We start from the raw sequence: 131586 nt of genomic DNA on the forward strand, positions 1-131586 counted from the left end.
TTTTTTTTTTTCCTTTTATAAATAAGAAAAATGAACATTCGGACTAGAAGGTAAAAGAAATCCATGAGGTAAATTATGGCAATGAGATTAAAGCAAGAGAGCAGCAGGTGGTTTGTTGTGGGCTTTTTTCCTAATCAGCTATTTTTGTAAGTATAAAATAAGCCAGAATATCTGGGGATTTTTTAGCAAAATGTGTATAGAAGAAGAAAACCACAAATGTTAAGAATTTAATGGGTATCAAATCCCACACTTGGGTAAAAAGTACAAAAACAGCAGGTTTTTTAATCTATCTACATACATGGCCCATTAGTTATGGTATCTGAACACACCATTAATTTACTTAGCCTCTCACTGTTCCTGTGACTTCTATTATCCCAGCCATACCAATAAAGACATGAAAATACAATATATTTAATAAATGATTGCTCAAGTTGACCCAGGAAGTGAACTAGGAATGAAATCCAGATCTTCTAGGTCTCAGAAGAGAACCACAGCCTCAGGACATGTACATCCAGTGATAAGATCGGGACAGTATTCAGGCAATAAACACTGCTTTGTTATGAATTATGGATTGGAATCATCATTGCATAAAAACAGAGTGCAGTATTACATAAAATTGTGCCAATTATAGAAAACCTGGTGTATGTTAGAAAATCTGTCAGTATAGGCATTTCTAACTCCCACATCCTCTGACTTCTATGGGTTGTTATTATTATTAGCATTAATTGAGGTAATAGAGCTAAATGTGCCAAAACTAGGGAGCTTAAGATAAAGTGTCTAACTGGTGGCACACACCAAATCTGCCCTCCTCTTTTGGCTTCTGTTCATTCTTGGAAGAGGAGACTATGCTGAAGTTGCTTGTTTTGGCAAAGCCTCCTCCTTTAACTTGATCTCCACCCTATTTCTAGGAATTCAGCTCCTTTCATGCCTGCCAGTCTGCTGAGCTGTGTGCTGTTTTTGGAAGGGAAGAATAGTTTTCTTATAAATTCTATGACATACTTGTATGAATTGCCAAAATGTTCTATGAAACTGAAGTCCCACATAAATGATGGCAAAATAGAGCCATCTACATGTAGCTTTGGCTATGGATGTTGTATGATTCATTTCTAGTCACATATTTGAGCCACCAGCTTGCCAAAAATTCTACGATAACCTATTATTTTAGGCATTTATAATTTACTCAATGTGTTCCCTGCTGAGCATTAGTAGCAAAGCTCCCAGTCTACATCTCCGTATCAAATTCGGGGAATTATACTTAACACCAGTGACTGGTCCTCAACACAAATGAAACGAATGTGTTCAACTAATTGCCTTTAATGTGGGACCAAAAATTAACGCAGTCGAACTATTAAAACTGACAGAACTAGTTAGTGTTTTGCATGTGCAAGAAGACGTTTTCAAAGGAAACCTAATTATGTATTTTAATGGCAAGCAGAACCAGTAACTGGCATTTTCACAGGCGTTATTAAGATAAAACACCATTCAAGGCCTTCCAGCTGGGAGATTAGGCGTCTTTTATCACCTGGAGCGGCGATTTCCCCAGGACGTACTCGCCTCAGGGTTTTTACTCAGGACCCGGTGTGTTCCTCGCCCACTCCCAGACACGCCCTTATCTTCGCTGGTTCGTGTCCGTCTCGGTACCGCGCTCCGGCCCGCGCCGCAGCTACCAGCGCCCAGGACGAAGATGGCGCCGCCCGCGCGCCCCCTCAGCGCCGCGGGCACGAGGGCGGGGCCGCCTCCCGCCCCGCCGCGTCACGTGGCGCGGCGCGAGGGCCTGGGCTGGTGACGTTCCTGCTGCGCGCGCCGGAGGACGTGAGTGCCGGGGAGGGGAGGGGGCGCGCGCGCCGCCGGCGGAGCGGCGGTTGGGCTCGCGGCCGCGCGGGGCCCGGCGGTTGGTGCCGCCCCTCGGGCCCCGGCCGGGCTGGCGGGGCTGGCGGGGCCGGCGGGGCTGCCCGGGGTGAGGGCTGCCCGGGGTGAGGGCTGCCGTGCCCGGCCAGCCGCGCTGCCGTGCCGGGACGCTGAGGCAAGAGCGCTTGAGAGGCGGCTGCCTCGGAGAAGGCTTCTCGTGTAGCCGGGCGCTCCGGGCTGGCCGTAGGGGCGTGGGCTGTGGCTGCGTTTCCTTCTTGTCGAGCTGGGCTCGTCACCCGCCGCTGGGCGCAGAGGGGCAGAGCCCAGGGTTTGAGAAGGAAGTGAGTTTTAGAAATGGCGAAAATACCTAGAATTTCACGCTTAAAACGACTCGTGGAACCCGCTTCCCCGCTGTTTGGTTAGGACTTCGCTCCTGCAGAGGGTTCCGAGGCGGTGCCCGGCGGCGCGGGGGGGCTGCCCGGGCCTCTGCTCAGGGACTCGTGTTTCCCTTGAAAGATCATGTACATAATAGACTGATGTTATTATTTTTAAAAAATAAATAAAAAAATCTGACCTGAACTTTATCCTTCCCTTGCTTAAATGATCAATTGGTAAAAAACCCCGAAGTCTACAAGTAACTTGCAACTCGCACCAAAGGCGAAGCAGTGACCAGCGTAGCCGAACTGTATTTGGTAAACTTTCTTACGTTTATGTAGTTCCCGGCTCCCTATAGTGTCTTTAGTGATACCCGAGTTGGTTTCTTTTCCTGAGATAGTGCAGTGATGTTCCTCCTGAAGCTGCGTTTCGTTTGAGGTCTTCACCAGAGTTTACATAACACCGGTACTAGAAAGTGTCTATTTCTGAATTGTTTGTATATTTAACCAGTGTTGTGACAAATGGTTTTCATTAGAAAGTAAGCTTCCTGTCCTTCCTTTCTCCCACAAACTAAATACATTTTTCCTGAAAGCAGCACAAACTAAGGAATGGTAAACACCTAAGAGGCTTTGTGCTTCACACTTCTGGAGTCAGGTAAGCATTGATTGTTTCATTTTAAGTATATTATGAAGTTTTTGAGAAAAATAAAGTGCTCTTCTGACATAATTACTTAAATTTAGGATTATACAAGCATAATTTTTGCAAGCCAATAAAAGAATCCCCAACCCCCTGACCCTAATTAGAGTAATTAAACATTTGTGAAGTTAAAATTCTGGCTTAATCTGAAGGCCACTGTTGCTCCACTGTATTTTTTTTAAAGTGTGACATCCCTTCACCAGGACAGCATTCATGATTATTTTACTTCTCTAACTTGAATTACATGTAGATGCATCCTTGCATTTTGAGAGGTAGCTACTGTTTATTATGAGATGAGAATAATAAGAATATTTACCAGAAGTTTCTTGTGTACCTTCCACAAAACTGAAGAGACATAATAGGTCTTCTAGCTCCTCAAAATATTATGGTAAAGTAATACAGACTAACTGACCACAGAAGTTCAGCAAGACCTGATGCTCTAAAGAAAGTGTCTATTGACATTCTTTTTCTTTCTAGCTTAGTCAAAAATGCTATATCTATTTGATTATATGTGACATATAAGTGTAGAGGTCAGGAAATCTACCTCTCTCTTGCTTTTAGGTTTTTTCTGAAAAAACCAGAAAAAAAAAAAAGCAGTGGTAATACATTGTTGTTGTGGCTCCTGTCTAGATCCTGAACAGGTGGTTTGTGGTTGGCTTGGTTTTTTGTTTCAGTTAAGAAAAACTTAATTTCTAGGGGGAGTTGCAAAAATGTAAACTTCATAAGTGTAACCTATTAAAAAAAAAATCTATAAGGGTTCTTGCTTTTTCTGTTTTACACTAAAATGACTGGTTTGGCAATTGAAACAATTTCTATTATATAAAACTGGTATAATAAAAAAACTGCACCTTATAAGCAGCTTCTTGACTAGAATAAGATGTAACCATGAAAAGGCTTTTTATTAGGTTGTTGGATTTCAGGAGCTGATTTAATTGTGCTGTGACAAGACTGGTAAGATGTTTGTCTGCAAAGGAGGAGATGAGGAGTATCACTAGTACATGTGTTAAAAGTATATCTTCTTCACCATAGATGAGGCCTTGTTTTGAGGCACACAGAAAACCACTTCCACAGTGATTGCCTGCCAAAGGTAATGGAGAAACTGAAGGATGAGGAAGGAATGAGTTTAGTGGTACCTTAGCCACATGATATATTTTCAGTTATTTCATGGATCACAATGTAAAGAAGTTTTCAGTAATTGTCCTGATTTTTCACAAACTGAAGAGGTTTTGAAGACTTTGTTATACCAAATAATGTTTCTCATATTACTACTGCAGGAATTATTTTTTGCCTTTTAAAAATTTCTGGTTTTTTTCTTGTAACGTGATCACTGGTCAAGTCACTGCTGTCTAATGCCTAACATGTAAATTGCCAGTAGTGTGTTGTGTCAGCTTGAGGATTAAGCTGGTGTGTGAAATGCAGAATCCAATTTCCAGGATAAGTCTTCCTGTCTGTGTTTAGTCAGCTTTGTTGGTGCTGAGGGAAGTTCTGACAGGAAATGTTCAGCTGGTTTTAGCAGTACATGGTGCTTTAGCACCTGAGAACCAAAGGACTGTTTGGACCATCAGACAGTCCTCTGCTAGAATTAAATCTTCCAAGTTGGTAACTCCCTTAGAGTGGGCTAAGGAAGCTTGTTGGCTCTACATGCCATGTCTTTGTGTGGCATAAGGAAGTACTGCTTGCTGTGACTTGAGTGTCATTGCAGGTGACTGAATAATTTGACTTGTAATCAGATAAGCCTTAGCAAAAAGTCTGATGTTTAGATTTGTTTATGGATTCTAATGAAATTTAATTATATTATTTTTCTCTTTTGTGAATGAAAACATGAGTCCAAAATTAGAAGGGCTTCCAATGTTGTTACAAGTTAATAATTATAATGAAACAACTTGAGTAACTCTGTTTTAATTGAAGGATGGACAGATTGCAGCCTTTAAGTATTTTTCTTCTTAGATTAAATAGCAGTAGTCAAACTAATGAGGCAATTAAAAGCCTAAATGCTTAGTGCCACACATTTTTGTACTTAAAATGTGAGGCGGAGCAGGAGATTTCACCTAGTCCCTCCATTCTTCCCTCTGAAAGATAAATAATTTATTTTGGACTAAGGTGTCAAAAAGTATTCTGGGCATGTATTGTTTAACAGGTATATATTGTGCATAATAATTGTCACACCTTTCAGAACACAATTTTCAGTTTTAGGTTGAAGCTGTTGGCTTAAAATCTTATTTTGTTAAGAGTTTCTTCTTAGTAGTACTTAAGAAGATTAAAGAACTATAAAACACTTTCAGTTTTCATACTGAAGTAGAAGGCAAGACACAGAGCTTCCTTATTCTCACAGAAAGTGTTAAAAGACATTCAAAATAAAATGTGGCATATTGAAAAAAAAGCTTGGTAATGTAGCCTTTTATGCAGTTGTTTTATGTTGATATTTAACCATTGTTTCCTTTCAACAAGGTAGTTACTGACTTAAATTATTTTAAAACAGTTGTAGTAACAGACATACCTTCTCATACCAAATTCTGAAGTGTTGTGGGTTTTTTGAAGTTTGGTATTCCTTTGTGAATGAAAGCATGTTATGCCCTTTAAAGGCACATTGGATGAATCCAAGAAGTCTCTCTTTATAAAATAATTACTTTTATAATTACGTCAGAACCTTGTCTTTTGTTATAAACTATGTAATTGACTATACCTTTTAAAGCTTATTGTAACTGGCAGCTTGTGGTTGACCTTGTTGTTGCATACATATTAAATATAAACAGGATGATTCATTACACTTCAAATTTTTGAATTTTTTCTTGTATCGTGTTGGCTTTTTTCCTGTTATGCCTTCCTTCCTCCCTTTCCAAGTTTGAAGCTTTAGTTTTTCTGCTGCCTTTGTATGATCATTGTTTTGCCCTAAAACCACTGCTTTTGTTTCAGTCTGTGATTGGATAAGTCTTTGTACCCTGAGACTGTATCTTCACAGACAAGTGGTAAGGACTTGTTGAGGCTTATCTGTAGTGTGAAATGGTTTATGCTCAGGATCTCATATTCACTGTTTATATGTTTCAGGTGGTTTTTTACATTGGTCTAGTTATAATCTGGGTGTGTGGCTGAATGCCCAGTTTTTATTCTGGAGTGCACCGGATTTTTTCCTGGAACACATCCCTTGATTTAGTTGCATCTGAAAAGATACTAGTTCACGCACACTCAGGCCACTCCACAGTGAGAAACACAGTCATGTCCGTGGGAGGCAGTGGAGAACTTAACTTCAAAATCATGCTCCTGAACTGAAAGTCACTCTGGGATTTTTTTTTTTATATTAATGGAGAGTTATACAATGCTAAGGTACCCCCATTACAAATCATTTTTGCAAAGCAATGAAACGAACAAAGCAGTTCTAGGGAGAAGGTTTGTGATAGATCTGAAGATCAGGATGTGCTATGCAGATAATGGCAAAATCTGTCAGTCATGGCTGCATTCAGCCTTGGTGGGAACGAGATGTTATATGTCTTGTCACTTCATAAAAATGTATTGTTGCATCAGTGTGGTTTTTTTGTTTGGTTGGTTTTTTTAGGAAAAGGGCAATGGGCTGGATTGTGCTTCACGTAAGCATAAATAAAAATTTCAGGGTAGTTCTGTCCATTTTGAGGGGAGGAATGGTACAGGGAGATACTTTTCCTCTGAATTCAAGTTGCAACTATAGGAAAAAACAGTACAGCATTTCATTTTAACTGGTATTTACTAAAATATTTATTACATGGTTTTTCAGTAATATAAAGTAATATTTTATGGTTGCCAGGTGAGCAGGGGGGGTTGTCACGGTAAAAATAAAAGTTTAAGTGCTTTGCACTTGGTTAGTACAAAACAAACAAACAAATTCCAAGAATGTTTAGTTCAGACATTTATCTTGAGTAGGTGACAAAAATGCAGACACGTGGCAGCCTAGATGCAAGACAAATGTCCATTTCAAGTCTGTTCTGGAAATTTGTACATTTTGAAGTGGGTGGCATGTTTTCAAGAAAGAATAGGGACTAAGTGCTTCATTGTTTCAAGCCTCATTAGACTTTATTAATAAACAGAGTAGAGGCTGAGGAAGAATGTTCAAACAGTTGAAAGCTCTATATATTTTAAGTGAGTTGCATTCCAAAAGTCTCTCAAGTAATCACTGGTTTCTTTCATATATCTTTTTTCCTTTATAATCAAACACAATGTGTCTTGGCTGACATTTTTGATTGCTCCAATAATGTAAAGATGGAAAGGATGTATAATACATAGCACCACTGTAATCGTGGTGTAAACCATTCTCAGTCACACTGCATAGTTGTTGTTCAGGTCTGTGCTGCATGAGGGTTTCTTTTCCTTGGTGCATGTGTGTTGAAATTACTTAAATTGGGAATTAAAGAGTATCAAAAGTGGCAGGGGAGAGGGGCTTTAATAAGTAAGACTTCAGTATTTGGCAATTTGAAAAATGTGGTATGACGTTATGTTGGGGTTTCCACGTAACTTGGGTTTAAATTATGTTGATTTTTAAATTCTAACAGTTTTAATGTCAAGTGTTTTGCGGTGGGTGAAAGTGTAGCTGTGTCAGTGGTAAAAGAAAAGTCAGAGGTTTGGGCAGATGCATGTAAGAACAGTCTGGGGATGTTGGTTTACCTGGTATAAGGACATGTCATGTGGATTAAGAGAATGATGGCTTTTGATAAGTACTTTTTTAAACATTTATGTTAAAATGTAAAAGGCAAACAGTGTTAATTATAATCTGCAACAGTCAATTTACAGTTGGAGAGGTCTTGGTTCGTTTGAACTTTGTAGGGACTACAGCTGAGATCTCTGTAGTTGTGAGGATTAGAAACTGGTTTTTAAAGTTACTGCTGCAGTTAGTAAGTTTCCTTTTAATGTAGCAAATACATTTACTTGCCATCTGTTCTATTACAGTTGTTGTAAGGATGGTAGGCTTTTTTTCTTTCTCTTTAATGTGCTAGAATAAGCAGGAATGCACCTTAAAGAGAACTTCAAAGACTAGGAAAAACAATTTGCATAATGTCACTTCTTACATGTGTGAACTAGCATGGAAGTATATGCTTGTCTCACTTATGTCTAAGTGGAGAAGGTAGGCTGGCCCCTAGTTGATCTTTGTTCAGCCCTGTGCATGCTTCATAGCTCCTTGTGCTGTTAAAGGATAACACCATTCGAAGGTGATTTCCTTCTTTTCCATGTGTTCACTTTGTGTGGTGCAGCCCAATCAAGTTGTTAATGATACTCTGAATACCTAAAGAAAAATATTTGGTGCAGTGTTTGCAGGGATACCAACAGTCTGTAGAAATGTGAAATTTAGTAAATCCTGATAGACATAATGTAGAATATTAAATGTTTCATCTTGAGCTGCTGCCCTTTTTTCTGTTTAAAAGTGTAATTTTTTTCCTGCTGTCCTCCAAAGGAATTTGATTGTTGCTTGTTTATCTAAAAAATGTTTACAGAGGAAGCATTTGGTGGGATGCATTGGAAGGGAGTTTAAGCTAAATAGAATGTTCAGCTTATTCTAACTATTTTACAGTATACTGGAAAACAAGGTGCATGGGGTATTGAGGTAAGAATTTTGTATATATCAAGATATTTCAGCAAGCTTCATTAGAAACCTGCTAGTGAAGTTTTGAACAGTATTTTGCTGACTTTGCATAGCTGATTCTTCTGTGTGAATAATGCATTGTGTATCTTCAATACTTCGTCCTAAAGTTCATCCTTACATGTATAATTGGTTATCTGTTTTTTCTTTCAGAATTTGTCTGGGTTTGAATTTGAACAGATGCCTAGAAATTGGAATAACCTTCATATTTCTTGAAAAAGAAGTAATAATGCAGCAAAGGCAGGGAAGAGTCAATGCTGGACTGCTTTTGTTGCTCTATCAGATTTCTCAAGTTGGACTCCAGAACATTCCTGCTGTTACCCTTGGGGTACTTGTACTGAATATTTTTCTCTTTCTGAATCCTGTGAGGCCACTGTCTGAAGTGTGCATCAGTGTACATGAAGGCTTCTACAGAAAGAACTGGCAACGTTTACTGCTTTCTCCTGTCCACCATGCAGATGACTGGCATTTGTATTATAACATGATTTCCATGCTATGGAAAGGGATAATGCTGGAAAAAAAGCTTAGGAGCATATGGTTTGCATACATAATTGCAGTATTTTCAGTGTTGATTGGAGTTGTTTATATGGTGCTGGAATTCATGCTTGTGAAAATTCTGGATGATCCTTCATATGAAATGAATTGTGCTGTAGGTTTTTCAGGTAAGACATGTAGTCCAACTGACATGAAAAAAAAATTTATAGGTACTACATAGCAATATTTGTTGAATGCAGAAAATGGATAGGTGTGCATCCTTATGCATGTGTGTGGTTGTCATCTCGGTAAAGTTGTCCTATTTTTTATTTTAAAGCATGTACATGCTGTATTTAGCTGTCATTGGGGGCTAGCATTAGAAGGCAAGTTCTCCTTTTCAAGCTCTGAGAAGAGTGCTTCAACACCTCTGAGGGTTCCTTATGGTATTCAACTTGGTACTAGTTGGAAGATCCTGGTACTTGCTCATTTGTAGCTTCACATGTTCTCTTCTCATCCACCCTTTGGTAATGAGACACTCCCAGTTCTTATATTGGTCTTTATGTTGGCTGTAGGGTCATGAGTGCAGCCTGTTCCCCTGAGGGGTTTGGCTGCCTGTGCCCAAGGACAGCTGTGGTGAAAGGCATCTGTGACCCACCTCAGATTAGTGGGAAAAAGAGGTGTGTGAGCTGGCTGAGAGGAGCCTCACTGGGAGCCTTTTCCCCCATTGCTCAAAAGCTGCTTCTAATCTCTAGCCCACTATGTCATTCATGTCTGAGCTACATTGCATCTGTGCCTGGCCACGTGCTTCTCTGACCTAGGTCCTTACTTGACTTCCTGACTTTCTTTAGCCCTGCTTTGGCAGGAGCATGTACCTGGTGCTTTGGGCTCCTAGCCAGCCCCACTTACTATCACCTGCATGCTTTGCTCAGAGACCATGAGACTGGGCCCCATGGGGGAGGCTGCAGCTTGGCTGCTTCTCTGTTCCCTTTGGATATTCCTTTCTTAGAGGATTTAACTCTTGCTGCTCCCCAACAGTGACTGCAGTATCCTACTGATTATTATTATTAGTGGCAAAGTGACTGAAATACCTGCATTCAGTCATCTTGGCTGGACTTTCTACGGTTATCTCTTTTTCACCAGATTAGTGTCCAACTTCTATCTTAGCCAGTGAGCAACTTATATGTCCCTTTCCTTGAACCAATGGAAGGGAAGTTGAATTTTGTGATATAATTACCCAGGTGATGCAAGTTTTGCTTTGCATTACAGCAGAAGGCACCAAGTTACTGAACAGGCAGTGGTGATGGGCTAGGTTGGGGCCCCATTTCATTCCTTCTGAGAGATTCATGTCAGCTGTACTACAGTATTGGCTGGAGTATATACATTGGATTTGTTAGTGAAATTAAAAAAGAGTGGGACTAAGCCTATAACTTACTAAACCATTTGTGCAGATGACAAAGAGTCAAACTTTTTATCAAATTAGGGATTTATCTAATTTATTCTGCAAGATAGTTCAGATCTAGCATTGAGTATTGCAGCCTGTTTTGGTATGACTTACCTTCTGCAGCATCCTTTTGAGTATCCAAAGCTTGAAAATGTGGGACTGCAGCCTATATGCGTGTGCATTTGACTGTTATTTGGCAGCTCTGACAGTGTTAATATCTGTAATTGATCTTTCTAAAGCTTCCATGTTCTCAACCTGACCTTCAGCATACGTAATTTCTTTTCAGTTGGACCAAGTGACTTATATATGGAATGGGTCTCGAAGAATGAGTTTTTTCATAATAATAACTTTAAGTATTTATATATTTTTATGACCCATTCACTTTACTAGGTTTTAAGAGTTTTAGAATGGTTGGGTCTATTTTTTTTTTTAAGTGGACGAAACAGACTTGCCTTTTGTACCCTGGGATGTTACTGTGATTAAAGGGGATTTATCTACTTTTTTCAGAAACAAGTGATTCTGGAGTATATACGTAAGATAGTTTTCCATTCATTCAGAAGCTGAGCTTACTGTTGAACTTCACAAACTTGTTTGTCTTGCTTTCAGTAATGGCTTTTCTCAAATCACAGAACATCTTATTGGCTTCTATCTTGTAGATTATTTCAAGTAGAACTCTAATTTAAAAATGGTTTCTATTGGTTTGAATACCTGAATAGCTATGGTGAGTAGGCATATTAAGAAGCAGTGTAGAATATTTTTTTTTAAGTCACTGAAAATTATCACTGATAAAAAACAGCTTAGGACTGTTCTGGCATGCAACAGTGTGCTTTGTGGTGCTGTGAAACTGCATGGTACTTCAATGTCAGCAGTTGTTTTCTTTATTGTTTAGGCATCAATAGTTCTCTCTTTATGTGAATTCTTCTTGTTTGCAGGAGTCCTGTTTGCTTTGAAAGTTCTTAACAACCATTACAATCCAGGAAGAGTTAGCAGTGTCCTTGGATTGCAGATAGCCAGTAAATATGCTTGTTGGGTGGAGCTGGTGGCTATTCATCTGATCTCCCCAGGGTAAGTGCATTTAATACTTCACGGTTAGGGGAAGAGATTTGGGCTATCTGAAGTAATTTGAAATGTATTATGAAGAATGTGTAGTGTTAGCTGGCATCCATACAGTGTTGAGGTTAAGTGTTGAGGCTACAGTCTGCTTTTTTCCTTAACAACCTCTATTTTGACCACATTTCAAAAGAAAATATTGTGTCCAGAAGGTATTACTAAGTATTTGAGGGAAGATAAAGCTGATGGACAAGCAAAAAAAGGACATAATTTTTCAGCAAAGTAACCAGACTAATACACTGTGGTGCCAAGGGCTTCATTAGCAAAACAGCATTCCACTGTTTGCTTGCTATTTCTGTCCTAGTCCCTTCTGCCCATTTGCTGTAGTCGCTCCTCTAATTTACAGTCAAGCTATGATCCAGTGTTCAGCAGATTTTAAGCAGTTTTACTGCCCTGCAGTCTTGCCAGTGGCCTCCCTCAATTTTCCTGTGTCCTTAGTTCTGCCAGCCCAGTTCATCTGCCACTGCCACTGTGAGAATAGTGCCTTTCTCTTCTTTGGCAGCTGATTTCTGGAGTTCTAGTTGCAAATCAGTAATTTTCTTGTATAATATTTTGTAACTGTCATTCACATTGGAGAATGTACGCAATGTACATTTATGTAAATTTCCCACTTTTCAGAAAGATTTTTTTTTTTTTAAAAGAGGGCTATACAGACATACCTCATCAGATGGTGTGATGTAGCAGATAGAACATTACCTAGACCAGAATGAAAAATATTACTTATCTCTGGCTGTGTTAATAAATTTCAGTATAAATACATGGATTTGACTGAACACTTCCAGGCTTCCTCAGCTTACCTGGGTGACCTGTTCTGGTGTCTCACCACCCTCACACTAATGAATTTCTTCCTGATGTCTAACCTAAATCTCCCCTCATCCAGTTTTGATCCATTACCTCTTGTCCTCTCATGACATGCCCTTGTAAAAAGTCCCTCCCCAGCTTTCCTGTAGCCCCTTCAGACACTGGAAGACTGTTATGAGGTCTCCCCGGAGCCTTCTCTTCAGGCTGAACAGCTCCAGCTCTCTCAGCCTGTCCTCAGAGGAGGGGTGCTTCAGATCATCCTCGGATCATCTTCATGGCCCTTTTCTGGACTTCCATGAGCTCCATGTCCTCTGTGTGCCCCAGGTTCTATTCTGAAACTCTTCTACTAACCAGTCACTTCTAGCGTGATTTGTATAGTTGATGGTTGTGTGGTATGTTCAGAACTCCATCTTTGACTTTAATGTATTGCACCCTGCTTTTTCCAAACTTTTTCCACTACTTCATTTTGTCAAGGTCACTTAAAATTGTAATGCCATCTTTAGTGATCCTTACAGCTTCTCTTAGCTTGTCATTTGTAAATATTTTTAATAGAGTCTTGCAGAAATCCACTTCATTCATATCCTGTTTGGTAATGTATCACTGAGAAGTGTTAACTCAGACTTACCAAACACTTAGAGATCTGCTTAGTGGAGTTTTAGATCTTACAGTTTTTAAGCCTTCTTTATGACAAATGCTGTGAGACTGTCCTGCATTCTTAGAGCATGTGTGACATTTGCTATTAGTCTGTAGTCTTCTGACTAGGGTCCTATTTCTTGTAGAAACTTTATTTTGGTAATTGCCTCTTACCTATAAATTTCTGACATCAGCATTCATGTGTTACACTTAAAAAATAGATGGTTACTTATGGGAAAGATCTGCAGCTCTACATAGCAGAGTGCAAGTTTGTGGTTAAGTATGTGGCAAAAGAGAGAATTTAGATTTGATCTTTATCTCCCTCTAGTGACATGCGTTTTCTTGAGTACTTTTACCTATGATTCCTGGACGTTGTATTGTCATGAGTGCATAACTGTCTAGCTCATCTGTATTTCTGACCAGGATGTAAAAAGTGTCATGTTTAAATCTATTTTTGCATGAAACAGAGGTGTCATTGCTGCTTGATGATGGCTAAAAAGGCTCCCATTACTTGGATCTTTGGACAGGCAGTATATAACTCAGGGGACTGGGTTATTTATGATTGCATATACTAGGAAGGCACTGTGTTTTAGTGTATTGGCTTCTTTACTCTCATAGTAGAGGTGAACAATTTACAAATGTCTAAAGCTGGTTTTACTCAAGAGTTTAACTCTTTGAATGCTGAAAATTGGTTTATGAATTTATAGAGTACCCCAGTCATGGGAGTATATATGCTTCCATGTTGATGATTTCCCAAAAGACTCTAAAGCCTTTTCATTCTATATGCAAATGGACAATGATGTTTTAAAGAAATTGTTAATATGTATAGAAAAGAATTTGGATCTCTTTCCACTCATTGTTCTTTTAAGTTTGAAGGTACTGTGTTACAAAGATTGCAACAGATCTGCATTCATGCTTATCTCAGGTTAACAATAGGATTGTGTTGATAGTGAAGTAGAAAGTACTGTATTTATTCTTTCATTTTGAAATTGTAAATGGTTTTGGTAGAACCTACCTAGACATTTTGGTGTAATTCTGCGTATTTGGATTTTTATAGATTAAGACTAATTTCCTACCTCAGTAAGTATTTTAAGTGCTTTTAGGGAAACAGTATTCCATCCTTTAAATAAGAATTTAAATTATTTTTCCAACTAGGTTCCAGCTTCTTCAGGATATTGGCTACATACTTTTCATTAACTGTCTATACCTACCAGTTTTAGGGTAGTTATGAAGAAAAAAAACTTGGCATTATGTCCTTGCAGTCAAGTAATTTCTCTGTGCTTGGTCTTACTCAGGAACTTTCTCTATTACAACAAATTCTGCTCTTCCCCTTCCTTTCAATCACTCACAAGATTTTCCTTTTTTGTAGGACTTCCTTTGCTGGGCATCTGTCAGGGATTCTTGTTGGATTGATGTACACTATGGGACCTCTGAAAAAGATCATGAAAGTCTGTGCAGGTATATAATTTTGCTCAATTTGTATAATCTGTTCTATTAAAATATTCTATTTTTCATTAAAAAAATAAGTAAATCTTGCATACGGAAATTCAGGCCATTCTTAGCAAATCTTTAGCCAATTAAAGATATGCCAGTTATTAAAGTGAGTGCAGAAGAAAAAACATTTGTTTTTTATTTTAATATGGATTATAAGAACCAGTAAATGTGGCTTTCGGGTATTTTTATTTAGAGGAATATCTTTAAACATCTTTTTAAACGTTTGTTTAGAGTAAAATCTTGTGTAAGATGTTAATGAAGATGTCAGTTTTTGTGGCTTCACCACACTTCATTTAAATATGTCAGAGCAGAATCACTTTCCATGTTGATTTCTGCTACTTGCAGCCATTCTAGTGGAGGTCTCTGGTTTTAAAACAAGTTGTGGAATACTTGAGGAATTGTTACCAGAATTCTCAAGCTTTCCAACAGTGTCATCCTACAGCTTTTCATATTATAATACTTATTTTAAAAAATATTCATATTTAGACATCTTTTAAAATTGTTTTAAATACATCCCTGCAGACTTTGATGTGAATGCTCCCATAAATTTCAGTGGTTTAATTGGAAGTCTAAGCCCTGTCACAATACCTGTGTTGTGAGGTTAGTGTCAGAATATTTCGGTTTTTTAGGTGTGATTACTTAACATATTTAGTACTTTATTCATGACTGTGCCATCAAGTTGACCATGGATAATGGTGTTTGTGTAGTGGGAAATTATTCAGATATGCATAGTTTTCACAGAAGATTTTATTGCAGTTTAGTAATAGTCTGCAAGTCATCTGTATTTAGCAGTTTTAAGTGGAAGAACGGAGACCAAAGCATGAGATTTCTTATCTCACTAAAGTGAACAGTGTCACCTTGTTTAAGTGTTAATATCATGTTTCTGTGACACAAGGACAGGGGAGTGTCTGCAGTCTGGTGGTTATTCAGACAGTCCAGCATTAGGTTGTGCTGCTTCAGGAGGTTCTTCAGTCTTTGTCCTTGGATGTTTTCAAGACTTGAAAACACAAAGCCCTGACTGAGTAACCTGGTAGGATCTTGTAGCTGACTCTGCTCTGAGCAGGAATGGAGCTAGGGACCTTCTGAGATTCCTTCCAAATAGAATTATTCTAGAATTCTTTGGTAACTCCCATGGTACTGTCAGTGAAACACACTAAGGAAATTCTGCTGCTGTGAAGGTTGCTGTGAGGCTAGGACGTGGAGGGAGTGTTCCAGTACTTGGATCAAAACTTAGGTTTTCTCCTGTGTAGCAGGGCAGAAACAGTGCAATGTTATTCCAGTCCATAGTTTTCTGAGCTTTAACCCATTTTTACCACTGTACAATGTCAGTGCAGAAATGATTAATTTTGTCTTCTGGAGAACGTTTCTTGGGTTGGTTTACATTTTTCTAGTCTGCGTGATTGTTTCTTAAACATGGCACAATACTATAAAATCTAGAGCATACAAGTTTACTGACACAATATTCTCTATGCAAAAAAAATTCAGAGATGCCCTTTGTTCCATATTTGTATCTTATGAAACAGACTCTGAAAGTACTTTAAATTTGATTTTGTATTTTATAAAGAAAGACAAAGTAACTACTCTTTCCAAATAATACATGTACTATTCTTAGATTTAGGTGGCTTTTCTTCATTCACTGACCCTGCCAGGCCAAGAGACTACTATTCAGGTAAGTACTCTTGCCCACTTACCAACAAACTTATTCCAGCTTTAAAATTAGACATACCCTTTTTGCTAATGATGGAAAACCTATAGTGGAGCTAATTAAACGAAAGCACATGTAATAGTAAAAATATCTGCACATGATAAACTTCTGTGGCCATATCTTACCTTTCCTTTTTAGGGAACAGTGTGGATGTGTTTTGTACAATAGGCTATAAACCTCAAATTAAAGCCATGACTTCTGTTGGGAGCTGATGCCGACACAGAGGCTAGACCCTCTCTGGCAAGGAACTTCTTCCTTTGAACGCTTTCTATAGATCAAGTAATTTACATAAAAAAGCTCACTTCTCACCAGAATATATTTAGGCTATCTTCACTGTATATAGATGGATAGTTGGACTACTGGCATGCTTTGAATATGGCATGTTTGATTGACTTCTTATGCTTTGCACTGAGTCATGTGGAGAGTATGGAAGTAATAGGTAGAGTTTCTGTCTAGGAGGAACAGGAGTCAGCTGTGAGAAGGGCCATGAGATCCCATGAGGGATCAAGGCTAAGGGATTTATAGCCTAATATATCTTCTCTGCTGCAGTTTTTTTGATTATACTATTTCCTAGGCATCTGCTGTGAGAACAGGATAAATATATAGTGGTAACTCCTGCAAATATCTGCCTGTGTGCAGAGGCTTGTGGCTTAAAGATGTTCTCAGCAGAAAGCTTTATGGGGCTGTTTTGTTGTTTTTCAGCAGAAGGTTTTATTGGGAGAGCTCTGGCTTTAGTAGCCTGTGATGGATTCTCCTTCCATGAATTTGTCAAAAGCTCTTTGGATTGGCATGAACTCTTAATACCGAAAACATGACAGGGAATTATTTTCAGAGTTGACTTCCTGGTGCAGCATCTATCACTTTTGTTTGGTTTGAACCTGCTAGCTACTAATTTCATTTGATGCACATTAATTCTTCTCTGGGAAGGGAAACCAAACCTTCATTCTTTATGTACTTTCTTCATATTATTTATGGTTCTGTAGACTTCAGTCCTATATTCACCACAGTAATCTCTTCTTACTGGTTTAAAAGTTGTAGTCTATGTGGTTGCTTATATGAAAATTACTTCACATGTTTGATTATTGCTACTGTTCTCTGATGTTTAATAGTGCAGGGTTTTTTATTTTTAGAAGTTCTATACATGATGCGTACTTACTCTGAGCCACAGTTAGCCAAGGTTAGTGCTGCTTTTATTCTCCAGGATGGATTTTGTCTTTCATGATCTACCTCCAATTTTATTATTACATTAAATAATTCCCAGAAGCAAAATTATGGGTCCTTGAATATTTTGAAGCATTTGTTTTGTAATTCCTAACCAAAAAGATCTGAAACTATTTTCCTAACCAGCAGCAGCAAGGACTGTTGTAACTTGGAGTATGTTTACCCAGGATTTCCATTATTCTAGTTCTCAAGTCAAAAACCACTTGATCTAAAGGCCAGTAAAGAAATAAAACAAAATTAATAGTGAAATGAAATAACTTGAAAATAGACTATGTAGTGAGCATGAGCTGCCTGTGACCAGCAGTCTGTATGGTTGAAGATGTTCACCTAGCTACAGGTACTGCTCAGTCCCCCAGAGCCCGGGTGTGCTGCTTGCATTCCTCTGTGTTCCACCTTCATAACAACTAAATATTCCACCAGTATTCCAGTATTGTTTTTTATCAGAAAAGGTACTTTAATGGCAAATGAAAATAAGAATTTGTACTTGACATTGGAACTCAATAATACATTGCAGCAACTGTACAAACACCAGCTGCTTGGAGCTTGGGTGAGTGTAAAAGGCCACCCTTGTGGAATAGGAAGAGATTCTGAATAGCCCCTTTTTCTTCTCCTGCTCTTCCTAAACAGGAAAAAATGGAAGAGATTTCATGTAATTCATCTAGCATGATGGGGAACTACGCAGCACCTGAGGGAAAAAAACTTCATAGTGTGTTGATAACAAGGACGTCTGGGGTTTTTCACATGTCTTGGGCAGGCCCCAAAGTAGCCACATTGTTGTGGACAAAAGGGAGATAAAGAAGAGGTTTGACCCAAATTGCCCTGCCTTCCAAACTTGGGTTTAGATGTAACTACGTTTTTTTGATACTAAATTCATGTATCTAAAATTTAAAAAAATATGCAAATTTATGTTAATTTCCTGTGTATATACTTGTTAATTGTCCTTTGTCTTATTTGCAGCATATAGCCTTTTACTTGGTGTATAATATATAGTAAATGTGGCCACCTGTAAATGAAGAAAGCTCTCTCTAGTGTCATAGGCTAATGATACATATATAGTACATCCTTAGCTTGGTTCCTTTGTCATTTTCTGGTAATGCTGATTTATTACTATCTGCCTTTAAATATCAATTGAAGTAGAAAAATAGATGAAGTTATAATCAGAACAGATTTTATTAAACAGTACAAGGAAAGAGCTTTAGAAGAAAAAATTATTTTAAGTGTAATTTTAACACATTCAGTATTTAACTGAATGAGGTTTTTCTAAATACAGGTAATGAATAAAGTGTTAGGACTTTTATTTTGCTTAATAGAAACACCTTGAACTTGTTTATGTTGGAGAACTGTTTCTCATGAAGTAAAAGGTTACTGCTTTCTGAGTACTTAGTATTTGATGAAGGTGTAAATCATCAAACAAAAATTTACAGTAATAGAACTAACTTAAAATGACATCCTTTTTCTTTCATCCAATAACTTCATGCTTTTAGTATTAGAATTTTTATAGAAATTAATTTTTAGTATTAGAATTTTTCTAGCCTTCATGCACATAGCCATGCATATAGTCTTTAAAGCCTCCAAAAAACAAATTTACAGCTGAGAAGATGTACATTGAGATTAACATAATGCTAATACAGAGGGGAATGAGAGCAAAGCTTGAAGACTGCATCCAGTGTGTGTATGTATATACATACATATATATAAAGAGCTAAGTGGTATCCTGCAGTCAGTTTTATTTTTCTGCAGATTTATGCCTCAAGTGTAGCCAGTGTGACTTAAAGGCTTTTAAAGTTTGTTAAAAATACAACTAATTCATGCAGTTTAAAAAAGGAAAATAATCATAGAATCATAGGGGTTGGAAGGGACCTCGAAAGATCATCTAGTCCAACCCCCCCATAATCTTTTCTAATGAGAGAAGTTGCCAATTGTCTGAAGTGGCAAAATTTCAGATCATTGGAGAATAATTAAGTGTTCACTGCAGATGTATGAAAACTGTCCCAATGTCAGTTGCATGTTCAAAAAAGGAAAAATTTGCAAACATGCAGAATCACCTTTTTGTCCTTCCTCTGTGTGTATAATGTATAGATACGTCCTTGTACACATACACATTTATATAAAAGGATGTGTAGGTGTATTTGCATAATGCGCACAGAGGAATTTGTAGTCCTGTGTAGAACAGTGTGCAGTCACTCCATTTTTTACTGTGTAACTTCAAAACAGGGTATTGCTATTTTTATTTGTCTTAAGGTTCTAAAGCTTGGGATTTTTTCTGAATTTTTTAAACAAATTTTGTCCTCAGCTCATAGTCTGTACTTGTTACTAACCACAGAAACACCACAAGAAGGTTACATGTGGAATCCATATAACTGATAACACAAGAGTATCATTGACATTAATCTGAAGATAAAGCAGAATGGCCTGCTGGATTTGTTTAGTACACAAATATTTCTCATTAATTTTTAAAAACCAATGTAAGTTTTCTATGCGTTGGAGGAAATGGTATACATTACTGTACTGTAGTTCTTCAAAATCCTCTGTTCAGCTGTCTGGAAGAGAAATTATTACCTTTAACTTTATATTTCGAAGATGCAAAAATGGAATTAAAAAATGGGACTTTTCTCCTTAGTTTTTCTGTTTAGGTTTTCTGTGTTCTGGCAAGAACACATTGTGTTAAAAGGAAGAGAGTCTTGCTCAATTCTTTAGTTAATTTTTTCTTTCAAATCTCATGTGTTTGGGTGGATAATGGTTTGTTTGTTCATGGTTTTGACAAACTTTGCAAATGGTCAGAAATCCTTGGTTGTCAATAGTGCAGGCAACCTACAGTGATTGTGGCATGAGATATGAGAACTGTGATATGGTAGTTGTTTTCCAGGGCAGATGTAGCCGTGCAGTAGCACGATATCAGCTGCACATGTCGCTGCAGAACTTTCCAGGAGGCTTTTCCTGTGTGCTTTCTAGGCCCAAACATTACTTGAATTCATGATGACATTGGCATGCATTGTTCATGGACACTGGAGAGAAGGGAGGGACAGGTGGGAAGAAGCCTGAAACCTACCCATTTTGTTGTTGGAGTTCAAATGATGTTTAATAAGGTGCTCAGGAATTGACATTTGTGTTAAAAAGAGCTGATGAAAAGTGAAAAGCATCCTTCAATTTCTATGTCAAACTTTATTAATAATGGCAATTCTATGACACTTATTACTTGTTATTAATGTTATTAATATAACAATTATAACACAGACGTTTGATCCATCTTTTTTGTTTTCTCTTTCCTGTTACTATAGTCTGGCTTTGTAAATTACAAATGGATTCATGGCATATATTGTTTAAGTAATTGAATCCTAGTAATTTTTTTATTTCCCAAGTTGAAAGAATTTGTGGAAGAAAGGATAAAGATAGTATCTTATTTCACGCTCTCCTACTGAGTAGCAGCAGTTTATTTTCTTTATTTTGTGTTAATTTTACAGAGTATTATGGCTATTCAGGTTATCAATACAGATCACCGAGGAGCTATTATGATTATACAGGTGGACTTTCTGAAGAAGAACAGCTTGAAAGGGCAGTGCTGAACAGTCTGAATGAAAGAGGTATGAGTGTTACTGCATTTTATATTTTAATATACGATTCATACTGAGAAGGGAGTGAGGGGGATGAGAAGATGGTTGGGTTTTTTATTTGGTGGTTTTTTATGGGTTTTGCTTGTTGGTTAGGTTTGATTTGAGGTTTTTTTCAGTATTTTGGACGTATCTTGAGAAACAGATGAACGTTTCCTCAGAATTTTCAGAGAATATGATGTGAGGATTCTGTGATGTAATATCATTCACTTTGTGTAATTGCATTCACAATTGCTTACTGTTTTATTTTACTACAGTAGTAGCAAAGTAATCAATGCTTTATAACAAAATATCCTTATGTAAATTAAGTTGCCATGTAAAAAAAACGATCTTACAATACTCTAGAAAGTGGTATGAAGTGGTATAATAGAATTGTTGTTGCCAATATTTAAACTTTCTCCACATGTATAGTTTTGCTTTTTATATAAATTTAACTGACAAGCAATATACTAATTTCTTACTCTCCACTCTTATATACTAGCTAGCTGAAAGACGTAAAAAAATGAAATAATTAGAAAGAAATGCTGTTTGTTTTTAAGTGACATTTGTTAGTTAAATTGGTATACAGTACATATCCTATTCATTAGGATATATTGTATCTTTTTATGAGGCAAGTGAAATCAAGAGGGAAAAATAATTTGTAGAATCTATTTTTCAGCTTTTGAAAACTTCAAGACTTGAGAGAAAATCTGTTTAATAGGACTAACAGAACATTATTAGAGCATCACGTATAAAATGTACATCAGTTATGCAAATTTTTTATGTTGAAGTAATAAAAATTAAGGGCAGAAATGAGCGTAGTATATGTTGTCTGGTATCAAGATAGTTTTTCATATCAAACATTGCTTCCTTTTTAATCTGTTGCATGTCAGTATGGATTCTTTTGGGAATTCAGCCAAAGGCTTTAGGCACCCCTTCACTTAAAAAAATTGGAAAGATGTCTTTTAAGTTCAGTGAAGCTGTAACATGTAATATTAAAAAAAAAATAGACCTGCTGAGTAGCTTATAGGTGTCACTTAGCTTTTCATAATCTTGGTATTCTTCCTGGGTGCAAGGAAGCGTTCATTAGAAAAAAAGATACAGAAGCTTCTACTTTGGACTGCAACCTTTAAAATGTGGAACACTGTTCATAAACCTCTGTGTGGAAAGTTAATTAGCACCACTGTGTTATGTCTGCCAGAGAAATACCAAGCAAAACATGGAAATTAATGTCTTGACAAATCATTACTTACATTTTCACACCTTCTGTGATCCTGTTTTTTATTACAAAGGACGTGTTAACTACAAGATGGTTTTAAAAAGGCAGCAGATGAGGCAAGATTATAATAGGAGAAGGCTTTTTTTAAAGTAAATGCAGCTTTTTTTGCTTTATTAAGTTTGCATCTATTGTGAGAGTTACCTGGAAGGCAGAAGTGCAGACTTTAAGAGAAATTAGGGGGTTTTAAAGCATTTTGTGGGTTAATTTTTGTGTTCACCTTTGTTCTTTAGTTCTAACTGTGAAGTTAGAACATTGTGAAGCTAGAAACTTTTTGTGTCAAGATTATTACAATAATACATTCTAGAAATTACTGCAATCTGAGCAGTCTCATTTCAGTCAAATTTAGAAGATAGGGACTGTTCATGTGCTCCTAGATAACTTAAAAAATTAAAGTAATATCGATATTTTGCCCTATGTAAATACTAGATTTTTGGGAAGGAAAAAGTCTAAAGTGAGCTTTGTTGTAACCATTACTTTTTTACTGATGTTTTTACATGACATTTTACATATTTTTCAACAGTGAGTTTGAGAAGTCCTTTAAAGCTTTTAATATTAAATGTTTTGAAGTATTATCTGCAGGAATGAGCAGTGTTTGTTTTGTTTTTTTTTAAATTACCAAGGAAACAGAATACCAATAATGCAAAATGACAATAGTGTAAGTAACTACATGGTATAGACTTTAAAGGCTTTCATGTATCGGTGTGGAACACTGCTCTGGTTTTCACTTGTAGCCTTAAATCTACATCACTATAGGTAAGTTTATTTTGTCTGCTTTGTTGTCTTTGGACAAAGATAAGTTTTCAGCTGTAAGAGGGAACATATTTGTACTTTTAGAGTGCCCTTTGAAACAAGAGGCAGAATTTAGCATCTGTAAATATCTCACTGGTATCAAATTGTGGCATACCAAGTCACATTTTTTATTTCTATTTGAGACATTAGTGTTTCTTAAGACTATGGTAGCATCTGTTTTCAGCACTAGTTCTAGTTTTTGAAACATCATATAAAAGTGGGAAAATGTATAACTGTATATTGTTTCCAATATAGTTTGGTGTGATCGCTCACATGTGTATAGATGATGTTTTCAGTGGTTTTGAGAGTGCTTTTATTTTGCACCTTTCTCCTGCCTGTTGGAGAACTAAAGTTTGGAAAAGCAAGACTTAAGAGCTGAACTCTTAAGATATTTCCTTAAGAAAGCTGCTGAAAGGTTAAGCTTGCCAATAGGCAGTTGCCTTATTTCGCAGAAAAGTAATAAACTGTGTAATTGATTATACCAATTTTAGTGACACATAGCATGTGATGAAATTTGCTCTACTAAGGAGCAATTAGGATATTCTTCCCTCTCAGTTTGAAAAATAATAAGCTTCAATGAGCACTGTCCTTTGAGCACAATATGTTTTTCCCTGAAGTGTGACATTCACAGATGCTTGCAATTACATGGATGATGAAATAGGTACTTGACTAAAAATTGCATAAAATAGTTTGAAATGGCTATCTAAATGTATGTAAAAACTGGTACCATACTTAAAATTTAGGGTACTCTTTCCATATCAATCTTTTTTCTTTTCCAACTATGACATTAAACCATCACAGTTGCTCTGAAGGTTGGACAAAGGATTGCATTAATTTGGATAAATACATTTATTAGAGGTTTTAGGTCACAAGGTTAAGAATGTTGAACTACATATAAATTATTTTGTCAGTTTCCTACTAAGCTATGTAAAGAATCAGTGGCATACAGGATTTCCTAGTATCACTTGTTTATATCTGAAAACTGTCATAATAAGATACATATTGAATTCAAGCTCAGTAGTTATTTATCTATAATCCTATACATGGGTTATCTAAACCCTCCATCAAGGTACTGCATTTCTGCTTGGTCCATATCCAGGCATTCCTGAACTGCAATTCTGTTTTTATAGTACATCCTGAAAACTTCTTCATGATAAGTATCTAATGCAACAAAAGAAATTGATGGGCTTGTTTATGGGATTTATTTAGGCATCAATTTTAAGATGATCACATTTCCATAATCATTTAGGTCCATTTACTAAAAGGAACTGTTACTTATATTCATTCCCAGCTTTAGGTATGTTTTTGTCTCAAACAAGAATTGGTTTAAATAGCATTACTTTTTTTTCACCAAAGCATTTTTATATTCGTTCTTATTCTCATTCTCTGTTGGTTACAAATTGCAATAATTCTTCCTTTAGTCAAGTCAGGAAGACAATTTAGGATTTGAAAAAATCATAACCTTTTATATTTAAACGATACAGTTTTACTATGAAGTTAAAATGTCTGCAATTTTAAAACAATACTAGTTAGCAACCAGCCTGAATATAAAAGGCCAGGAAAGTGTATCTCTTATTTGTTGTTTACTTCCTATTCTGCCTAGAAGAAATATCTTGATTAGTGTGGGATGTGGATTTGAATTTTTGTTGTTGTGGGTGTTGGGTCTTTTGTGAGTTGAACTTCTAAGTGTCTGCCTCAGTAATGTTAAGAATCACTTGCAAGCTCATGTCTCTGCACAAACAATTTTTCCTCTTATTCTTAAGGCTAAGGTCTTTAAACATGTGGATGATAGCCTTTGTAGGTTGTGTTTAAAGAGAAATACCTATAAGTATACACCTACAGATATTGCTTTTGCATTTTATAGTGAAACTGTATACATATGCATTTATTGAATTCTAATTTTAAAAGAAAACAAAAAAAAACCACCCCACACACTTCAAGTTATTAGATGGCCAAGTATGGACTAGTCACAGGTACTGTGCAGTGTAGTCAGGAGGTATCTAGGCATCTGGCTTGCCCATTCTCTGAATTTTAATGTTCCCATTTCTGTTTTCCTCTGCTGACACTGGACTTTTGGGCTATTAAATTTGCCCAATCCGTGGAAGTTTGTAATAAGACTGAAACTGTTGTAATAAGACTGTAGAGAAATGCTTTATGATTAATATTTTTCCAATCAGTGTTGTTTCCCTTCTGCAACTGTAGGAATGCCAGTCACTGTGTTTGACTGTGCTTTTCTATAGACATGGCTTAAAATAGACTGTATGCTAAAATGTGCATTGCATGATATCAGCTTAAAATACATTTCATAAAGTCATATGCTAGGACTTGCATCTGATTCTTAAAATTCTTTTTTTTTTGTTGTTTAAATTCAGACTGTGTATGGTCTGAGGTATCCAACAACAGTTTTTTGAAAAAAGCTCTCCTTCTAGAGTAGAACTCGTTCTAAGTATTTTTCTAAAGCTGCAACTGTGCTCTAGGATGGTGATCACCAATATTTTCTTCAGGCAAATTTCCAATTAGTAAATTGGAAAATAGTAATTTTTTTTATAATTTCCACAAAGGAAGTATTGGTGTGTGCAGCAAGAAACATAGTCAGAATTCTGTTACAAATGTTTAATTAATGTCTTTTCATAAAATAGTGATTTATGTAGAATTAAACAGGGTTACTGAAGATGAGAACCAAAAAGTCCAGATTCTTTTGATAGTGGATCTTGGTGTATAAGTTGACCAGGTAGATAAGAGAAAGCAACACTAAGCCTTTCACCACAGGCTTGTCTTTTAAAATAGAACCACAACCAATTGGTATCTATAAAATACTGTAGTGTAACGAATAATTCTGTGAAGCAGTGAAATAATTCTACTGCAAAACCTCCATTTACACAGCTAAACAGGTTAGCTTCAGACAACTCAAGCAGTTACTGCCCTTGCTATCTAAACTAGTGTTCACTTAGCTTTACCTAAAAAAGGCTGGACTGGATGAAAAATTTTGAACTGAAAACTGAGAGCTCAGAAGCATCTATGTTCCTAGTTCAACTGTTTCTGCTTCAGTAGTAATGCAGTAGGGAAAGTTAGGTGGGATGGACGAATAGAATAGGCAGCTCCTTCAAATCCAGGTTCCATGTACTTATATGTTAAGAAGCTTAGATTAGAGATTCTAAATTAAAATGTGGTTTTGTTAATTCCTTCTGAAATGCTGCACTACATGTGATAGTATTGGTTTAAGCATTGTACACACTATCTTTAAAGCCACTCCTATGTATCTGTAATAGTGCATATTTTGGAAATGCTGGGTTTAGACTTGTCTGCTTTAGTCTCTGTGCCTTAAAAAGAAAAAAATCACTCTTGTCTTAAATTTTTAGTGTTTTGGTGAGATTTTTTAGTTGCTTTTTTAAACTTTATTTTTTAAAGCAATGTTAACTTCGTTCAGATACTAAATCACAGGTAATAAACAGCTTAGGATGAGCTGTGTTGGTTCAGGAGGAGACATGGGCATGCTTGATACAGTTTTGTTCATTGTTGATAAGTGTGTTGAAGATTTTAAATTGTAGGCTTTATAGACTTCCATGGAATTAGCAGAACTGAGGAAATCAGTTTCTTCATTTCCATGGCCTCCTTGTACTCTTTTTTTTCTTAATTTCTTCTGCCTTTAGGATTATTATTATTTTGATGTATGTGAATCCCTACAGACAATTTGGCAGTCTTCTAGGAGAGGCATGATTTCCTTTCAGGAATAATGTGTGGAGGGCATTCCTTCAGATGGCTGGAGAAGAGTATATTAAGACAATGCTTTTGATGGACAAATCAACCCTAGAAAATGTTGTGCACTCTGCTAGTATGGTCTTTAGTAGTTTGATGTTTTGCCTTTTCTACTTCCTGCCCATTATTCAGGAGTTCTGTGTGCATCCTTTTCCTCTTGCTTTGAAACACTATTACATTAGTAAACTGGAAGAGCTGAGATTTTTTCTGTTAAAATGTCATTAACGGATACAGGTTTTTGATCCAAAGTACTTTTATTTAGAAGTTGGTTATTCAAGTGAATGAGCCTGTTTCCTATTTCTCTCTTCTGCTGTTTCTGAAACAAGTTCTGTTTGTTGCATACAATATTGCTGAAGGTTTTGGGCCTGCTTGGATGCAGTATTCCTGAGTTGCATCTTATAGGGTTGAAAAGACAAATACTACTAATTTAAAAGTGGGGCTTTATTCCATGTGAGTGATAGTGTTTGCACTGATCATTAGCATGAAACATTATGAAAATAGAAAATATCGAAGCATTGTGACACTAGTACACTGAGAGGAGTTTAGAACATAATTTCAGATTTGTTTTAATACCCTAATAGGTAGTGCCTTTTGAGGCTATTTTGCTGTTTTTATTGAAGTATTGTTTGCCCTGGATCGTAGCAGTGTGCTGAAATTACTATATTCAGTGTTTAGCATTCTGGAGGTGATGGCTCTCTTTTGCACTGCAGTATGTCTTCCAGTCCTTCTGTCAAAGGCTTGGTGCTGTATTGAGTAATTTTGGAAATGCTGCCAAAAGGGTTACCTTCCTTTGGTCTTTAGGCAACAAGTTGACAGTGACATAGTTGTTCTTAGGTTCTGATTATTGCTACAAAAGATTTATATAAGAATTCCAGTAGTGATTAATTTTTGCATTAAAAAAGGATATAGTACTGGCACAAAGTATTTATGGAGATTTTAATGCTAAAATATGTACAGGATGCTGGTTTTTTTCTGTGACTTCCTAACTATGCGAACACTTCTGAAGGTACTGCTAATGCAGCTTTCTTTTGGATGGCTTCCTTCTTGCAAAAGTTTTAACTGCCAAAGAAAATTAAAATAGGAAGAAAACACTTTACCTACAGCCAAATATTTAACTATATCTTTAATAGAGATGTTTTTCTTACATTCACACTACATCCATCATAAAAGAATAGACGGCAAATGGAGGTAGAGGCTGTTTGTTCAAGTTTTGATCCAAGACTCAGTGATTCAAATGGGAATCTCTTCACTGACTTCAGTGGCCTCTTGTTTTTTTTTTTTATTCCCCCCTCAGGAACTTGAACCTTTTCTTAAAGGAACAAATGTTGTTCTTTTCAGGGTGGGTTTGGCAGGGTCACCTTGTGGGATAACAGGCAGTTCTGCTTAACAGCTGTGGGCATAATTAGAAGAAGCTGTGTGTGGGCTGTATAAAAGCACTCACTTCCACTTTGGAGAAGGTGGTAGTTGCTTTGGAGTGGCTCCGGTCTGTAGTGGTGTCTCAATCCATCCATCTGGGTTTCCTAGCCTTGGCACTGGGAAATGGATATTGTTCAGGGCTTTTTTATTGTTGTATGTCTTTGTTAGGCAAGCAGAAATACACCAAAGGAAAAACTGTGTGTTTTTTCCAAATGGAATTTTATACTTACCAAGATCCTTATGAATGTTATTAAACTTACTTTGGGCATGCTTTTGGTGGTAAGCTAAGGTCAGTGAATATTCCTAATATTGGATTTACCCATGATTTACTGTTTACCTCTTTTTAGTTTATCACTGGGTTAATTCAGTACTCTGGGTGTAGTTTGCATTTTTTTCAGTGGGACTATCTTAATGATGAGCTGAACCTTTTCCTGATGTCTGGATAAATTAGGCATTTCTAGTAGTTTCAAGAAGGACTTGTATCTCCATATTATGTCTTGTTGGCTAACATCAATGGCTGCATCCTTGTATAGTCCTAAGGCCAACTGTCTTCTGGTTTGTTCCTCTTGTATACTTCTTATTTTCTGTCTGGAGCATGTAGTTGCATTTAAATATAAATCTAATTATTGTGAGCATTACGTAGGTTGCCTGCTGTTGTCAGTTTGCAGCAGTAGATTTTAAGGTTATGCTCAGAAGGACTATATGGGACATTTTGGTCTTTCATATTCAATCTAGTATGACTGCAATCCTGTAGATAAATGTGAGCAAGCTCAGCTTGCTTTGAAAGCTGGACATGAGCCAGCTCTGGTCAAAAAGTTGTAATTTCATTAACTCAAGAAGATTTGCTAATGCAGTTAATTTCATTTAGCCAGCTTCAGTACAGACATTGAGATCTAGTTTTGAGCGTGCTTTTTAAAAAGGCAAAATGCTGATTTAGATCTTCATAACTTCATACTTTTTTCTTCATTCAAGTAATTACATAGTTTAAACATTCATGTAGTCAGTTACTATCCTGTGATGGTACTATAAGGGATAAATTATGCATTTATTTAGTACTTTTTAAATCAGCTTCATGTGAAGCAATGTTTGGATGAAAAGTATAATTGGAAAGAAATAGTTTGGTTTCAGGATAACCGTAATAACAGTTTTAAGTGAAAAAAAAAATCCCATTTGCCTTATTTTAATAAAGGAATTACTATTTGTTATGAAATAATTTTAACTATTATGAAAATAACTCTGTTATTTGAAGATTAATATAACTATTTCCTTTGCCACTTTATTTCTGTAGATGAACAAGCTGATTCTTGAATAAAGCAAAATGAGCTCAACAGGATTTTTTTTTAATTTATTAAAGCAGGAGCTGTGGTCAGTTTCTGATCTTAAGATCTGAGTGAGTGGTCTTCATAGCTGCCTGGCTTGCTTGTGGGAGTGAGCACATATTTCTTAATTCTTGGGGTTTTAGTTCAAGTTTTAAAAAATAGATTATAAATGCAGATCCCAACAAGCATAATTATTTCAAATAGGCTCTGTAAAGAGAAATATTTTTACATTATAGTTTAAAAGTTGTCATTTCTTAATGGCCCTTTTAACACTAAACCTCAAATACCAGTTGTCTTGAGAAATTTGATCAATATAGAACAAAGGGAATAACAAAAGAAAAATACAGATTGATACATAACTTTGAAAGAGGAGTACACTTCACAGTGAAAAATTGGCATAACTTCACAATGCAATGTACATTTCAAAGGAATAAAAATCAGGAGGAAATTAACTTAGACAAATTTAATGTCTTAGTTCATATTCTGTTTATTTTGTTGGGATGATGCTGTCTTAGAATCTTGGGTAATGGTCAGATGTGTGAGGTTTTAGACAGAGATCTGGATACACTAGAGAGCTGGGCAACCACTGTAAGAACCATAAGAAATTTAACAGGAGCAAGGGCAGGATTTTTTCTTCTGTTTAAAAACAAGAAAAATTGTTTTCCAGTTCGATCGTCCTTGTGCTTCTAAGAATCCAGTTGTATCTGCATTCATTTTATATTTTCCTTCTAACTTTATTAGTTACAACTAATTTCCTGCTAATTTTGTTTTTATTTGTCAGCCATTCCAAAGGACAGCACAGAAACAGTAGCGAGACTTGCTTTTATCCTTCACCAGTTTGAGTCTGTAGATGAGGAATGTTGGCACAAGCACCAAGAAGAATAGTTGGCTTCATAGCATGACAAAATTCTTTTCTCCATTGACAAACTTAAAGGGCAGTGTTAGAAACAATAGTGTAGGCTATTAAATGTGGTCTGCTTGGAGCTGAGTAGGGGAGAATTGGACAGTGGTAACTGCTAAAAGCCAGATCTTTCAGACCATATTGCATGTCTGCATTTTGCAGAGGCAAGTTGGTGAGAGCATAAAAGCAGATTTGCCATTTTATAGGTCTTACTCAATTGTAGTTCCTGTCTGGCTTCTAGTGCATCATAAAACAGTAATAAGGCTGTTGTGTTTTTGTCTCAATTATTCTGGAACCCTCCTAGTCCTTCTAAAGTATAAGAGGAGGAAAAGTGATACTGCATATGCACCGCCTTTAGGATTCTCTGTACAGTTCAATAAATCAGAAGGTAGTCGGTTAAACTAACCTCAAGACTTGACTACTAATTGACTGGAAGATTTGAAAGAACTATAGCAATTCTGTGCGTTTAACTGTAGCTTCTCCCTGCCTTCCTGTTTACTACTTCCAATTGTATATGCATCAAAAATACTAGGTTAATTATGCATAAAAATGTTTGTTTGGGTGTTCATAAACAGAACTCCCATTTTCTCAAATAGAACACTTTAAACATTGGTATTTTGTATTAAAAAGCAAGGTAATTGGGCATATACCACAGATGTAGGACCTTGTATATGATCTGTAGTGTGCCCAAGAGCAGTTTGTGAACTTGAGTTGAGTCCTGGTATTGTCAGATTGTTAGCAGAGCTACACTATGCATGGAACAAACACATTATATGCAACTAGTATGAATGAAAGCCAAGCAAGGGTTCTAAGTAATGACATTTGATAAAATACTTTCAAACCACTCTTTTTAGCATTGTAAAATAAACTACAAATTTTTCACATGTATTTTAATGTTCTTAACCTGTTTCTTAAAGGATGTAATTCTAGTATCCCCAAAGGACATCAACAGCACTTCTCATGAGGAGGTCTGTATGGGAGGGCTCTGTGTGGGGCCATCTTCCCATACTTTCTGTTGTATTTCCATTCTCCATTTCAGGAGGAGAAAAATTACTTCCTTTTTGGGAGTTCTATACTGTATTTCCTAGAAGAAAGGTTTGAAGGGGCTGAAAAAAATTCCTAGCTTTGGTGACTACGTAGGTTATATTTAGACTCCAAAAGGTTTGCAGAAAAAGAATGGGAAGAGCTTGCCAGATGTCTGAGCTCTTAGGCCAGTGAATGTAGCATTTCTCTTTCTCCTTTGACATGACATGGGTACAGGTGCTGTCAATCTGGTATGTAATCAAGTTACATGAGAAGACAGAAGATAACAGTGAAGCAATTAAGATGTATATAATGATGATGTCTGCATGAGGTGATTCCAACAGTCCTGCATTGGTGAGGGCCTAAGCTAACAGTTTTTGAGTGAGCAATGTGTTGGCTGCAGAAAACATTCTTTTGAGAAAAGAAATCCCAAAATGAGTTTGCTATGAACTACGATATAATACCTGAACCTTGTCTCTGCTAAGTGTAAGTTTTTGTTTTTCACATATTTCAAAGGCTGAAAAATCAAAGCCAGGATTGTGTGTGTGTGCTTGGACAGAAGTAGTTATATCTGAGGCACCTGTGAAGGGCTTTCCTCTTGGCACAGACCAGTCTTTTCATCCAGATCAGAGGTCTCTATATTTTGGCTAGCTGTATGCTACTCACTGTGTTGAAAAGAGACTATTGTCTGTGATTATCCTCTGCAGCAAAGCTTCTGCAAAACTGAGATTTATTTTATTTTTTAAATGGCACGTGTGTGTGTGTTTTTTCACATGGGTATGTAAGCATATGTTTGGGTTTTTTGGTATGGGTACCACATTCACTAGTGCCAGGGCAGACAGTGAACATCATAAGCTATTCAGCTGAAATATTCACATTCTTCTTTAACACAACTAAAGCTTGTGTGAAGAAGGAATACAGAGATATTGCGATATTGTAGCAGTGCTACTTATTTGCTGCTCTCACCTTCTTTCACCTACCAGCATCAGTATTTATCGGGGACCTAACTGCATATTTCTACCAGTCAGACTGTCACAGTTTGGTAGCTTCATAAACTCTTCCTGAAGCTTGCAGCAGCTCTCTTGCTAATCCACTACTTCAGAGAGGAGATAAATTCATGTGAGTGTGTTTGATGTAGCACTCCTGTGGCTTGTACTACAAGCAGAACTAAAACCCCATGTGGAGATTTAGTCTGTTTGGCTCACCCTGAAACATGGCCAGTTGATTTTTCTTCCTTATGCCAAATGTCATGCAGAGGAGCAAAAAAAATGTATGTTTCACACACTGTGCAGGTATTGTGATTACACTGACAGGGTGGCATGTTTCAAACTGTCCTTAATCTGATCTTGATGCTTAGAGGGCAGTGTAAAGGGGAAGACTAAATGGATGGCTCATTTTCACTGCCAGCTGGCTGTATGAGTTTTGCTTTGCTGTTGAGCAAGGTTTGCTGTACTACAGCCAGATCAATCTGTCTGGTGTTTCCAAAAATCTATATGCTGCTCTGTGGAGTGGTCTGCTTGCATTTGTAGTGAGTTTGGCTGGAGATTGACGTGTCATATTCAGGACAGCAGTTCTGAGTTACCTTTTAGATTGATGTAGCTAGAACTTCTGATTCCAACAATGGCAAGTGTGTCCTTTCCCCTGACTGCTTTCTGAGGGAAACAAGAGTTGTCTTTGGTTTTGTTCCTTGTTTGTTTTTTTTTTGCTGTCTGCCCCAAAATATTCTAAGTGTTGAACTATTGTCACAAACAATGTTGTTTCACCTCTCTTCTTTGCTCTTTTAGATCATATGTCTGGCAACTGTATTTTAGTGCAGCTTAGTGCTGAGAATGTGTGAAAGATCTGGGGCAGGGGGCTTTGAGCTGATCACTGTTACAGTTACAAACCTCAAAGAGTGTGTTGTGTATCCACAGGTGACAGCGTTGTATTGCAGATGCATAAAATGAGAAACACTGGAAAAATTTTACTTGCTAACAAGACAGGTAAAATTTAGAGGATTCTTGTACAGAGGATAGTGTTCTCTGTTCAGCTTCAGGGTTAAGATATTGGTTATGCAGCTGGTCTCATCAGCACATTCTGCTGCAAAACACTGCACACAATAGCAAGTTCTGAATTTAAGACAGGTTTGGTAAAGAAAAGTGTGTGTTCCAGAGGCTTTTCCTGTGCCTGCCCTTTGATGAAACCTGATGTGACAGAGAAACTGCTAGATGCTGGCAAATAATCCCTGGGTTTTAAACCAGCCAGGCAATAAACAACTTTCTAATATTCAGTGCAGCAGCTTCTCTAGAGCCCATCTGTTTCAAAATAACCCTGATTCTGCTTACCAGGCGGAAAGCCCTGCTGGCTGGGGTCTGTGCTCACTCCCGCGGCAGCTCCCGGGGCTCCTGTGCCATCTGCCGGGGGAGTGCACCAGGCCTGCTGCAGGGCTCTGGGATCTGGCTGCTTCATCACCTTCTTGCTTGCTAATGGAGTCTTATCAGCACCATTAAAAGTGCAAATTTAATACTGCAAGCCAATGCGTGCCCTCTCTCCTCCTTTTTCATTTCTTGAAGGAGCAGAGAAATGTTGGCCCAGTTGCAGCTGTCTTCTTGGGCATCCTTTATGAAAACCTGGGATCTGCAAGGGTTAGAAGTTGTATTACTTGACTACTAAATTGCTCCTCAAGTGTCTGTCTCCAAATAAGTTAAAGAAATTCAGCATGTAATACTCTAGCTTCTTTGCTTTTACTACAAGATGATTAGATCTTTGAAAATTATGCTGCAAATGTGAAAGTCTTTTAAAAAGATAAAGCTTAAGCCTAAGTAGGATCAAATCATGGGTCCTTGCTGACACCTCTTCTGTTGCTGATGTTTGTCTTTGTGACTAGAATTGGGTTCTGGTGGGTAAGGCACTTCTGGGGATGGACCACATTGGATATTTGGCGTTGCATGTGCTCTAAATGTTCACAGTAGAAACTCCTGCTGTTTGTCCAGTAGTGGTAGCTGCCTATGCTTTAGCACTCATAGCACATGGAAGAGCAAAAAAAAAGTCACAAATTCTGTGTTGTGATTACACCTTACTTTTTTCAAGTATGTCATGCAATGAGTATAGCAACAGAAGCCAAACATTTTTTATATTCAAGTTTTCATCAATTTTGCCTTTTAGCAAAATAAATGTGAGTTAATTGTAGAATATACAAGAATAATCATCTATTTCTTTTCTGATTGTCCTATAAAAGTACTCAGTATGATAACCTGTTACAAATGAGGTGAACTACTCAGCATCAGTTCAGTGATGAAATAGAAGCTCAGGGTTTACTTCATAAATGTCTCAAATAGGAATCCAAAAGGCACATTGAAACACTAAATTTCTTTCTGCTATCATAAAGTCTCTAAGGAAGTTTTGGGCATTATCAGCATGTTGCAAGTTAGTACTGCCCAGAATTGCATGAGAACTGAACTATGTGTGTTGCAGGTCTAAATCTTTCATTGGGAAGACTTATATCTAGTAAGAAAGTCTTAATTCTTTACGTTTTTTGTTGGTTGGTTATGTGCTGTCTCCATTTGTGTAGAATTTAGAATGTTTTCTTGCTCTAAAGCAGAAATATTATCCAATACAATCTGTAGACAGTACCTGATGTGTCTGAATTTCAGAAATTTTAGAATTTCAATAGTTGTTTGTTTGCAATCTGTTAATAATAAAAGTTAAAGCAAGTTATAGAACTTGAGGTATAAACCAAAAGTTTTTCTTAGGAATCAGAAGAACTAATATTGGGTGTAGAATTTTCAGTGCAGTCTCCAATATCCAATAAGGCATGGCTAATATTCTCTTAATAAGATATATTTTTCTTTCTGCCATATCAGATGGGGCAGTTGCATTTTAAAAATGACTGTGTTGAACATGCCAGTAATGTAATTCCAAAGCTTGGAACTTGACTGGAACCAAGAGAGTATGACAGCCACAAGTGTCTTAAGGGATTACCCTGGTTAATTAGATCTTTTGACTTGAGAAGACTTCTGCTTCTGTCTTTGACTGTGTCTCCACAATTAATTAAATTTCTGATTTTTTTACATGCTGAGTAACCTTCAAACTAGTGTTTAATGCATTGTCCATTATGCCTCTGGGGCACTGTAGGTGCAGAGTCATGTGCTGCAGTGCCTGACTACAGCAAGTCTTTTAGGCATGATCAGCATGTTTATTTAACATCTAGATGAAAATGTTTAAGGTCATTAAAGCTTTGTCTATATTGCTGTAATACAGGTTTAGTAAAACCAATTGTGTTTACACTGGTTTTTCTTGTTTTGGTCCAAAACCCCATAATTGTAAACTTTAGTAACAAAAACCCCAAACAACCCAGTGGCAGGAAAGGTGTGGAGGGTCTTGGTCTTATTCATAGAATACAGTTCTAGTTCACAATAAAATTAGTTTTAAAATATGCTATTTAAAGTTTAGGTTTTTTGTACTAACTTCTGTACTATATCCTTTGGTCTTGTCTATCCTCCAGTATAATTGCATTTCTAAAAATACTTTAAATACAGTCTTAAAACCTATTAGTCTTGAAGTTCTTTGTGGATGTGTTGAAAATTTTGTGTTTTCTTGTACAGAACTGCAGGGTGTGTTTCAGTCCTAGCAGTGGCTTAATTATAATTTCTGAACACTGTGGCTTATGCTTAATAAAGGTGTTACTTTGTTAATATTTCTCTTGTAATTTAAAAAAAAGTCAGGGAGCTGTTTTAGTTAACAGGATAATTTAAATATGTACATATATAAATACGTGTATTTAAATCTTCAAATTCAGACTTCACTCTTCACAATATTGTTTGATGCAAAATAATATTTTCTTGAACATAAAGCCTTTCAAAATACATTGTCAATTTTTTATTTTTGAGTCAATGTCTAGGCACATTTTTGTATCCTTTTTTATAACATCTCGAGTTCTTGTGATTATTAGAACACATTTGTGTTTGAAGTGTTGAGTGTATTTTGGGGGGACTCTGTCAGTACTCATCTCACCTGTATGAGTGATATCTGATTTCTTTTAAAACTAACCAAGGATGCTACATAGAAAAATAAATGTTTTAATGAGAAGCCTTGATATGTATGGATAAACTCACTACAGAAAATAAATTTTTTAAAAGTAAATGCTTAATTATGATGATTTAAAAAAAAATGAAACTTGATCATTACAGTGCAGTTTTGACCCTGTATGGTGCAGCCATTTTTACCATCAGGGCCTTGGCTATGTTACCCTTTCTATATCAAATGTTATATATTTCAGCTATTGTTTAAAGTGTATTCATCAAATGTCCAAGTATTAAACAAAAATATTAGGCACTTTAAGTTTAACCCTGCCTACCAGAGTTTTAAGCAGCTGGTTATCTCTGGAAGGATTTTCCAAGATTTTGACTTGACTTGTAAACACTAAAGAAAAATTATGAATCTGTTCTAGTATTTTCATGAAATCATACATTTATTAGCAAGTACTCTATGAACTAAAATGCTTTTGTAATTGAATGAGACACTAACAGAGGTCCTTGGTAAGTTGGGCTCCCTGACTTTGTGTCATGCAAACAGGCCTTGTGTTTGCTGCAAACAACTTCTGATACAGGATACAGATGTATTTGAAATCCATCTTGAAAATGAACATAATACTAACTTTTCCGTATCTACTGTTGTGAAATTGAATGAGATCCTGCAGTGAAAGTTCAAATAACACTGGTTGTTGCAAAGGCTGTTTCCTTTAAAGCTGATGTATCCTTAGCACTGTTCCCATGTTCAGAAGGCAGTTTCTCCTTTTTGTTTCCCTCAGCCCCTCAGCTATCCTCAGTGCCTCTTTGTGAATTCTAAAGAGTTGCTGGAATAGCAGGTTCTTGTCTCTCCTTGGGGTGCCACAGCAGAGAACCTTCTGTCTTGGTGTGCTGTTTCTGCTCAGATTAACTTGCTGGCAGTTCTCCCTAGCTGAGCTGCCACCTGTAGTTGATTTCTGCAGTTGCTGCCAGGGGTGGGACCCGTGTGTGCATCTGCTGTGGGGTGGACCCCAGTACTCAAAGCAAAACCAAAAGTTTGTTTTGCCAGAAGTAATTACTGAGGATGTTTAGTTTAAAAATCTGGAGTTTACTGTAGAGAGTGGGGATTGTGAAAAACATGAGCTACTATTACTTGTTAGATACTTGAGTGCTTAGGTTGTGGTTTGTTGGTTTGTTTGTTTGGTTTTTTTGCTGCTGTTTTTGTTGTGATTGCCCTGAAACCATCAGAACTGGAAACATTCAGCTTTGTTTCCTCTGTGTTGTGATGCTTTGGATTACAGGATAAACATTAATTTCTTTCAAATTACAGATAAAACTAACCATTGTTTTTCATTGTGTCTTGTAGGTGTCCATGGAACAAGTTACCGTAATGAGCGGCGACCTTATGGTTTTTGGTTTCCACATGATTCAGAGGAGGAAATAAGAAGGCAAAGGCTTCGTAGGTTTGAGACATGATGAAACTGTCAGGTTTTGATGTAATTTATTAAGTGCTATTCAGAGTAACCAAAATATTTGCAGATTTGTAATATTTTTCCAGTTTTTTACTACTAGTTGCAAAACTGCAGAGGGTTTTCTGAGTTCAGGCTGAAAACTGCAACTTGCATAAAGAGTGAGAGATAGGAATCTAAATGTGATCTTTGGCAGTCTCCATCTTAATGCACCTTAAATATGGAAGAAAACTGATGGTTTAGCAAACTGTCTTTTTTCCTGAGTTCTTTTGTGTAGCTTCAAGTATTCCTTGGCTTTTTCACTGCTGGTGTTCTCAGACAGCAGGTTTTCTTCATCAAATATGAAAAAAACATAACTTTTTAATGCAATTGTAAAACCCTGCAGTTTTTCATTACATACTTGTCTCTGTTTACCTATGATGACCAACAGTTCTGGGACTGGCATGTGAAATCTCACTCAAATAGTGCTTGGAATGACAACACCTAGATCACATGGCTCCAGGTCTAAGCTTTTGAGCTCCTCACCCTGAGGAGTTATTTCATGCAACCTGTAGTGTTGCAGTCTTCCTTAAAACATGCCACTTCATTTAGAGCTTGTGTGTGATAAGAATTAGTTATAACAAACTGCCCAGTGGCTGCCTGTCACACAGTGGCTGTCCTGCCTGTGGCACATATGCCTGTTCAGTAATGTTAACTAATGAACCTGAAGGTCTTTTGTTCTAGTATCACTCAAAAATTACTCATTGCCTGGGTTCTTCTTCCTCTAATAAAAGTAGTTCTTCTGAAGCTGGGGACACTTCTCAGTAACAATTTTCAGCACCAAAGAGGTATGACTGCATGAAAATAAACTGATTATTGCTTTTTGGCTCAGAACTGTTCAAGTGTCTTCAGTACTACTTTAGTAGAGCACTAGGATGAGCAATTTAATGGTTTCTTTTCAGGTACATGTGATCACCAGTCAGTGCTTTATGAAGTCTACTCCTCTGTGGAGTTAGAGTTCTAATGTAAAAACAGTGCTCTATTTTTCATAGAGAAAAATGTCTTGAAACTATTTTTTAGTATATTTTTTTAAGTAAAGCTTTTGGTTGCAACTAAGCTTTTGCTTGCTGAAAAATGCACAGTCTGTTCTTTGTCTCCTGTGCCATTCTCACTTTCACCTTCTTACACCTAGTGTTGATTTTTTTATTATTTTTTTTTTGGTCAGGAAGCGACATTATGTTGTTAGACCAAATATGTGGCTCAAGGTTCCAAGAGCCAAAAGACAGGACATGACTTTGAGTGTGCTCCTTCAGGTAGTGTGAGAATGCTGCTGGTGTTCTGCAGGGTCTTTTCTGGCTCATACTGAGGCAGAACATAAGGAATGCTGATATTTGTTGTGTTCTGGGTCTTGGTTGCTTTTCAACATATGTAGTAGCCATAGAATAAAAGAGCAGATACTCTTAATTGACTTTTCTTTGCTCACTAAAACTATGTATCAAAAACCTGCTTACAGTTTGCGTAATTTTCTCAGTGGGTAATAATTATATGTAAATGGGAAGGAAGTAGTGTTGGTTCCTCAGGCTAATCTCTCTTAAGGCTCTGGTCAGAATTTCAATGTAATTTACTATATCTGTTAAACTCTTCAATTATTTAAAACCACTGGATTAGCTACTAGTCAGTTGAAAACGTACATAAGTAAAATTAAATATTTCAATTTTAAACACTTTTTTGTAAAGTGATGTTAGAAATACTTGCTATTAAATATTCAGATATTAATGTTAAGCTGTTTTGACTTTTTGTATAAAAAATTGAAATAAATTATTTTTTACATTTTAATGTTTGGTTTTCACTACAGTAATAAGGCATATATTTTAAATTACAGAGCTGCCACTATATTCTTAGAATTGAAGACTTGTCATACCCATGGGGCAAATGAATTATATTGAGACTAATTTTGTTTCTTTTGAATTTAATATAAGTTTTGGGATTGGATTATTGGAAAGTTCCAGTACTTTAAATATTTTGAAAGTTTATTAACAGAGTTATTTCTGAGTAGGATTTTTACCATTAAAAAATCCCATCAGGTTAGGTTGCAGAGCACTGGTGATGGTAGATTTCAGATGCAGGTGAATTTCTAACATATGCTCTGTTGCACTTCATCTTTTCTGGGACAGAAATTAAGGATAGTCTACCTAGATGAGTGTTCTGTGTTCTCTGTTTAGTGCCTGACTTAACTCTACATAAATTAAGGATTCTTTAAGTAAAAGGAGTATTGTGTAAAATATTTTAGCATCTGAAGTTTGATTCCTTTGTTGTAGAAGCTGTGATTTCTTGTGCATTTTTCATACTTCCTCTGAACTCTGATCGGGCACAATGTGAAAAATGCCATCCCCTTAATTAATCCTAATCAGCAGACTTGTTAACAGGCACATTCTTGGAATTTAATGGCTGAATGACTGCTAATAAAAATGGGATTCTTGCATTCCAGAATTAACGCGTGTGAAAGAACAGTGTGTTTAACTTTGAACATTCTTTTTCCCCCTTCCATTTTGTCCTTAAGCCCAGGCAAATTACATATTCTTGTGTTTTATTATATGCTTTTTCCTGGCAGTACCACTACCCCTAAGGGGTAAAATATGCCCTTTAAAATACTGAGAAAACAGTCTTCATGTGTGTGCCACAGCACAGCAAGAGTGGTCGTGCCAGGTGAGTGTAGGTGGACGTGGAGTTGTTGACACAGGCTGTAAATGAGATCAAAATCTGTCCTGGCCCCCCTCAAAGTGACATCTTGGTGCTAGGGAGGAGCGTGGGCAGGAATGTCAGTCCTGCTGTACCAGCCTCTCAAAGAAGTCATCCTGCCTGAGGCTTTGTTTCCCGTGGTTGCCTTTCAAATAAGGTTTGCTTGTTTGGTGAAAATCAAGCTCAGAATTTTCATGGTCTATTTTTTAAAAAGTTTGACTAATGCCACCTTGTGTATTTTGACAAATACTTTTAAAATTGTGACAACTCCACTGGTATAACGGGTGTAGGACTTGTGAAGGTTTGGCCACTTGGGAAAAGTTTTGTCTTTGAGTGTCTTTGTTTTGTTTGAAAGTGAAAGGGAGCATTTAACTCTTATTCATTAGATACAGTTTATATAATTGTTCATACTGCATATATGCAGCTAAGGAAAAAAGAACCTAAATATTGGTTCATTAAATCAGTGATATATAGATACAGATATAAAAGTATGTGGGATGATAATACCTGTGGAGAGAAAAATTCTTTCTTAAAACAGACCTTGTTAGGAAACCATGGAGCTGAAGAAAGTTGCAGTTTGGATAGCTCTTAGGGCCAATGGCAGGAAAGAGTGTACCTGATAAGTCTTTGTATTGACAGTCTTTATGGCAGACATCTTAGTTTTGATTTTTATATATACATTAAGGAGGTTAAATTGCAGGTGACAGAGCAAAGCAGCTGTAAGAGTTGTTCTTCCAAGATAGTTATCCTGACCAAATGAAGGCAAAATTACTTGCCTTTCCTCTTATGTGATAATAATGACTGGAAATGCCTGCAGGACAAAAGTAACTTTCCTTTGTTATCCATTGCTGTCTTTAATTGTAATACCCATATGTACTAAGGGTATATACTGTTAAATGTAAGAATGAAGAAGTCTTGAACCTTTAAACCCCCTGCATGTGGCTAGACCATGGAACTTAATAGATGTACAACATCTGAAAATTGCACAGCAAATCTGAGTCAACAAATGGCTTGAAGAACAGATGTGGTAGAGCTGCCTTTTCTGATATGATATGATGGGAAGGGGTGTTCTCCTTCACTATAATTCCTGATTCTGCCACTGGTGAATTGTAACAATTTTTCTTCATCTCTGAATGACTTCAGTGTGAATCACACTTCAGTGTAACAGCTGGCTGAGACACTCATGTTTATGTGCCATAGCTTATTGAGCGAGTGTGCAGATGTGGACAGAAATATTTGCTGGTGTTATTATAAGCTGCTAATTGTTTCCTATGTTTATAAAATAAAAGATTGGTGATTTCTTATTTGTTACCAGATTTCAGAAGGCAAGGAAATACAGCTCTCAGCTTTCTGTTGTAGAACTGTCTATAAAGGAATATCATGCATTTTCAGGAGGTCTAAATCTTGTCATAGATACTGATACCCACTTACTCTTTCAGGACCTGTGAAAATTGGAGAAAGTTTACCATACAAATTTAATATGGTGTGGGTATTTTTGTTTGATGTGCCTAGAATGGTAAAGCAATTGGGTTAATAAAAGAGGAGATTGAGTGTAGATGTGATAGTAGCCTTCTGCTGCATGAGAACAGTGCTAGTGACAAGGAATTCTAAACATGTACATAGTGACCTTTTCTAACAGATTTGGGATACTCCAGCATTTCCTTCTTCAGTCTTTTTGGAGCAGTTTAAACAAATACTTCTTTAGGCCTGTTATGCAGGTAAACAGTAAATGTTCTTGCCTTAGTGGAGTATGTTGGATTAGGTTTGGTCCTTCCCCAAACTGTTCCTCGCAGGGGTCATTTAAGAGCTTTTGGTGGGTGGGCCACTTCTGTGAATCCATGTGTTCTTACCCATATAACAAGTTTTGGAATGGCTGCTACATCTGTACAACATTAATGCCTGTGGAATGACCCGTTTGACTTTTTAAAATGATAATTTAAACTAAGTATCTGTGTGCAGTTCTCCATCAGAGAAGGCTGCTCTGTATTCTTTTGCCCAATGAACAGGTGGATCATGCTCTTAGAGATTCAGCCATAGTGCTAACAATGTAACTTGACTGCCTTTGGTAAGATTTTTCATTTATATGAGTACAAAATGCAATTCAGCAACTTCTGATAAAAGCTTTAAAATATCTGGTGTGCAAGAGCCAAACCTCCCAGCATTTTGTCCAGCATTTTGAAAAACATAGAGCTTAGATCAGAGTGGCCTTGATTCTGCAAACAGCATTTCTGAACATGCTTAAGTAAGCACAGACATCTTCCTATGCAGGGGCAGGGATGCTACAGATAGGAGTCTGTTGCAGGAATCAAGGTAATTGTGTTATGTTGTTAAGAGCTCAGGCACCTGATGGTGTTAAAAAAACTACATTGATTCTGTTCTCACTGCTACGTGTATCTAAGGACCTGAAATCAAGAATGAACAGTTAGCTTACAAAAATGTCCTTTTGAATTGGGTTATGTCAGTGAAATGAGTAGGACAGAAGGTAAATGATCAGGGATGCTTTTAATTTGGAAGGTGCCGTGGTGATAAAACCTTTTTAGGCAGTTTCTGCACATCATCATCAGGAAGCATTCACTGCATATGCTCAGATACTACCTATCTATGGCTGACTGAAAGTTCTGTAACACTGGTACCTTTTATTCCATGTGTTCCAATTTTTAAATGCATCTTAAATGTTTAAGCACAATTAAATTAAAACATTTGGAAACAATATTTTGCTTCAGTTTTTAAAATACAGTAAGTAGAATCCAACAAACTACAGTTGCAGATGCCTCATAGTAACTATTTCTAATATAGATTTCTGCAATTCCCATCAGAATTTGTTTTCTGCCTCTGAGAAAGTTAAATCTCCACATCAATGAAAACACCTCTGTCTTCATCATGCTAAGTTGTGTAAGAAGGAGCGTCTGTCTACAATAGGAGTGTTATTTGTACTTGGTGCTTGGGAGAGATTGAATTCTGAAAGAGATCATACTTTTCTGTGTAGTGAAACTTGGTTTTACCAAGCTGAACATGTCAGTTTGGGACTTGAGTGCTTCATTCCAAATCTTCCTATAAACTACTAGAGTGTTCCAGACAGCTGCCTTTCTGTCAGCCAGCTCTGTACAGGAGAGTCCATTAGCGTGGGACTTTACTACAGATGTTTCCTAAAATTGATTAGAATTCTGTCACACATGTTCTGCATTTCTGCTTCACTGAATCTGTGGAAAACATGAGAAGTACGTGGAATTTCCAATACCATGAAGCTCAAGTCTGTCATCTTTTGAGAAGGCAGCTGAGCCCTGTGTGGTTAAGCACAAGGTGAGATGTGCTCTGAGGTGGTGTCAGATGCTGCTGGATGTCAACGGTACATTGAGGAACTGTTTGTTTAAAAAATTCATTCTAGAATTATAAATATGGAGTTGTTTTTTACTTTGTGCTTCTAAAGTATCACCTCTAATTGAACTCCAGTACCTTCTGGAACATCTGGATGAAGTGACTAGCAAAGGGGAAAGCTGTTAAGTATGAATATGGAGCAGTATCTATTTGAACACTGGTGATTTTTTTTTTTTCCTCCACCTGGCTAGTTTTCCAGCAGGTTGAGGCAGGCAGAGATTCATTGGCTGGTTTTGTTGTTTGGTTGTTTTAAAATGCTGATTTCTGAAATAAGAGCCAGTCATGAAATAGATCCCCATCTTGATGAAGCAATTGCTTCACCTGCTGGGAGGTTTTTACCAGAATTTATCATCATTTCAGTGTGTGAAGGCAAATCAGCCCTGTCCTTGCCTGGCTGCTCCTCTTCACAGCTGGCTTTGGAGCAATCCTTGCAAACAATTGTTCCACATTACAAATCTTCCTCATGGTTTTGAAAGCTTCTTTTCTTTCTTGCTGAGACTGTTCCAATGCATGTAAAGCATTAGAATAGAAGTAGTCACATTTGCAGCTTTTTATCTATGTATGGCATATTGGATTAAATGAATAGTTATTTAAGCATTGCTTGTAAGATCTGAGAAGGCCAGGCTGGAGCTTGGTGTAAAGTGACCAAATTTGGAGCAACAGTAAATTCACTCCCCAGGTGGATGTGGTTGATTTCCTGAATTTGGGTCACAGCAATAGTTTGAGAACTGGTGAGGGTTCATGTTGTGGCTGTGCACGCTGTGCTCAGGACATGCAGCCCTGGGAGACTGGCAGTCTGCAGCTCTATGCCAGGAGCAGGAGGCTTGGTGCAGATTAAATTCAGTTCTCAAGAGTGTGCCTTCAGGGGCTTGAGTTGGAGGTTAAAAGGGGGTTTTAATTTGCCTTAAACACAGGAAAAATATTTATGGACTATAAGAATTCTATGGGTTTTGACTGTTTTGATACTTTGTTTCTCTGGTGCTTCTGAAGCAGCTGAAGTAGGAAAGAGTTGTTTGGTTAAAAGTTTGCCCTGGAAGAATTCTTGTAACAGTTATGCTTAGACTTGTTGCACATAATAATGCCATTCTGGGCAGGAGTCTTTAAGCAGTTTTCTAATCTGGGAAATCCAAAGTGAGGAGGAGGAGGCAGAGATGCTCCGTGGCAGAACAGGCACAGGCTGAAGGCACTGGAGCACTTGGAGGACCCGTGCTGGAGCTGGTGCTCCCTCCAAAGGACTGCAGCCTGTGGAGGACCAAGGTCAGAAAAGAGCAGGAAGGAAGGAAGAGCACAGAGAAACTGCTTTGTACGTGGAAGGTGCCTCCCCCACAAAGCTGTGCTTCACCTCTTGCCTCCCTGATGAGACCATGTCACCTGCAGCAGTAACGAGGTGGTGAAGTCTGGAGAGAAGCTGAACCTGGGAACGTCGCAGGAAAGGTGTCTTAAGGTTTATCAACTTGTTTCCCAAAACCTAAATCAGTTGTTAAATATTTATGCTAATTGACAATAAATGAAGTTAAAGTCCGTGAGCTGAGTCTGTTTAGCCCACAACAGCACTTGGTAAGTCATCTCCCTGTCTGTATTTCAATCCATTAGTTTTCTGGCTCTTTTTCCTCCTGTTTTCCCTCATGCTTGGGGCAGGGGAAGCAGCTGGGTAGGTGCCCGGCTGCCAGCCAGGGCCCACTCACCACGGGGGGTTCAGCAGCCTCAGATGTGGTGGTGCTGGTATGATAGCAAGTGACAAGGAGGGGACTTGGAGCAGCAGGTCTGTCCCTTGGCAGGTGCAGTTGTTTAGGAAGCTGCAGGTCTTGGGTCTGCTCACAGGCCCCAGCTAAACACCTTTTCTGGAGTTGAAGCATCTTTTCTGTTATCTCATTGTGATACCTGTTTTTAGCATGTGAGTTGTGTGCTTCAAATGCAGATATTCTGATGTACACAAATTAAAGTACACTTAAAAAATAGCTTCTATCCAATATAGCATCATTTACATAAAATGAGTGATGCCTGTTTTCAGTTTTGCTTTAGTCTGTCCCTTTTGACATTTTCTGTATAAGATGAAATTCAGTCAAAAGACACTTGCAGTATTAGGCCTGGGCAGCTCTTTTCTTCTGAAAAACAGCAAATGAAGCAAGAATGGTCACATTTCCCAACAGCAGATCAGGATGCAGGCTATTATGCAGCATTTTTCTTCCACTGTTACCTTCCAGAAATCCTGATGTGGAGGGATGTGAAGGATGGAAGAACCTGACACCTGCCCTGAGGATCTGCTGTGAGTTGGAGCCAGGCACCTTCCCTGCTTCCTTGGCACATGGGTGCTGTGGTTTATCTGGGGTGATGGGCAGCCAAGTCTTGGTGTAAACCACTGGTTCTGGATTTAACTCCAGGGCAGTTCACCCCAAACAGCTCTAATGCCAATGACCTCCCAGTCTAGCCAGCATCGTTTGCTGTGTTGCTATTAATAGCCTGCCTGTTCTTGAGCATAAAATTCACTTTACTGGGCCTGCACAAGATCCAGAACGCTTGAATGCGATAGGGTAATTTGGACTGTAAGGACTAGCACAAGGCCATTGCCTTTTGGAGTGTTTTTACCCATGAACAGTTTCAACTACTTCTTTTCACACATAATTTTGTAATTAGGTCCCCTATGAATAATTTACCAATTATTTTTCTGCTTATAGTTACTGGACACATGGTTGCAGAATTAAAGCGTATGCTGCTTTACACTTTAGTCTGCCTTACTTGCTTTGTAGTATTAAGCAATTTATCTGCAATTTCATTTTGAATTAGTACAATGTTTCTGACAAATGCCCTATAGAGTCAGCTAAGCATGAAATGGGAATTTACACACCTATTTAATATTTAACCAATCAGTGGTAGCTTAAAAATACATCTCCCATGTCATATGTTCTTACAGGCTATAGTAAAATGTAACTGGCACAAGTGCAAAAACTGTGTCAGAAACACGACTGGTTTACATCTTTTTAAATCACAAGAGCAATGTGAAGTTAGATTATCAGGTCTTTTTTTGTCGATCTTCTCAGATGTTTTCAATATTTTTGTGTACTTGGTCAAGTTAGGTGAGCACAGATCCAATTCCAAAAAATCCCATTTTGTTCCATCTTATTTGTCTTCAGCTTGTTATGACAAAGCTTGTATAACAGTGTGGAAGGTTTTCTTTATTGCTTGCCCAAGTGCACTTATGCCTGAAGGCCTCACTGTAAATATTTTCAGTAAAGCAACTGCCCTTCCCGAGAGTTTCGAACCTGAAAAGAGGCTGCAGACAGTAACAGAGCAGGTGGTGAGTATGTCAGGAAAAGCTCCTGAGCCCTTAATGTGGAATTACCCAAATCCACAGGCAACAGGGACATGGCCAAAGGAAGCAGGGTATTTGTCCACTACTGACATAGCAGAAGCCAGCAGCCTGTTATGGCTTTAGCTCTGGCCTTTTTGGCAGTCCAGTTTGCATGCCTGAAGGAACAGGTAAGGTGTGGTGCTCCTCCCTCCCTGCTGCTTCCCTCTGCCAGCAGGGAGCTCCCAAGCTGCTCAGCCCCCTGGGGAGTCAGGCCGCTGGTTTTCCTGTATCCTGGCTGAAGGGAGGGAATTAGTGTCTCCTGTCCTTCTGGGGTAGGGATTAGTGCTGCTCACAAGCCTGTGTGCTGTGCCAGGTCTGAAACATTCAGCTGGGATTGCCGAAGAGTGACCTGGGAGGTGTGCCCTCTCCCAGTGGGCTGCCAGGACCAAAAGGGAATTGCTCCCTGGGACAGGTGGGGACTGGGATATGTCCCAGGGAGGCTCCTGATCCTTTCTCAGGTGATGAAAGAGTAGGAGAGTTAACTGACCAGCATGTAAGCATGGCAGATCAGTGAGGCTTGGCTGGTTTTGACAGAAGGAGTCAAAGACAAAGTCTGTATTTACACCTGAATGGACTTACTCTCTGACTATTTTATTTTCTCCTGGGTCAGACTGGAATGTCTGTCTTTCCTGCTCTTTGAATTTGTGTATCCAACTTTTAAATTGGCTGATTGGCCTGTTGTACTCATGAGGGCCTCAGAGGGAGTTTTCTTTGCATAAGGACTCTTGGATGTGGATCTCAGTTTCCTTAAATTCTTTTCCTGGGGGCACCTCTCTTAGTCAACACACAGTGAAATGAAAAGTGCTGGAAAAAAACGTTTTATTCCATTCTAGTAAAGTTTAGCTTATTTAAGTGGTAAAAGGAGCATTTGTGGCACTTCTGCACAGGATGAATTCTCCATTTGCAATCTGTGTTTTCAGTAGTTTCACCATGATTCAAATATGCATTTAATAGTCCTGGGTTTATATCTAAATGGTGGAGGTATAAATGTGCTCTGATTTTTTTCAGAGGGTGATTAGTGCTTTGGCTTATAAACATTTTAACAATCAATGCTTTAAAATATAAAAAGCCTCTCTTGAGCTAGGATTCCATAAGGACCTTGAGGGTGATGGTTCTTTTTTTGGGTGTATTTAGAAAAAAAGAGGGGGTGAAAAAAAAAAATAAATAATTAGCTTCAGGTTTGGAAAACTGTCCTAACACTTCTTATATTCAACACTCAGGTAAGTTTAACATGGTACTATTTCTTTTCAATTTATATTACAAACTGCTTTGTTTCTTCAAATACTTGGATTGGAGCTTAATCTAATTTCACTGCTCTTAGAAATTAATTATGAATATAAATATAGCTTTTTAAGATGTTATCTCTACTAATTTTATTTTCTTGTGTAATCTGCTTTTAAATGGATTTGCAACTTTTTGTTGCTTATGAAAGCCCAAGTAATAGTTCTTTTGCAGTTTGGTTCAATGCTGCAATGGTAAAAGACTTTGATCTTCATTGTTTTATTATCAGGTTTTTTAACAATTACATTTTCCCCTTCCCTCAGAAGTGGAATGTGCAAGTTTCCTTACCTTGTGAAATCCAGCTATAGGGCTTCAAGACTTTTGTATGTTTGCACATCTGTACCTATAAGGATGAATATTGATAGTATGCCACATAAATGCACATGCTTGTCTTGCTGTAACTGCCATTTCTAACAGGGAATCTGTTGTCTTGCGCAACATGTATAGTTTCCTTGGTATTCCCAACTTGATTTAACCCTCCAAGCTCATCTTGTCAGCTGGTGAACTCCAGTGGGACAGTTTCATTGCATTGTGTTGTTTACACTGGATGTTACTACCTGTAGTAGATGCGAGGACATGGGTGGATGAAGCTCAACAGATTTTTCAGTCTTACATTTCCATTCCAACAAAAATAAGTGTTGCTCACTTTCAAATATACTAAAATATTAAATACTGTTTAAACCTTAAGCATGTTTTTTCATCCTGATGCAGGTCTCTCTAGCTTTTCATTCCTGCCTGGCTTGTTAGCCATGCCTCAGGCATACCTGGCATCTACTGATTTTTTTCCTTTGTTCTTGTCCCTCTTTAAGAGTTCCTGAGAGGGGGGCTGATGCAAATTGCAGTTCAGGCATCACTGTTGTGAGCCAGAAGCTGTATTCGTTAGCAAAAAACTGACACGTTCCCCGCTGCCCCTGGCACTCAATGAATGGTGCTGATCTGAAGTCTTCCAGGCAGCTTCCAGGTGACATAAGGGACTGCCCACCACCCTGATCACCAGATCCAGTGTGCTGGAAAGAACAATGAAAGAACTTGGTAGCTGTGCATGAAAAACAGCTAAACTATATTCATCTATCTTTTTCTGATTTTTATTTGCTTTTAACTAGCTCTGTGATGAGTTAATCTCAAAAGTCTAGAGCCAGCTCACTTACTTTTCTGGTATTTATCAAACTGAAGAAAAGAGTAATCCAGGTGGATTCTAAACAATGCAAATGTAACTGAAGGACAGCACGAAAGAAGAGCTCCAATTCTGAAAAGTGTGGTTTCGTACATGAAAATCCCATTGTTTTATTAAGGACAAGCAAGCAAAATCTTTGTAATTGTAAGAGCTGTGTAATTGTTCAGCTTAAGGCTATGACTTCTGTACAGCTACTGCCAGGTCCTGCTCTTTGGAACTGACATTGGTTTAGTTTCTTTTTGTGAATTTTCCTCTTTGATGTTTGCTAGATGTTGGATAGTTTACTTTTCAGAGCTAGAAGTCCCTGAGCCTTCAGAACACACAAACTGTGTGAAAGAAACATATATATGATCACGTGTGCAGATCCTTACCATCAAAAAGGAATATCCTATCCAAAGGCTTCTCCAGTTGGCTGGGCAGGGAGGAATTGACTGATCCTGGCTATGAACTGCCACGGCTTGGGCTGGGGCCTCACACACAGCACATCTGCTGATGTAGGGCTGGATTTCCTCTTCAGAGAGTGGCACCATTGGCAGAGGAGCAGCACTGGACAACCAGTAAGACTTGTCATTCCGACTGGCATAGTAACAAACTTGGTTGATGTTACAGTAAGCAAAGGGCATGGTATTAAACATAGGAAGACAGGATCCTGCCAGACCTGAAAATAGCAACAGATTATGAAAATTACTCCATTCCAGGTAAGTTGAAAACAGTGTTCTGGCCAATGTTGCTGCAGAACTATGTATCTTACCAGGAGTTATGTAACTCACATCTTAAGTCTCCCAGGCTCTTTACCAAAAATGCTGGTTAAATTGAAAACAAGCTTTTTTAACAAGTATCTTCCTTTGGCCAATAATGTTTAATTATGTCACAATCCAGTATTTAAGCAGGATGTAGTTTGTCACCATGGGAAACAGTTGCTATAACAAATTTCTTAGCTTTGCTGATGCTGAGAAATAAATTGGACACGAGGTGGTGGCTGGTTTAAAAAATGGGCTATTTACAAACTACTTAGGAGCAGCAAGAAAATAAAAGCCACTGCTGATAAATAGAAACTTTTTGTCAAGTATGACAAGCCCTTGCTACCAGGGCACTAACCTGAGATCTCAGCAGCTGTTCTACTGCTTTCCAGAAAGGATTCACAGAGTCTCAATGTGAAATAAAAGGATTGGAGGATTTTACAGAGCCTGCAAAATTCTCCTCAGGCAGACATTGATGGGAATTTAGAAGTGACTGGAGCATTCTTCAGTGTACTTCAGAGATGAAGTTCTTCTCCCAGAACTGAATTTTGAACAGCTTCATGATGACCTATTTAGTTAATAATAATCACTGCATGTGTGTTCTGCCTTGAACTTTGTGCATGATGTATTCTTTCTGTAATGCCCCAAAAGCCAAATGCCTTCTTCAAAGGCATGTGACATTTCTATGCAGAAGCCAGTTTTGTTTATCACTGATAATATTTTGTTCCAAAAATAGTAAAGGATCTGAAGTAGTCTGAGTAAGGAAAATGCCTGCTGCAAAGAAAACTCTGCTCACAGGAAACAAGGACTTTTTTTTTCTTTAGATCTTATTTTCTTGCTGTTACAAGGCATTGTTACCAACTGGCTCTCTAGGGGAATGTCCAATAGTGAAAATATTTCAAAATAACACTGCTGTACTAAAAATCTCTCTTTATTACTCCTTTAAACACTTTTTTGCCCAAACTTCTTAGGTCCTTGATCTTTCCTCCTAAGAGAATTGTCTGCCTCTTGTATAATAAGACAACAAGAATTCAGGAAATTTCTTGTGTAAATTGCAGCCAACCAGTTTCTTAGGCTGCAAGTCAGAGACAGCTCAATTAGACAGCTAATTTTAGTCAGAACTGTAGAAGACTTAGAAATTACCCAAGACATGAAAAGGGGTGTCTTTGAGAGTAATTTGGCTCTGCCTTTTTTTAAAAAAATAGTAGCTTCTGCCTCAAAAGCACACAGTTCTGCTGTACATATGATGCATACATTGCTTCATAAAGCTTATTCATACTATCCAACTGCCACCATCTAACTTAACCAGCTCTTTTTCCCAAGCTGCCTCTACAATAAAAAGGAGTGGATCCTCCAGGGAATTATTTTGGAGTGACCAAATGAGATTCCTGATCTAGGAATATCTCTCCAGTGAGTTCAAAGACAGCCCAGAATTATTAGCCAGGATGAGTGAAATGAACAACCCGTCTCTCCAACTTCTATTCAGAATTACTTAGAGGCAGAAATACTTTTCTCATTCAATTACATACCAGCAGCAAGCTCCTTCAAATGGGTCATGTCAAACAGGGCAGTATAACCAAGTTCATTATAATAAGTAATTGATTTTAAAAAGTAATTGATGATTCTATAGTCTGCTCCATTACACTTTGTGTAGATGACACCACATTAGACCTTAACTGGAGAGCAATTATGTACTATAATACATACCAAGATCTTGATTATGAGCTTTCTCTTGTCCTTCCAGGTACAGCAGACTGTAGCCAGTCCATAATTTGGGCATTCCCTGTGGACAGAGTGGTTCTCTGTCTGACTGACTGTGAAGGACAAGTAAGAATCCACTTGCAGATCTAATATAGGGACCTGGTGGTCCTGGAATACCAGTCTGGCCAGGTGGACCTTACGCATAGGAGAAAAGGTAAAAGAAATTTACTTGTGTGAAACACATAGCTAGTGTGAACATTTAAGTGTTCAGTAAGGGGTTTCTGACTGAGTATAATACAACTTTGCAGGTTGACATGGGTAATAGAGGGACCAGTAGACTCATGTTATCTTTCTTATGGGAGAGAAATAAACTAGATTGTCACAGTGTGCTTGACAGTTGGCTTTTCTATTGTGCCCCTGTCCTGTGCAGTATGGATTAAGAAAGGAACTGAGGTGGGAAATGATTTCCCAGACTCAGAACTTAATTTGAATCCATGCAGTAACAGTCAATGCCCTTTCTTCACATACGTATTAAACCATTAATTTATTAAAAAGCAGTCACAGTTAAAATACAATTTTAATTACTCACAGACAATTGCACCATTATCCCTGACTCAGAAATGCATACCTATTGATATATGGCATTAAAGCATGTGTGGTTAATTGCCTTTCTGGTTAATAATGGATGCTGAGATAAATTTTCTTCCAATAGGTGGTCTTATGTGTTGTGAAATCATTCACAAATGTCACTATCAGTGCTTGAACTGAGAGAGGCAAAAGAAGTTTCATCTGTCTCAGGTTAGAGGTAGATGTAGCCATGTGTGAAGTGGGCAGCAGAGAGAAAACTTAGGCCATGCATCACCTCACATCTCTCTCCAAAAAGCCATGTTCCATTCTTACCTTGTGGCCCAGTGAATCCTTGCTCTCCCATATTCCCCTGGTCGCCTGGTGGTCCAGGTGCTCCAGGTAAGCCATCTTGACCTGGCAGGCCATATGACCCTTCTTCACCTTTTCTTCCTAGGTAAACCAAAAGTGTGCACTTTTTCTTCATATGGCTGCCTTTAAAGGTTACACGTTGTCCAAACATACGCAGCCTGTGTAGAGCCAGTCAGCACAACTGACACCACCAAGAAATGCTCCAGGACAGAGGTGCAGAACTGCCTTATGCTGAGACTTCTCTTAACAAATTCTTGTCTTTCTGCCCACAGTGGTAGCTCAGAGGCATGACTTTAGTAACAGCAACTGCTGGTAAGGTTTTATGTCCTCTCTACAGAACTGATATGATTTACAGTTGAAATCAAACCACTAACAAACATGATTATGACAAGCCTCTTGCAGAATTCCCATCAGTATCTGTACCATGTCATGAGTTATAGCTTATCCTGTATCAGGCCCTCATCTTTCAGGAACCAATTCAGCAGTCTTTAAATGTGTACTGAACTTCCTGTGAATTAATGTAGGTATTAGAGGATTTATAGTGAGGATTTTAGGCTCCCACTGGCCTTATCTTTTCCTGTTCTCATATGTATGTGCATTTTTCTATATTAGCAGATGATGTCAGTAGAAGAGGTCTCATGTACACAGCACAGATAGTGATTACCCTGTTCACTGGAAACTCTAAACATACCCTGAGTTGAATGAAGTTACCCTTGCCAGGTGTTACTGCCCTCAGCAGTTTCTTCTCTTTTAGTAATAAACAGTTTTCAGATTGTTTCTCTAGTACCACAGTTGCTTCTCATTAATGGTGTGTTTTATTCCTGGCACATTTTGCTACTTAACCTGCAGACTGAGTAATTCAAGGTTGTCTCACAACATTCACATTTCCCCTGTGCTACTTTTTACTAGATTCATTAAGAAAATCTAAACCAGTCAAAGCCATTTAACAGCTTTTCAATGCTGGCTGCATAGTATTTTGCCAAAGCTCAAGTACACCAGTTTTAGTAATATGCATCACTTTTGCCAGTAAAACCTTCAGTTTGTCCTCCAAGCCAGGAAAAAAATTGGATTCTGCTATCTTAATGAAAGGTGAAACATTACTAAGTGCTTCTTTCATAAAACCAGTGCAAGTGTGTATCCCAGTATTGCCTGGTTTTACAGAAACTGCTTTAATGCTGCATATAATAGGAACACTGTAATTCAACCCCAGAAACACCTTTTAGTTGGCAAATCAGTTAAGATATGTAAGACTGGATCATTCACTGAAAATTGCCTTGTGTTCACTTTCATGGAGGGAGTGACTACTGCAGGGCATCTCCTGGGAGAAAACCAGATTGTTTTTTTCTCTGGAGACACTGGATCTCCAGCCCAGCCACCACAACCAAATCTGGTTTCCCAAGTAAGAATGATCTAAAACTACATAAGCTGAAGGCATCACATTTAGACACAACCTAAACTGAAGCTACTGCACAGACATGCTACACTGTATTTCTCTGGAGATGGCCATTCTGTTGGAATCATCAATACCAGCATGATCTTGTTTTCTGTTTATCTGTCAGAATGTTTCAGTCTTTCATAATTTCTTTTTAAGATATCTTTGGCCAGGTTTATTCTGTGATAACTTTTTCATGTTCTAATAGGTAGACAAAAAAGGCTGTTGTAGCCACCTCTCTGATTTCAGTGTCCTTTTAGGACTCTGCTTAGTAGAGCCTTGTGATTCATTATTGCTGACTTTTAAAGCATGTGTATTTTTAACATCATCCAAACATAACCTGTCTAAACTGTAGGAGAGGTTTGAGGCCTTTGCTGTTTCATTTGTTGGTAAAAAGGAGAAGTACTGTTTGAAGAATTCTTTTCTCAAAAGTGCATGATGTTTTTGCCCTCCCTGGCCCAGGAAGAGGAAATGCAATGCAGGCAAGCTCATCTAGCCTGGTTCAGCTACATTGATCCATCAGCCTTGGTACTAACCAGCCCACTACATGGCTCTGGAGGCAATTAATAAATGTTTAAGGGGAAGAGACAGGGTAAAATAGACAAGTAACATTGATACTGATTCTTTTAAATTTGTTCTCTAAATGGCTAAAATGCACATCCAAGCTTTCAAAACACAAGCTTACCTTGAGGTCCAGGGTGGCCTATAGGCCCTGGTAATCCTACAGAGCCATCATGTCCTCTTTGCCCTGCTTCCCCAGGGGGCCCTGGGATTACAGGGCAGGAATCATCTATTTTTCCTGGTTCACCAGGGTCACCTACAGTGTGTAATAGGAAACTAAATTAGAAGATTGGTTAGTAGCTCCCATGTGAAAAATCAACATGACTGTTTGCTGGTTTGGGTATTCAAGTGTATACTTTAAGTATTTTAAAATCTTGATTTATTGAATCTCACTGCTTTATATTTTACTCTTAAGTCTTTTAGAACAACATTTAATAGCATGGGGTGAGCATGTGTTAGCAAGTGCATGCTAGCTGATGTGTTTCAAATGCTGTACAGTTTGTCTTCATGAGCCTCAAACTGATTCGAGTTCAAGCCTAAAGTCTGCCCAACAAACACCTTAGCAGATGTGAAGATTTACAGTACTTTTACAACCACAGAACAGGTGAAATATCAATAAGCAGGCCAAAGCAGCTAACCCACAATAGCAATTTAAGATAATTATTAAAATAAAAATTGAGAATGGCCATATTTTGTGTATCAAAAATTACTGGGACCTATTGGCTATTTGCATTTTGGAACAAAATCAGAGTCAGATCGATTTAGTTAGATTTAAGATTTCAGCATTTGTACTAATCCAGTGTTGGGATCCAAGCTTTTGTGAAGTTTTTGGCTAGAAAGTGTCCTGTGTAACAACCAAAAAGAAAGTGGTAATTTGAAACAAAAGTATTTTACAGGTCTAATTTGTATCACAGCATGAGGCATCTCAATATAGCATTATCATGATATTGGTTTGCTTGGAGGTTCTAACTATTCATGTGAAAAATCTACCAGAACTATGCTGTAGTAGCAGTATCTATTCTAGCAGGCAATCCAAGAACATATTCCAATAAGAGTGGATTGCATCTATGCAAAGGAAGCCCACATGAAAAGAAAAATCATCAATAGTCATGAACTTACCTATGAAACCTGAAGGTTTTTAAAAATGAGAAGGAGGTTGTGGCCGTTGTGGTGCAGGTGGAAGCGAGTTTCAGGCATGTAAATTAAAGCATGAAATGAGAACTGAAATCACTTAAATGAGATGACAGTAGAAACAAATACATATAAGAAATTTTTACACAACTCAAATGAAAAATCAGGTTTTTTCTGAGATTGTTTAAATTATTAAATTAAATTATTAAATTAAACTTTAGTAAGATTATTTGTGCATAGAAAGATCATGGTTACAGTTGAGTGACAATGAGCAACAGGTTCATAAGTACCTGTGGGGCCTCTGGGACCAGGTTTTCCTTGAAAACCTTGGTCTCCTGGTTGTCCTATAGCACCAGGTGGACCCTGTGGGCCATGGATTCCCATAGGACCTAGAAAGAAAGCAGTTGTGCTGTTACATGTAGTTCTAGTTTAAGAAGGTCAACACATAAATAAGATGAAGTCTTGGCTGCTTGAGTAACAAAAGATGTGTGGGACAGCTCAGCTCCCAGAAAGAAATGCGCATTTCCCTCATCTCTCCTTGGTCTTGAACCAAATTAGAAGTCATTACTTTTTTTGAAGTGGTTGGTGTAGGTAGGACTTCTCTACAGTGTGTGGGAAAAGCAAAGTATGCAGATTCCTGTTTTCATGCTAAAGAAGCTGTTAAAAGCCCAGATGGGGTAGATGTGAGACTGCATTAGTTCAAACACAACTGCATCTTCCATAGTTTCTCAAGACCCCTGCAGAGATGTCAAGGTTTGTTTTATCTGGCAGTCTGAAAAGTTTTACTGTCTGATTCTCACGTTGACAGGGGAGTTTTCCAACAAGTTGTTGTAAGCAGTACATGAGGATGTAGCTCTATTCTGACCCTCTACCCCAGCCCTATCTTGTCTCTAGGTAGCAAGGCAGAGCTATGAAATGTCCAGCCTGTCCTCTTCTGTCTGACTCAGTCTCCATGTCTCCCCTGAGTACAAGGCTCAGTTGCACAGGGCTGGTTAAATGCACATGCTACTTAAAACCATCTCAGATCGTACCCTTTGGGCCCACTCTTCCTTGGTTCCCTGGAGGTCCTCTGGCTCCTTGTTGCCCTCGCTGCCCAGGGTTACCTGGTGCCCCTTGAATACCGGGATCACCTGGATCTCCTCGTACAAAGAAGGTCTCTCCAGGAGGACCGGGATTCCCAGGGTGACCTATGGTAAAAGAACTTTATTCTTAACACATGCACAAAGCATAAACCTCTAAAAATAGCTGTGTTCAATTAGCTCTTGAGCGTTTGGGTTTTTTCCCTGGGATGTAGAACAGCCCTTCCATGTCTTTGGAAATATTAGTGTTAGATGTTGTCCAAGGCATTGTAAGGAAGGCAGTAATAGGAGCTGTGTAGATTTCTGCATGCAAGCAAAAGGTGACAAGTTAATGTTACATGCCTTGAGATACTGTTACTCTATATTTATTACAGTGTTGCTTACCCTTTCAGCGTCCATCCCCTATTTCCCAATAGGAATTGAGTCTTCATACTGGATAAGGAAGGGTTCAGATAATACTTAAGGGGTCAGAACAACTTGAAAGAGCTCCATTTGAGGACCAGAATTTTAGAATTGACTGGATCCCTTGGCAATCCCTGCTTGTAACTGAAGCAAGCTCTACATACATGCTTACAAAAGAGTTGCCAGCTCTAGCTTTCCTATGGATTTAGACTGGAAAGCTTTCTGTGGGTTTACCAACTAGGCAGGACCTTGGATAATGTGTTTTATCCTTCTTTCTTGGAATAGAGGCCAGTAATCTTTTCTGTTTGCTTCTGTGGAAACAGATCTGTCCTAGCAGTAGAACTTTCACAGTGTTACAAAACAGGCCAGCAAAGGGTTGTGGTGATTTCTCCAGTGTTCAGTTCTGTGTATCCACTGAGGTGCTGACTGGTTTCTTGTTCCCTCTGCACTTTTATACCTTGATCCACAGACAGCAACCCAGCAACTCTTGGTAGCCTCAGGGACTCTTTACATTATCAAATTAGGTATTTTGGGTTTTAATACCTCTGATGCCATCTAAACCAGGTGGTCCTTGATCACCTGGAGGACCGGGAGAAGCACTATCAGGAGATATTCCTACAGGTCCAATGGGTCCAACAGGTCCTCTTCGACCTAAGGGATCACATTTAAAAAAATCTGATTGCTTTAGATTACAGAAATAAATTACTAACTACAAGAAGCAGAGAAGTCATGGAAGTCATGTATGCTCTCAGTTGTATACAGAACATACTGGTGACTAGGCTGATGAAGACTAAATTATTACACTATAGAAGTGTAATATTTGTTATCTTTTAAAAATGTAAATTATTTCCATAAAACCTATTTAAACTAAAGAATGCATCATCACACATTGGCATGTGGCCACAAACAGCTGCCTTCTCCTGGATTCTAACAAAGGGAGAAATGGTAAAAATGTTAAATGAGTCAGGACTATGGAATCATTCTGCCTGGGATTAAGTATTCACAGATTGTTCCTAGCAAAAGTGACTTCAGCTGTTTCCTAAAAACCTTGGTGAATAAGATGAATTTACTAGCCTTAAATATATTTTTTTTCCTAATTTGTAATTTTGGGGTTTTTTTCCCCAAAATGAAACTTTGGTGCTCTTATATGTGACAGGCAGGAAGAGTTACAGGTTATTGACCTCAATGTAACACTTTTGAATAGTGGCAGCTTGTTCGCACGTGTTGCACTCTGTTGCTTTCTGTTTTCTATAAAAAAACCGTTCTAGTTTCTTCAGTCTTGTTTTCAACCCCATCCTTCCATTTGCTCTGTAGTGAGCTCTCCCTAATTTGTCAAAGCTGGACGCAGTATGCTGCAGGAGGCCTTGCCCATACTAAGTCAAGCAGTGTTAATACATCACAAGAAAACCAAAACTTTTCCTTATGTTTAAGTAGAATTTCCTGTATGTCAGTTTGTGCCCATTGCCTCTTGTCCTGTCACTGAACACCACTATGAAGAATCTGTCTCCATGTCCTTACCCTCAGGTACTTGTACACATAGACAAAATCTCCCTGAGCCTTCTCTTCTGGAGGCTACACAATTCCCACTCCTTCAGTGGCTCCTCAAATGACAGATGCTCTGGTCTCATTACCTTCCCAGTGACCCTTCCTCAAACACTTGCTTTTTCCTATTTCTATGCAATTCCTGTATCACCAAGGCTCTTAAATAACCATACCACTCTTGTGATACAGTTCCTTCTTGCATTTACATCAGAGTTAATAGATTCAGTCTATTTCTGTGACTGCCAGCTCTCCTGCACTCTTTCTTCAGGAATTTCTTCCCAAGGAGCAAGACCACCTAGCAGTTCCCTGAGTGTGTCCAAGTCATTTCCTATTCTCATTCTTCCCTCTCCTGTAATATACCGGAGTCTCTGTATCTGCTCAGGAAACATCAGAATGCTATTGCAACAGGAACATTTTTAGGGAGGGAATCTTCTTAGTATGTCTCAATGTCCACACTAACCAGGGGAAGAGCCCTTAATTTCAACTCTGCAGGGGCCACCACTAAGAAGAAAACCCTTTCTTACCTGGGAATCCTGGGAACCCCCTTTCTCCAGGGGGGCCTGGAATACAAACACCAGGCCATCCAGGTTCACCTCTGTCTCCTTTTGGTCCAAGTTCTCCTGGGTATCCTGGGGGCCCTGTTTCACTTTGACCTTTATAGGAAAACAATTATGTACATAAAACTTTCAGTGAGTACAAATACAGATGTGCAGAATAGAAATACCAGCTGCAGATGTTCCCCTTGCAAGGGTTGCCTAGTGCTATTTTTCTAGTTCTCTCTTGGAAGCTGGATAGAGTTTTGTTGAATCTGGCCCTAATTAATCTCTTTCAAGGGAATTAATCTCTTTGCTTTACTGCTCTTCTTCAGGGCTTATTTTACATGGTGTCATTACTGTCTGTAACTTGAAATACAAACTGTTTGCATGGTCCTAAACTTAATTTTCTATCAGCATAAATTTGTGATCTCTAGCTAGATGGTGAGCACTGTTTTCTAATCCTGCTTCAAAAACACCTTTTGGAAGTTGCAAAAAGATCAGCATGAGTGAAATCCAGGTTCCTCCTAATTTCATGGCACAACTCCCATGGACTTTAAAAAGGCTGAGATTTCATAGATCTCCTTTTAATTTGTTAGTTTATCTTTTACACATAAAAAAACATGGAGACTTGGCACTACTTTGATTCATTTGCACTGAACATTTTCATTTTATAAAAAGGAACTTTTAAAGGTTCCAACACATCTATGCAAGTAATGGAAGCTTTAATGTTTTCTCCACAAATAACTGCAGGTGTGTCAGTAGGCATACTTCAAGTTCTGATTGAAACTTTAGTCTCAGCCTTAATGACACCTTCTGAGCAAAGCAAGTATCAAAATAAGGTACATCATTCCCTGTACATTCAGTCATTGAAGAGAAGATTTTTCTGTTCCACATAGTTATTTCCCCTTGTTACCTGGAGCTCCTGCAGAACCTTTTTGACCTTTTAGTCCATCCAAGCCATCCAGTCCAGGCAGTCCAGGAAGACCTGAGAGGTATTACAGACATGATTTGGTGTCACAATAGTCCTTTACAATCAGAATTAATAATTATGCCATTTTTTCTTTCTGACAACTCTCTCTGGATCAAGGTGGTATTTGTTGAATGTGATTCTTATTGGCTACTAAAGATGAGATCACCGTCACGTGAGTGCAGTGGTTTTGGAAGGGAAAATGTGAAAAATCTGAAAATAGTATTCATCAAAGCTAAGCTTCACATCAAAGCAATCAGAAAACATTTTAACCCTTCACGTATTTCCATGCTGCAGCTGGCAGCAGGAAGCTCAAGGTGGTGAATCTCATGTCTGTGGCTAAACTGCTACATGTGATTAACTGGTACAAAGGTAGCTGTGTTATCCCTGTGTGACCAGGTGACAGGGATGCAGATTCTATCTCAATTAACTGTCAAGCTGGGACTTCTTTGCAGTTTCTGTTCCAAGTGTACATGCAATTCAATCTAGGCGCACTAGAAAGCTGAAGTTGAACCTGGCTGCTTTTCCCTGGTCCTGCAGATTTCACACAAAAACTGCTTTTTTGAAACACACTATGACAAAAATTCTTTGAACAGCACCAAGTATTTGAAGACAACAAATCTAATTGAGACCTATGCTGAAATGTGATAGTACACAGCAGCTCTGCCACTAGTGTTTGCTGATGACTAGATTACAGGCTGAGTGTTCATGATAGTAAAATGTGACTTTTGCTTTATAATCTGTGCATTTTTGAAAACTGCTGAAACAAACAGTAAAAACATAGATGGCATTTTTTTAAATCCATTTTTAGAAAGTTGAACTAATCTGAGATTGCAGCAGAGGGAAACAATCTGTCTTTAGCACTTTATGGTTTCTTAAGTTGTATAGATGAACTATCAAATGTGAAGACTACACTTACTAAAGGCAGACAGCAGCCTATCACCTGGTGACAGGAACAGATTTGGCAAAACTGATGGGTCACTGGGTAACAGGTTTCCAAGAGGTTTCAGGCAGAGGAATAGACTTGGGATGGTTCTTGCTCCAGAGAGAGACAGATTAGAGTGGATGCTGGTCATCAAGGAATTGAACAATATTCGGTGCCTATTCCTGCCTCTTTTCCCCCTTTGCTGCTTATCTGCCTGATATCCTTCCCTACCAGCTTCTCTTCCTGCTGTGTAGTATTCCCAGTCTAGTTGCAGCTTTTTCCACAAATTTGAATTATCTTTGTCTGTCTCCTATTCCCTGTCTAGCTACTTCCTGGCACAGAAGATATAGGTTCTCAGTTTTGGTTCCTGTGCTTCATCCCAGCATGTCCTGCAGCACACAAGTCTGCTGTATATCCAGGGTATGTATCATGGAAGAATTTGTTACTGTACTTATGCACACAGGAATGGATATATATATTTAAAAAGCTTATAAGGTGGTCAAATTTGGCAGGGACAAATTGCTGTAGGAGCAGCAACACAAATGTCCTTCATCAGCTGCTTCACTTGCCAAATTTGAAGGTCCTAGTGCAAAGCTGGGTCATCTGAGAAAAGAAAAATTAAAAGGGCACTGAAGTTCTGATAGACACACCAAAATTAATAATCCCATAGCTTTGTTCTTGGAAACTGTTAAGTTATTTTAGTTAAAGTTTAACAAAGGAATTAAAGGAAAGGGGACGGGGGGGAAATCCAGCTTGTAGCAAACACTAGTCTGGAAAAATTTTAAATCCAGAAGATAGTTTGAAAACCTGCAATACATTGATAACATAGTCTCTATGTAATCCCCTTTATAATACAGGATACTGGTAATCGGACCTGTAATATCTTCTATGCCCTTAATTAACTGCTCTTTAACCTTTTATGACACTAAGTCTCAGTCCTACTTTCAGTAGCCTGCCTGTGCTTTGGACATGCTACCATTTTCAAATTTATGTAAGAGTTGCATGCCAATCTGGGGAATTGACCAGTGGCATTTAAAAATGATTATGAACTCCTAATGATTTTTGGGACCCAGGTCACCATTTAAAACTCGCTTGATCCTTCAGTCCAGATTGATGGCTTGGTCTGCTTGCTTTCCAGGGAATTCCTGATGCATTTGCCAACAATCCATTATAACATCAGCACTTGTAATTCTAGACTTTTGGATTGCTATAGTCCCATATTTCTAGGTACAGCTGAATTGGCTGACCTGTGTATGAACCACTGTTTCTGTATTTTACAGCCCAATTCAGCTTCTACTTGCACAAGTAACTCTGCTAATGTTCTTAATATTAATTGATTCATCAAGGTTACATACACAAGTGAGGCTTGCCAGACTAAGCTCTTAACTAGTAAAACTATTTCTGTAACAAAGAAAATGGGATTTTGCTTTGGTAGATGCCATTTAACTCTTTTAATCTAAAAGTTCTTCAGGCACAAGACATTTAATGTAAATGAGGAGCAATTAGACTAAGAAGGCTGTACACTTAGCTATGAACAGCCAGTTAACCATTTCACTTCTAATGCTAGCAACAGCATTCATTGAAAATTACAACAATTAAATGTTCTTGTGTAGATTATGCATCAGCAAGGAATCTGTCATGACAGTTTAAATTGGCACCACTTATTTACTGGAAGCAATCATAAATGGTTTTCATTTTTTGTTTAAATTTTCAGTAGTTTATAAGAAATCTAAATTTTTCCTTAGACTGAATTTGAAAAAGTGAATCTATTGTCCTCTCTAACCATTTATTATAGCCCCAAGTGTTACTTTACTATGATTTCTGTTTTATGGGTCACTGATAGTAGTATTCTTGTCCAGGAACTGGTTATGAAGCACACTATAACAGAGAGGATGCAAAGTACATAGTTGATACCTTTCTTTGTGAAGTATTAATGTAACTTACAATTTCAATATATCATTCTGAGTATAGTAAAAGTCAATCATGTTGTTCAACAAAACAAATGTATAGATGAACTGCTGTTCAATCTAAACACAATAATCATTTTGAGAAGCATAAATTAGGATTTGGAAAAAACATCTCTATATTCAATCCACCAAAAATCATTTTTTGAAGGAAAAAACAAACACCCACAACAAAGTTTAGACTTACGTGGGGAAGAAAAGAACAGTTTCCCACACCAACCCAAGTTATCTTACTACAGTTTGTTAAATCAAATTTGTAAGGAAAAAAGCAGTCAGTAGCAGTCAGATGGTTTTGTAGAGTAACAGTGGCACTCCATGGTGAAAAGGTAGAAGACAGCATAATTGAAGTGGAAGTGAAACATCCGAATTACTGCAAACTCCTTTTCTTTATTAACTTCTGTCAGTTACATCAGCTGAACCAGAATCTGCTTCTACCTTCCTTACTCATTTTTGATTGTAGCCCAATTTTCTGAGGTTGAAATTTTGTTACTTTCCAAAGGTGATGGGAACTAGTTTAATTAATCTAGTTGTTTAAGAGGATACAGAACCAAAATTATGCTCACAAGCCTTTTCTGTTTTCACTACTTAGAGGGTATTTATGTCTGGTGCCTTTACCTTACCAGTAGAGCTGCACTGTGTAGTGTTTACCTTTTCTGCCTTGGGGTCCAGGTAATCCTTGCAATCCTGGAGGTCCCAGAATTCCATGTTTCCCTTTTTCTCCAGGTTCTCCTGGCAATCCCTGAGGACCTGTAGCTCCTGAGAGTGGGGGAAAAAATAATCTGTGAAGATGAAAATCTATTAAACTGATTTTTTTTTTTCCTTCATGCTGTGTGACACGCTGCATCAATCAGAGGTACCTGAATGTGTCTGGGAATGTATGAAGAACTGATGGATCTTGCTCTCCAAGATTGAGCAGACTACTGATGCTGTCTACAGGTACTGAAATAGCTTTCAGTACAAGCCTTCACATGATCTCAGATTTCTTTAGCCTCCTCCACAGAGGTTTCTCCTCAGCTGCAATTTCCTGTTCCATATCACTTATGAGCTGTTACATGGCACTTTTAAAAAAATGTTGGCATTACCTGGAAGTCCAGGTATTCCTGGGTATCCAGGGTCACCCTTGGATCCTGGTCTTCCAGGTTGCCCTTGGATACCTGGTGAACCCTTTTCTCCTGGGAATCCACAAAGTCCTTGGAAAAAAAAATAAAATTAAAAAAATCTAGCATTTATTTGTTTTAAGTTCCCTGTTCAACTCTTTATAAGTTTAAAAATTTTAAAAGATCAGGAAAGGGTTTCTGGAGTAAAAAAAGGATTTTATTAATACACTTCAGATCCTTGTATCTCTTTATTAGCAAGGAATTATAGTGATCTCTCTGGTGATACCTGAGAGAACAGAAACTGCTAGCAAGATATAGGCAGGCTAGGTTTTATTCTGGCAAGTATGTTCATTGGTGCTCTACTAAGACAACAGCAGACTCTACCTCCCAGCTTCATGCTAGCCACATTGCATGTTGCCATGCCTCTCAGTCCCTGGGCTTATAACTGTAGAGAGTATCACCAAATAGGCACAGGAAATGGAGCACTCTCTCCACTTACAGAACTTAAGAGAAACCAAGTTCTTAAGTCCAGTTTTTTCTTTAATCAGACAGAGGTACCTGGTGATCCTGGATCTCCGGGAGGCCCTTTTCGACCATGCCTACCAAGCAGAGGAGTTGGGTCACCTGTCTTGCCTGTTGAGTTACAATGACTTTAATTTCATACAAGTATACTTTTCATCCATAAAAAACAAAGGTGGACAATGTTGTAAGATCAGAGCATTTACTCATAGATATTAACAGCTATAAAAGACTCAGAGAACACAGAATGAAAAAAGCTTTGGCACATAAAATTATCTGCCAGCTCAGCCCATCTTGACGTACTAACTCACTCAGTTTATGTTTAGTGTGACTCCTGGCAGAATTCAAGTACATTTACCATAATGAAAAAAGCCCATCCCACCTCCCAAATCATGGGAACTTTCCCACTACTGACAGCAAATACTGAAAATAAAAGATGTTGTATAAATTCCCTAGGACACTTTATTAAACAAAAAGAACTCCTTAGGTTTGTGAGGCTGTGCAAAATCAATACAGCTTGAGTCTATTTACTTAGTAAAGATCTTTCAGGGAATATCTGGGGATACTAAGCCAGCACACCTTCTTTCTGTCTGTGCTGAAATTCCTGTTTATCACAATCAATAATTCCAAGCAATTTCACCTTTGTACAAATGTCTGACCTTTTCCTACCTATTCATGCTGTCTCCAGCTGCACTGTCTGTTTTTGCTGGGAAGAGTTAAAAGGAAATACAGAGTTCAAGTGCTGCTAGAAATTCCCTGCCATAGCAATCCCCACATTTACTGGCTATTTCCTACTTTAGTTTTAAGGATAACTTTTCCAGTAAGTTTGTTTTCAAGTGTTTTCTTTATACTGAGTATTGGTCTTTACTTTTATTGAGCGAATATAATCTCTGGCTGAGCAGGTCTTGAATTTTTGAAGGAATGGCAAATGTAACTGAGAAAATAATTTCTCCTTTCCCCTTAATGTTTTTTTTCCAGGCAATGGTTTAATTTTGTTATTAGTAATGAAATTCTGCTTCAATTAAATTTGGAATATCATGGATGACACCATTTAGTGTTTTTTTGAAACACTTTTTAAAACGTTAAATATTATAGATATCTTTTCAGAGTAATCTCTACCTATGTAAAAAACAGTGTGAAACTTTATTTTTAACTGAATAATTTTGCATATGTGGGCATGAACTCTGCCTGATTTGTTATATTACACTTTCAGAAGTTCCAAGAATTCAGAAATCGTAGTGTGGAAAACACTAGAAAATAAGTGATATAAAAGAAATTCTAAATTATGTTGGAATACTTTAGAAACTCTGTATGTGTAATACAATACTATAATACCATAAATGGTTGCATTTTCTTTCTCTCTGATTTGGTAAATTTTCCAGATCCATAAGAGTGGATTTTTGTGTTTGTCTTCCAAATTAGTAAATCCTGTTTTCTAAGGAATACATTAAAGTGCAAATTTTGCCTTCAGGTAAGTCAGATGACTTTCTAATTACATTAATGTTTTTAAAATTTGCACTTCTGACTTGTTTTTCCTTTTCTAGTGAGTACTCACCACTATCAGAGCATATACTTCCTAACAATATTATTCTTTTCAAAATCATGTTGATACAAACTCATTACCTTTAGATCCTTTTGGGCCAGTCAGTCCTGGATTTCCAGGGATTCCTGGTGAGCCAATGTCCCCCTGATATTTTGAAAAACAAAAATAAAAATGTTTGTTGTATGATGTGTAGCAGGACTGATGTATAAGAGCATTTGGTTCCCTTACCACTGGTAAACAGACCAGCAATCAATATTGAATTGCGAAACTCTGTCTTAAGCGCAACTGAGCTTTGTTGCTTGTCTAACACTGACCATTAACACTTCCAAGAAACTGTAGGTTAGACTTGCTTATAATTCTGAATTTTTGCTCTTATAGTCAATGCTAACTCTTGGCTTGAACAGCTTAAACTTCCCACAGATGGCTTGAGTAATTTGATTTAAAAGGTACCATAAATATGTACCAAATATTGTTGTATGTTATGCAAAATCTACTATAAACATTAACCAGAAATATTTTGTGAGGTAACAGTACAAATGTGAAGATTTCTTTATTTTGCCCTTTGAATAATGACCTATAATCAGCAAAGCACAGATTATCTCTTCACAGAAATATAAGAAAAGACAAGCCAAAAAAAGATATGTTCATTTACCCAAGAAACAGTTGTGCTTTATGCTTTGTGTAATCTTACTACCTGTCCACTTAGCATACAAGCCAGGGAAGAATTTTTACTATATATCTGTATGATGTATGTGCTGGTCTGTTGTTCTTGAGCTCTATTCCTTGTCTGGGTTCTGTTTGGTACAAGTTGACAGTATGGGCACAGAAAACTTCTCTCTTAGCTTGGCTGCTCCACGTAGCATAACATGAAGCAGCAGCTAGATAATTCATTCCATACTTGTGCTGCTGCTGTGGTATGATCTCTGCAGGAAGTGAGTTGTCAATCTGTTCTTAAGGATCATGTTAAAGACTTGCTGGTGTGTCCAGTTTGTCCCCCCCCTAATTAGTGCAGTGTGGCCTGGACTTCCACCAAGTGGCAACGTAACAGAATTACAACATACAGCCAGAGGAGAGGCCCTTTGACTACAGTTCCTGCTAAAATGTAATGAAAGCGTTGAAGTGTTGCTTTAAGGAATTTACCTTTCCTATTATACTGACAGTCTCTTCTCTGGAGAAACATCTAATGGGTAGGTACAGTAGAAGTACCCTTCATCATATTTCTTGGAGGATGGAGACAATGGCAAAGTCCAGCACATTTCATTACCACTTTCAGTTTACCTGGTCACCTGGTTGTCCTTGAAAACCTGTAATTCCTCTAGAGCCCTTAGGTCCTGGGAAACCCTGTGGTCCTGGAAACCCCATCAGTCCAGTGTCACCATGGTCACCTGGCAGTCCTGGGACACCACTCTTTCCTGGAAATCCCGGAGTGCCTCTGAAACCAGTATTGCCTTTTTCACCTGAAGTTAATTGCACAACAAGACAATGACCAATGTAGTCAAGCCATTATCTGACACTTATTTTGAATATGGCTTTGCCTGCATGCTTTGTGTATTGCCTTAATAATTGTCCAAAGAAATCAGCCTGCTAGTGGAAGGATCTATAAACACAATAAGGCTGCTGGATGATACTGCAGCTAGGAGTGATGGATACCAGAGGAGTGTGTGGGTATGCAGGGCTTTATTTTATGAACTTACCTTTTTCACCTCTAATTCCGTTCTCACCAGGAAACCCTGGATCCCCCTTTTGTCCTTTCTCAAGACGGATGCTAATGTAGCCACTGTCTCCTGGAGGCCCTTTTTCACCTTTGAACCAAACATATGAAATATAAGTACATTCTCAATTGTTTCAGCAGGCTCACTGCTAACAGAATTTATTATCCTTCTCTTGCTCTTAGTTAATTCAGTAGTAACACAGGTGATGTTAAATCAGAATTATTCCCTGCTTGTCTGGAACATGAAAGATGGCAATTTTATTGTCCACTCCAGTGCATTGTCTGTGATTGCACCCTGGGGATGGTTGTTCTCCTTCCTGTATTAATACTTAGAGATATTTTTTTTCATGTGTGTTTTTCATAGATTGTAGAACAGAGAAAAGTGATGAAAACTTGAAAAATCAAAAGTTTCAGATGTGTTCAGGACAAAATTCAAGGTAGGTTTGTTTAAGTGATCTTAGTGTTTGATTTAGTGTAAATGCACCGATTGATCTGAGAGGAATTTGTTTTTCTTTTTCATTATGCATTCGTAACTGAGGTGTCTGTATTTAGTACCTCTGAAAACAGAAGTGAATATATTCCTATAACAAGAAGAAAAAGTAACTATATTAACACAGTAGTAACAAAACCAAACATAGCAGTAACATAACTACAGAGTGAAGTGGATTTTTACAAACCTTTTATTCCCATATCCCCACATTCTCCACTAGGTCCAGGTGGACCCATTTTTCCTTCTTCACCTTTTACACCAGAGATTCCCATTGGGCCTTGTGTTCCTGGAAATCCTGGCAATCCCTGGGGTCCTTGAATCCCTTTGCCTCCTGGTAATATTAAATGCTTTATTTACACATTCAGTCTGCTATGCTGTTGCTGCCATATTCTAAGGAAGAGTATAAAGCAAAAGGCAGGAAGTTTAGAAGGACTCCTTAGGAAATCAGTGAAGCCAGAGCTGGAGCATGGCTTCATACCAAGATCAAACTTGTCTTGAAATCCAGATTGCCTTGAAGCATGCAAACATCTTCCCTTTCCCTGCTGCCACCTCCTGGATATTTAGGCTGCACTTACTGCTAAAGCAGCTATCCCCAAGGCATCTTAAATACAGTGTGTTACCTAAGACACCACCTGTTTTTGCCTGTAGCTACTGGAAATCACGACTCCTGCTGTCCAGATGACAGACACGGGGCAATAGGATTTTGGTATAGTTACTCAGACTGTTTGCCCATTAGCCAGTGATGATCTAGGACCAAGATCACATTTTTTATAAGTATTAGACATAATGTGAAGCTATTTCTCCACTTACTCATCAGCATACCATCAGATGGCATCAGTAAAGGAGACAGTCTGGATGTAATAAAAAGTATACTGTATCTATTATAGCATATTTAACAACAGCCTATTACAAATAGGGAATAATACATGGAAATATGTTGGTGTTGTAAAATAACTAATGCACCAGGATGCAACGAGATGCATCAAGCTACTTCCATCCCTTTGGTTTTATGAAAAGAAAGCAAAGGGATGCTATTGTTGCTGCCTCGACCCTGCTGCAGGGTCTTAGTCTTGAAGCTGGAAGAGCAAGAAAAGTGCAAAGTCCTTCCTAGCTTGAGCAGTAGAAATAACTCCGTCTACAAGCAAAGTTATAGCTGAGGTGGTTTGCAAGATATTTAACATACCTGTTTGTCCTGGGAAACCAGGTGGTCCTTTACTGCCTGGAAGCCCTGGAAGTCCTTGGGAGCCTGGAGGACCTGGCGGACCTTGGGAGCCAGGAGATCCTTTGATACCTTTGATGCCGGGTGGCCCAGCTAGGCCCCTGTCTCCTCTCTGACCTTTAAAGCCTGGTAAGCCTGAGAAAAAGATACTTAATTTATGTATGTAAATGGAAGAAAAGTGTTCAGTATCTGTATCTAAAAAAGTAGAAAGTGATAGATTTTGGTATAAGTGTGAATATCATCAACCATGGCAAAACTTGGAAACTTTGCTATGATGCTGGCGTGTCTACTCTGTCTACAGTTTTCACCTGAATGTTTACTTTCTTGTATTTCTTCTGTGAGAGATATAGCAGTAGAAGTGTCTTCTGAAAAAACTCTGATAATTAGTAAATAATTTGACACATATGTCTTCTAGCTCTCCCTAAATAACACTTCCATTTAAACATAAGGATGATTAAAGTATCACAGTAGGGACAGGAGCCTTGGTTAAGTTACACAGCACAACAAAATAAGAGAACTCTTTTTATTACCTGACAGCAAACAGACTGATTTATCCAGTTGAGGAACAGTATGGGAGAGGAAGGAGAGTTGAGATACATCTGAGATGCACACTATACATTCCTATACATACAAAACAATGTACACCCCCACCAAAGAACAGCCCCCATAGAAATATTTGTCATGCCAGCCACAAAAATAATGTGATTAAGTCTGCTAGAAAAGGTGCACAAAGCTTAGAGCTGTGAGGCAACCTGATGGGTGTTGTGTACCTTGAGGTCCTGGCAAGCCTGTGACACCTCTGCGTCCTGGTGGCCCTGGTACGCCTGTGTCACATGGTGGGCCAGGGAAGCCTGGACAGCCTGGTGCTCCTATATCACCTTCTGGGCCTCTAAAACCTTTGACACCTGGAAATCCTGGGGTACCAGGCTGTCCTGGAAAAAAACCCCAAACAAACACATTGGAAAATGTTTTCTTTACATTACTCACCAACCCTCAGAATTCCTAACTCTACTTTTTAAATATACATGGTCAGTTTGTGTAATATCTTATCCTCTAGTGTTTGCAAAGTTTGGAAAACTGATGCTTTTCTGCAATTTAGAGCTGGCTTTTGTGGGAAGCTTCTTTAAGGAACAAATACAAATTGAACTCTCAACTATAGGTAAGGATGACTTTATGGTACAAACCAGTAGCTCCTGATGCACCGGCTACCCAGCACTGGGGTCAGTTCTATAGGTGTTCCCTGCACAAAAAGGGTGTGTGTGTCTGCTTAGGGACAGGCAAAAGGAAGACCTATGAAAAGGCAGAGCAGTATCTGCAAGAGGTGGGAAGGAATTGGCACTGCTGAGACATCTGTCTGCTGCAACCAGCAAATCTCCCCTGCAGAAATGAGGAGCGTAGTGCCCAAGATATTGAGGATTGTATCATGGAAATCTGGGCAAAGAAATTCACTCCTCTCTCCCTGAGTATTCTCTTACCTTTTGCCAGTCTCTTCAGATTAGAGTAAGCAGCATGAGGCAGGGACTGTCTGTGTGGTGGAGCAGGAGGCCCAAAGCACAGATGGGCACGAGGCAGCAAGTAACAGTACTAAGAACAGGAAGCTGCACAGTTACTCCATACACTGGGGAAAGGTATCTCTCCCTCCCTGTAGTCCAGGTCTCCTCACATGGCTGATCAACCTTAACTATAAAAATAGGGTGTACCATTCACCACCACCATGATGGATCCAGGTAAAAGTGAGTTTTATCTGAATCTGGACAGACTTTCCTAAGATTTTCTCCTTTCAACACATGGAAATGCTTCATAAAAGCTGGCTCATACCTCGAAGTCCAGGAATCCCTGGATCACCCCTTGCTCCTTGTGCCCCAGGGGGTCCTGGTAGTCCCCTGTTGCCTGAGATTCCTGGAGGACCATATGTAGTATCACCTGGAACACCTTTCAGACCATCCATGCCAGGTGGACCTGGAGGGCCATGTTTACCATCAACTGTAGATCCTCTTTCGCCTTCATCGCCAGGATCACCAACTTTGCCCCGAAAGCCTGTTGATATGATTTTTAAATTTGAATAGCTGTTGTTTTTTTCCAAAACTGTTGAATATTATAATGCACATTTAACCAGAATTAAATTATCACTCTGCAAAGAAAAATATAATACATTAAATGTCAGGTTTTTTGTTTACAACTAGTGATACATGAGAATTGAAGGAGGTAATTATTCCTGTGGGAAGTGACTACTTTTCTTTGAGACAGAATCTATCTTGTGTACTGTAACTCTTGTCCAGGTCAGTCTCTTTTCTAAAATTGTATTCATTATTCACAGTTTTCTGAGAGTATTTCCTCTCTGGACACTGAACTTTGGGTTATTGCAGCACCTGTAATGCTTGAGGAAAGAATGGGAAACTGGTAAAGATTGTTCTTCCATTAGCTTTCATGAAATGTGTTTCCTATTCTGTTCTACTGTGGAAGCTTCCTTACATACATGTGTGAATTACAGCTTGACCAGCAGGTCTCCTGGATTAAGAAAAGCACAATTCACCTTCTGGCCCAGGGATTCCTGCTCCTGGCCTGCCTCGATAGCCTTTTTGTCCATCAAAGCCGTTTGGTCCAGGACGACCGGGGAGTCCTTTCAAACCCTTTGGTCCTGGAAAAAGAAACTATGTAAAAAAACTGACAGAGCTCTAAAATTTGTGACCTAAGGAAGCAGTAATGTGTCTTTATCCCATAGCAAATCTGTGCTTTGAACAGAAGTGGATTTCATTTGTTTCTGAAATTTTGGGCAAAAGCCACCACACAAGTCACAACCAAATGTGTGGCTGCTGGTTTTCTAAATGGACTTCTTCCCTAATCTGTAAACTACAGAAACTGCAAATCACCAGAGTAAATAAGTTTTTAAAAATCTCCTATAATGTTTTAATGTTACAGAACAACAATATTAACCTAATGATTGACCAACTCAAATTGTTGTATTATCCTGTGTTACAGGCTGCTTCTGGAATGTTGCAGATGAGCTCAATCCCTGTTCTTTCATGTCTATAAATTTTAGCTACCACCCACAATACTGATGCTGGGGAGCTGCATAATACCATACTAAGAAGCTTGCAAATCCAGTATGTCCATTTGTTCTGATCAGGGTTTTCTGGTGTATTTCAAGTGTTTTGCAGATGATAATAAGAAACATTTTGTCAGTTCCTGGATGACTTAATTGAATTTAAATTAAGTTGAACAAGTTGAAGTAATGGTAATAAGTATTCAAATTTTAGGGCTCAATTGCAACTGCCATGAGCATAGAAATTACAGACTTGTTTTAGAAATTACAGACTTGCAGCATATCTTGCCTTGCAGCCCTTTTTTTTCCCTGGTATCCAGATGCACATATTCTAGATCTTATCTGACTCAATCTGTATCTTTTATAGACTCTCTCATGCATTTTAATTGAGCTAGGACAGTGTTTCAAGCTACCTTTATTTAGCCATTTCCATGATGCAGCCCACACACCTTTTGATAATGCAAACTGCAATTGTTCTTGGTTCTGTTAGGTAATGTGTATTTGTAGTTTTACACTTAGAGACATGTCTCTGTTGAAAAACTAGAATAGTGTCTCTTTGAGCAACCTGGTCTGGTGGGACGTGCCCCTGCCCATGCAGGGGGGGTGGAACTACATGATCTTTAAGGTCCCTTCTGACCCAAACCATTCTATGATTTTTAGGATAGCTTCTTTTTTTAAATTATAATCTTCTTAAAACACCATTTCAATTAAAACCAAAAATTCTCCCGTCTGTCAACATACCTTGAACACCTTTATAACCTGGAGGACCTGGATTTCCAGGGTATGGTACTGTAATGAAGACAGTCTCACCTGAAGCCAGAGGGAGAAAAAAGCTGACCTGTTTGTTTTGAGAATAAATGGAGTCTGAAAATTTACTGTAGTATTTCTGTGGAAGTAATCAACCAGCTGTGCAAAGCTAAAGAGAAGGGACTGCTTATGTTCATTATTTCTGTATTAAGGTTTGAAGAATCTTAAAATATACTTTTGACACCTATTTTGTATTGAATCTCAGTAATTATTCTAATTGTTGTAAGGCAGTTGTGTTCTGTAGAAACAGGTATTTTTTTAACTTACAGCAGAAATTTGTCTTTACAATTGTCTTGTTGCAAGAAAGAAGTTATCTTTTTATCTCAATTTTGTGTATGTTTCTGGTTCATACATATTGCTATTAGTGTAGATCTTTGAGGAATTTTTATAACCGAAAGAACAGTCCAAGCCTTAAGTACTAATTGTGTTTTCCTGCTCCTTCAAATTGCCTTGCAAATCTTTACACTCAGGTGTGCTCTTCACTCCAGGAAATGATGCCTCTGAGGGTGTGCAAGTGGCCCTTTGCAGGCTTAAGGCTCCTAGCAATTCATACCCTCACTAGTGCCTGCTGCTTAACTGCTGACAGTGTTGTACCTCTCAGTGGCCATAATTTCACATGACCCACTGAGCTTGCCAAAATTGATTTTCACTATAAATTAATAGCACTGTATATAATACATGTGAAACTGTAATGGATGCTACCAATCATGGCTCTTCATGTGAACATTGAAAATTACCTTTCTGGCCTTTTGTGCCAGGTGGTCCAACACTGCCAGCATCACCAAAGTCTCCAGGGCTACCTCTGAGTCCTGGAGGGCCAGGAAGCCCCAGACCAGGTAATCCTATCTGTCCTTTTACCCCAGGAAGTCCTGGGACCCCAGGAAACCCTTTATCACCCGGCAATGATAGTCCAGCATCACCCTAAAGGAAATAAAATGTTTATAAGACGTGACAAGACAGAATTTCTTACCTCTGTTTGAGTATAGAAAGCTGTGTTAAAGAACTCTTCTGCAATTGAGTGACTACAAGGATCACGATAGTTTTAAATATTCAAAGACAACAGGACAAAGGATAGGATCTTGTTGAATTTTTCTTCCTGATCCCATAACATTGGCACACAGTATATGCAGAAATTACATTCAGGAATACCAAAATAAACAGTAATACTTCCAAGGAAATAATTTTTCAACACATACAAACTATGATTTTTTTTTTTTTAATCAAGGCTAACATAAAATTATAAAACTGATTAATCTGTGGGAATGTGAGATGAAATAGTATTTTTTATTAAGTAGCTAGCTCTTTCATAAGTCAATATATTAACTGAAATGGAAAAAAAATTATCTGAGAAAGTCAAACATACCTCAGCTCCTTTTTCCCCATGCAATCCTAGTTCCCCATCTCTGCCATCATTACCTCTTTGGCCTGGAAATCCTGGAACTCCAGTAGGACCTCTTTCTCCTTTTATTCCTTAAAACAATGTTTAAAAAATGAAGTATAATATTTTCAGTACATTTCGTTTTTATTTTGTGCAGATGTGCAGAAGAATCAGGTCCATGGCTGAGTAACTATTCATCATATTGGTATAAATTCCAGTTCTTGAATTCACATTTCCTTAATGAGATTTTTTAGGCTTAGGAAGGCAGTGTGGTGTTAGGACACCTCATGAAACAACTTGGTTTCTCTGCAGACATATTTACAAGCACCACAAGAATGTGGCTTTTGTTCCTGCTACATACAGAGTGAAACATTTTGCTATTTAAATTAGTCAGTTTTATTCTTTGTTTCAGTGAAATCAGGATGTAGCAGTGGCACATGATGCAGAATATTTACATTAATATTCCCTAAAGTTTTTCTTTTTTAAACCCTAGGTTTCTCTTGCAGTGATATTAATCACAATGTAATTTTTTGCATAAAGGACAAAAAAACTTCTAACTCATTTTGCTGTGTCAATAAATCCTTTGAAAATAAACAGCAAATGTTTTGCCCTGCTCCAACATCTGTAAACAAACACAAGCATCCAAAGCAAAGATAACTTTTCATGAATAAGATGGACAATGTTTTTTTTCTGAATAATTAGTTTAGCTTTTCTAACTAAGCTTTGCCATCAGATTGCTGTAATTTGTTGTTCTGTTTCTTTTGCTTTTGCAAATCACAACCATAATTGTGGAGAGGTTTTGATCTATTTATTTTTTAAAATTTCAGTTGTACAAATGGTGCCCTATTTTTTCTCTTCAATACTTGGTGAAGAGTAATTTTTAGAAATAGGAGCAGGAGGCTGAATAGCCATTGAGACTTTCAGTTTTTCCCAAGAAGAATGTTGGTAGTTTAAGTTGTGATAGCAGCTGGAATACCAGCATAGGACACTGTAGGAGGTAGCTTCTTTACAAGACTCTTTCTTCATGCTTTCACAATAATTGTATTCTGCTTGGTCTTTGCTATACACACCTTTCTGTAAGACCTTAAATGTCGATCATATGACATGAAAAGTTGTTTGTTAATGGTAATAGCAAGCTGTTAACTGTTTTATGGCTCATCTATAGAGTAAAAATCACAATCTTGTGTTGAGCAATAAGAAAATTAACAAGCTGGTACCAGGAAAGCAGTTTGGGTATACATGACCTCTAAGCTTCAGTAACTTACTAAATAATTACTTTATTCAAGAGTAGATTAATATGGTTTTCTCACACTATTGCCTGGGCACTGTATAAGGAACAAAAAGGTGAATGATAAAATGTGTGTTTACCTTTTATTCTAATTCTTCCTGTATCACCCTTTTCTCCTTTTTCACCATGTGGTCCAGGAGATCCAGGTGTCCCCTTGCCATTGGAAGAAAAAAAAAAAAGTCATCTCCAGCAAGGAATCAATGATAGAATCTGGGGAAAATGAGATACCTATCTCTTGCTCTTGCATTGTTTTCCCAAACCCAGACCAATTAAAGTACCATGCCAAAAGGAAAGACTTGTCTCTTTTGATGTCTAAAAGAGGTGTGTGAAAGGCACCTGGCCTTTTCAGCCTGATTCTGCCAAATGCACCGATACACAGCTGGAAGAAATGGTAATGCTAGAAGAATCATGTCCAGGTCTGTATAGAGCTGTGGCTGTAAATGCAAGAATATTAAGATGCACACAATTAACAAACTCTTCCCACTGTAGATTTCAACGGATAATCTACTTGGGCTACAGAGGAAGGGAATCTCCAGGGTGCTGTGACTGCTGGATGAGGCTTTTCTCCCAGAGGTGAACACAGCAGTAGGTAAGTGATGCTTTTTTGCTGAGTGAAAGGCCATAAAGCTGTCAATAAAAAAAAATTATATACATCCAGTTAGGTACCTGCTGTTGTTGGAAGAATCAACGACTTGACAGGTTTAGAGTGGAAACAAAGTACTTCTGTATATTTTAATGCTGATTTATGCTCTCAGCTTTCCATGCAGAGTGCAGTTTGCATATCATCATTGGTGAGGGTCTGTTCTTCCAACAGAGCATGTGGGTAAATGTATTTTACCATGTGAAATTTACACAAGTAAAAGGCTACAAAGGCCAATAAACTGAACCAGTTTCCTTGTTATCTTGAGGAACTTGAAATTCTTACATCATAAAGAAGCTATTCAAGCAAATAAAAGGTCTATTTTGATGGCTATAGTAATTTTTCCTTCTAAGAGCTATTAAATCAAGGGCAAAATTTTTATTCCACTTCAGCTTCATTCTCAATATCGATGCATGGACTGATCCTGTGGAGAACAAACTTTGTGTAGTGACTGAAGTTGGGAGATTATAAAGTAATATGTAGCAGCAAAGGGATAAACACCAACAAATAGCAATGCCCTTCAGACTCTCTGGGAGTGACAGTCTGTTTATGCTCAGAATGCATCATAAAATAAAGTAAGCATATCAAATAAATTAAGCCTTTCAATTAATTTATAAAAAAGGAATAAGGAAAATTACTTGAAAAGCCTGAATAAAATAAATGGCTACTTTTTCTTCAGGCCACCTCCCCACCCCAGGTGATTGTTTAATCATAGAATTCATCTGGACCTGCTAACATAATGCAATTCTTTGTCTTGAAGGTTTTGCTGGAAGTGCTTTCCTTAGAAATATCTGAAAATTCCTTTTCAATGGAGCAATTTGTGCACCTACAATATTTTCAAGAAAAATAATGGGTATTCAAAACTTAAAGTAAAACCATGTCAAAGCAAAACAAGATAAACATGCACCCACTTTCTTAAGCCTTCTGACCACCCCAAAAACACAGCATGGAATTCTGTCCCTCAGTTTAAAACTGTGCCCACTGTTGCATGGGAAATCAGGTAAAAGCTAATGAAATGCATCCTCCAACAAGACTGTAAGAAGCAAAAGTAGATACAACTTTTAGATAGTTTTCCAAGTTTCTTCCACTGCTTCTCCTCCACTCTACCCTGCATGGCAGGTCATCCAACAACAATTATTTTTAATTTATATTTATACTTATTTATTATATTTTCTTATAATATAAACAATAATATTTGTTTAAATAAATAAAATACATTTAGATTTTTTAATTTAAATATTATTTACTGAAGCTCATGAAATCTACTCACAGGGAGGCCTGGTGAGCCCATTGCACCAGATAAGCCTGGATCGCCCTTTTCTCCATGTCTTCCAGGATATCCCATTTGTCCTTTCTTTCCTTGAGTACCTGGAGGTCCTTGAATACCACGGGCACCAGGAGGACCAGCACTACATGAGCAGAGGCCTTGATTTCCTACGTGAGTGCATCAAAATTACACTGAAACAGTTGCAAATTAATACACATAAAAAAATAACACTGTTCTGTTTATTTATTTGTGTGACTAGTGCACAGACCATTTTTTCTCACTATGGCCTTCAAAGGAGTGAAACCATCAGTCTCTTTTATGTTGCTGAATAACTGCTGCACTGACATGACTCTACTGACATTGAAGCCCCTGCATCAACATTCCATTTAACTCATGATTTTGATGGGCCTTATCCTCAAAGTTACCATAAACTTGCAAACTTAGGTCTGATGTATCTCTCCAAGGTCTCATTGCTTCTATCCAGGCATGCTTACCTTTTTCTCCTTTTTCACCTTTTTTTCCTGGAAGGCCTGTCTGACCTTTTGCTCCAGGTTCTCCAGGGATTCCTCTCTCTGTACAGATTATACCTTTGAAAAAAATCGCACAACCAGGTTAAATCAGGTTGTCTGTTTCCACAGCTCAGGTGATCTGTTCTCCTCTCCCTCATCTTGTTATCCTCACATGGAAGGCTGGAGAGCTTACAAACTAATTCACAAATCGTTGTTTTTATATCATACTACAAGAATCAGTTTTGCTAGAGTTGATGCTGACAGGGTTTCTTCATTGCCATTACTTCCTTTTTCCACTGTAGAATGTTATGACTCATTTCTTTGCTAAAAGATTCTGAGGTGGGTTTCCTCCCCACTTTGCTGTGTTTTTAACTTTGAGCGATATATTTTTACAGACAATTTTAATATATGCCACTTTGTGGGTTTAAATCACCCAGAAAATGGTGCAAACATTGACATTTCATTGACTGACCACTAATAGGACAAACTTGCTTTCTACATCACATGTAAAGTTGGATGTATCTGCCAAAATGCACTTTTCACCTCTGTTTTTTTAGGACTGATGTAGGCAATTAATCTGTTAATATGCAGGCTTATATTCTTGCCACATAAATTGTTGTTGAACCTACTGGGTAGTCCAGGTAAGCCTTGTCTTCCTGGCCTCCCTGGTAGGCCTGGTGGTCCAGGAAATCCAGGTCTTCCTGGGATTGATTCACCTGCTCCAGGAATACCAGGGTCACCTTGAAAACCTTGAGGTCCTGGTGCCCCACTTACTCCTGGCAGGCCAGGCAGACCTGTAAAGAAAATAATGGTATATGGCCTACATAGCATCACTGTAGTGATTACTACAATGTATTAAGGAGGATATTACAGACCACTAAGTACCATCTTGAAGAAGAGCTTCTATATAACAAAGACTTAAATCTAAAATTCTAGGTTTTCCAGGATTCTAAAGCCTCCTGGCTTTAGACCTTTAAATGCTGCTTTACCTCCTTACCATTATCTTATTTTCAGACATCCCAGTTAATCTAGTTCCTTATACAGACCAAAATCATCCTTATCACCTTCCTTTTGAACCTCTTTGAGATGGAGAATAGAGGTTTTGAGCACAGCACTCCAGATGCAGGCATATCATGGTTTTACAGTGCATGGTAGCATTGTGTTAATAATCCCTAATATTCTGTTTGTACTATTTGGGGGTTTTTTTGGCCATGGATTACTGAGCTAGTATTTTTTACCTCTTTGTAGAGGTAAAGTCAAAAAGTCAAGTTGGTGACTTGCTGATGCAAGAGAAAAGGCCAGATTTATTTTAGCTGCTTTCTCTCATGCTGCACAGTTCATATTTTATCCTGTACTTCACTTACTCATTCCATCCTCTCCTGGTCTTCCTAGCAGGCCTGCAGGACCAATTGGTCCAACTGACCCGGTATCACCAGCAGGACCTGGAAATCCAGGATCTCCTCGTGCACCTACACAGAATTATAAAAACACGTGAACACCTTAAGCAGTTGACAGCTTAAACCTAAATTAAACTGCAATAGAAATCATAATTTGGGAACTACAAAAAAGTAAAATACAGGAACTTGTTTTGTCTATGAAATATTTTAAAATGTGAAATGATTTAATTTTAAGGTGGGAGGATTTGGTTACTTTTCTACGGATTCCTGCCCATTTTGTGGGCACATGTTTTAGCCTTAATCACTCCACAGTATCGTATCTTTGTGCTACATATTGCAGAACACAGAAGTGTTTGCCCAAAATAAACACGTGTAGCACTTAAAATACATCTCATATTGTGCCTGTTTGTCAGGGCACATCAGGAGGTTATTTCAGGATCATCGTGAGAAGTTCTCTTAAAATGTTCTTATAATACAAGTTCCCCAAGAGTAGGATGACAAAACAAATCCCTTCAAGGCAGCCAGCTTGGCTGTCCCCTACTGACTCCTGCTATGAAGTAAGAATCCCACACACTTTTTCACCAACTAGATGATAAAAATCCAGCCTGAGGTCTAGGTAGGAAGGTAATAAGACTGATAGGTATTCTGCTGGGAGTACAAGTTCCAGGATTTCACCCCTGCTATGCAATAGGAAGCTTAATTGTAGTCTAAATTCTGTGTTGTGGCAATTCTGAAACAAGTAGTTATAAATTCAAATGGGAATGCCAGTTTTTTTATTTGCCATTCATTATCAAGCCCAGGCTTATTTTTCGTAGCTTTTTCCTAAACATGCTTAAATCCACTAACTAGGGATAGTCCTACAGATCTAGCTGTGACTGAATGCATAAAGTGAACATTTCCAGCAAACATTTAATCTGAAACTTGTATGTTTAACGGAGTTCCAGTAAAATCAGTGAGACATAAACAAACACAGAATGTGGCCATGAGGAAGATATTTTATGATCCTGTCCCCTGAATCCCTGGTGATCACTTTTAAACACCTCAGCAAAGTAGGTCCTACACACTTTGTGCGGCAGAAAGGTGAAACTAGTGATAACCTTTCATAGGAAGCAGCGGAGTTCCAACAGCTCCAGGAGGACCTGGGGGCCCTTTGTCTCCTGGATCCCCCTGTAAGAGTCCAACAATAACTTTTACTGGCAGATACAAATATGCAGTGTGCTAGCACGTAACTGAAAATTGCAACAGTTGTGGGGTATGGTAGGGTTGTGAGGCAAATCATGTAGGAAACTCAATTTTGACACTTTATAGCATTTAAAACCAGGCAACGAGACTTAACATTATTTTTTTCAGGTTATCAGTGACTAAAGGTCACTGGTAAAATACCTATTGCACATGTCTATTTGACTTCAGAATTTGTGACTTCTGTATTTGATTTCACTTATGTATGTATTGTAAAGAGGAATCAATTACAGTGAATCAGTACCCTATTTAATTGAGATATTTTGATTTAACATCCATGCTGTAATTATTTGCCTTAAAATACTATACCAGAATTTGCAAATTACTTCTATGATGACATTAGCATTAAGAAAAGAGGTTTCACAGTCTGGCAGATACTACTGATGGTTGACAGACTTAAAGTTCTTACAAGAAGTTTAAAAATCAGCATCAGAGAAACAAAAGTACTTACTAACGGCAAGGAAAATCACTTCTGCTTGGAGGATTTCTAAATTAGCTTGGATTTTGATATTTAGAATTGCAAGCGAAGTGGACTTTAGAGAAGTCTTGTGTGTGGCAAATTGTATTAGACTTTTTGCTTTGTAGATTAAGAATCAACCCTGTTCTCTGCAGCAAATGGGAAATGCAAAAAGAATGTGTATGTGGGAACTGCGTAGTGAGGCTGCATTCCTGGGACTGGAGTTCAGGGCCTTTAGGACAGACAAGCAGAACTGGGACTGCAACACTGGGTACCAATTCTTACAGAAGTGAAAACAAGGAGCCTGTACTTCCCTCTGGGCTTTTTAAAAAAGTGTTATCTCTACCATATTTAAACAGTTCTGGAGCTGCTGTCCTCTTGTTCTGTTGTCTGGCTATTTTAAGCAGCAATGTAAATTTGTCTTCCTTAATGACATAGAAGAGTCTTCTGGGTGGCAGGAAAGAAAAAAACAAACCTAGCAGTTTTCCTCCTTTGGTAAACTTACAAAGTATGCTGAGATTGAAAATTAATTTCATGATGATAAAAGTACCAAGGATTTGTACAACAGATGGATATAGCCCAAGTCTTATGTGATTCTCATGCTGATTTTAAAATGACACTGTCAGAACACAAGAATGAATTAGACAGTCAATTAGCCAAGGTCCAAAATTTCAGTTCCTTGCATCACCTTAACTGACAAATTTCAGTGGTGCTCTCTGGAAATCTCTGTCTTTAGGCTGTTACATCTTATGCCCCTCTCTGAAAAATCTCCATGAGGATGGAGTATTCTCAGGTGGTGTTTTAAACCTGTTCTTGTTCCTCCAGTTTATGTGGTTTTTAGCAGATTATAAGCAACACGTGGTGAGGCCAGATGAACAGTTGATGCAGAATAGATAAATTTGCACTTTTCAGGAATAAAACAAATATGCACATCAGTGTGAATACTTTTTTAACAATACAACACTTAAGGTTTGATTCTAGTTTTGGAAAGTAAAGGACTGTAATGATCTTTCTGTTACTAAATAAGACATAAAATGTTTCTAATTAGTATCTTAATTGTTGTGAGGCTGCTAATGAGCAAATGGCAGAAAAATGAAAATCCATGGACAATTCCCCCCCCCCGGCTATGACTACATAAATGAAATCTTGGCTGAAGAAGTTGATCTAACACTCTCCTGGCAGTCACTTGAAACAAGTAAGCCTGTAAGTAAAACAAATGTTTTTATTGTACTTTTACTAATTTATTCCATATGCTTGTCATTTGCCATTTGTAAACCTGCTTCTTGAGAACTTGTTTGTTGCTTTTTATTTGTCTGCTTTCAACTGTTTCTTTAGCTGTTTCCTAACTTGCCATAAGTAGTATCAGTCACAGCTTATTTCCTTTTCTCATCACAGATCATGGAAACTGTGTTCCAATCTTTACTGTCAATTTGTAACTGAGGTGATTTTTGCTAAAATCTCAAGTGTCATTCCTCTGATTTCACAGGTGCAACTAATTGTGCTTTAAGGAGTTAGTGCAGTTTTCCAAAAAGATTATTTCAGAGGGAAGTAAACACTCCTTGACTTCTATATTTCAGAATATTTAAAGCCATGTTTGTTAGTGTCACAATATTTGCAGTTTGGCTTTTTCCTCTTTACTATGATGATAACTTTTATGATAAGCTTTTTCAACTCTGCTGTCTCTACTGATGAGCCTGACACCCACCTTCTTTGCTGCAGCATTTCACTCATCCTCTAGCTTGTACACCGCTGACCACTGGTACCCTACCCCAGTGACTCCCTAGAGCTCTTCCCTGGCCAGACTCACTGCTGCTTTGCTCCTTCTAGAGTAGCATCCAGAACTGGTTTTTCATTTTGAATGAATCTGCTACACTGCTTCAGCAGTAGCTTCTTTTTTTTCATAGACAATAGAATAGTTTCCCTTCATTCAAGTTTTTGTTGTCAGTTAGATTTACAATATAATCGTCTGTTCTGCAGCCTGAAGGAGATAATTCCATTAATTTATATTCTGAAATGTCACTAGACTGGCACCTGGGTCTTCTGAAATGGTATTAACCATCTCTTCCATGCTTTTCAGATGAATATTCATGCTGTTCAGATGAATATCTGCATCCAGTTCTGGGCTCCACAGTTCAAGAGAAACAAGGAGCTACTGGAGAGAGTCCAGAGGAGGGTGACGAAGATGACTGGGGGATTGGAGCATCTCCCTTATGAGGAGAGGCTGAAAGAGCTGGGACTCTTTAGCCTGGAGATGAGAAGGCTGAAGGGAGACCTTATCAATGTATACAAGTATCTAAAGGGGGGGTGCAAGGAAGATGGAGACAGGCTCTTCTCAGAGGTATCCAGTGTCAGAATGAGAGGAAATGGGTACAAGTTGGAACACAGGAAGTTCCATTTAAATATAAGGAAAATCTTCTTTACAGTGAGGGTGAGGGAGCACTGGAACAGGCTGCCCAGGGGGTTGTGGAGTCTCCATCTCTGGAGATACTAAAAACCTGCCTGGATACAGTCCTGTGTAAAGTGCTCTAGGTTATCCTACTTCAGTGGGAGAGTTGGACTAGATGATCTCTAAAGGTCCCTTCCAACTCCAGTGATTCTGTGATATTCTCCTCTTTCACTGCTTAGTTTCCCAGATATCACACCTACACATTAAGGTAACGTTACTTAAATAGTAGGTTTCTTTACATAGCATATGTCTCTAGGAAATGCAGCTCATTCATTAATTAGGCAGGTATACTGGTATAGGGTAAAGGTAACTGCATTTGGGATTAACCAATGCCTGTGGTATGCACAATGGAAATCCCACTGTCATATGCATCAAGCAGGAAAGTTTACTTACATTGTTATTTACTATCATTGCATTGAGTAACTCTGACTATCATGAAAACAGTAAATCTTAAAAGTAATTATGACTGCACAAAAGGCAATGGTCTGATGAGCAGGTGCATTTGGAAGGAATCATTAGCATTTACAGAGAGGAGCATGTGTCTGCATTGTTTGGTAGCTTTTTTACCTGTACCCCCGGATAGCCAGGTTGTCCAGGAAAACCAGCAAATCCCATTTCCCCCTGGAAAGGGTCACACAAACATCATTTGATTAATCCATTAAGATATTAATATAAGTAATTGTACAAAAAAACCCAAACACAAACCCAACCAGTAAGGCGGTCACACAATACTGTTATGTAATAACAGCATCTGCAGTTTGTTTTAGAAAATGCACTGGGTTTGTTGAAGGGATGTCATGTTTCACAGAATCTTTTCTGTTAACCTGGTGATACATGTTGGTTTTCTTTGGATAGTGGTCAGCAGATTCAGTGTAGCTGGGGCACAGAACTAGCTGGAATACATACCAGAAGACTCTAATAGACTATCTGCTTAATACAGCTTAAATGGGTTTGCTGCCTGCTGAATTATCCTCTTAAACTACCACTGTATGGAAAGCAGCTGCATACCAGCTGCTCTTCTCCTTTTATGATCTACTAATATACTCATCCACCCAGTATTCAAACTCTTTAGGTAGGCAGTAGTAAAAACCAGAGTAAAAGTAATTTTGCAGATAGAGCAGTCATCTGGAATGTAACTCTAGATACAACTATCTGTACTTTAATGTAATTTATGAATAGTATGATCTTTACTTTAACTACCTTTAAAAATGAGCTGGAGAGAAGAGATAGGAAAAACAGCAAGATATAGATCTATATACCAACATCTGTTCTGTACAAGCATATAACACAAAATTACAAAAACAATGCTACCATGGCAACTAAAGTTACTGTGCTGTGTAACCTCTATCATACTATATATACATCCACTGGCTTTTCCTCCTGCTTGCAACTTCACATTCCATCAGCCAATTTCAGCCAAATGTATGAGTGTGGCAGAAATTGAAAGACAAAGGGTTCATATGACTTCTGTGGCAACAGGTAGCAGGAGAAAAAGGAAGGAATGCAATGTTGGCTATTAAGTATGTGGAAATTCCAAATCTGCACAAATCCACGTAAACCCAAATATCACTGATCCCACTATTCAGGGAACTGCTTATACTTCATGTCTTCTTACCTTCATTCCAGGAAAACCTGCACGTCCATAAGAACCAGGAATACCCTGATTAAAGCAAATAAAATATGAGCTAAAACAGTAAAAGCTTATAAAAAATTTCACCTATTCAGAATTGCTGAGCAGTTAATGTTCCGTAGATATTTATTACTTGGGATATTTCCCAGTAATAGTATTGTTCAGAATTGCTGAGAAGCTAATAATCCTTACATAGTTATTACTTGGGATATTTCCCAAAAAAATTTACAAAGTTTTTGCAAAATTCTTTTTATGAGAGATGGGCATGAATTTGAACTGGTTTTACTTTGAACTGGTTTTACTTTGATCCCAAAGTAAACCAGACAGGTCTTCACAGACAGGCAGGTACGGAATACATGAATATCACTGTGTTAGTACTGTGCTGCTCCACAGAAGTTTGTGCAGCTCTAAATATTTAGAGGATAACCCTACAGATTTACTTTCTTTTCAAGGACAGAATGTCTGTATGAACTTCTGTTTAAGTCTGAGTCAGGGTGAGTGTCAGGGCAGGACTTCAAAGTATTATATACAGAAAGCATGGTAGATTAGTTTTAGAAATACTCCATTATCTTCCATGGAAATGCAAACCTAAACTGCCAAATATATAATTAACCTAATTTGTGAAGTAATTTCTTTTGCAACTTCCTTACCCTCAATCCAGGGAATCCAGGAATGCCTTTTTCACCCTTTTCTCCTCTCCCAGGTATACCCTGGAGCATTCAAAACAGCTTGTTTAAACAGGATGCTCAGTGAAGTTTGCCATAAATTTTACTTTTTGTGCGAGTTAATTAAGTTATGTATGTATTAGGTTGATGGTTCTTGTTCACTTCCTAGGCTCAGTCACTGGGGCTTCCTTCACACAGCACTACTGACAGTGCCTGTGCACCTGCACTTATTCAAGGAACCTGCCTGGGTCTCCACTCCCATGTTTGGTTGTATTTTTTAAGTTCTAGGTACCTCTTGGGCTGCATCAGTCAGTCTCTCAATTTCTCATTCCTGCTTATAGCTGATAAATGTACTATTATCTACATGGACAGCTAGTGCTGGAACAAGCATATAAAGCCCATCTCTTTCAAAGCAAATCTGATATAAAATGACCGGTTCTGTCTCCTTTTCCAGTGCTAAGTAACAATGGTCCTTTTATGATGGGACATGAATCTCTCCAAAAGTGCTAGACTTAGAACTCATAAATGTGTGATGTTCAGGCTTCTTGTTTCTTTTTTTGTGCCTACAAAGCTAAATAAGTTTTAAACATAAACTAGGCACATTCTTTTGTACTCAATCATATTCTGTTTTTTCTCAGATCAGGTTATTTCCTGCCTGTGGATTGTTCTCCAAATCTATCAACAGTTAAGATTAGAATCCTATTTGTGGGTTCTTCTGCTGAGCATCTGGGAACTCCTAACTAGTACACCAATGTTTAAAATAATTATGCTGAGATAAAGAAAAGCTAAAATAGGTTGCAAATAGCAACTCTTTCTCCAAACAGGTGGTTCTGCCTTCTATAGTCCTCAGGATACCCATAATGTGAAGTTAAAGTCTCTCCCCAATATACTTAGGAAAACATGTATCATGCCCCATTAAGAACACCTACAGGTCTTCTTTGTTTCTAAAAAAAACCCAATACAAAACAAAGGAAACCACTGTGTTTTTATTTTCTTCACAGTTCCAGTCTGTTACGTGTCAGTGGCTTAACTGGAAACAACACTGACCTTTCACTAGCAGGCAACATTCAGTAGGTGTGTATAGAACATTCAGGTTTTCCAAAGGGTTTTGAAATATTTTTGCTTTTACACTGATTTTAGTGGTGATTCAATTTCACAGTGTAAATGCTGCTCTTTCTTCCATCACCTTGTCCTTTAAATGATGAACTTAATAACCACAGAAGGACTTTGCTAGCACCATGAAAATAATAAAAGAAAAAAGAATGACATTACTTACTTTGGGTCCACGTGGCCCTCTATATCCTGTTACCCCAGGTAGTCCTTTTTGGCCCTACAGATAAAAGGGAAGTATTTGTGTATATTAATATGCAGGACATGCCTATGTGCTGTTTAACTTTTTTAAATCCTGTTCTGAATTACAACTGTTAAATAGCATTTGCTTAAGCACTGGGCCTGTTCCTCTAGGTGTAGCAGGTAGAAGAAAAGACAATTATGTACTGATTTTTATTTCTTTTAACACTGTGAAACCAGCATAATGCCTGTAGAGTGAGATAGATTTATTGTTTCCCTTGTATGGTCCCTGATTAGTTCTGCTAATCAGAGTTTTGTTCCTGCAAACATGCATGACAGTAGTTCTTTTCTTGTTTGCTGCTCTATTTAGTTGGATGCAAGCATTCACATGCATAAACCTACAGTGCACAGCCCCCGTCTGAATGGGGTGCATGGCTGGCTAGGTAGCCACAATCATGTCACATCTTGCACTGCAGCCTGTGTCACGCTTTGCAGTAACACAGGGAGTTTATAGAAGTTATTTTGGTCCCTTCCCCTTTCCTCATACACACATATGCATGTGCATAATCAAAGCCTAAGATCCAATATGTGAAATTTATCAGTTCCTTGAGTTGAGACTGCAGGGGCTGGCAATGCCAAGTCACCTTTTCATTTGTGTATTTGTGCAAATTGGACATGAGGACAGAGCTCCAATATAGGGTTCTGTAATGCAGTTACTTAACTCCTGTTCTTTTTAAACAAACTTTCCAATGTTTTAAGGCACACACAACTGTGGCTACAGTAGGTGTGATACTGAAGAAGTACCATAAATAACAGGAACTTTCATTAAAAATAGACAACTAAATCACACTTAATTTTCATATTAAAAGAGAACCCTAGAAGGGTTAGGGTTGATAGTTCAGAACATTACAATGGAGAAATCTCAGAGATAATTGCCAAATATCTGAAAAATTAAAGTGCTAGTGAAGAGCCACAAAAGATTCAATACCAGAGTAACCAAATTCACCTGAGATGCCCAAAATAGGATTTGCTAGTGACAGAAAGTGAAGAAAACCAAAACAAGGGCAGTATCTCCTTTCTGCTTCAAGGACATGACCTGAAGTACACATGGGCTGTCCTCTCCTGAAAGCCTATAGGAAGTGTGCTGAACAACAGGGTTTCTGCTGAAGCTGATGGTTTATTACAGAAAGAAAGACTTTTCCTACACTACCCTTGCAAAAATTACATCACAGGATTGTAATTGCCAAGTTGAGCACAGTTAAATATGAAGAGAAATGAACACCTTGTCTCCTTTGAGCAGCTGAGCTCCAGGAGGTCCAACTAGCAGTGGTGACCCAGGTGGCCCAGGAAGTCCAACATCACCCTGTGGAAGCCAAAGGAACAGCAGAGAGGCATTCTGTTCTGTGCAGGCTTTCAGTGAGACTCACCAGGTTGTCCTCTTGTACTACAGTACTATGTATTTCTGTTCTCATTGAACATGTACTAACACCTGTAGGTAAATAAATGTTTGTACTGAGCTCAGTAAGCCTCTCTAGCATCTTCCCAGATGAGCAAGGCTGATGATCTTAATCCCCCCTCCTATTCTCCTCAATCACTAAAAAAAATGTTTTGGTTAAGGAAATAAATGAGGACTCTGTACTAATGGCTCCTCCTCTGAGTCTGCTGTGGAGACAGTTACAGTACTGTCAAATTTCTTTTGTGTCCATACAGTCTGTTGTGTTCCAGACCAAAGTTAGAGCACAAGGCTTTGTAAATGCAAAGGTGAAATTACTGATTTGTTATGGAAAGTTGTGCATGTTAGAAACTTGCACAAATTCTAAGTGACTGGATGAATTCAAAATCCATTATGCCACATTAGTTCTTTAAGTCCTGAGTGTGCTAACAGGTGGAGAGTGGGAGCAGAAGTGCAATTATGTGACTGTCCTTTTCTTTCATCCTTTACTTGGCACCTGTTTCTGGACACAGCAAGAGATGAAATTCAGTGACTGATCTGGTACAGCCACTGTTACTGGACAGTAATGTTGTGATTATTTAGGCAGTGTCTGCACAGAATGTAATTGCTGTGTAAATGCTAAATAACATATTGTTGCTTTTCAAAACCTCAGAATACACTTGATTCCTGTAGGCATCTCACTGATTCTGCACAGAATTAATTGATTCAATAATTTATATCACTTCTCTTTCCATTCTAACCTGATTAGTGGGAGCACACAGCCACAAATGAGTGGGATTCCAGGGAACCCAACAATGCTCTCTTACAGTTCTAATTCTACAGCAAGAATATATTTAATAATAGTTGTTTTTTGTAGCAAGATTTGTTTTCTTACCGGCTCCCCCTTTTGTCCATCCACTCCAATACCTGGATTTCCCTAATTGACAAAAAAATATACATAGTTGGAAGATAATTGGAAATGCTGGCATTAGAATGTAATCAAATAACTCCTTGGTGATGAATAACTGTTAGAGACACTTGAAATATTTGTATAAATTACTCTCTTATTTCGCTAACAACTTCAGGAAAAGTCATTGCCTACCTGTTCACCTGGCAAACCAGGGTAACCTGGAATACCCTTTAAAAGAAAAGGAAGACAAGTTAGTATGTCTGATTTAGAGACAGCTCTGCTTTGAAAATTACCTCTTCTTGCCAGTAGTACCTACAGACAGAATTTCCTCTTGGAATGTACCAATCCCAAAGTGCAATTTACTTCACCTGGTCACTGCTTTCAGGAGAGCTGAACTCTGGCTTCCCACTTTCCTGTGTGCCACAAGATGTCTTTGTGGAAATGGAATAAGGAGAGAGTACTAGCAGCATTCCTGCATGAGCACAGACTATCAGGATGAAACGTGTTCATGCCAGCATGGGAAGGATCAACATATGCTCCAATTCCTGAACTTCCAAACTCATAAGGTAAGGCAAATATCTCTCTTTTTTATAATCTGCCTCAAAAAATATTTCTAGGCTTTGATTCACATTAAGGCAAGTTGTAAAGTTGGTAGACCAGAATTTATACATATCCTGCAAATGCAAGGCTGTATAACTGTGGTGATCTTACAGGCAAGCCTGGTTGGCCTGGGTATCCGGATGGGCCCGTTGTACCTCTTGGCCCTCTAGGTCCCTGGAAAAGATGGCAAAAGGTCTGTTTGTGAAAATACCAAGAGTTTAGCCCTTTCTCCACAAAACTAATCCCCCAACATGCCTGCATCACTCTAGGACTCAGTCTGCTGGCCACCACATTCCACCCATGGCCTGAAGCTTATATCATGTCTAAACCTCACTGTCACTAGAGCAGCTCAGCTCCACTCAGTTCCTGGTGCATAATGCTGTAGAGATACTGGATAATAGCCAGTTGTGTGTTATTAACTGATTACACTACTGCAGTGTGGGGACTTGATAGAGTTCATCAGTGAATACTTTTTTGAAGGGCTTAAGAAGAGGAACTCAAAGCCATTAAGAGTGTGAGTCAGCAACAAATTAAATTCTCTCTTCTCACATGTTTGTATGGCCAAAGTACGTGTGCTACATCTTCTTGGGAGATCCACCAGATACTGTTGTAGAAGGTGGCATATCTGTACACATCTTGAACTTCACAGAGAAAATACTCTGCAAACTGAGTACCAGGGCAACAACTGCTCACTGCACAGCTACTGCAGATAGGTATTGTCCTATTCAGCCAGCATGAACTGGTTATGGGGACTGACTATAGGGATTCAATGTTATTAGACTTTATTCTGGAATTATGCTATTTAAGGCAGGCAGGCAGGCAGAAATCCCAGTATTTCTTTACTGTATGAAGAAAGAATATTTGAAAGATCTTTAAGACAAAAAGCATGTATAGAACCCAATGACTGTACTTACTGGAATGCCAGGGGGTCCAGGATCACCTCTGTCTCCCTGTAATGACAATAATTTAGCAAATGAATCATTACAAGCTTTGTTGTGGGTATTTTCTAACTTTATAGCTATTAAGATCACAAGCCATCTTGTCATCCAGTTTCTAGTTGTATATTTGCTTCTTTTTTTTTTTTTTTTTCCCCAACATGCTTTATTAAATGGCAAGGAATTATGAGAACAATTACATTTGTAATACGTGTTTTCCTACAAGATACATTTTTTCACAATCAGATACTTACTGGAGGTCCTCTTCCAAAATATGAAACATACACTGAATTTCCTTTTTCTCCTTTTTGCCCTGGATTTCCCTTTAAAGAAAAGAAGTCTTTTAAAACATGATCCACTTACTGATATCCTACATTTCTATGGAGTTTGAATGATAATTTCTCAGGCTGTGGTTTTCTGGTGCCCGTGCATCACAAGGTAATCCATTAGAACCACCATCACTGCAAGAGTGTTTTACATCTAACAAGACCTTTAAAAGTTAATATCTTCTGTACCACTGAGTAAAAGACCCTCCTCACAACTTCTGGACTCCTGCTCTGTTAGATGCTTCTTAGCTGGTACTTCAGTATTCTACGATCTTCACAAATTTGCCAAGTATATCAAAATGCTTACCTCCTCCTTCAGTGATTCAGAGGCTGTAAGTATTAGCATTCTGCCTTCTCCAAAAGTTCATGCTATGATTGAAAAAGCTGAAAGCATGGGCTGTTACATGCATAATCTTCAACATTTCCATCTATCAGGAAATATATTTCACAGTCTATTAAAAAAAAAAAAATCCGACACCTAAAGGCCCTGTGTTTTAAAAAACTAAGTGCCCATGGTACTTGGTGTGGAGTCCTTTATATAACTTCACTAATCTTAGCACCCTCGAAACGTCAGTCTGACTTATCAGGAACAGATGACTCCTTTTGCAAAATTTAATTGTAATGTTCAATTAACTGTTAAGAGCATGATAAGTACCTATCTGAAGAACAGATATAGTAAGACATTATTTCTGAAGTTTTCTCATTTGAAATCCAAGTGTACTGGTTATAATTTAACTGAAGTCTATATCCACTTAACTACTGATTTCAATAAAATGAGGTACTGTTTTTCACAGAATTAACCACTTTAAAACTGTACTGGTTTTCTGATATTAACAACTGGCTGCTCAAATCCTGAAGTCAGAATGAAACAGGGAAAGCATTTATCCTTGGAATGGTACAATTAAAATAAAAGTTACAGCTGTCTGCAGCTGAATATAGCTACAGTAGACCAGATACAAATTACAGGTCAAACAACAGCTGCTAGGGAATACATTAAACACACCGAAAGTTCTATTTATTTGGTTATTTTACATGTGATCTCTTCTGTAATAAAACATGCCTTTAGATTCAGTTTGTTACTTTCTGCGTGACTTAGGTAATGACTTATAAATAGAAACTACTTTCTTTTCCAGTTTATTGGTGAGGTAAATGTACACATTCTACAAGGTAACAAGCAAAACTGGTGAATATGTACATAGTGTTAAAAAAATTACAGCAGGTGTTCTAAATAAGAATAACATAAATATGTTAGCTGGGAAGTATAGTCAAGTAGTTTCCTGGTGCAACAAATTGATTTTAAAATAAGCAATCTGCATAGAGAGATCTGAATAACATTCTTGTACCCAAGCAAATATGGTCACTATGTCTTTTTTTCTGGGTAGCTAAATTAATTTGCACTGGAATTTTAGTGTGCATATTAAAGATGACATGCCTATTGTGTCTCCTGTTCTTTGTAGGTTGCAAATACTTTTCCAAAGAGCATGCTCCTGGAATTGGGAGAACTTATGCTGTAATTTGTCTTATGTCTCATTTTACTTTTTTATCATTTGGCTAATTGTAGAAGGCAAAGCTCTATTTTTGAAAGCCACAAGTATGAAAATATAGATAAAATTAGAGTTTGAGCAATAGTAATTTTACCATTTGGAGGATTAATGGGTGACTTTGAGAGGTATAACAAATGAGATTATTATCAAGTTTTTTTATCAGATAGCATATTTCATAGCATTTCTTATGGGTCCAAGACTGAAATGGTGTATTTTTTCTAATTGTTATATTTTGGTAACATCTTCCCACTTTCACAGCAATTTTCCCACATTTTCTAATTCACTATGGCTGAATCAGCATCCTATTTAGCTCCTACTAAAAATGTCACTTGTTTTTATTGTTTTATTTAGAAGATTTCAGGGAAGCTCTTAGACCAGCTAATCATCTATTAATCATTCAAAACTAAAACTTGTTTCCACAAAAAGTTTAAAAACTGAGGACTAGATCCATTCAGCAAAATGTTTTTGGAGCAACAGTAAGTTATATACCATACTGATATGAATCTGTGTTTTATCTTCATAAAAAGAGCATTGCTCGCATGACTATTTTAGCAATTTTGAAATGTTTTCCATTTTAACAGCAAAAGTCAACAATTGAGGACATTTTAACTGAAATTATCTCCATATATGCAGATAAACATGCAGGCAAGGTGGGGTGTGCACAGAGCAGTCAGGAATAGATTTGTGTTCAAAGTGGCACATGAAGCTGTAAAAGCATGATTTTGGAAGAGATCTCCTAGTACACTTGAAAAATGTTCAGTGTTACAGGACTTAGACTTGTTAAGGCTTCTGCCTGTTCTTACTTCATCTCAGCTGTATCCCTACTATTAAAGGCTTTTGAGGAATTTCAAGTATTGATAAATGGCATGATGGTTTTGAGCTACTCCTCAGTTATACTTCCATGAAGTGGTCTTAGCTTTGGTGTGATTACATACTGGGGAAACAAAGCAGAACTTAACTATCAAGGTAAATGTATATACATTAAGGATATAGGAACTTACTTCACATTCAAGCTTAAACTTAAATCTGTTAGGGTACCAAGTGTCCTTCACTCCCATTAACCTTTGTAAGAATGCCTGGAAATTCATTTTGCAGTGAAAAGCTAGTGCCATAGTTTACAGTTCCTTTCATTTTAAGAGTTGTTAGCTTGGAGGGGAAATGTACAGACACAGTATTCACAGACAACAGGAATGCCTTTCACGTACATAAGGACCTGTTGGTCCAATATAACCATTTTCGCCTGGAAATCCTGGATCTCCTCTTGAGCCATTGCAGCCATCTAAACCACGTTTGCCCCTGGGTCCTTCACTTCCTGGTAATCCCTGAAAGACAGTTTAATATTTATTAGGGATACACCATTATAAACAGGGAATTACTTTTTAAATTAACAGAACAGTTCAGAAGCAAGTATCTCATCTGAAACAAAGGACATCGCTCAGTGGTCCCAGCTTCATACTCTCTTCATTAGAAATGTTTTCTCTTGCCATCAATAGAATGTTTTTCAGATATAACAAATGGCATAAGTATTTCGTAGATTGTTCTTTGATGCATAGTGAATATAACAGGGACAGCACTGGTTAAGAGAGCCAGACTGAGCTCAAGCAGCCTCACATTTTTTAATGGACATGGTAAAACAAAAAACAGGATGCAGTTTGTGCATACAGTAATCCCAGAGATTATGACTATACATTCAATAATTGAGGAAGTGGTTTTCTAACCTAGCAAGAACTAATCAATGTCTAGATAGAGGTTAGTTCTACCATGAATTGGACACCAGGCAAGAGAACCAGTGAGTTTTCCCTTGGAATGATCTTTCCATTGGAGGAAAAATTATTTTCACAGAATTAAATGTTTTTGTAAGGGACAGAGTTATTTTGACCAATTTTTTTTATTATTTTTTTTTTTGGTGGGGGGCACAGGGATAGTTCTGAAAAATAATCAGAAAAGTATCCTGGCCATTTGTCTGAAACCTTTTAACCAATGTTACCTTCTCCCTATCCCTATGTTTCTTCATCCCAATTTGAGAACACTGCTTTTTAATTAACATTTTTCATTAAAAGTATATGCTTTCCTTGGGAGTGCTTCTTTTTTGTGCTAAATTTTGGCTTTGTGACCTCTACATTATACAGGCACTCTGGCAACAGTCCCATTGTCAAGTGTGGACAGCTGACAAGCAGATGGTAAGACACCCACTCAGTTTCTGGTTCTGTTTTCACTTTCAAAATTCAACATTTTAACTTTGTTTGATACATGTGAAACTAATAATAGCATAGGAGTTCAGTTCTAATAAACAGCATTTTTCAAAATACTGTATTGAAGAGATATTATCTTTACCATTTCCACACTGAAGGAGAAAAAAAAATATTGTAATCACATGCTTATAAAGATATATTTAGGGCTCACTTTTCTTCTTCAGTCCCTACTCAGGTTAAAAGTAATGGAGTGCTTGCTTTTTTTTTTTCCTTCAAGAGGACTTCAAGCAAAAATCAGAAAGTTTGAGCAGAAAACAATACATAATTTGAGATGCTTTCAGGGATGTTAAGCATTTGGCAAGCAGACTCCAGCCTGCTAGAGAGCCTGAGAAAACAAACCCATTTTTTTTTTAATCCTAGCACTGGCACATGCTGCAGGGACATGTGCTAGCCTCTACCTTGCCTGCCTTGCTCCTGCATTAATATTTTGAACCTGTCTTCTTGGGATTTTGTGGAGTTTATCAGTAGTAAATGCAGTTGAGCTTGGCTCTTTTACATTTCTTCAAAACATGCAATTCTGTAGGTGACATTATATCAATAGGTATAAAATCAAACAACACACTGAGTGTATTATTCTATTAGAGAACTTGCTGTGACTTTATAGAAACTGTAACTTTTATCAAGCAATATTTATTCAATACGTACAGGAACACCATCTAAACCAGGAAATCCTGGGACTCCAGTTGGGCCCTAAAAAGAGGTGACATGAAAAAACAAAGTTGCTGAGGTCATTAACTCTTAAAAAGAATGAAAAACAAGAATGTATGATACTATATAGCAAGAAACAGTCATCCACTGAGATAAGCAGAATTACACCATTAAAACTAATATGAAGTACTAAGAGCCAAGCACAGGGATTGTACAGCTTTGAAAGATACAGGCCTGCACTGCAATTTATACTCTGTAAGTGGTAATAAAATTCTGTTTAGTGTACAGCACTTTTAAAAGTATCATACTTCACCCTCCAGCTCCATGTTCCTCCCACAGCTCCCTTTGAGGTTAAGGAGGATGACGTAGTATATAAAAATTGGAGACTGGGGCTGTTTCATTTTTTCTGTCTTCTGACAATTCTGATTTTGCAACCCATAGCAACAATCCACTGAAACATTTTTTCAAAGAAAGCTGTAATTTCAGTGAGAACTGTATGTGAGCAAGATTACAGTTTGAGAGATGCTCTTTGATCATTAATGTTCTGCTTCACTTGCCAATATTTAACGTTACGTACTGTATACACCTAAAAGCTGTCTGTGATGTTTCCTACCTTATCACCTCTGTCTCCAGCTGGTCCAGGCTGCCCATTCTCACCTCTCTGTCCTTTTTCCCCCGGCAGACCAGCTGGTCCTGTATATCCCAAGGACCCAATTGGACCTTGAGCTCCCAGCTCACCGGGCTGACCCTGAAAAGAGTTCAAAGAAGTGAAGGACTGCTGCAGTAAACTTAGCAGCAGACAACATTTTGGAGATGCCTGTATGGATAAAACAAGGCTTACAGTGTTTACATATGATTCCAAAAACATTTGCTGCACAGCTTGCAGATCTGTTCCATGCATTAGATGATACAGGAACATGACCTTCACATTTAGCAGCCTGCTCGAAGTGATAATTTCTTTTCACCTTCAGCAGGTCTCCAGGACCACCTCTTTGAGAAGCCTGGGTTACACTGGAAGTCCTCCTGACTCTACCAATGTAAGTATCGCCTTTTGCAAGCATAAGACTCCACTGAGCATCATAGTATTGCCACCAGAGAAGTGATGGCTCTTACTCATCTTTTTCATTCTATGTAATAGGTTCTAAGACCACTTGAGGGCAGTAAAGAATATTTCAGTACAACATCCATCCACGGAAATGACAGGTCATATGTTTATTTCTATATATGGATTGAAGGAAAATAAAATGACAGAAGTCGAAGGTGATTGAAAGTTGGTATGTTAGCTTCAGGAGTCAAATTATGTTGAAGCAACATAACTGAACCACTTACTTCTCAGTGTAAACATTTCAACAGACTGAATCTCTCTAAGCAAACTCTTGTGACCTGCAAGCAGGGACCTAAACCTCTTTTTATTTATTCTACATTTGTCTTTTAAAATATGTCAATAAAATCAGTGTGGTTTGACAGTTGGACATGAAGTGAAGAACTGTGTGGTATGAATCATCCAATCAAGTCAGCAAAGAAACAGAGTGATGGGAAGTTAGCTTACTACATGTTTGTAACAGGAACATACTATAGGCTTATGCTGTACTGGAAGCAGGACTAGATCACCACTGGCCCTGAAGCTACAGGAATTTAGTCCAGAGGCTAGGAAAACAAGTCCTATATTTACAAGTAATGACTGCCTGGAAAAGTATCTTCACACGACTTATGTTCTGTGTGTCTTAACTGGCTCCTCTCACTTAAACTTTGATCCTGCTTCCAGTTAAGTCACTGGCAAAAAATCCAGGGCAGAATCAGCATGTTGTCTTCAGCATGAGTTGCAGTTTTCTTTACTATAATTTCAACAGTGTAAAATATTATGCAAATTAAGGGCTACTAGTATTAAAAAGTGCTGATTCTGCATCCTTGTTAACAATGAATGGACAGTCAGGATTCTGGGTGTTTAAGTATTTGCTTGCATGAACAATTGCAGCCTGTCTATTGGCAGTGCCTTGCACATCCTCTGTTGTAAAACTGAATTTACTCATTGAGATATTCTTGAAGCAGCTATTTTACATCCTTAAAATACTAAAAATAAACCACCAAAACAAAACAAAAATCAGACTAGACAACCATTTTAAGTAAAGCATGATTTTGAGTATTAGAAAAGTGAAATGAATGAGGCTAATGATATAGTAAAATACAATTGTTTGAACTATTCACTCTACTGGTGCGGTTTCTTAGTACACTGATCTAGCTGTTACCATGCAAAATGCAGCATTCAGCAGCAGGAAGAAAAAAGGCATAAGATATTTCTCACTAGTACTCTAAAGCCTTTGTCTTAACAGTGCATTTTGTTGACAAGTTTCTGCAGCAGCTTTAATGTTTTTGATTCATAGTGTATATGCTCTGCATTCAAGAGTTGAAAGAGAATTTTCCAATCATGTTATACCCTCTGGACAGTGGAAGAAACATGATTTTGATAGTGCTTGGGAAAAAGCTGAGACCCTTTATGAGCTCTGTGGTAATTATCCATCATAGTTAACCAGTAAAAACTTCCAGAAAATGTAGTCCTTTGGGCTGATAAAATGTCTTCACTATTTGCTACACTGTACGTTTAGTTGCTTCCATGGTTTATGTCTTCAGTAGGAGGTAGTGAAGTCATAAAGCAGAGTCACTGAATCCAGAATTCACAATAAGCTTGACAGCTGATACAACTTTAGCATGCCATGTGAAGCTGGTGGATTGTCTCTCTTTCTTTCAGCTCAAAGACTGATAATGACTGGGAGCTTTGTTAAGACCAAACTGATACCGTGTCATAACATCTATTATCACATCTATTATTTGTGCCCATCCAATGTGACTACCACAGCATTACAGTCTCAGGACAGCTGTACAAATAAAGAGGATGAAGGTAGTCGTGCTCATGTGGAAATGACAAATTAGCTCAGTTAAAATGAGCAGAATATTATGCCTGCTCTGCCATCTGATGCCAATGAATTCCTTTAGGATTTCAATGCCTTGTTAATTGTCTAGGTCAGGAACTACCCATGCCAAGACTATGGTCTGTTATTTTAGCATATCCTGGGCTTGACCTGCACTAAGGAACTGATCTTTGACAAAACAAGACTCTATTTTTTTTAATTAAGCATGCTTGCTAAGACTAAGACTGCAAATAGTTCAGAATCATGCAGCAAAGCATTTCATACTGTTTGGAAAAGGCAATGGCCAAGGTTATTCAGAATTCTTTTTTTGGTTGCCTGAGACACTGAAGTGCACTTGATTTTTAGAGTGCCATGAGCACTTAATTGTCTGAAAGCAAAATGCTTTAAAGGAGTCTAAAATGGAAATGAACAAAAAAATGGTTCACGCTATTAAAGTGTATTCTGTCTTGCTTCTCGTGATCAATGAGTCAAAAGAAGGCCAGTTATTGCCTCACATTAGGGGAGTGTCCCATGTTACAGGCTATATGGATATAACAGTGATATGTGAAATGCATTTGCCTTCTGATCATATGAAGAAAATCAAAATACCCAGCAACTCAGAGTCAGATTGTAGATAAATAATATAATGTAGTATAATTGTAGGTAAATAATATAATGCCCTTTTTCATTCTGCACTAGACTCTGGCTTATAACCAGTCTTTCTCATTTTACCAGGAGCAGGCTGGAGAAAGGGAGGGAAGTTGAGCAGTATGGGGGCAAGAGAGGCATGCACACAAAGGCATTTGCAGACAGATGTTTTCTTTTGTAATTTGCTTAGTGAGGTGGGAGCATCTGCTGCTTCTCTAAGCTCCACCCATGCCTTCTACCATTTGGAAGACCAGGTCTGCTACAGAGCAAACCCACAGATTCCAGGGGTGTCCATTCTGGGAATTTCCCACTCCTCCACTGTAACTGTGTAGGACTGGGACCAAAACAGTTGTCACTATAAGTCAAGGCTCCAAAATAAGCCTTCTAAACATTAACTTTATCAGGATGAGATAAATCTGAAAAAAACACACAACTTGGCATTAAATCCACTCTATTGTCCTTATCAATTTTTTATGTGACTGTGGGTTAAATAGTGAGATTCAGACTAATACATGGCATGTACTTTACCCTCAGTTTGTTCAGAAATAGCAGATTGCATAATGACTTTTCAGTATTAGAGAACTACTTTTTTACAGTCAGATTTTGAGCCAATTACATGCAATAGTAACTCTTAGTGCTTGACTTTTCTCAGCATATGAATCATTCTGCAAACTACTGGTAATTTATTTGGTCTTTTGTAATATTTTTCAATGATAGAATATGCTACAGGAACATTGTACCAGATAATGCAGGTTAGTATCCTCAGTGATACTTAGTATCTTACTTGGTATACTCAGGATACTTAGTATCCTCAGTGATACACTGAAGTACAATAATCACAGTAAAGTGCTGAAAACATGTACTTTGTTTTGTGTTTTAACCCTGTGAACCATGAATGTAGACAGTATCCAGTAAGCCGGTGAGTGTCACTATTGTTTTAAGCAGGAGATAATTCAGCACTGAAACTCAAAGAAACAGTGTTTATGGTTGAAAGCAGAAAGCTGCAAATAGAGCATTTTAGACCGCAAATAATTAACATCAGATTAGCTAATAAAATTAACTTTTGCTCTGATTAATTTTATTGAAACAAGTCACTGATTGGCAATTTTCGGTTGATGCAAATCTATGAAAAATAATATTTGTAGAGTTTTGTCTTTTCTGATGTGGAGAAGCTTAACAATCTGCAGCAACTAAGAAAAATACTATTTTTGGTATGGTGGAGCAGGGAAACCAAAAGTATTAAGGGAAAAAAAGATACTCATGAATAAAAGGAGGAATCATTTAACAAGACTAAAACTTTTGAAAAATTTGGAAAAATGTCTAATATGAAAAATTCTAATTTACAGATACTGTAGCTGGTCATTGTATATGAAGAGCAGCCTCAAAGAGATGTTACAGTGAGGAGAGTAGAGTGGTCCTGTTCCTCTTCTGCATTCTGGTAAGCAGGCTCCATTTCTTACCCGTTCAAATCCTAATTTCTGGAGACAGAAAACTGCCTACTGCTCTGCCCAGTTATAAAAAGATGTGTGGTCTGCTTCAGATATAGATCTAGGGGTCTCATTTCTTTAGGTCTATAGTTCTCAGCAATTATAAGAAACATGTTTTTTTCTATGGTTCTCAGTGACTGTAAGTGAAATACTACAGAAATGCAGAACTGGCCTCAGGGATCTTGTATTTTAAAACTTTATCATAGCTAATACACTGGGGAAAATTATTAGTAAGAATGAGGCAAATAGTGGGAGAGGTCTGGGTTTCCTCAGATACTAGTGTGTATGTATCTTTGATAGTGGATTCAACTAAGCGTGTGTCTTTGAGACCAAATAGATGGATTTTACATATTAATTTCTCAAGCGTGAAACTTGAAAATTCAAACAAAAGTGCTGGATATTCCATGTGAATGACTGACTGCCATTGCATACTGACATGAAAGAAAGTGTGATTTTTAAGTGCCCCAAACCAGATGTTTTCATTTCCCAGTTCATGAATCTTGAATATGCTTACGTGCTGCTCTAAACTGGACTCAGTGAGCCCAGAGGATCTACTAGGGACATGTGACAACTCACATCAGGTCTGTTTTAGGGAGATGTGGCAAGAGAAGAGATACTGAGGATACAGAGCTATTATAGTGTGAAAAGTTACCATTCTCATCCCACTACCCTGAAGTTATACATCCAGTGACTTTCTAACTTACCTGTGACAATCAACTAACTAAATATATCTTGTGAATTCTTACTCCTTAGACACTGTATGCCAGAAAATGCAAGACCTCTCTCTCAGATTTCTGTTTGCTAGGTTCTTCACTACACTGGTATGAAAGTAGGCCACTTGCTTCATCCGCAAAAGAACCAACATTGGTCTTGCTGAGTTATATTTATTATTTGCTTTGCTCCAGGCATTTCACATGATCTCATAGAAGCTAGATCAGGTTGGGTCATGAATAGACGCTTGCTTTCTAAATCTACTTAACTCTATAAACAAAGGCAAAGGAATTGAGTGGGATCAAACTCTGGGGTCAGCACAGGACAGGTTTATAATTGGTCAGTGCTAACTGCAAACGTTTTTTTAGCTATCTAAATTCTGTTAGAGCAGCCAGCATTTTTAGAGGTCTCTGATGCAACACTGCAGGAGTTACCAAGGAAACAACTTCCCTAGTCAGAGAAAGACAGGGAAATGGAGGAAAGATTTCACTGTCTGTTGGACCTATCAGGAGAAAATTAAAATCATGGACTTAATGTGAGATCAAAGAGGAAGAGGGGAAGAAAAATTAAAACAATGAAGTTACTGTTTGCCTCTAATGAAAAACATTGACTGCTACTGCTGCCTGCAAGACCATACATCTTGACTGGGAAAGAAGAGGGAGCAGAAAGTCTTGGTTGCTCCTGACTGGCACCAAGAAGCATGCAGAACTCTTACTGGTGTATATACTTTCATTAATGACTTTCTCCTCTCATTTATCTGTTCTATAGTTCTTACTTGAGTATGTATACCAGCCCAGAATATGCACATAGAAATTTAACAGCACAGTTTAATGGTCTTATGGCAGAAAGAGTCCTTTTGAGTTGTTACATGAGATCAAAAGAGAAATAATATAATGTAAAACTAATTCCAACAGTGGTTGCAATAATAACTAAACAGCAGTCAAACTTTCATTGTGATGTGGACAACTGTAATGATATCCAGAGTGAGAGATACTACTAGCAATAGTGACCAGAATGTTTTTCAGACAGTGATTTCTTGCTAAAGAATAGTAGTGCAAATCTCTCTATAGCACAGTTATCTAAGGTTAAGAGAAATTAAAAAAAACAGGTACACAAGCTCTTCCAAAACCAAACATAGCAACCAATGTGCAAGTATACTGATTTTATATAAATATTTAATAAAAGTTCAGCTATTTGTTTTTTCTTCCAACTTGCCCAATTTCAATACATTCAGGAGTGGCCCTGGCAGTTTCCTTTTCTTACTTCCATGATCATCTTTTTTCTATCTAAAACCTCATGTATGTTGTCTACTTACAATGAAAAAGGCTTTCTAGATTGACATTTTAAAGATTTTTGGATGGGCAGCTCAAAGGCAAAATCTGTGATTCTATGATCTTAATTCCTAATGCATTAACAGTCAGCTGCACAGTTTTCTTATACTGCTCTGGTAACCACAGCTTTAACTAATCATACTGAAACTGCATTCAAAAAAAGAGACAAAGGTCCTTATGCCAAAGACAACAGAGCAAGATTTGAGTCCTAGTTTCCTATGGAAACTTGAGAGTATACCACGCTCCTGACACCCATTCTAATTGACCCATAAACCTGAATGTCATTTAGGAGTTTAATTTTAGGTGTGTCTATCACCCTAGTTTTTTTTATTTTTGTGAGAGATGTTAAGAATAAGAGCTACAGTTATGTCAGTGTTTTTAGTCTTACAAAATTTACTTTGCTTCTCAATGGTAATTACAAATAAACAAAGCTATCTCTGAGACTTTTGTTCTACCTTAATTTTAGTAGAAATATTTTTTATGGATTGAATAGCAGTCTGCTCCAAACATAGAAGTAGCATGTTTGTTCACTTTACTAGCTAAACTTCCAGTGGGCAATGCTTCCACTGGAAGTATAAAAAGGAAGGTAACATTCTAAAATCTGTAAAATGCAAACATCATCAAATACCTGTCATAGCATTTTATATGTCAACAAAAATCCCTGAAATGGAACTAGCAACAATATTTTCCTCACAGTCTGCTGACAAAGTGAAACCCGTATCAGATGGGGACCCCTTAGCTGGAACACTACACAACTGCTGTTTCATCAGCAGATAGATATTCTGACTTCTCAAAAAATCTCCTTTCTGTTAGTGTGTGGAGAAGGATGTAGGGAAGTCACCAGTGGCTGTGTGCAAAGCAAAGTGCTTAGGTTCTTACTCAGATGTCAAATTGTGACTTCTAAGTTGGACCTATGACATCTATCTCAGACTTTGAATAACATGTTTAATTAATTTGTAATAAGCCTGACCTTGTGTGTTTCTAACATAAATGACACTGTAGCAGTGCAATAATGAGACAATTTGCCCTTGCCTTCGTGTAAATCTTTGATTACCCTGTTCAATGGAAAATCATTAAGAGAACACCCTACATCTGACTCCTTGTGGTGAAAGAGATTAAGAAATAAACAGAAGTAAAAGTAAGTGGTCTAGTCTACGTATGTCAATGTAACTCAATACCTATCCTGATGTAGCTCGCTTAGATGCTGCCTTTCTCATTCAGCCTTTGTAAAAACCTCTGATCCTGCAGTTGGATAAAGACTTGTTAACTCCAAGGGCTGCTGTAACATTGGCTTTCCAGCTGGTCTGGACAAGATTATCATTCCATTGCCTTTTGCCAGTGAGTCTATGATTATTCTGAAATCTTCTTGTGCTTTCAGCAACTGTTTGCTGGAGGGGCCAGCTCATCCTTAATTTTGACAGCTAGCCTGTGTTAAATAGTGAAAAAGGAAAAAATGTGGTGCTAGGCAACCAAATTTATACTTTTGCCCTTATCTCAACTTCATTACAAAGGAGGATTATTTAATAAACTGTACACTTCTGAAATTTTAGGTTTGCATAGTGTACAGTGTCTGAGGCTTTCAATGATCATTTATTTCTTGCACTTTAAAGACAGGATTGAGGAAGATGCAGAACTCTGAGAAACCAGCCTGGGAGCAGGATTCAGACAGAAAAGTAGATAAAGCAGATGTTTGGCATTCTAGGAAAGCTAGCAATAAGATAAACACATATTTTATTTTGTAACGAGTAGTCTCCACAAAAACTAGTAAAGCAAAGTTATTGTGTCAGAGTGTAAAGGCAAAGCACAGCAAAGTTTAAAAAGCAACAGGATTGTAGGATGAAAAAGAGTTTGAGTGATTCTATAGAAAATTATCCATCACCATACACCAGTATAGAAAATATTTGCAACAATCTATCTGAAGTGGTGTTTAGTTAAGCCGTATTTCATGTGGGGTCTGATAAGTACTTCTAATTCTTGCATATTAATTAATATAAATGATTGCATGAAATATAAATTCATATTACATTGGATAAACTTCATCCATCAGTGTGCATATATATTTCAGAGCTGTTTCAGAAATAGTACAGTTCTCAGACTTACATTTGCATAATGATATTGAATTTATTTTAAAATGTTTATTATGCTTTTATTTGGCACTCAGGTCCAGATCTTTGAAGTATTAAGAAAACCAGCTGCAAACACCTGAATCATAGTTCAGTTTGCCTGTGGTGGGGAGGAAAGCTTAGGAAAGAGCCATAACAACTGCAGAGTATTTAATATTGACTGATTATGGGCATTTAATTCAGAACTTCCAGGCTACTGAGAGACCACTGGAATAATGGAAATTTCCTCTAGTTTTAAAGTCAGTTGTTTTTAAATGGCACTTTAGACCAGGATTTTGGTATCCAAAAACAGTCTATTCAGTAGCACTGAGAGACACTGCAATGCTGCTAGTCAAAATACTTTTCCTGGGGTGCCCTTTTGTTAACATAGTGTTACAGAGATAGACATATCCTAGGCCCCTATTATGAAAATCCTACAGCATGGGGGACTTTCATATAGACATAATCCTGGTGGATTAGGAAAGGATCCAAGGACACCAGGGCAGTGATCATGACACAGCAAAGCATGCAGCTAACTGCAAAAGCACAGGAAGGAAAAAGTGTGTCTTGCTTTTGTGGTGACTCAGGTTGTACACAAATGGGGCGTGCAGCTCTCCTAAAAACTGATCCAAGCTTTCTAACCTTGAACTTTATTATTAATAGTTGGACAGTTTAACTTAACTGACATTTTTTCACTTGTTCACTAATCACAGCATGTATATAAACAGTCCTTTCCTCATATAACATTTAAATTGTTTGCTATCACTACATAGGTAGGGATTTTGAGAAAGAACAGCCAAGATAACAAACTAGCCACCACTGAACTGTATTTCAATTAACAATGTTTATACTTAGTGCATTAAACTGGTAAAATGAAAAGCCTCTAACCTCTTCCAAAATAAAACCAGTAAATGGCATAGACATTCTTTTAACCAGCCTCTTAGTAGAAAAGGAGCATCAATTCCTAAGCATCCTAATTCCATATTTAATATATATGAAGGATGACCTTTATCTAGCTGCTAGATTGATCTCAAAGAATCCTTAACACAAAAAAGGCACCACTACTATTACAAAGTTGATTTACAAGCAAACCTGCTTACAAACAATCTTAACTTCCTTCAGTGATAGCTGTACTTCATACCAGTGAGAGAATTTTGCTAGTTTGTTACATTCAGACTTGTCAATATCTGAATATTGATTTATTGATATAAGTCAAGCATCTTGATTTTAAAGAACCACACTGTGCACAAAATGAACAGTATTTACAACAGTAATTAAAATTAGTTCTAATCACTTACTCTTGATCCTTTTTCTGGAAAGCACCGACAAACTGAACAATCCTGTCCCCCACACGGGTCAATATACGCATATCCCCCCTAAAAATTGAAAGTTTATAGATTTATTAATATGCAGCAGACAACCACTTCATCAAATATTGTCAGCTGGACATATTGTCCAATGGGATTATATTTATGGCAAAAGATTTGGCTACACTTGCATACCCACAGGCCAAGTTCCTGCTGATGAGGAAACTTGGCACAGTAGCAAACATCAGAATATTGTGTAGCTCTTCAGCTTGACAGATATGAACCTTTTCCAATGCTTGCTTGATAGAATGCACGCATCAATATTACATTTCAAATCCTCCTAACCTTCTTGAACCTCTCATCAGCATAAACATGCTTGCCAAGTAGAAGCCATAAGCAAAAGCTCATTACTGTTGCTGTAGAGGGTGAAAGACATCACCTGCAAGTTAGGTTAAGTAATGCTAAACATGACAGCTAAACACAACTACGAAACAGGCTTTTAACTGAATCAGACTTTAATTTGTAATAATGTGAAATTTGCAACCCATCTCATTATGTTAGAAGATTGTTTAACTGTCATTAAATTATAAAAGGCAAAACAGGATGAAGAGCAGCAAGCCCACTCAGCTAATGAAGTTTTGTATTTAATTCTTGCCTATTAAATGATAAAAGAAATACGTGCATGATGTAATTATGCACTGCCTGCCATTAATTTCCTTATTTCTTCTATTAAAATTTTCCATAATTTTCTTCTTAATGTCAAAGAAATGACTACTTTATCTCATCAGGTTGCAATAAGGAATAAAAGCATATTCAGGGAAACTAAAACATAGCAAAATGTACATTCAGTAGATTCATTGTGTGGTAAGTGAACATTATTATATTACTCTTTTCTATTTCCCGAAGTGTAGTGTCAAACACATACCAATTATACACACCACGTGCATTTCTAAACTCACTTAGATGCTTGAAATAGCCACTAGGTAACTTTTTTTTTTCAAATTTGTGTAAATTAGCAAAGTGGTTTTGAAAAGGATGACAAGGATTTAAAAGATTTAAGAATAATTTAGTATAACTAGTAAACAGTGATAACATGAGAACATTTGCTCAGTGTGGATTTCATTTTAATCAAGGTCAACATTGTTTTGTTACTTGTTTTAAGAGCCAACAGAACACAATAGGTTCATACTTCAAATTGCCAAGGAGAAAACACTGATAAATATTAGATAAGGAGAAAAAATTCTGTTCTGTCTATCTACATTATTTTTAGAATATCTGGTACTCCTAAATCTCAGAACAAGGTACAATGGTCTCTCACAGACTGGTTCTCTTTCATGCACTGGATTTCCCATGAAATTACTAATCTACTCCACACTAGTCTCTCACCTAGTTATTAAAAACTTTATCTCTACTGGAATGTCAATGGAAAGCAATTGTCTAATAACACATAAGCTGTTAACCTTTGTTCTAGTTGAACAAAATTATTTTTTTGTAATTAATTTTCAAAAATTCAACTAAAAAGGGATGACTTTGCAGGGAGAAACAAACAAAAAAAAGAGCTTTTAAATATTTGAAAGAAACTAAGAGCATGGATTTGAGTCTCAGTGAAGGCTTTGCAAAAACAAGGTTAATATGGAGGACAGTACAGAGAGGGAACTAAAGTAGATATCAAGACTATATTATATGTGAAATTTTGGCTTCCGAGAGATTAAAATGTACAGGGAGGCCAGTTTAGGATCTAGGCTAACATACAAAAATAGTCTTGAAAGCTAGAAGGATTTTTGTATATGCTATAATGTAGAGCTGTTAAAGGGACTTCATTAGGAAGGAGACAGACTGAGTGCATGAGTAGTTTGTTTGTTTTTTTTTTACATGCAGCCTTCCCAAGGCATCTAAATATGCCAAAGAATCTAGAAAAATCCCTAGGAGAAAATTACAAAATAGTTAAGCTGAGCAACAGGGACAGAAAAGTGAGTGAGAACTGCAGAAATACTAAAAGAAACATCACAATTTTCCCATAGAACTAGAGATAATTTTGGTGTATGTAGTGTTACTTGCTTTAAATATACCATCCTACCTCTCAACTGTCTGAAGTAAATATCAATGTCACTTACCCCATCAACTTCTTGTGCTGAAAAAGCAATCAGCAGACACCTGATTTAAAAGAAGCAGAAAACTAAATTAAAACCAGACTTCCAACATCCAACCTTCACAAGAAGGTAGCCTCTAAAATGTGAGAAGTGTGTACACATGATTTAAGTCTCACTACAGGAAAGATATGGACCTGTTACAGTGAGTCCAGAGGAGGGCCACAAAAATGATCAGAGGGCTAGAACACCTCTCCTATGAAGAAAGGCTAAGAGAGTTGAGATTGTTGAGCCTGGAGATGAGAAGGCTCCAGGGAAATCTCACTGTAGCTTTTAAATAATTAAAGGGAGCTTATAAGAAAGATGGGAACAAACTTTCAGTAGGGTCTGTTGTGATAGAATGAGGGGCAATGGTTTTAAACTGAAAGAGGGTAGATTTAGACCAGATATAATGAATAATTGTTTTATGACAAGAGTGGTGACACACTGGAACAGGTTGCCCACAATGCCCCATTCCTGGAAGTATTCCAAGTCAGGTTGAATAGTGCTCAGAGCAACCTGATCTAGTTGAAGATGCCCCCGCTCACTGTAGGGGGGTAGTTGTACTAGGTGATGACCTTTAAAGGTCCCTTCCAACTCAAACTATCCTCTTACGCTAATTCCTTTTTTTGGGTGATTATTTAGGAAAGGAGTACATTTATAAGGGGTATGTACCACCAAGAAGAGGTCAGCACACAATATACGTATTTGTCTTTTTGGATTTTTGAGACTGAGTACAAACAGATGGGCATAAAAAGGACTATACAAAAGTTGTTGCAATTTCCCCCTTGTAAGCTATGTCAAATCCCACAATTAGGAGTGTCCAGAGAGAAACCATTCCAGACAGATTTCTGCACCTCCGCAGACGCCATGGGATGAATATTGAGAAGAAATTGAAACAAAGGACTGATTAAACAATGTGAAGCTTCCAGATTATCAGCTACAGCAGTAAATGGTGAAGTTTTGTACATCCCAGTTGTTCGTCATTTAATACATCAAATAAGTTTGCATAGAAAGGATTTAACATCACAGGAACACTAGCTAGCAGACAATAGTATTTGTTTGTGTTGTGATTATTACTAGTTTAAGGCCATTTTTTCTTCTAACCTTCTGAACTTAGTCTCTGTAAGTATTTTTTTCTGTATCAACCTTGGCCAGGTATGGTTTATTTTTCATTTAAGAAAATGCCAAGCTGCCATCAAGACCTTGCACAAGTGAAATGGAAAGCTGATGATACTGTTCTTGATGTATGGCGCTGCAGTCTCTCCTTTTTCCACTCAGGAACAGCAGGCATGTGTTTGCCAGATTGTTCTATGTCATTTCAAAATCCCTGCTTCCTGAAGCTAGACAGACCTTGCCCATTTACACAAGTCAGCACAAGACTGTAAGAGGTAAATTATTCACAAATAATGCAGAAAAAAGGCAAGAAGAGCTGCCTTGGAGAGATGGCTGGGATAGAAGGCTGCTACATTGGGGAACAACTGAATAACAAGCAGCCTGGGTTTGCACAAACAAAAGAAACATGAAAAAGACACTGGAGAGAGTTCAAGCATATTAGCATGAGCCAAGTCTGCCTGGTATCATGAGTGTCAGATTCAAGCAAGGCACATTTGCTGGGCCAGGTTCCTAGCTAGAAAAGCGTAATTTCACATTCCTAGAAAGCCTGGTGCATGAAGTTTTATAAAGAACTCAAGAAAGATGGAAAATTTCACTGACTTTTCCTAGAAAGTATTACAGAGATGGAATCATTGATCCCACACACCACTCTGAAGATTCCTGGCAACAGTGATCATAATGTTCTACTAAGGATCATTTTCCTCCAGAAAGAACTCCTGGCACAGCTCCATCATAGTCTCTAAAAGTTTTCTTCATGCCTTTTAATAATTCTCCTTTATCTGCAAAATTATTCTGGGACAGGCATTCAGGTTTGAGTTGGTAATTACTTTTTCTTCTCCAAACACGTTAATCACTACAATGCAGGAATATCTTGTCTCTTGAAACAGACCTCAGAATTATAGTTCCTGTTTCCTACAATTTAAGTTGTTTAGTACCTGAAATTTAAATGGTACAAACTTATAGACCAGCAATTGAAATAAAATACAATAAATTATTGTATAGGCTTAACAAATTTATGACAGGCTACAAATTACTTAACTGGTTATTTCTCATTACTGTTAAATTAATAGATGAGTGTATCTTAGTGATTCTAGTTAAAAAAATTAGTGATCTGTAAAACTCACCATGCAGCTGTGATAAGCCACTTAATCTGTTCAAATGAATCCTTTGTTAATGCCATTCAGGCTGATTGAGGTTCTGTACATGCAGCACTTTTTCTTTCTTTCTTTTTAAACAGTAGGTCTTCTCTTTCCTTCTGTTTGTAGATGGTCTACACACTGTCCCACACTTGTTTTCCACTCTGAACCTGTTTATATAAAAATATACATCTGATGTACAAATATGAATAATTACCAGGTGACCAAAAAAACCCACATTTACATATGCCATACTGCACAGCTTTATGTTGGCACAACATTATATTATTCCTATTCAGGCTGCATTTTATTTTACCAGCAATCCAATTATTTCAAGGGAACTCTATATGAAATGACAGATCAACATAAAAGGGTACAAGATTTCAGCCTAGAAAGACTTGAGTCTTCACTCAAGTTTTTTAAATAATGAACAAAGAGCATCTTGCACCATTATTTCTTAAAAGCTATCATACCCACCATTTCAGCTAAAGGCATGGAAAAATAAGTGAGACATGTCTACTCTACAGACCTAATAAACTAAAAAAAAAAAAAAAAACAACAAAAAAACCCCAAAAAACCTCAAGAAAATATTGACTATACTTTCAATGCTGTCTCCACTGGTTGTGTAATGTGGTTCCTTTAAGCACACTGTTAGGATAGTCATTTTAAGTACAAGAAGATAAGTGATGCTTTCCATAGGACTTCTGCTTCATCCATGATGGATATATTCCATACTCTTTTCATCCTTTCCTTAAGCCCTATTTTTTATTTTACAGTGTCCTATGAATCTTTGCACTTTATACTAAATTCATACAAGTGTAATGTTTCCTACAAAAATATTCCTTACCTATAAAAAGAGAAAATGCTGTTACCCGTTTTTCACCAGACAAGTGAGGAAACAAAAACAAAGCTAAAACCACTAAGTATCAGTTACTGTGAAAAAAAATGCACTCAAAATTGTTGCAGCTTTCAATCACTTTCTAGTATCAAGGTTGACCTCTCTGTTGTTCATGCACTGGTGGTTTGTTGTTTGTGGTTTTGTTTTTGTGGTTTTTTTCTTAAGTACCTCTGCTACAAGGTAACATTTTGTCACAACTGATGTTAAGCTTGCCCGGCCAGCTGTTTTGCCAGACAAAATAGTCTCTGAATTTGTAGCTTTCTGAAGATACTATGGACTACGACATTATCAGCAACACAGTCTGCATCAAAGTTCTATAAACTTTCTTTGAACTAATGCCATCAATTATGGTAGCAACGAGCAGCAGGGAGGACATCAGTGGCTGATCTTACCCTTGTTCCAGCTCATCGCTGCTGGGAAGTCCCTTATCTGTCCTAGAAACTCACATAAAGGCTTATGGGCTTTTATGGGACAATCTCATAATGCATCATTACTTGCTGTTTCTTAACTATAAAAAACACACCACTACCATCCAGTTGGGCCACACTGCTTAGCAGCCAGTTGCTCAGGATGAATTAAATAGGTGATACTGGGGTAAAGACTGGGCTCAAAAACTTTTTTAAAAAATGCTTTTTCTGTTGCATCTCCCTTCTTAGCACTTTCCCATCTTTGCTTTGAGCTGGCTTTTTTTTTTTTTTTTAATTTCTACACATAATTTAAAAACTGACTTAATTTATTTTTATTATAGCAGTATTTAATTCACTAGGTAATCTGCATATATTTATTTATCCTAATAGTGTTTTGCTGCTTTCTTCTGTTTCTTCCAATATTCTTTTCACCTAACATTCAAGAGCTCTCCTTTTAAGAGTGCTGTCTTCTTTACTCAGTTACACTGTTCTCCCTGCATCTGAATTTGCATCATTTCTGAGGACTGACCACTCTCTTCCACTGTACTCTCATGTGCTCTGACCTTGTCTCAGACAACCTTGTACTTTTCATGTGCACTTTTGTGTAAATGAGTCTCTGCTACATTCTGTTTAACACCTGTTCTTCTCATGTTAAATTTCAGTGGTGGATTTAGATACTTACAATTTTAGGTGCCTATGGCTTATTAAAAAATGTAACTGTAGACCCCATTTTTGTCCCTATTACAGTATACCTGAGTAAAAAATACAGCACTGTTAAAGTCAACAGGTTTAGGAATCTGACAAATACAATGCATCAGTTTAGTGATTCTATCCCAAGATACTATTTCCTCTACATGGTAACCATCAATTCAGCTTGAATACAGGGTGTTGTTTTTTTCCCTTTTTCTTTATGCCTGCCAGCTTTGCTCCCACTGATGCTTGAGATTTTAGAGCCAAGGTGGTAACATCTGTGGTGATCTACAAGATGTTTGACACTGAACATAATGTTCTGCTCTTCCAGAGATGTGCTTTTGCTGATGGTACCAAACTTTCGAGAAAGTAATCTCTATTAGCTTTCACAGCAAGCTTCATAGGGGGTTGACAGTTGTGTCTAGTGGATGGAGATCCAGGTCTACTCTGCTGATTGTAAAAGAAGCTGTTTTACAAGGCTCTGTGGTTAGCTTTAAACGCATTAAAGGCTTTAGATTTTTATCTCATGAGTAGTCCTAAATAGATTTATATACATATATAGTTGTATATTTTTGCTTTCTCCGTATCACTTGCTCTACTTAATAAACCCTGAAGCTCGTGATTTCCTCTGCAGCTTCCACAAACACAGGTCAGGTAAGGCTGCTGTGGCCAGCCGGGCCAACAGACTTCCCACCTTCACACTGTCTCAGAACAGCACTTTATTCGGTGAGATGTTACTTTAAACATGCAGTGCTTTTGTCAATAACGTGTCATTGCCAGCACCTCACAAATCACACTTTCATTCAGAAAACTTTTATATCATGCTAAGCTATGAGGGAAGTCCGGGGAGAAACATTTCTCACTGCTTTACATTTATGCCCTGGGCAGCACTTTGTCCCTTCTGGGACTTTTCGGTCTCCGCTGTCTCGTTAAGAAAACATTTGAGGGAGACGAGAAGGGTGCTGAAAGGAAAACACTCCCGTCCGGGCCGGGGGGGGCCCGGGATGGCGCTGAGGGCCCGCGCTGCCGCCCGCCTTCCCCGCCTCGCTCCCGCTGCTCCCCGCTTGGACCCACCTTTCCTCACGGCTGCAGGTGACCCCTCCGGACGAGCCCCCGCTCCAGCGCTGCCCGGGCGGTTCGCCGGCCCCACGCGCGGCCCCGAGGCCGCCCGAGCCACCTGCGCCCTCAGGGCGGGGCGGGAGGAGCGGGCGGGGACGGTGACAGCCGGTAACCGGGACACCTCCGGCTGCCCCGGGCCGGGGCTGTGCCGGCAGGGAGCTGCGCAGCCCCGGCAGGCGCCTGGGCCGGGCGGGACGGCCCGGGACGAGCGGCAGGTCCCGCCGCCCGGGGCTGCTCCTCCGCGATGCTCTCACCTCCGCTCCCGGGCGGGAGAGCCCCCGGCTCCGCGCTCGCTTCACGCCCGCTGAGGGAGGACGGACGGACGGACGGAGGGCGACTGCCGGCGGTGCCCGAGGCAGGAGATGCGGGGGGGAGAGGGGAGGAGAGGGGTGGCCCGACCGGCCCCGCCCCGGGGACTTGTCCCCACCCCAGGGCGCCGGGAGCGCCGAGGCGGGTGCGAAGCAGCAGCCCCCAGGCCAAAAGCCGCGGGCGGGCGGGGGGCAGAGTCCGAGTGCCCGGGGCCGCGCTCCGCGGGACGCGGCGCAGCAGCGAGGAGCGGGGATGGGCGGCAGGGGCTGCCCCCGCCGCCTGGCGCCGCTGCTGCTGCTCGCCCTGCTCTGCCCGCGCCGCGCCGCGCCCGAGGTGAGCGAGCGCGCGGGAGAGCGCGGGGCCGGGGGGCGCGGGGTCCGCCGGGACTGCGGGGCAGAGCGGGGTTTGAGCCCCCGCCACCCCCGCCGGCCGCTCGCGTTTCGGAGGAAGAAAAGGTGTGTGCGCGGTATGGAGAGCGATACCCCTCACCCGCGCGAGGCGCGTCCCAGCCGGGCGCGGTGAGGTGAGGTGAGGTGCGGTGCGTCCCCAGCCGGGAGGTGCCGGGACCCCTGCCCCCCGCACAGGGGCTTCCTCAGCGCTTGCCTCAGGTGCGAGGGAGAAGAGCAAGATGTTGGCGGCCCTGCCGGGCGGGTCGCAGGGCGGCTTCCCCGGCTTCCCGTGAGGGGACATGGGTGTTAGGCGGGGAGGCCGGTCCGGAGGATCATTCCCCGGGAGACCTGGATGTTCTGGCGTGGATGGTCTCTGGGGCAAACACTCTCAGAGCAGCACTTATCGGCTGGACCACCTGTGCTGCCTTCCTGACAAATGCGATTTACGGTTTGTCTTTTATGTTGCATGATGAGTGTGAATCACCGTTTGGTCGATAGATCCTCCTAGATCGTTCTGTAGACTTTGATGCTCCTTTCTGCTCGGTCGGGTTGTAACATTGTGCGTTCCCAACTGGGAGAAGAGCAGTCAGCTGTGAGGGTAAATGGGGTAATGTTGCTCTCAGCATTTCAACAAAGAGGAAACACCTAGTTTCAGTAAATTTCTGATCGACATCAAACATAGGAAACTGACAGATTCGGTAAATTTCAAGTTGTTTCTCCAGTAATAGTCAACAGTGTTAACTTCTCCTGGCATGTGTCAGTAAAGCTCTAGCACAGTAGATAATACTTTCCTGCCTACCAAAACATTTTGCAGTTTGCCTTTATAAGGAAAAAATATTATCTGATTTTCTACTTTGTTGTTGCCAAAATAGAGCTCCATTCTGCAGTAATTATCTGAAGTAAACTAACTAGTAATAAAGGTTCTTCTAAAATGTTGCAGCTCTTTCACTCCCCCACTCTGAGTAAGGTGTCTGGAAACAGCCTAAGCACCTCACTAAACATGTTTTCTTTCATGGTGCTTTAGCATACTTGCAGTCAAAATTTGGTAATTTAACAAAGATCTAATTGTTTTATTTGTTATGGAATTAAAATACCTCTTAGTTCTTATTGAGAGCAGAGGTACCAGATCTCTTTGCAAAGTACACGTTTTCTGCTGAGCTGTTTCAGGCTCTGCCTAGACCTGATCCTTAACCTAAAGCAAAATATGGAAGATCAAGATCCTGCCTCTCTCTTCTACCCAGTTTGCTGCTCTTTTCCTCTGCTGGTACATCTCGTCCTTTGACCTTGTAGCTTCTAAGAGCACATCATTGTATGTGCTTCTGGGTGGCTGTTAAGTGCAGGCTGTGCTCCAGGAACTCCTCCCTTCCTACTCCCACAACACACACACATTCACACTTTTTCTAAGCCTCTGTTCTGGCTGTGTTGATCTTGTCATCCTGTTTCATGTTTTTATCTACAAAGGAAGGGAGAAGGAGGTAAGTAAGACCCCACATGTGGCCCAGTAAAGCATTTTGCTTTTTTGCAGCTTCAGTAGAATCCTAGAGCATTTGCCAATCTTGCAGAGTCATATGTCTCTAGTTCCTTAGCAGCCTTTCTGCTTAAGGTAAATCATGAAGCTCTGAGCTTTCTAGAGTGTTGTCATCACTAGATCCTCATTTACATTCAAGTCTTAGAGACAGAGTTTAGGATGGTAGGGAGTTGTCTTCTACAGAAATCTTGCCGTTCAAGTGAAGTTGAACATGATGTGTTGATTTGGTGGTGCTCTGATAATTCAGCAGTTCTCAAATGTTTCCTGAGAGTAATTTAATCTAGATTTGCAGCATATAACTGAGATCAGTTTAAGATTTAAATATAATTTCTATTCTTGTGTCAAATTGCTGATATTTTCAAAAGAAAATAGAACAAAATTTTCTAGATGATGGAGCCAATAAGGACTTTTTAAAAAGAAGTTTTATCTAAGCTCCTAGTTAGTGGCTACTCTTAATTGATATGAAATAAATGAATAAATCATTGCATCTTGGCTGGGTTGCCCATTGCAAATAAATAGGTATTGTTTGTGTTTTAAAATTGTGCTATACTTTCATATGAAAATAAATTTGTATTGGTCAGCAAGAAATATTTTTGCCAACTGCACGAATTAAAAAATGTTTCAACATAGAGAAGTTCTCAGTGTACGTCTCATACTAACTCAGTAAGTAGTTTATTCCCAAAACCAAACAAAAACAATTATTAATTTGTGCCTGCTGCTACTTATACCACAAATTTTGGTCCTCACAGCCCTTCACAGAGACCAGACTTCCCTGCCCTTAGGAGCCTGAACTTTCTGGCACCTGCTAGGGAGTATTATTATCTGCATTCTTGGCCACTGGCATGCTCTAATCACATCTTCTGAAAACTCAGCAGAAGCACCATCTTCCCATGTCAAAGGCTTTTCAGTTTGCTTGATGTATTCCCTCCAAAATACTGATGTTATAGTTCTTTGGATTTTTCCACTGTTCATTTAAACAATTTGAGAATATTTTTATTATTATTATTATTATATGTTTCTGCAGGAAGCAAGATCTTCCTCATGACACATTTCTATTTATGTTTTTTCCTCAGGAAAAAAAAAAATGTATTAGCTTTCTCATTGTTTCATTTTGTTTAACAGCACCTGGAACTGATACTGTCTTGATACACATGTACAATCCAATTATTCTGAGTGTGTCCTGTGTTTTGATATGATCCATGTACTACCACTAGCATGTCTTGAAATTACAAACTGACCTAAAAATGTTCCCTGAAATTTGCGGTTTCCCATGACACAAATAAGAAAAAAAACGCAGTCAAGTTAATTAGTATTGGATCAATACTGCTTCTTAGTGACATTGATCAGCTTTATGATGGCATCATGTTATGATGTGTCCAGGATAAAACAGGGCTTCTACTTGAGCGACGTTACTTGATTACAAGTTAGCTGCACCTTGTGTTACTGCCTTTTTTTGTCTTGCATTATAATACAATTGCAATATTGTATTCTCTCACAAGATAAAATTAAGTGGTCTATGTTCTGTGTTGTCCTCAGTCATAACTTTCTGTATTTTATTCACCATGTGCTGCTGGCAAAGGAGGGGAAATAACAAACTCAGTGAGAAGATCTTTTTTGCACCCCCTTTCTCACTTATGCTTATTGTCTGTGACTAGATGTGACTGTTCATCTTTCCCTATTAATTTCATTTTTTCCTAATGTTCGAATTTTCATGCAAATACTTATAAACTAGTCTTGTCTTCATGCAACATTTTTTTCAAATTATATGTAAACTATATTGCTATCACAGACATGACTCTGGAAGGAAAAAAATGCAATGTTCTAGCTCAGCCATGACCATCTCCAAGGCTGGTGAGAATGGGATGCAGGCTGAATTGCTTTGTTTAACTAGGAATCAAAATGTTGGAGGGATGAAGTGTCACAGTGAGGATGTTCTTCTCTGCTGGCCTTTGGAAGCACCCAGGTTCTTTGTCACAATAGGCAGCTGAGAAGGGAAGATGTGCACCTGAATATACAAAAGAGAGTTCACTGAGCGTGTTAGAAAAACAAGTCCTTTGTGAAGTGTTCTCTTTGATTTGGTTAATACAATCCCAGCTCTGAAGTCAACAGGGGTGTTATTCTGATAATTGGGCCAATTTTATAATAGAATTTTCTGATCCTGATGGCCTCTATAATTAGTTGTAATTCAGCCATCATCTCCATAGAGGAGCAGGCCAATGTCACTCCACTGCAGAACAATGCTTTTCCTACTGAGCCAGGAGAGTTGGCATAAATTAGCAGAGTTGCCCTGATGTTTGTGCATCAAAATTTATGGAGTTCTGCTGTCTCATACCACATGGAGGCTTGCTCTGATGGCCAAGAAATGTTGTGTGCCTATGCATATGTTGCATCATACAACTGAAAGAAGATGAACCTCTTTACATTATTTTGGTGAACACCTGTGAAAACTGAATGGTTAACACTTGTATAGACTTTTTCTTACAAATCAACAAGGCAAATACACATTTAAGCAAAACTATAATTATTTTGCTGAGTGAGTATCATTAAAATGATCAAAGTAGGCAGGCAAACACTGTTTCCTTCTTCATGCCTTTGCATTTCATATAGGTATAACAGCATTTTGTTTTGAGATCTGTTAGCAATCTCTTCTGCTATACCTAGAACTGATTTATCCTAACATGTCTGTGAAACAAAATACTTTGGTATTAAGTGCAACTAGTATGAAATGTCTGGTCATCTGTTTTACTGTCACATTCTCACCCTACTGCTTAACAAAGTAATACTAGAAGGCTCAGTGTGTTGGCATGGATTACAGGAGCCTAGGAGAAAGGAGAAATACAAAAAGGCTTTTTTCTGCTTAACTGTTTACAGCCCCAGTCTCTCGCACACACACTGAAGAAGTTCCATTTTGCCACACTTGGTATATTTTTAGTTCTATTTTAATTATTTGTCCTTTTTTTTTTTTTTTTTTTTAAACTTAGCAGGTTTGTTATAGGATACTAGTCTCACAGGTTTACAGGTTTTCCATTTGGCCTGGTTCAATGAAGGCATTTTAACTAGAGCTTTATGCTGCAGTTTTTCACAGATCATTTTGGAGGGAGCTGCAAGAGAAAGTAACCTGCTTTTTCCTCTTCTTTTTTTTTTTTTTTTTTTTTTCTTCTTAATCTGTGAAATCACAGAGCCTTTCAAAAACAGAAACCAAAACATGTACAATAAGCTTTCTCTCAACAAGCTACTGTTGCTTTCATTGCTCTTTGCACCACTTAACAGAAGATGCACACCAGGAATTTTATGAATATACAAATATACAGGCCTGAGGAGACAACAATTATAGTGAATACCATATCCACACTCAACAGTTAGGAAGAAAGACTAATTATTTGAGGTAATACTAATGATATTATAGTAGGTAAGCAAAAATTTACTAGTTAAATGGTGTGGATTCTTTGTTGCTAGATTGCTCTTTTAAGATTAATCTCTGTTGGGAAGAAAGATCATGGATGAATAAGCTGATTAAACACCCTTAAGAGTTTTCTACACAAAACAAAGTTCTGTGGCCTGAGCTGCCTGATCTTTTTTTCCTTGTTGAAAAGAAGAATATTTATTTCTGTTGTTCCCATGTCCTGCTCAATGTCAGGAGGAGAAACCCACAGAGATGGGGTTTACGGGTTTCCTTTGGATATTTTACCCATCTGAATAAATCATGAACAGTTTGGTCCAGTTTCTGATAGTCCTCACCACAGTGACTTCCACCCTAGTGAGATTATTTGTAGGGTAAGATATCTGTCATTATAAATCCAAGTATCACTTTTTTTCTGTGTTTTAGCAGAAGAAAGAAAACCATCATTCACCCTGTTTAAAGAAGGAATAATTCTGTGCCTTCTCTTTGTAGGCCAAAAGCAATTAAAGAAACCCCAAATACAGAGATTTAGTAAGGAGCCTCAACTTCCAGTTTTCCCAAACTGCATCTAACATGCCAGCTCTACTTGCGTAGGTGCTGATAATTTTATGTAGCTTCTACAACACAGGCCTTGGAGGTCATCACTAGAGAGCTCACAAACAATTTGAGTTTGTGAAAACTCAAGGGTTGTTTTTTTTCTGAATTATAACATTTTACTTGTTTATCCTAACCCTTTCCATTCTTGCACTTCCTAACTCTGAACTGAGTGAGCTGGAGAGGAGGGAGGAGCTCCACATACGTAATTGTACTGTATCTGCTTGGCATCATGGAAATTGTATGTGTAACTATGAGCATGATGACAGAGTGGTGTGCTTACATGAGACTACCATGAACAGACATGTTACAGTAGATTCTTGGAACCTGCATACAGACAAATTCATTCAAAGCAAAAAATATATGCTGCACAGTAAGTATATGACCAAAAAAAAAGACTTGCAGGGTGTTTCAATTTGTTTTGGTTTGTGCAGTTTGGTTTTTCCCCCCCCCAAGGACATAGTTTATTCCATTTAAACATAGGCAAGAGATTCCAGAAGTTTCATGAAAATTTTGTTCCCATCGGTTTTATGTTGATTTATTTAAGGTTTATGTTATTGCTTGTTCAGTGTGATAGATATGAATAGTTATAATGAAGAGATCTGGCTAAAACTAGAAAATTGTTATTATACAGAGTTCCTACTGAACAAGTTTTGCTTTAAAAACTAAGAGAAAGTTTTCAAAATTGTTTCAGTCTCTGAAGTGAAAAAGGGTTTTTCAGACAACTGTTCCCATGACATTATAGAAAGTTGTTTAAATGCTCACCTACAGCAGTTTCCTCCATTTCTATATACCAGTCATTTACCCTAGTTGGTTTGCAAATACTGTTATAAATATGTTTATATTACACAGAAGGATGTACTTCTTCCAAGTGCCTGACAATTTAAAATTAAGGAGGATAGGAAGTAAGGAAATTCTTATCAAGTTGAGATAGACGCGTGTTGTATGTTCACAATGTGGGATCGCAAATTTGGTATCTCTAAGTTAGACAAGAAATCCTGCTTGTTAAGTGTTATGAAGGGTTTTTCCTATGATCATAAATGCTTAGGTCTTCTGTTCTGCACCTCACACTGAAAGCAGCACATAACCAGTAATACAAGGCCTATGTCACCAAGGAGGGATATTGATTCAGTAGTTATTCCCTGAGCAAGGTTCCCATTACAAGTGTTTAATGGAGCTTATTCAACAACTGCACTGTCTGTAGCATAACAGTTGTCTTCCACTGTGTCCTTTGAGAGCTGATCTCCCTATGTTAGACATTATTGACCAAGTTGTTTATTAGTAAAAGTTGCAGGTGTATTTCCTTAGAAAGTCAAAATTAAATAATTTTTGTTAGGTGCTAGGTATTTGGCTGGTAGGCAAAAGGCTGTGAATTCTGATCACATACATGGCTGTTAACACGAGTCTTCTAAGGTAGGAATGTCTGGCATCCTTCCAGTTCACAAGTGACTACACAATGTTTCAGGGTTTGGGAACTGACATATTTTCCTTCATCTCATCATCTCCTGTTTCTGCTCTATGTTGTCTATACTTACTGAAGGCTTAATAATTTGGTTTTGTTGTACTGGTCCAGCAGTCACTAAAAAAACACAAGTTCTTCGTGGTCTTTGATAATTTTAATGAATTCATGTTTGATGCTTAGAATGCATGAAAAACTTTTAGTATACAGATTGTAATTGTGAGACTGGTATTTTGTTTGGATAGCAATGTTTGAGAGTGAGGGGACTTCATTCTCCAGTACCTTGTGCGCTACATGGTGATTTACAGTTGTGCAACAGGAGGAATATGCTGCCAAAGTCATGTATTACTAACCATGATAGATAGAATTACTGACAGTGCTAGTCTAGCTAAGCATCCTTAGGTGCATCAGACTCAGAAAAAAGATTTCCCTTATATAGCTGTTTCCACAGTGGAAACTTTTTTTTGTACAGCTCTGCTGTCAGATCCTCTGCTTGAACAGGCTAGGATAAATTTTCAAAACAACTGTCCCTGAGCTAAGAGCTTTAGCTAGCACCATAGTGTCCTATGGAAAGTGCAGCATTTCACATTTCTCTGCGTTATATCTAGTGTAAATAAATGTTAAAGCAAAACTTTTCACTTACTGTAATCATAAAACATTACCCCCACTTTTATTAGATGCAATAGAAAACATGAAGTACAGAACTTTATAGAAATGGGACCTTTGTAGTTTTAAGCACTATATTAACACCAACTATTTGAGCAATATTATTGTCTGTGCTCAGTTGTGGTTTATAGATGCAGCTGGAATGTGTAAAGTGATTGCTCTGCACTGAGACAGCTCAGGAAGAATTCGGAAATCTCAGTGTGTCAGCAGCCCTGAAAATTCATAATCAAGACTCTTAAAGGAACTGGCTCACTGATATGTAATTTTTAATAAGTATTGGAATCTAAGAGAAATTAGAGAAAACTGGAAATTAGCTGATAATTAACTTCTGTTTAGAAAGGACCACTGTGATGACCTGCATATTTGTAGGTAGCTCAGGATACCATTAATGTGCAGAAAGACGGAAAGAAAAAAAAAAAAAGCAGCATCACAGAAAAACAGATATTGTCCAGTGAGTCTTGTTCCTTGTTTTGATGGAGTGATCCTTGAAGTTAAAAGATAAAAGCCTAATGTTGGGGTAGGTGAGATGCTAATAGAAATAAAGTTTTAGTGAAAAATCAGGCTTGCATTCTTAAAAAATGAGCCTAATCAGCTGTTAGAACTACCAATGAAGGAAAGTGATAGCTTCACCTCTCATTTGAGAGAAGACACCTGGGCTATTTTTACTGTCCAGAGTAATTAATGGATATCACTTGCACTGCTTTTATTCATCTTAAAATTCCTCATGTTGCACAGTCATCTTTAATTTCTGTTAACCACAATTTACTTCTGGAATCAGTGGAGTTCACCCATGAACTTAAAGACCAATTAGGTAAAAAGTGTAAACTTAAGCTCCAGTACAACCAGACTGCTATATTCCTACAGAATACATTTAGTTTCATCTTAGCTTTGATCTGAATGTCTTTATTACTCAACCTGTTGCAGTCTTGATGTAGTCTTTATGTGAAACACACTTAGAGAATACAATACCTGTTGCCTGCAGCAACACACTTTGCTGCTTCTGTCCTGGGTGCAGTATTTCTAATATAAATATGTATTTTGAAATCATAGCTGATCTTCTCTGGATCTGGAAAAGCAAGCAAATATTCTTATTTTTCTGTCATCATATACATCATCCCAACAAGAGATCAACAGAGAAATATTGGCTCATCACCCTCACTGGCTCATTTTTGTCTGTTCCCCATCTTCCTGTCTTTTAAGTCATTCCCAGTGTGACTGTATTGCCCCACAAATGTGAGTGACAGGACTTAAAGTCTGTGCTGTTGATAGCAAAGCCTATCATCGTTTTCTTTTTTCCTTACATTAATGCTTTGTGATGTCCTTTTACATATTCAGATTCATAACATCCCTAAATACATTCTAGACATCTTTTATATCACTAGCTCTGTTGGCAACGTGCTGTGAGCTATCTAAGATTCTCTCTGATACTCCAAATGAAGTTGCTGAGACTGCAATGGTGGGAGTTGCAGTGCCATGCAGAATTAAACTTTGTATAGGTGACAGCATAGTCTGTAGTATGTTATTTCTTCCTTCTTAGTAATTTCTTTGAGGGATTTGGGGAAGGAGAGGACTGGAACTCTTTTTAAACAGATGCTTAAGTTAGTCTCTGAACTGGGGGCAGGGGAAGGTCAGAGCCCCATAGAATCCACTCCCATAGCGTAGGGAGGGCAATCCAGTGTTACAGGTAAGGGTGCACCCACTGAACTGCTGCAGAAAATTTGAGTCAGCATGTACCAATTGTAATTATCTGAAGAACATATAGTATTGCTAGTATCACTCAGAATGCGTTTGAAAGGAGTACTTTTATAAATTACTCCAATAAAGTGTTTTGAGTTTGTTTTGCTTGTGTGTGTGTGGGTTTTGTTTGTTTGTTTTGTTATGGTTTGTTTTGTTGTGTTTTTTTTTAATTTTGGTTCATCAATGAATTAATTGGACTTGTTATTCATATAATGATCTGGCTTTGTCTTTTGGCCTAGATTTTTAGATCAAAAATCTAGTGTCATCAACCATATCTAAATATTTGAAATAAATATAGGTGATTATTAGAAATATCACATAATTGAACAGTGTGCAGTAAACCTGTGCCTTTGCTAATGTGTTTACTTTTATAGATATTATTGTGAGGATTTGAAGTAAAGCATTAATAATTGTTTCCTTATTTTATAATCTGGCAGTACACTATTGTTTTGATATGGTCCTTTGATAAAGGAACTGCAGGCATCTTGCAAGGATGTGGAAACATCCAGTGGTATAAGTAAGCAATGATTTTTTGGTTCACAGCTCCTTTACAGAGGGCATAATCTAATCTTGTGTAAAAATCATATGCCAAAACATTTAGTATTATCCAGCTAACTGACTGTGTAATGTAAAATCATCTTTGGTCTTTTCAGTTTAGTTTAAAGTGATATGAGTACACAAAAAGACCTAAATTGATCTGAAGGCTTACTAATGGCAAATTAAACACATTCTGAGCATTCTGACTTCTTGCAGAGCAGAGGCTCTTTTCCTTTAAATAGTTTAATACCCTTGATCTGTTATGTAGCATCAGAAGTTTCTACATGTTCATGCATTTACCTTGATCTGTTATGTAGCGTCAGAAGTTTCTACATGTTCTTGCATTTAACTTCACATTGAATTATCTGAGATTGTAAGTTAAAAGAAAAAGTTTCTTCTGTACCTGCACCTATCATCTTCTGAGTAGATTATACTTATTATAGAAGAGTAATTTAATTTGATGATTTATCTACGTGTGCTGAAAACTGCGCTTTGCTTACAAGTACTGTAAAGAATCTGCTTCAAGCTTTAGTTTCATGGGTAGAAATAAGGTGCAAGTCCATGGAGGTCTATAGAATTATAATGGTCAACAACTGGTAGTAGGATGATTAGAAGCTGTGGCTGTTTCTCAGGGAAGTTCCCTATGGTCAGCCAGTGTATGCTGCCAGTTACTCTGAAGAAATCCAGAGAACTTGGAATACTGTAAACATTTTTTTCTTCAGTAAACAGCACCTTTCCTGGGCTCAGACATGTGTCTACTGAATTTTTTAATTCTAGCTGTCAGATCAGGGGAAGAAAGAGTCTTGTTTAATATGCCAAAGAATTAAGCATTTGATGTTCACAGCTCTAAAAACCTAGCTTGAAACATCAAGTGATCACCTATTAATCTGTCTATAGAACACAGGCAGACAATCATTTCTTTAGGGATTTGCTTTTCATGGCCAACTTATTCTAATTCTGTTTTATTTTGTAAATTAATGTTTACATAGCTGTCTTTTGAGGAGTACTCCCTGCATCTATTTTTAAATTAATAGATTATTTCATCTCAGCAAACCTCAGCCACCTAAAAGGCAGCTGCTGTCAGTAATTGTCTAGTTCACAGAGAACAGGAAGTACTTGCAGCATCTTTTCTCCATCCTAAAAGAAGCACCTAAAGAGACTGGGGGAGTTGTTCCAAACTTGATGTTAAATTCCTTCTGTAGGCCATGGAAAGAGACAGACACCATGAACTGTGTAAGAAATGAAGGCAGCTAGCTGATACCGGATACCTTGGGTTTGGATTAAAAAGATAGATGAAACTGATCCTAGCTTGTGGGAAGAAAAGGTGCTTTTTGATTCCGTAAAATGTTTTACCTGAACAGGTTGCTACAGGAAAACTTTAAATGTAATGACAATCTGGCATTATCATTTTAAAATGTAACAGAGAACACTTTTCCCCCTCTGTCTTGTGTTTTCTGTTTTTTGAGAACACCAACGAAAAGTTACAAACTGGAAACAGTACTGCTGCTGTATTATGACCAGCTGTAGGGATTAATTCTGTCTTCAAGATCTTAATAGAAATGTCATATCATACTATCTTAAAGACTTCAATATTGTAAGAAAAACTTTATTTTATTAACTTTATGCAACTTAGAAAACTGTCTTCGTAACCAAGATGTGATATTTGTCCCTTTCTTCATCAACGACCTGGATGAGGGCACAGAATGTACCCTCAGCAAGTTTGCTGATGACACCAAGCTGGGAGGAGTGGCTGACACACCAGAAGGCTGTGCTGCCATTCAGAGAGACTTAGACAGGCTGGAGACTTGGGCGGGGAAAAACCTGATGAAGTTTAACAAGAGCAAGTGTAGAGTTTTGCATTTGGGGAAGAAAAACGCCATGCACCAGTACAGGTTGGGGGCTGACCTGCTGGAGAGCAGTGTAGGTGAAAGGGACCTGGGGGTCATGGTAGACAGGAGGATGACCATGAGCCAGCAGTGTGCCCTTGTGGCTAAGAAGGCCAATGGCATCCTGGGGTGTATTAGAAAGGGTGTGGTTAGTAGGTCAAGAGAGGTTCTCCTCCCCCTCTATTCTGCATTGGTGAGGCCACATCTGGAATATTGTGTCCAGTTCTGGGCCCCTCAGTTCAAGAAGGACAGGGAAGTGCTTGAAAGAGTCCAGCGCAGAGCCACAAGGATGATTAAGGGAGTGGAACATCTCCCTTATGAGGAAAGGCTGAGGGAGCTGGGTCTCTTTAGTTTGGAGAAAAGGAGACTGAGGGGGGACCTCATCAATGTTTACAAATATGTAAAGGGTGAGTGTCAAGACGATGGAGTTAAGTTTTTTTCAATGAAGACCAGTGATAGGACAAGGGGTAATGGATACAAGTTGGAGCATAGGAGGTTTAAGATGAATATCAGGAAAAATTTTTTTACTGTAAGAGTGACAGAGCACTGGAACAGGCTGCCCAGAGAGGTTGTGGAGTCTCCTTCGCTGGAGACATTCAAAACCCGCCTGGATGCCTTCCTGTGTGATGTACTCTAGGTGACCCTGCTCTGGCAGGGGGGTTGGACTAGATGATCTTTCGAGGTCCCTTCCAACCCCTAGGATTCTATGATTCTATGATTCTATGATTCTATGATTCTTGTTGTCTGCTATACACTATAGCATATGTCATTGTGATAAGTAGATACACCAAAGTGGGAGGATAAACTGAAAAATAACACTCTTTTTACAACAGTAAAGTTGAAAAAGTCATTCAGCAAGAGCTTCAGAAACAGAGAATTTAAGTGTACAAAGGACAATATTTACTCCATGTCTCTTTGAAATACACAGCTTCATTAACCTCAATGATATTTTAGTACGTATACTGCTATAGTAACAAAACAAAAATATCATGCACTCCACTGAAAGAAGTCTACGTGAGTGTAGAAAAGTCCTTTGCAGAGTTATCCCAGGTAGACTGGGGTAGCTCAGGTACCAAGTGCCTGACAGCTGTAGCAGGAACAGAGAACAGAAGGGTTAAGTGCTGTCATAGTTACCAGGATCTCTGATGTGCTTTGCAGCTCTGCAGCTCTCTGCTACCACAACTACCTAGTACATGAGCTAGGTAATTTAGTCATACTCTCTATCCAGTTACATACTGAATATCCTTGTTTGTGGTTTTTGTTCCTTTGTTGTTGTTGTTTTTCATAGTATAAACATAGTATATCTTAATAATTAATTAATCATTGAATTTTCCTAAATTGTAGTTGCTCCTAGATAGCTGTGCCCTACTTCAGCAGACTCAAAGAGAGGTTTGGATGCTGCAGTGTAGCACTCAGCCCTCCAAGGAGGGTTTTGAACTGCAGGCTCCTTTGGAAAGCCAGACATGCTGGCAGCGGTGGCAGCCCAGTGCTTGCTGCACAAGTGGGGACACCCCTGTGTGAGGGCACTCACTGTCACACATCTTGGCTCAGGAAACCTCCAGAATTAAGAAACATTGAAGCTAAGGATCCTTTTTTTATTGTATTAGGTACCATCAGCCAGGGTGAGGAAGTGAACACAGCTTGAACAATTAGAAAATTATTAGTTAATTAAAATTAAAAAAAATAATTATAATCTAAACCAATGTACGTTTTTGTTTTTATAGTCGATTTTTAAAAGAATCATTAATGTTTTGTGTTGTGAGTCCAAACTCTTGAATTTTACACTTCATACTGATGCTGTAATCCTGGTGTTTTAGACACAGCTTCTTGGCCTTTATCTCAGCTATAAAATTGAACTAGTGCCCTTATCTGTCTCTAAAGACAATACAGAGAAATAATGAGCTCTTTCTTGCTGTTGAGAATTGTCACTCTTCACAAACATTTTTTTAAGTTGTATTATCTGTGAAAGAATTGCCTTACTAAAACCACTGAGCTTCCATTTGTCCCTCACCAAACAATACAATGAGAAAAAAAATTGTACTATAGAGTTTGACTTTTTGTTTTTCAGAGCTGTGTATGCAAAGGTAAAAGCCCCTGCTTTTGTGACAGCACAAAAGGTAATAAGGTAAGAACAAATACATTATTCCTTTTTTAAGATGAGTTTATACCTGGAAATTGTCAGTGCATTATTTAATTTGATACAGTGAGTCAATTCATTGCTTTATTGCGTGGTGGTGTTCTTGCAGCAGAGTCTACAGAGAGTTGTAAAAGGAGTGCACTACCTTACCAAAAATCTGTTAAAAAAAAACTTTGGACGCATTGTTTAACTAAGAAGACTTTTAGATTTCTTTTTTAAAATGCATTAGTTTGTTTACAGCAGTGCATGATGCCGAGTGCCAACAGAAGAACAACTACTGAAGCATTAGGTCCCTCTCACAAGCTCCTGGCCAGCGCTGACAGATGCCGCTGCCCTGGCAGCAGCTCTCCTGCTATTTCATAACGCCACCAAGGCTCTCGTGCTCAGTGCGTCCCTCTTTCCACCTTTGGGCTTTGTCCCTCTCCCCCCATTTTGGAGTTCCTGAAGGAAAGTTGCATGCACTGGTATCAGACAGATAAATCCTGCAGAAGAAGACAGGGAATGAGTTTCTGGGTCCTAATCACAAAGCACCTTGCCAGCAGTGAGGGAACAGCACTGAAGCCACCCGAAGTAACAAAGCCGCAGCTCTGGCTGTTGCCAGTAGCAGCTTGGCAGAGGCTCGAAGTGGCTTTTAGACAAACCTGAATTACACAAATGCCAAAAATTCTTTCAAACTCCTGCTTGTATCTGGAAAAACAACTGATTCACAAATGAAAGGGCCATTATTAAGGAAGTCATGGTTGTAATTCAGGCTGTGGACACAGTGATTGCCGTACTAAACCTTATCAGTAGATTCCAGATGTCTGTATGGACTTAGGGTTGTGATTAGTTGCACTGATTGACACATCTGGCTGGTAAAGAATTGCTCACAACTTTCCTCCTGTATTTTTATTACCAAGAAAAAATGTAATATTGCTCCACAGTAAACACTGCTAGTCTTGCCTTTGGGAAACTTCATTTCCGTGGTGGAGAAAAGTTGTCTCAAAAAAAGTACATACAGTCATTATTAAAACTTATTTTCCTAAGTGGGAAAGGAGAGTACTCATGCCTTCAGCAAAATCTTATTTTTCATGTTGTTCATTGGTCTAACCTGACTTTGTCATAACCAGTAAAACTGAGATCAATAGAAAAATTATTTAAAAACAAGCTGTCCACTTAAAGAGAAATATTAGTAAGAATGAACAGCTGCAACTTTTCTTCATCAGTTCCCTTTTAAAGCAACTGAGGAACTAGTAGGTAAGAGTTAATAATTCTTTACACTGATGAAGGTTTTCGTGCAGCTTTGGAAAGTCAGGACAATTATATGAGTCAGTATGTCATGTTCAATGTTAAGGATTTCTCCAAAATGAGAAGCTTCTGATCTTGTTGATCTGTCAAGAAGAAAGTGTGGATAAAGTTGCCTGTGCGGTGTACAGGAGAGTGAAGCTGTCAGGAGAGCGCAGTGCTGCTCTCTATCTAGAGAGCACCCCATCTCTTGCTGCAGTAAAGGGGTAGCAAGCTCAGACGAGGAAGATCAGGGACTTTTTGCGGTTTCCTGTGAGCTAGTACCATACCCCCTCCAGTGGCACGTCTTGGTATAGCGTTATCCTGTTTGCCTTTCTTGGGGTGCTCCTGGGTGACATAAACGATTTGTTACAATAAAGATGTCACAGACACTTCGTGATGCAATCCTTATTGTGATCTGTGTTAAAATATTCTGGAGTTATATATATTCTTTTAATTCAGACGCTGTTTAAAATCTGGTGAGTTTGTGGGATTTTGAGGGGCGAGAATGGGTGAAGGGACAAGCCAAGATATTTTGGCTTCCCCAAGACTTCTTTTGGGTTCTGTCTTGTACATAAAATAATAAGATACAGGGAATTCTGTACATAAACATTTCAAACACTCTTTTGTATAAGTCTCACCTGGTAAAGCTATAGGAAAATTTGCTTTGAGAGAATTTAT

The 131586-nt window shown here is 38.2% G+C and overlaps 2 protein-coding genes across 9 annotated transcripts; one reads left to right on the forward strand and one right to left on the reverse strand.

The window, feature by feature from the left end:
- The first annotated feature begins 1774 nt into the window (after positions 1 to 1774).
- RHBDD1 (rhomboid domain containing 1) lies at positions 1775 to 39736 on the forward strand. 8 transcript variants are annotated; one of them, XM_051626650.1, is made up of 9 exons: positions 1798 to 1812; positions 2816 to 2877; positions 8450 to 8482; positions 8672 to 9180; positions 11366 to 11498; positions 14347 to 14435; positions 16084 to 16140; positions 20859 to 20978; positions 37819 to 39736. In XM_051626650.1, the coding sequence occupies exons 4-9, from the start codon at positions 8748 to 8750 to the stop codon at positions 37926 to 37928; spliced, it is 942 nt and encodes a 313-aa protein (XP_051482610.1). In that variant the 5' UTR covers positions 1798 to 1812; positions 2816 to 2877; positions 8450 to 8482; positions 8672 to 8747; the 3' UTR covers positions 37929 to 39736. The 8 variants fall into 8 exon arrangements, with proteins under 8 accessions (XP_051482607.1, XP_051482605.1, XP_051482606.1 ...); XM_051626652.1 differs by having other exon boundaries at positions 1799 to 1812; positions 2819 to 2877; XM_051626645.1 differs by lacking the exon at positions 8450 to 8482 and having other exon boundaries at positions 1783 to 1812; positions 2819 to 2877.
- Positions 39737 to 48589: 8853 nt separating this feature from the next.
- COL4A4 (collagen type IV alpha 4 chain) lies at positions 48590 to 111977 on the reverse strand. The gene is made up of 47 exons (XM_051626504.1): positions 111875 to 111977; positions 109623 to 109662; positions 107500 to 107577; positions 97630 to 97764; positions 97014 to 97058; positions 95322 to 95438; positions 92501 to 92569; positions 92226 to 92261; positions 91423 to 91485; positions 90904 to 90939; positions 90697 to 90738; positions 89652 to 89732; positions 88356 to 88409; positions 87065 to 87124; positions 86400 to 86444; positions 85352 to 85405; positions 81740 to 81809; positions 80610 to 80714; positions 79875 to 80039; positions 79231 to 79323; positions 78740 to 78903; positions 76910 to 76982; positions 75527 to 75633; positions 74901 to 75084; positions 74098 to 74166; positions 72847 to 72951; positions 72132 to 72350; positions 71084 to 71245; positions 70278 to 70448; positions 69282 to 69425; positions 68588 to 68695; positions 68172 to 68350; positions 66974 to 67037; positions 65390 to 65464; positions 64817 to 64924; positions 64383 to 64490; positions 60792 to 60863; positions 59867 to 59995; positions 58344 to 58451; positions 57351 to 57506; positions 56610 to 56708; positions 56308 to 56316; positions 55313 to 55444; positions 53160 to 53276; positions 52266 to 52454; positions 50190 to 50476; positions 48590 to 49651 (listed from the first exon to the last, which is right to left on the reverse strand). The coding sequence occupies exons 1-47, from the start codon at positions 111928 to 111930 to the stop codon at positions 49388 to 49390; spliced, it is 5046 nt and encodes a 1681-aa protein (XP_051482464.1). The 5' UTR covers positions 111931 to 111977; the 3' UTR covers positions 48590 to 49387.
- Between the last annotated feature and the right edge of the window lie 19609 nt (positions 111978 to 131586).

The sequence above is a fragment of the Apus apus genome, chromosome 8, assembly GCF_020740795.1.
Source record: "Apus apus isolate bApuApu2 chromosome 8, bApuApu2.pri.cur, whole genome shotgun sequence".
Classification (NCBI taxonomy): domain Eukaryota; kingdom Metazoa; phylum Chordata; class Aves; order Apodiformes; family Apodidae; genus Apus; species Apus apus.

What these genes read in the sequence shown, in the direction of transcription:
- RHBDD1 (XM_051626647.1), top strand. Translation starts at nt 8,748, where the DNA reads ATGCAGCAAAGGCAGGGAAGAGTCAATGCTGGACTGCTTTTGTTGCTC. An exon ending in ATTCATCTGATCTCCCCAGG is followed by an intron (nt 11,499 to 14,346) that starts GTAAGTGCATTT and finishes CCTTTTTTGTAG; the next exon opens with GACTTCCTTTGCTGGGCATC. An exon ending in GAACAGTCTGAATGAAAGAG is followed by an intron (nt 20,979 to 37,818) that starts GTATGAGTGTTA and finishes TGTGTCTTGTAG; the next exon opens with GTGTCCATGGAACAAGTTAC.
- COL4A4 (XM_051626504.1), bottom strand. Translation starts at nt 111,930, where the DNA reads ATGGCATTAACAAAGGATTCATTTGAACAGATTAAGTGGCTTATCACA. An exon ending in TTGGACCAACAGGTCCTTAT is followed by an intron (nt 92,570 to 95,321) that starts GTACGTGAAAGG and finishes TTTTCTTTAAAG; the next exon opens with GGAAATCCAGGGCAAAAAGG. An exon ending in CTGGATTCCCTGGATTGAGG is followed by an intron (nt 86,445 to 87,064) that starts GTAAGGAAGTTG and finishes TGCTTTAATCAG; the next exon opens with GGTATTCCTGGTTCTTATGG.